Source organism: Manis javanica, chromosome 11 (genome assembly GCF_040802235.1).
Source record: "Manis javanica isolate MJ-LG chromosome 11, MJ_LKY, whole genome shotgun sequence".
Classification (NCBI taxonomy): Eukaryota; Metazoa; Chordata; class Mammalia; order Pholidota; family Manidae; genus Manis; species Manis javanica.
Window position 1 is genome coordinate 264,220 of NC_133166.1, and position 144,179 is coordinate 408,398.

Genomic DNA, 144,179 nt, shown 5'->3' on the forward strand with positions numbered 1-144,179 from the left:
CATTTAAATATGAAGGAGGGATTAAACAATTCTCAGATAAGCAAAAGTTGAAGGAATTTTCCTCCCACAAACCACCTCTACAGGGAATCTTACAGGGACTGCTCTAAGTGGGAGCACTCCTAAAAAGAGTACAGAACCAAACACCCAACATATGAAGAAGGGAGGAGGAGGAATAAGAAGGGATAGAAATATAGAATCATCAGACCATGTTTATAATAGCTCAATAAGCGAGTTCAGTTAGACAGTAAGATAGTAAAGAAGCTAACCCTGAACCTTTGGTAACCACAAACTTAAAGCCTGCAATGGCAATAAGTTCATATCTTTCAATAATCACCCTAAATGTAAATGGACTGAATGCACCAATCAAAAGACACAGAGTAATAGAATGGATAAAAAAGTAAGACCCATCCATATGCTGCTTGCAAGAGACTCACCTCAAACCCTAAGACATGCACAGACTTAAAAGTCAAGGGATAGAAAAAAATATTTCATGCAAACAACAGATAGAAAAAAGCAGGTGTTGCAATACTAGTCTCAGACAAAACAGACTTCAAAATAAAGAAAGTAACAAATGATAAAGAAGGACATTACATAATGATAAAGGGCTCAGTCCAGCAAGAGGATATAACCATTATGAATATACATGCACCCAATAGATGAGCACCAACATATGTGAAACAAATACTAACAGAATTAAAGGAGGAAATAGAATGCATGGCATTCATTCTGGGAGACTTCAACACACCACTCACTCCAAAGGACAGATCCACCAGACAGAAAAGAAGTAAGGACACAGAGGCACTGAACAACTCACCAGAACAGATGGACCTAATAGACAACTACAGAATCTACATCCAAAAGCCACAGGATACACATTCTTCTCAAGTGCACATGGAACATTCTCCAGAATAGACCACATACTGGGCCACAAAAAGAGCCTCAGTAAATTCCAAAAGATTGCAATCCTACCAACCAACTTTTCAGACCACAAAGGCATAAAACTAGAAATAAATTGTACAAAGAAAGCAAAAAGGCTCACAAATCCATGGAGGCTTAACAACACGCTCCTAAATAATCAATGGATCAGTGACCAAATCAAAATGGAGATCCAGCAATATATGGAAACAAACGACAACAACACAAAGCCCTAACTACTGTGGGATACAGCAAAAGCAGTCTTAAGAGGAAAGTAGATAGCAATCCAGGCATATTTATAGAAGGAAGAACAATCCCAAATGAATGGTCTAATGTCACAATTATCAAAATTGGAAAAAAAAGAACAAATGAGGCCTAAGGTCAGCAGAAGGAGGGACATAATAAAGATCACAGAAGAAATAAATAAAATTAAGAAGAATAAAACAATAGCAAAAATCAGTGAAACCAAGAGCTGGTTCTTCGAGAAAATAAACAAAATAGATAAGCCTATAGCCAGACTTATTAAGAGGAAAAGAGAGTCAACACAAATCAACAGATTCAGAAACGAGATAGGAAAAATCATGATGGTCCCCACAGAAATACAAAGAATTGTTAGAGACTACTATGAAAACCTATATGCTAACAAGCTGGGAAAACTAGGAGAAATGGACAACTTCCTAGAAAAATACAACCTTCCAAGAGTGACCCAGAAAGAAACAGAAAATCTAAATAGACCAACTACCAGCAACGAAATTGAATCGGTAATCAAAAAACTACCAAAGAACAAAACCCCTGGGCCAGATGGATTTATCTCAGGATTTCATCAGAACACAGAGAAGACATAATACCTATTCTCCTAAAAGTTTTCCAAAAAATAGAATGAGAGGGAATGCTCACAAACTCATTCTATGAAGCCAACATCACCCTAATACCAAAACTAGGCAAAGACCCCACCAAAAAAGAAAACTACACACCAATAACCCTGATGAACATAGATGCAAAAATAATCAATAAAATATTAGCAAACCGAATTCAGAAATACATCAAGAGGATCATACACCATGACCAAGTGGGATTCATCCCAGAGATGCAAGGATGGTACAACATTCGAAAATCCATCAACATCATCCACCACATCAACAAAAAGAAGGAAAAAAACCATATGATCATCTCCATAGATGCTGAAAAAGCATTTGACAAAATTCAACATCCATTCATGATAAAAACTCTCAACAAAATGGGAATAGAGGGCAAGTACCTCAACATAATAAAGGCCATATATGATAAACCCACAGTTAACATCATACTGAGCAGCGTGAGTCTTAAAGCTTTTCCTCTGAGATCAGGAACAAGACAGGGATGCCCACGATCCCCACTGTTATTCAATGTGGTATTGGAGGTCCTAGCCACGGCATTCAGACAAATCAAAGAAATACAAGGAATCCAGATTGGTAAAGAAGAAGTCAAACAATCACTATTTACAGATGACATGATACTGTACATAAAAAACCCTAAAGACTCCACTCCGAAACTACTAGAGCTAATATCAGAATACAGCAAAGTTCCAGGATACAAAATTAACACACATAAATCTGTGGCATTTCTACACACTAACAATAAACTAATAGAAAGAGAAATCAGGAAGACAATTCCATTCACAATAGCATCAAAAAGAATAAAATACCTAGGAATATACCTAGCCAAAGAAGTGAAAGACCTTTACTCTGAAAACTACAAGTCACTCTTAAGAGAATAACTAAAGAGGTCACTAACAAGTGGAAACTCATACCATGCTCCTGGCTAGGAAGAATTAATATCGTCAAAATGGCCATCCTGCCCAAAGCAATATACAGATTCGATGCAATCCCTATCAAACTACCAACAGCATTCTTCAATGAACTGGAACAATTAGTTCAAAAATTCATATGGAAACACCAAAGAACCCGAATAGCTTAAGCAATCCTGAGAAGGAAGAATAAAGTAGGGGGTATCTCACTCCCCAACTTCAAGCTCTACTACAAAGCCACAATAATCAAGACAATTTGGTACTGGCACAAGAACCGAGCCACAGACCAATGGAACAGAATAAAGACTCCAAACTTTAACCCAAACATATATGGTCAACTAATATTCAATAAAGGGGCCATGGACATACAATGGGGAAATGACAGTCTCTTCAAAAGATGGTGCTGGCAAAACTGGACAGCTACATGTAAGAGAATGAAACTGGCTCACTGTCGAACCCCATACACAATAGTAAACTCCAAATGGATCAAAGATCTGAATGTAAGTCATGAAACCATAAAACTCTTAGAAAAAAACATGGGCAAAAATCTCTTAGACATAAGCATGAGTGACCTCTTCTTGAACATATCTCCTCGGGCAAGGGAAACAAATGCAAAAATGAGCAAATGGGACTCTGTCAAGCTGAAATGCTTCTGTACAGCAAAGGACACCATCAATAGAACAAAAAGGTATCCTACAGTATGGGAGAATATATTCATAAATGACAGATCTGATAAAGGGTTGACATCCAAAATATATAAAGAGCTCACACACCTCAACAAAGAAAAAACAAATAATCCAATTAAAAAATGGGTAGAGAAGCCGAATAGACAGTTCTCTAAAGAAGAAATTCAGATGGCCAACAGACACATGAAAAGATGCTCCACATCGCTTGTCATCAGAGAAATGCAAATTAAAACCACAATGAGATGTCATCTCACACCAGTAAGGATCACCACCATGAAAAAGACAAACAAAAACAAATGTTGGTGAGGTTGTGGAGAAAGGGGAACACTCCTACACTGCTGATGGGAATGTAAATTAGTTCAACCATTTTGGAAAGCAGTATGGAGGTTCATCAAAATGCTCAAAATAGAAATACCATTTGACCCAGGAATTCCACTTCTAGGAATTTACCTCAAGAATGCACTACTCCAGTTTGAAAAAGATAGATGCACCCCTATGTTTATCGCTGCACTATTTACAATAGCCAAGATATGGAAGCAACCTAAATGTCCATCAGTAGATGAATGGATAAAGAAGATGTGGTACATATACAGAATGGAATATTACTCAGCCATAAGAGAAAAACAAATCCTACCATTCGCAACAACATGGATGGAGCTAGAGGGTGTTATGCTCAGTGAAATAAGCCAGGTAGAGAAAGACATTCACTGATGTGAATCCACATTTCACTCATATGTGGAGTATAAGAACAAAGGAAAACTGAAGGAACAAAACAGCAGCAGAAGCACATAACCCAAGAATAGACTAATAGTTTCCAAAGTGAAAGGGACTGGGGAGGACGGGTGGGAAGGGAGGGCTAAGGGCGAGAAAAAAAGAAAGGGGGTATTACGATTAGCATGTATAGTCTTGTGGGTGGCACAGGGAGGGCTGTGCAACACAGAGAAGACAAGTAGTAATTTTACAGCATCTTACTATGTTGATGGACCGTGACTGTGAACGGGGATGTCTGGGGAACTTGGTGAAGGGGGGAGCGTAGTAAACATAATGTCCTTCATGTAATTGAAGATTAATGATACCAAAATAAAATTTTAAAAAAGTAGTAATAAAAAGTAAAATAAAATAAAATAAATTGAAAAAAAAAAGAAAAATCTGTTAGGTTGAAAGAACTACTTTATTACAGTTCTTATTATGGGAAATATATAACTATTAACCTATTAGCAAGAGTTAAATCAAATAATTAACTCATTGCGACCACCCCTTTTCCCCTGTGAGTTAGATTAACTGAAGTAGCTCAAACCAAGAATAGGACCTTGTCTAAAACATCTCTGTAGCACTATTCATGTCAAGGTATTAATGTTCCATTTCTAAAAAACAAGAAATAAAAGAAAATGTGAAAATGATCTAAAGTAAGTATTTTAAAGGAACGGCTAATAATGCAACATAATACATTGGAAAGAACTTCAAGCCAGAACACATAAATTACACCTACTACTAATAGGCCTGCTGTGTACTATACTCTTTGACAAGTGCTTTGTAAGCATTGTATAAAATGATTCTATGAAAAACTACTCTATGAAGTAGCTAGTACTGTCAGTCCCATTTGGTGATAATCCTGAGGCTTGGAGAGATTAATTTGTTCAAGATCACGCAACCAACAACTGAAAAGCTGAAATGAAACCCACTTTGGCTGGGAGCAATGCCAATGGTAGGAAAATGATGATTCATGGCTCTGTCATGAATTAGTTTCATTCTATTCCTTATTGCCTTGATTTCTTCACTTATGCATAGGAAATAATGCTGTGTCTGCCTTTCAGGGCTGCTGTGCTGATTGATTAAGGTCAGGTATTTGAAAATATGTGTATACACACACACACACACACATATGTATACATACATAAAATGAAAGTGCTTTGTAAACAGGGAGGTGTCACCAGACCTACTTTACTGTTATGAAGCTGTTTTACCAGCTGCTGTGCCATGCTGGGCAAGTCCCTAAGCTTTTCTGGCTATAAGTTCTTCACCTGGAAATTTACAGTATTGGACTAGATGATCCCTAGGTCTTCTCAGCTCTAATGACTCCAAGTTCATTAACGAAAAGCTACAATCCTAAGTTCATGATTGGACCACGGGGAGGTAGGGAACGGATCCAGGAGGGACATAGCAAAGTGGGGATGGCACGAGCAGGGACGGAAACTCCACGACAAACAACTCCCATGAGCGGGTACCTGGAGACCTTTCTCCTTCTGTCTCTTCTCCTGGCACCTCGGCCCTTAACAATGCATTTAAGAGGACCCCCAGGTATGGGCATCTGTCTCGCTGTGACTGGGCAGCCAGTTCATAGACCAAAGCTCCCGGGCCCACTGGGAAAACTCCTTTGGAAAAAAATAAGCAATTCCCACCTTTGCTGAGAACTCTGTGTTCCTGGACCAATCCAAGGAGAATTAATGTCATTATGACTTAATGATAAGCATCTATATACTAATATTTAGTGTATATTAGTATACTAAATAACTTGGTGAAGGGGGGACCCTAGTAAACATGATGTTCTCCATGTAATTGTAGATTAATGATAACAAAATAAATAAATAAATAGAAAGATAAATTTGAAAAAAATGCAGATAAAGTATAAAGAAAGAAATCAAAACCATACCACTCATTACTTTTGGCATTTGTAATTTGCTGCGTCTTCTTCAGCCAGTCATTTATTAGTCGGCACTTTAGTTTTTTCTGTATCTTGGCTCTTGTGAATAATGTTCAATAAACATGTTTGTGCGGATATCTTTTAGTATCCTGTTTTTATTTCCACTGTATATAAAGACAGAAGCAGAGTTGCTGGGTCCTATGGCACTCCCAGTTTTTTGCCTTTTGAGTAACTTCCACACTACTTTTAATAGTGGCTAAAAGAATTTACATTCCCAAAAGGAGAATATAAGGGCTCATTTTCTACAGGTCCTTGCCAACGCATGATGTATCTTGTCTTCTTGATGAAGGCCAGTCTAAAGGTGTGAGGTGGGTTTCATTTTGGTATTTCTTTTTGCATTTCCCAGAGTGTTCGTGTTGTTCAGCACATTTGTTATATATGCCCTTTAAGATGTTGAGGTATTTTCCTTTTATATTCAATTTGTTAATAGATTTAATAATGACAGTGTTGTGTTCTGTTAATGCTTTTTCAACATCTTTTCAGATGATCGTATGATATCTATCTTTTGTTCTATTAATGCAGGGCCTCAAAATTATTCATTTTTATATGTTGAACCATCCTTGCATCTCAGGGATAAATTCTTCTTGAGCATGGTGTATGATTTTTTTGATGTGTTGTTGAATTACATTTATTAATATTTGAGAATTTTCGCATCTCTAACATCAGAGCCATTGGTGTGTAGTTCTGAGTTCTCCCAGCTCCTCTTTGAATAGTGAAGACGTTGTACCCAATACCAGTGTCCCGACTTTCAAGAGGCTGAGGGATGAAGCCCCAAAACGTCTAGTTCTGAAATCCAACTGCACTTAAATTCAGAAGACTCACAGATTAGAGCATAGAGACACTTCTCACTGATTCTCTCCCAGGTCTTAGTGCAGGGGTAGCATTCAGACACATACAACTCCCAGCATCTCAATGAAAAATATCTATTTGCATATTGTAAAAGCTGCAACCTATGCGTGAGGCTTCTAATTTGACACACACCTACAGACAGAATGCAATCCTCACTGGAGATCAGGGACGTCTGCAAGTGCCATCATTGCATTCCTACCCTTTCCTACTCTCGGTCACCAGTCTCTCCTGGGAAGAAACTTCTGCACATACCTGGTTCCCCAGGTTTTGTGATTGCTGCTCAGAAGGTACATCCCATATCAGCCTGGCCCTGTTGGTCATTGGCGCTTGCACATGAGTCCCAGAGGACTGAAACCCACAAAGAAACAGCTCTTAACTGATTATCAACCCGAGAGACTAGTGCAGAGAGCATAGAAAGAAACACCCAAGTCTTGTATTACTCCAAAAGAAATCTGTTTATGTAGTTTCAAAATGCCTCCTGAGTGTCTGGTTCCAGTCACCCTGTATCAAGTTGTTGAAAGAGATCCTCCATTTCAGGTCACTGACAGTTCTTGTTATGCCATAAACTGCAAGGAGCTACTGGGAAGACCAAAGGCTGCTGGAAAACCACAAAGGACTGAGAGACAACTATAAGGTAGGGCCTGGATGGATGATCAGTTTCATCTACACAAGATACCGTTGTGGACCATAAGAGGTGGCTGTTTTATTTATGCACATAAAACACAGAGTCAAGAAAAATGAAGCATCAGAGCAATATATACAAAACAAACAAGCAAAAAGAAGATAAAACTCTAGAAATAGGCCTTACTGAAATAGGGATAAGTGGCTTACCTGATAAATAGTTCACTTATGGGGATAAAAGTGTTCACCAAGGTTAGGAAAATAATGCCTGAAAAAAATTAGAATTTCAACCAAGAGTTGCAAAGTACAAGAAATTATCAAATAGAATCACATAGATGCCAAATAAAAATTTAAAAATTTAAAATATATTCAGTAGCATACTGGATGAACTAGAAAAATACTGAATGAAACTGAAGATAGGTCACTGCAATTCATCCTTTAAGAAGATCAAAAAGAATAAAGAATGAAAAAAGTAAAGGTAGCTTAAGGGACTTATTGGACCCCATCACACACATCAATATTTGCATTCTAGAACTCTAAGAAAGTGAAGAGAGAGTGAAATGGATGAAAGTTTATTTCAATAAGTAATGGTTGGAAATATCCCTGACCTAGTGTAAAAACAGACATCCAGATCAAGGAATCTCAGAGTACTCCAAATAGTGTAAATTCAAAAAGAACCATACCACAATGTATTATAAATAAAATATAGAAACAAAGAATCTTAAAACAGAAAGAGAAAAACAACTTGTTATGTACAAGAGTACCTGTGGAAGACTATCAGTAAATTTTCCAGCAGAAATTTTGCAGTCCTAAAAGACAGTGGCACAATATATTCAATGTGGTGATAAATATCTGCCATCCGAGAACAGTCTACCTGGATAAGCTGTCCTTCATAGCTGAAGGAGTGATAGTTTTCCAGACAAGGAACCCTAAAGATTTCATTATGAGTAGAGTGGTTTTGCAAGAGATTCTAAATGGACTTCTTCGCATAGAAATGAAAACTTGCCAATTAGTAATAGGAACCATATGAAAATGTAACTATCACTGGAAAGGTAAAACTAGTTAACTTCAGATACACTAATGTCATTGTAGTTGTACGTCCTTTATAAATCTAGTATGAAGAATAAAAGACAAAAGTAGAAACACAACTATAACCACAAAAAAATTTTAGTGGATACAGAAGACAAAAAAAGATGTAGGTTTTTTCATCAAAAATATAAAATGTGGAGTCAGAAGGATAATGCTGTAGTTTTAGTATGTGTTAGAGCTTAAGTTGTTTTCAACTTCTACTTCACTGTTATAGTAGATGTTTTTATATAAGCCAAAATCTCCAGTAAATACACAAAGAAAAAGGAATTTAAGCATACCAGTAAATAAAATCATTAAATCATGAGGAAGAGAGCAACAAGAGAAGAAAGGAGCCAAAGGATTACAAAACAGCCAGAAAACAATGAACAAAATGACAATTGCAAGTCCACACCTCTCAATAATACTTTAAATGTAACAGGACTTTCTCCAGTGAAACACACTGAATGTACGAATATATGAAAAATCGAAGCCCAGCTGTGTGCTGCTTATGAAAGTCTCATTACACCTTTGGAATCACACACAGACTGGAGGTGAAGGGATGAAAAAAGAAACTGCATGTAAATGGAGACTACAATAAGCAAAGGTAGCTATACTTCTGTCAGAAAAAATAGACTTTAAGGCAGAGATTGAGAAGAGGCAAAGAAGGTTATTATACAATAAAAATAAAGTGGACAGTCCAACAGAACAATATAAGATTTTAAAGCATTTATGTCCCCTATAGAGGAGCACCTAGATATAGGAGACAAATTTTAACAGAGATGAAGGGAGAGCTAGACAGCAATACAATAAGAGCAGAGAGCTTCATCACCCCACTTTCAACAATGGATCGATCATCCGGATGGACTGCCAACAATGAAACACAGGACTTAAATCGCATGTTAGGACAAACGGACTTAATACATATTTACAAACATTTCATCTAAAGGAAGCAGCGTAGACATTGTTCTAGAGTCATTTGGAAGCTTCTCCAGGATAGATCACATGTTAGGCCATAAGACAGATCTTAATGTCTTTAAGAAGATTGAAATCATATCAAGCATCCTTTCCAACCACAGTGGTAAGAAGGTAGAATTCAAGTAGAAGAGGAAAACTGGAAGATTCATAATATGTGGAGATTAAGCAGTATGCTATTGAACACCAGGATGTCAGAGAAGTAATCAAAAGAGATACAAAGTAATATCCTAGTTGAATGAAATGGAAATACAACATTCCAAAGTTTATTGGATGCAGCAAAGCAGTTCCAGTGGGAAGTTTGTGATGATGAATACCTGCATTAAGAAGAAAGGTCATTAAAACAACCTAAGATTATAATGCATGGAACTAGAACTAAGTAGTAGAAGGAAGGAAATAAAAAGATCAGCATGAAAATACATATAATCAAACTAGAGGACAGTAGAAAAGATTAATGAATATAAGGACTTGGCTTTTAAAGTGATAAGCAAACCACACATCATTTAGTTTTACTCATCATGAAAAAAAGACAGGACTGTAATACATAAAATCATAAATGAAACGGGAGACATTACAACTGATTCCACAGAAATACAAAGCATAAAAAGAGACAACCATGAACAATTATAAACCAACAAACAGGTCTGTAAGATGGATTCTAGTGGAATAAGCAGGCAAAGAGGGGCAACAAAGGGCCAGGTAATTTATTTGAATGCCCCCGGTGAGGTTCCGCTGCCTGGCTGTCACAGGCCAGGGGAGTCACGCGAAAGTAGACAGGCAGTGAGTTTTTAAAGAGGGTAGGTGGAGGCAGAGCTTAGATTTACAGTGGCGTGAGGATTGGCTAGCCTATCGCACATTTTTCAGGTTGGGAGAGGGCAGCAGACAGGGACTTTGGCAGGTCATCAGTGTCCGACGTGCTCACCCCTCCCCCCAGTGCCTTCAACCTTACAGACCTTTACTATTAGACAAAGCCAAGCCTTTAGGCATTTATTCTTTTTTTTATTTTGTTATCATTAATCTATGATTACATGAAGAACATTATGTTTACTAGGCTTTCCCCTACCCCAAGTCCCCCCCGACAAACCCCATTACAGTCACTGTCCATCAGCGTAGTAAGATTTTGTAGAATCACTACTTGTCTTCTCTGTGTTGCACAGCCCTCCCCTTTCTCCCACCCCCCACATTATACATGCTAATCATAATACCCACTTTCTTCTTCCCCACCGTTATCCCTCCCTTCCCCCCCATTCTCCCCAGTCTCTTTCCCTTTGGTAGCTGTTAGTTCATTCTTGGGTTCTGTGCTTCTGCTGCTGTTTTGTTACTTCACTTTTCCTTTTGTTCTTATACTCCACAGATAAGTGAAATCATTTGGTATTTGTCTTTCTCCACTTGGCTTATTTCACTGAGCATAACACCCTCTAGCTCCATCCATGTTGTTGCAAATGGTAGGATTTGTTTTCTTCTTATGGCTGAATAATATTCCATTGTATATATGTACAACATCTTCTTTATCCATTCATCTACTGATGGACATTTAGGTTGCTTCCATATCTTGGCTATTGTAAATAGTGCTGCGATAAACATAGGGGTGCATCTGTCTTTTTCAAACTGGAGTGCTGCATCCTTAGGATAAATTCCTAGCAGTGGAATTCCTGGGTCAAATGGTAAGTCTATTTTGACCATTTTGAGGGACCTTCATATTGCTTTCCACAATGGTTGAACTAATTTACATTCCCACCAGCAGTGTAGGAGGGTTCCCCTTTCTCCACAACCTCGCCAACATTCTTGTGGTTTGTCTTTTGGATGGTGGCCATCCTTACTGGCGTGAGGTGATATCTCATTGTGGTTTTAATTTGCATTTCTGTGATAACTAGCGATGTGGAGCATCTTTTCATGTGTCTGTTGGCCATCTGAATTTCTTCTTTGGAGAACTGTCTGTTCAGCTCCTCTGCCCATTTTTTATTTGGATTATTTGCATTTTGTTTGTTGAGGTGCATGAGCTCTTTATATATTTTGGATGTCAAACCTTTATCGGATCTGTCATTTATGAATATATTCTCTCATACTGTAGGGTACCTCTTTCTTCTATTGATGGTGTCCTTTGCTGTAAAGAAGCTTTTTAGCTTGATATAGTCCCACTGTTCATTTTTGCTTTTGTTTTCCTTGCCCGGGGAGATATATTCATGAAGAAGTCGCTAATGTTTATGTCCAAGAGATGTTTGCCTATGTCTTTTTCTAAGAGTTTTATGGTTTCATGACTTATATTCAGGTCTTTGATCCATTTTGAATTTACTTTTGTGTATGGGGTTATAAAGTGATCCAGTTTCATTCTCTTACATGTAGCTGTCCAGTTTTGCCAGCACTATCTGTTGAAGAGACTGTCATTTCCCCATTGTATGTCCATGGCTCCTTTATCGAATATTAATTGACCATATATGTTTGGGTTAATGTCTGGAGTGTCTAATCTGTTCCACAGTTCTGTGGCTCTGTTCTTGTGAGTGTACCAAATTGTATTGATTACTATGGCTTTGTAGTAGAGCTTGAAGTTGGGTAGTGAGATCCCCACCACTTTATTGTTCTTTCTCAGAATTGTTTTGGCTATTCGGGTTCTTTGGTGTTTCCATATGAATTTTTGAACTATTTGTTCCAGTTCATTGAAGAATTTTGCTGGTAATTTGATAGGGATTGCATCAAATCTGTATATTGCTTTGGGCAGGATGGGCATTTTGACGATATTAATTCTTCCTAGCCAAGAGCATGGGATGAGTTTCCATTTGTTAGTGTCCTCTTTAATTTCTCTTAAGAGTGTCTTATACTTTTCAGGGTATAGGTCTTTCACTTCTTTGGTTAGGTTTATTCCTAGGCATTTTATTCTTTTTGATGCTATTGTGAATGGAATTGTTTTCCTGATTTCTCTTTCTATTGGCTCACTGTTATTGTATAGGAAAGCCACAGATTTCTGTGTGTTAATATTTTACCCTGCAACTTTGCTGTATTCCGCCATCAGTTCTAGTAGTTTAGGAGTGGAGTCTTAGGGTTTTTTATGTACAATATCATGTCGTCTGCAAATAGTGACAGTTTAACTTCTTCTTTACCAATCTGGATTCCTTTTATTTCTTTGTTTTGTCTAATTGCCATGTCTAGGACCTCCAGTACTATGTTAAATAACAGTGGGGAGAGTGGGTATCCCTATCTTGTTCCCGATCTCAGAGGAAAAGCTTTCAGCTTCTTGCTGTTCAGTATGATGTTGGCTGTGGGTTTATGATATATGGTCTTTATTATGTTGAAGTACGTGCCCTCTATACCCATTTTGGTGAGAGTTTTTATCATGAATGGATGTTGAATTTTGTCGAATGCTTTTTCAGCATCTATGGAGATGATCATGTGGGTTTTGTCTTTCTTTTTGTTGATGTGGTGGATTATGTTGATGGATTTTCAAATGTTGTACCATCCTTGCATCCATGGGATCAATCCCACTTGGTCATAGTGTATGATCCTTTTGATGTATTTTTGAATTCCGTTTGCTCATATTTTATTGAGTATTTTTGCATCTACGTTCATCAGGGATATTGGTGTGTAGTTTTCTTTTTTGGTGGGGTCTTTGCCTGGTTTTGGTATTAGGATGATGTTGGCTTCATAGAATGAGTTTGGGAGTATTCCCTCCTCTTCTATTTTTTGGAAAACTTTAAGGAGAATGGGTATTATATCTTCTCTGTATGTCTGATAAATTTCCGAGGTTAATGCATCTGGCCCGGGTTTTTTTTTTTTTTTTTTTTTGCTTGGGTAGTTTTTTGATTACTGCTTCAAATTCTTTGCTGGTAATTGGTTTGTTTAGATTTTGTGTTTCTTCCTTGGTCAGTCTTGGAAGGTTGTATTTTTCTAGGAAGTTGTCCATTTCTTCTAGGTTTTCCAGCTTCTTAGTATATAGGTTTTCATAGTAGTCTCTAATAATTCTTTGTATTTCTGTGGGGTCCATCATGATTTTTCCTTTATCATTTATGATTCTGTTGATGTGTGTGGACTCTCTTTTTCTCTTAATAATTCTGGCTAGAGCCTATTTTGTTTATTTTCTCAAAGAACCAGCTCTTGGTTTCACTGATTTTTTCTATAGTTTTATTCTTCTCAATTTTGTTTATTTCTTCTCTGATCTTTATTATGTCCCCCCTTCTGCTGACTTTAGGCCTCATTTGTTCTTCTTTTTCCAGTTTTGATAATTGTGACGTTAGACTATTCATTTGGGATTGTTCTTCCTTCTTTAAGTGTGCCTGGATTGCTATATACTTTCCTCTTAAGACTGCTTTCGCTGCATCCCACAGAAGTTGGGGCTTTGTGTTGTTGTTGTCATTTATTTCCATATATTGCTGGATCTCCATTTTAATTTGGTCGTTGATCCATTGAATATTTAGAAGTGTGTTGTTAAGCCTCCATGTGTTTGTGAGCCTTTTTGCTTTCTTGGTACAATTTATTTCAGGTTTTATACCTTTGTGGTCTGAAAAGTTGGTTGGTAGGATTTCAATCTTTTGTAATTTATTGAGGCTCTTTTTGTGGCCTAGTATGTGGTCTATTCTGGAGAATATTCCATGTGCATTTGAGAAGAATGTGTATCCTGTTGCTTTTGGATGTAGAGTTCTGTAGATGTCTATTAGGTCCATCTGTTCTAGTGTGTTGTTCAGTGCCTCTGTGTCCTTACTTATTTTCTGTCTGGTGGATCTGTCCTTTGGAGTGAATGGTGTGTTGAAGTCTCCTAAAATGAATGCATTGCATTTTATTTCCTCCTTTAGTTTTGTTAGTATTTGTTTCACATATGCTGGTGCTCCTGTGTTGGGTGCATATATATTTACAATGGTTATATCCTCTTCTTTGACTGAGCCCTTTATCATTATATAATGTCCTTCTTTATCTCTTGTTACTTTCTTTGTTTTGAAATCTACTTTGTCTGATACTAGTACTGCAACACCTGATTTTTTCACCCTATTGTTTGCATGAAATATCATTTTCCATCCCTTGACTTTTAGTCTGTGCTTGTCTTTGGGCTAGAGGTGAGTCTTGTGTAAGCAGCATATAGATGGGTCTTGTTTTTTTATCCATTCAGTGACTCTATGTCTTTTGATTGGTGCATTCAGTCCATTTAGATTTAGGGTGATTATTAACTAGTATGTACTTATTGCCATTTCAGGCTTTGGATTCGTGGTTACCAAAGGTTCCAGGTTATTTTCCTTACTATCTAAGAGTCTAACTTAACTCACTTAGTATGCCGTTACAAACACAATCTAAAGGTTCTTTTCTATTTCTCCTTTTTCTTCCTCCTTCATTCTTTATATATTAGGTATCAAATTCTGTACTTTTTCTCTATCCCTTGATTGACTTTAGGGATAGTCAATTTAATTTTGCATTTGCCTCACAATCAGCTGCTCCATCCTCCCTATCCTGATTTTACTACCTCTGGTGACAGCTATCCAACCCTAGGAACACTTCCATCTATAGCAGTCCTTCCAAAATAGACTACAGAGATGGTTTGTGGAAGATAAATTCTCTCAGCTTTTGCTTATCTGGAAATTGTTTAATCCCTCCTTCACATGTAGATGATAATCTTTCCAGATAAAGTAATCTTGGTTCCAAGCCCTTCTGATTCATGGCATTAACTACATCATGCCACTCCCTTATGGCCTGTAAGGTTTCTGTTGAGAAGTCTGATGTTAGTCTGGTGGGCTTTCCTTTGTATGTGATCTTATTTCTGCCTCTGGCTGCTTTTAATAGTCTGTCCTTATCCATGATCTTTGCCATTTGAATTACTATTTGTCTTGGTGTTGTCTTCCTTGGGTCCCTTGTGTTGGGGGATCTGTGGATCTCCATGGCCTGAGAGACTATCTCCTTCCCCAGATTGGGGAAGTTTTCAGCAACTACCTCCTCAAAGACACTTTCTATCCCTTTCTCTCTGTCTTCTTGTTCTTCTGGTATCCCTATAATGTGAATATTGTTCCTCTTGGATTTGTCACACAGTTCTCTCAATATTCTTTCATTTTTAGAGATCCTTTTTTCTCTCTGTGCCTCAGCTTCTTTGTATTACTCTTATCTAGGTTCTATTTCATTTATTGCCTCCTCCATTGTGTCCAACCTGATTTTAATACCCTCCATAGTGTTCTTTAATGATTGGATCTCTGACCTGAATTCACTCCTGAGTTCTTGGAAGTCTTTCTGTACCTCCATTAGGATGTTGATGATTTTTATTTTGAACTCCCTTTCAGAAAGAGTCAGGAGGTCCATATCATTTAAATCTTTCTCGGGAGTTGTATTAAAAGTTTTACTCTGGACAAGGTTTCTTTCACATTTTGTGTTTGTATATGGCGCCCTCTAGTGCCCAGAAGCTCTATTCTGGAGCTGCTTATCCCCTGAAGCAATGTCGGGGGTCACAGGGGAGCGGTACTGGTGCCTGTGGGTAGGAAAGAGCTGTTCTCTGCCTCCCAGCTGCTGTGCCTGTCCCCACTGCCTGAGTCAGTGAACCGGTCACGTGGGTATAAGTATTTGTCTCAGAGCAGCTGAATATGGATCCCTGCTTTCCACAAGCAGCCAGAATCCCAGTCTCCCCAGGAACTCTGCCTGCACTAACCTTCCAACCCAGTAGTCATGCGAGTCTCATGAAAGCACCATGAAATTTAGGTTTGTGCTCCCAGAGAAGATCTCTGGGGCTAGGTATTCAGCAGTCCCAAGCCTTCCACTCCCTCCCTGCTCCATTTGTCTTCCTGCCGCTGGTGAGCTGGGGTGGGGAAGGGGCTCAGGTCCTATGGAGCCACAGCTCTGCTATGTTACACTATTCACTGAGGTCTGCTCTTTTCTCCAGGTGTGTGCAGTGTGATGCCATCCTCTTTCCTGTTGCTCTCTCAGGATTAGTTGCACCAATTAAATTTTCTAATTGTATCCAGTTTTAGGAGTAAGCCTCTGTCTCTCCTCTCACACCACCATCTTTTGGATAGGCATTTATTCTTAAAAGATTTAGCAGATAACATCAACTTAAATGACATTAGGTAAACTTAGTCAGCTGATAACAAGGACATGCCTGCCTAAGCCAAACTCAAATTAGCATTAATGCTTAACATTTTTTATCAGATTTCCTGGAAGTTTTAGAATGCTTAATTTTCACAAGCACTTGTTTTTAAATCTATTTTTATTAATACCATCTGGAGGTAGGAAAATATTTCTCATTTACACACCTACACAGAGAAATATACAAACTGAGACACAACAACTACAGTCAGCAACACTTTTTACACAAAAACAGATACACAGATAGGCAAACTGATATAAAGACTTGAGTTACTGATATCTAATTGCTTTGCTTTTCTTCAGCTTCTTGTTTGTGCCTTCTGAAACTAGAGGGTGGGAGGAGTGTGTTCTGGTGGGGGAAGAGGGCAGTGAAGGCAGAAGGAGAGGGGGAGGGTGTGGTGCAGCCACTGGAAGAGGAGAGCAGGAGAATGGCATGGTTGAGAATGTAGGACTTTAAGATGGAGGCGACACATGTGAAGACAAAGGACTTAAAGATGTTGGTGAAGAGAGGGGGTGAGGATTGCAAGCTGAGTAAGGCGGGTGACCGAGGTTTTCTGGTGGGTCTGAAAAGGAGGAAAGACTAGGCAGAATAAGAGGCTGACAATATTTAACTGGAGATCGGGTCAGGAGAACCTGAGTTATTGAACAGTTAATATAAAGATATGGACGGGAGTGCAAAGTCCAAAATGCCTGCACATATGGGATTTCACTCTACTCTCTGCTCTAGTGGCTATAATTAGTTAAGTCAGTGAGGAGGCCAAAATCGAAAGTTCCCTCAGGGGGCCAGCAAGATTGATTGTCCAAGGGATACTGAGGCCCGGCCTCAGAGCAAAGAAAGACTAGCTTCCATTTGCGAAGTTCCCAGGACAAACATAGAGTAGCCAGATTAGAAATGAGACACTGCAGTGGGGTCTGAGCCTCCACTTTTGAGAGCTGGTTCCCATGTCTGTGCCACTTCCCAACTAATCCCGCTGAGAGGAGCGCCCAGTGTCCCAAGCACACCAAGTCAGGGGAGACGGTCTGGGAGCCTGGGTGAGGGACTTCTCCCCCACTGCAGAGCCAGGGGCAGGTATCCTGGAATGCGCAATGGATGGGCTGAATGCCCAGACCTGGACATATGCATGATTTCTAACGGACCAGGTGAAATGGAGTTAGTCCACGCAGCGGAGAGCAGGCTGAGGTCCCGGGTCGGAGAAGGAAGGGGCGGGGCCACCGGTGGCTGGTCAGGGCCCGGCACTCACGCTCCTTCCCGGGATTTCAGCAGCAAATATAAGATAAATTCTAGCTGAAATAAGCAGGCAAACAGAGGCAACAAAGGGCCCGGTAGTGTATTTGAATGCCCCCGGGCGAGGTTCCACGGCGTGGCTGTCACAGGCCAGGGGAGTCACACGCAAGTAGACAGGCAGTGAGTTTTTAAAGAAGGTAGGGGGAGCCAGAGCTTGAATTTACAGCGGCATGAGGATTGGCTAGCCTAAGGCACATTTTTCAGGTTGGGAGGGGGCAGCAGCCGGGGACTTTGGCAGTCATCAGTGTCTGACCTGCTCACCCCTCCCCCCAGGGCCTTCAACCTTACAAGGTCCATCTAGGAGAAATGGACAAATGGTAAAAACATACAATTCACCAAGACTGAATCGTGAGGAAATATATCTCAACAGATTAGTAAGGAGACTGAGTCAGTAATCAAAAACTTCCTAGAAGCCAAAAAGTACCTAGAACTAAATGGCTTCACTAGTTAACTTCTACCAAACATTTAAAGAAGAATTAATAAGAATGCTTCTCAAACTCTTTTTAAAAGTAGAAGAGGAAGTAACACTTCTAAACCCATTCTATGAGGGCAGCATTTAAATGACACCAAAAATGGACATGGACACTAATAGAAAAGAAAGAAGAGTTCAACATTCCAGTGAACATAGGTGCAAAAATCCTCGTGTAAATATTGGCAAACTGAATTCAATAATACATTAAAAGGTCGTATACCATGATCAGATACAGTACATTTCACACCATGACTTATTTATAACTGAAAGTTTATACTTTTTGACTTAATTTAAATGAGCTCCATTTAAAAATTATAAACAATATTTGTGGGAATGATATTAAGTAGATACTTTAACTGAAGGCTTAACCATGCAGCATAATATGTTGGAAAGGATTTCAATTCAGAACACCAAAATTATATCTAGCATTAATAGAAGACATGCTATGTATGACACAGTCTAATAAGTGCTGTGTAATCATTATCTAATTTGATCATCTCTATGAAGAGCAGTAATGAAGTAGCTGCTACTATCACCTCTACTTTATAGGTGCCAGTACTGAGGCCAGGAGAGGTTAATTTGCTCAGGGTCACAAATCAGTAAGTGGAAAGCCAGAATTCAATGCATCGTGGCTGATACAAATGCTCATGTTGGACCATCAAAAGTCATGATTCTGTCATGAATTAATTTCACTGTACTCCTTAGTGCGTGGATTTTCTCACATTTGCATAGGAAACAATTCCATGTCTGCCCTACAGGTATGGTGTGATTATTGATTAAGATCTGGTATTGGAAAAAATGTGCGTGTGTGTGTGTGTGTGTGTGTGTAATGGGAGTGTTGTATAAACAGTGAGGTATCCACAGATCTACTTTACTGTTCTGAAGCTGTTTTATCAGCTGGCTGTGTCATGTTCGTGGAAAAATTTATCTCCTTTTGCTTCAGATTCCTCATCTGGAAACTGAAGGTATCCCACTAGCTGATCCCTTGGTACATAGAAGGTCTACTGACCCCACATTCGTTAAAACAAAAGCTACTATCGTGAGATCATGAGAGGACCACGGGAAACTGGGTGATGGTATCAGGAGGGACGTGGCAAAGTGGGGCATGAGATTAGCTGGGACAAAACCTCCGTGACAAGCATGTCCCCAGAGTGTGAGTACCTGGGGACTTTCATCCTTCTGACTGTCTTTTCTCCTGGCACCTCTGCCCTTAACAACACATTTAAGAGGACCCTCAGGTGTGGGCATCTCTCTCACTGTGGGTGGACAGTCAGTTTATAGACTAAAGCTCCTGTCTTGGAGTGTAATGGGGCTCACTGAGAAAACCCTTCTGAAAAAGAAATAAGCAGTTTCAACCTTTGGTGAGAACTGTGTGTTCCTGAGGGATCTGGGTCAAGGTGAGAGGGCGAGATTAGAGGGCTCAGTGGATTCTGTGCTGTCTCAATAGCCATGGGATCCTCCCGGTAGGACCTGTACGGATGAGGTTTGTGGTCCTCAGTGTCCCCGTTTGTCAGTTTCCCTCTCTCTCTCCCCTCCACACCCTCCACTTAGGGCTCTTCCTTGGGTTTTCTCCTTATCCATGTTGTCTGTCCTTCAGTGACAAGATTAACCTCTTACCTAGCGTTTCAGGTATTACTCTGGGGTGAGAGGCAGGTGTTGAGCTCTAGGTCTTCAATTTCTTATTTATTTATTTATTTATTTATATTTTGGTATCATTAATTTACAATTACATGAGCAACATTATGGTTTCTAGACTCACCCCATCATCAAGTCCTAACCACATACCCCATTACAGTCACTGTCCATCAGCGTAGTAAAATGCTATAGACTCACTACTTGTCTTCTTTGTGTTGCACAGCCCTCCCCATGCCCCCACCTACTTTATGGCTGCTAATTGTAATGCCCCCTTTTTCCCCCTTCTCTCTCCCTTCCTACCCATCCTCCCCAGTCCTTTTCCTTTTGGTAAATTTAGTCCATTCTTGGGTTCTGTGAGTGTGCTGCTGTTGCGTTGCTTCAGTTTTTTCCTTTGTTCTTATACTCCGCATATGAGTGAACTCATTTGGTACTTGTCTTTTTCTGCCTGGCTTATTTCACTGAGCATAATACCCTCTACTTCCATCCATGTTGCTGCCAATGATAGACTCTTAAGGATGTGATCTTGAACTCTGTTGCCTTCTGTTTTTTGTCCTTTAATGGGGGGAAATAAGATCATCTGGAAGCTAATAGACAGGGTCTCTAGAGGATAAGAAAATTTAGAAGTTAGTAAATGAGGACTTAATAAAAAATAATAACTTACTGAATTATACAGGAATATCCTATACTCAAACATTCTTCTCTGTTTTCCAACCTTAACCAACCCAAAGATCCTTTTAACATGATTTTTCTCTTGAGGATTATTCTGCTTTTACAATAATGACAATAACTTGATTTCCATTTAAATTTATACCTTTGATTCATAATTTCTGAGTAGGGAATGACAAGCTAGTCACTACATAATCATATGACAGAGTACTCATATATAATTTCATTCCTTTGTAGTATTGCAAATAGTTCTGTGTTGTCATCTTTGAAAATCCTGGCATAGAATGGATTCACTAGCTGGGTGACACAATCTCAGAGATGCCGCACCTGAGTACAGGTAGCGTTGCCCTCTTTTACCTTCTTTTACCTCTGTTTCCTTCATTCTGTGACATTCCGACTTAACACCACTTATACTCTGTACAACCTTGCAAACAATGTCCTTAGTTGATAAGAATGGAAGAGTTTTGTATAGTTTTGTATTATGTCCACATAGTAAAATCTTCAGCATACTGACATCAGTCATCTTTTCTACTCCAATGAGTTAGTGAACACATGGAAAAAAATTAATCAAAGAGAGCGATTATATTTTGAATGTTTCCCCTTCTTCTCTAGCTTAACTTATTTTAAGAACATATCTTTTCAAGGTCAATTTTATCATGAGTAAGTAAAACAACCCACCACTCCTCACTCTTTTGGGCCCCTGATGGGTTAGACAGAGGGCATTTAGTTGTGGCTGCCTCTGTTCCCAGAATGTAATAAGAAAGTGAAGAATTTTAGTGCAACTGCTTAATCAAAGTTTGAATTATTTTCACAGATTTGATCTATTATGTTAGTATTTTTGGAGATGGTATGTGTGGCAGTCTATATTTTGAAAACATTTTCATTCAATCTTGCTCCTCTTGTATAAAATATTTGACAAATGGCATGGCAGCACTCTATTCAAAGAGTAGCAGAAAGATTTTCAAGTTCAATTGAAATGAAGCAAAGTAAGATATTTTTACTTCCACATCCAAAACAGCTTCAAAGAACCATTTATTAGTACAGTTAATATGTATTTACTATTAAATGCAATTATTAGTATATTCGTATACCAGATTCTTATTAAATAAACCAGCTCCACTACGCCGTGTACTGTACATCATCAGTATTATCATTTCAGCTGCATTAGGTGCTGGTGGAAAATAAAAAGTAGCATGAGGAGTTGATAATCCATCTGAGTGGGAGATAATGGAGCAATACAAGACAGAAATATAGACAATCATTTATGAACAATATTATTGATATTGTGTTAGGGACATCTTCTTCAGTAATAACTATATGAAGAGCTCCAGATGTGTCCGTGTTAGTTCTGCCTTATTTTTCTTTCATAGAGAGGAAAGTCAATGGGAATGATAATTGCCAACATTTATTTAACCCTTATTGTTTTAAGCCCTTTATGCCATTAAATCCATGCAGCAACCCTATGAGGTGGTAAGCACTATTGCCCCGTTTACAGATGAGGAAACTGTACCACACAGAGGAAAATACCTTCCTAAGAGTCCTATGCCAGGAAATAATAGTCAGGAAAGTCTGAAGTCTTTCCTCTCATTCTTTCTCCATCATTTCCCATCTCACTCTCCTTCTGTCTCTGTGTGCTGACTATTAAAGATTATGGATTTACATATCTTAATAGATTTTCTACTTATAAATATAGGAGTTGTAGGCAATTGAAAATACAAGTATAAAGAAAATCAAAATCATAACACTCATTATTTTGGTTTTTGTAATTCGTTCATGGGTGTGTGTGTGTGTGTGTGTGTGTGTGTGTGTGAGCGAGATTGTATAAGCAATTTTTTCCTCAAGTAAGGTGGAACTATTTTGTGCAATCATCAGCAGTGTATGGCAATGCGTAACCTTTATGAATTTATGCTTTTTATATTAAAGGCACTACTACATTGTCTATTTTATGTTTGTGACTGTTTTCCCTATCAGCAACTATATTTCAAGAGTATTTTACTTAAGTGGGTTTTTCTGCTATAACCAGATTTTAAATTGTTAAATCATATTTTCTTCTATGTTTTCTGTTCTGGTGTTGTATTTCAGGTATATCTTTCCCATCCCAAGATTATATAAAGGCTTACCACGTGTTTATCCTTCTCTATCAACTGAAATATAACTTAAAAGGAACTAACTTTATCACATATTCAATTCTTACTAATATTTACCATTTTTTATGAAATTTCAGATGTTATGACACTTTTCTATTTTTACAAGTCATGAATTATACATCTTTATTAAGCTTTTTAATACTTGAAAGTACAAGGCTTTTTATTTATTTCCTACATAGTTTCATATTTCAATTTCTTTCATTTTTAAAAAATTATGGTATACTAGACATACCATATATTAATTTCAGGTGTGCAGCATAGGGATTCAACAGTTTTATGCTTTATGAAATTCTTACCATGGTAAATGTATTTACCATCTGTCACCATACAGTTATGGACTGTATTCCATAGGGTGTAACTTTCATCCATGAATTGTTTACTCTACAATTGAAAGTTTGTACCGCTTTATCCCATCAGTCAATTCACCCAATCCCCACCCCCACCCCTTATGTCAACCACTAGGTTGTCCAATGTATTTATGGTCCATTCCTGGTTTGGGCTTTGCTCGTTTGTTCATTTAAAGTCCTTTTCATTATCAATCTTTGTCAAAATTTTCTTGGCTATTCTCAGTGATTCACTCTGTCATCTTAAGGCAGGTAAGAAAAGTTATGGAACAGAACCAACAGGTTATATCTATTATGAATCTGTTAGTAGTTCCAAGCAGCTGAGTGTATCAACAAAAAATATGAAATAAACCTATGAAGTACTTGAGCATTGAAATTACCCACTTGAACTCTTTATCTGCATCAAGGCCCATCATAGCGTGCTGTTGGTTGTCAGCTGACCTAAAGAGACTCAAACTCAAGCAAGCCTGATATGAAATCATTTACGTGGCTTGTATCTTCATGGCCTCAGGTGATTTGACATGCTTCTGTCCGAGGTCAGAATCTACATCTGCCTCGAGGTTCTGATGCCTGAGGCTGCCTGCAAGGCTGATGATCTCTCGGGAAACTCCCCAGATTGACCCATAAAGCTCTAGTACTCCTGGCATTCCTATCAATAGGGACAACAGTCACTCATGGTTATCTGTAAGCAATCAATGATAATAATAGCCAACACCTATCAAAACAGTTACTAGGTACTAGACTGTGGGCTGAGCATTTGTATGAAATTTCTCCTGTAAGCCTGCCAGGAACATGATGGTTCTGGATCTCTCATGGTTCTCACTTATTGTAAGTGGTCAATTTTAGTGTGTTTAAGCCATTGGGACCGGTACATAGAGCAAGAGGGTATCAGAAGGAAAACTTCAATGTCTGAATCTCTAACTACAGTCCAATGCTATTCCTTAGGCAACAAAATATCGTAAATGCCAATATATTGGGGTCAAGAGCGAGCTATACCAGCCTCTCTTTTGTGTACTTTATATGAAGTCTTCCCTGGTACACTTAATCTATAACCTCATTGGTCACACATGCTGTGCCCCAACAAAATATTATCAGAGTTATAAACTGTGCTATAATTTCCTGACCAATGTGGAGATCAGATTCTAAGTCAATTTATACAAGTTTGAGAAATTATTACTAAAAGGGTAAATGTGGGTAAAATTCCAATATATCCAGAAACTCTCACCTGGCCTTAGTGCATTTCCATATCAATAGGTGTTTAGCAAGGGGTGGAGAGAAGTAGTCCATCTTCAGATCACTAGATGGCTTCAGAGGGGGTGGAGAGCGAGCGCACACATGGACCAGAGAGGTTTGGTGGGGCTGCGCAGCTGGGTCATGAGAGACACTGGCGAGCAGAATTACATGACTGCTTGGAAGCTATAAACAGGTTTCTTTCACTTCATGTCTCCCTTTGACTGATTCTGGCTTCAAAGATTATTTCCCTCTGGCTTGGAACATATATTCCCCCTGGAGTTTTCATAGTGGTAGTTGGCAGGAACTTTGAAACATAAATGTGTCTTCATGGGTGTGATGCTTGGGCAGGCTGCCCCTAGACATGGTGGGGAGAGACGCAGAACCTATTGTGAATGGTGGGGAGGCCCCTTAGCTGTGGAGGGTGCAGCTTCACCTGGAGCCTCATCCAGGAGGCTTCCACTTGGGAAGCCCCTAGTGGGGACCTGGTGTAGCAGAAAACACCTTCTAAATAGGTGGGGCCTTCCCCAGAATTGGGGAAGAGTCAAGACACCAGAAGCTGTGGAATTAGTCCTCCATGAGACGGAGATAGAAGCCCTCAGTGGCCCTCAGTGAGAAGCCTTAGAGGCCCTCAGTGGCTGTATGGTGGCTGGGATTGTGTGATGTTTGTTTCTCAAGATATTGGAAAGGATATTGAGGAGAGAGACATGGTGAGGCATTGCTTGGAGGAGCTGGTCGTTGACCTATGGGACGCCCTTAAGAAAGAGAGACACTTATTGAGCAGTCAGCTTGTGCACCTGAAACACACGTTATCAGCGAGGGAGGAGGCAGCAGGAGAACTCGTGGAGCAGGAGGCCGTGGGGCTGCAGGAGGAAGGAGTGGTGCCCTCCTCGCTGAGACAGATCAAGGTAGCAGGAACAGGGGGAGGATAAGTGGGTTGGAATGAGGGCCAAAATGTTACTAAGGACACCACCAAAGACACCAGCCCCTCCTGTATTAAAGGCCCGCCTGGTTATAATTAAGAAAATAAAAATGCAGCAACTGTGTGCTTCTCAGGGGGAGGAGTGTCCCCCTCCCCAAGTTGTGGCGCACTGCATGCTCAGCCCCTGTACCCAGGATGAGCTGGTGGACATGATCGTCTTGTATAGGCAGAAGCCCTCAGAACATGTGCCTACATGGCTTCTACATCTCTGGGATATGAGGGTGAGAAACATTGTTACGTCGGTTCTGAAATGGGTAGACTGGCTTCGCTGATGACCCACCCTTCTCTCTGGCAGTGGTTGCAAAGGGCCTGTCACATCTCAGGGAATCAGGCACTTCTGGATTGGCTGATAGAAGCCATCAGGGCACTTTGGTCTAATCAGTGTTACTTACCATTCTTACTCACTACCTGGAAAACATGTGTACAGCTCCAGCAGGTGTCATGGGAGCTGGGCATGAAAAATATCATCTATAATATGTACCCCCAGGGCCCTGATGAAGATTTGTTCACTGTAGGAATGAGAGTCTGGTGCTCCATACAGCTCCCCTATCTTTCTTTGGGTCCCTCGTGACTACTCTAGCCGCCCTCCCCCCCAAGTAGGACAACCCATAAGTGAGACAACCTGTACTTTAGCAGATCTGGGGGAGGTTGAAAATAAGAGCATGGAAGGAAGTACAGGCTACGAGTGAAAGGAGAGGTGCAAAGGGCCCCGTGAAGGTCTCGAGGACACAGATGTTATTTGGTTTGATAAAGGCGGGGGTAGTGAAGAAAAAATTTGATGGGCAGCCCAATGGGATCTTGTTAGAACTGTGGCACCAATTAAAGCCAGGGAAGCAGTTCCAGCTGCTGAGGTCCAGGACACGGAAGCCAGAGGCAAAAACCCATGTCTGGCCTGGGTCCTTGCAAGACGTGCTGGGGGACAGTACTCAGGCTCTGCCTGGGCCCTTTCCCCACAGGAGGAGGACTGCGCATTGTGGTTTTACTCGGGGTGGGGGTCAAGGCTCACACCTTGGTGGACATGGTGGGGACTGGAGGCCACATGTAGAATTAGCAATTAATTGGTCCCCCATGAGTATACAATATACTCTGGTGCTGTTGGACACAGTAGCTGAATATTCTCTGATTTACGGGAACCCAGAGCATTTTCCTGAGGCCCCTGCTGTGATAGATGGCTATGGGGGTAAGGCAATTAGAGTGATGAAAGCCCAAATCTGGTTGGTGATAGGGTGTGAACCCCCAAAGGAGTGTACGGTGTATATTCCTCCCATCCCTGAATATATTTATGGGTGGATATCCTGCAGGGCCTGTGGTTACAGACCACTGGAGGTGAATTCATATTGAGGGTACATGTGGTAAATGCAGTTCTGAGGGGATATGACTTGTACCCACCTGTAGCTCTGCCTGTACTTTGACAGATGACAAATAGTAAGCAGTATACATTGCCTGGGTTGCACAAGGAAACTGGAGAAACTCTACAGGAGTTGGAGAAGGGGGCCTTCATAAAGCCCATTTATAGACCTTTTAATTCCCCAGTGTGGCCAGTGAAAATGCTGGGCAGCTCATGGCATATGCCCATGGATTACAGGAAATTAAGTAAACTCCCACCACCTTTGCATGCTGCTGACCCTCTATATCGGCCCTTATGGACACATTAAGTCATGAAATAGGGATATATCAGTATGTTGGTTACTTTTCTAATGGTTTCTTCTCTATTGACATGGCACAGGAAGTCAGAAATAGTTTGCCTTCATATGGGAAGGCCAGCAGTGGATATTCACTATCTTTCCAAGAGGTTACCACTACAGTCCCACCATTTGTCATGGAATTGTAGCCCAGGACTTGGCCACATGGAAGAAACCACAAACTGTGCAGTTGTATCACTACACTGATGATATTATGCTCATTTCTGATTTTCTTGCAGATTTAGAAGGGGCAGTTCCTAGTCAGCTGCAACATCTACAGGGGAAGGAATGGGCTATGAATGGCACCAAGGTTCAGGGACCTGATTAGTCAGTAAAATTCTTAGGGGTTATCTAGTTGGGTAAAACCAAAGTTATCCCAGAAGCAGTCAGAAAAGTTTCACGCTTTCTCCACCACTACCACAGTGGCAGTATTACAAGAGTTTAGGGGTCTTTGGGCTACTGGAGAGGGTATCTCCTATACTTGGCACAAATTCTGAAGCCCTTATACTGGTTGGTACAAAAAGGCTTCAGGTGAGACTGGGATGAAACATGTGCAGCTGCTCTTACTGCTTCTAAGTGAGCTATCAAGGCTGTACAGGCCTTGAGTGTAAAGGTTTCATCAAAGCCCAATGAGCTAGATGTTCATGTAACCAAAGATGGCTATGGACGGGGCCTTTGGCAGCAGCTTGGATGGACATGCCTACCTATTGGATTCTGGTCACAAGTATGGAAAGGAGCAGAGGCCCAGTACACCTTGATAGAGAAGCAACTGGCTGCTGTGTACCACACCTTGCTGGCTATGGAGCCCATCAGCGGAACAACTCCAATCAAAGTATTGACTACCTGTCCCATTGCAGGGTAGGTGCAAGACTGGAACCAAAGGCTGTGGAGTGGTGTGGTACACATGCCTACAATGGCCAAATGGGACACATATTTATAGCAGTGTAGTACCCTTTCCACTAGCCCCTTATGTGAAGAATTCCAATGCTTATTGGGGCCAGTTACATGTAACAGTAGCCATTGGTAGCGAAGAGTCCTTTTCTGGAGGGAAAAGCCCCTAAACCTGAGGATGCTTGGTAAACAAATTGCTCCATTCTCAGGCGTCCCCAAAGTGGAGGGCTGTGTCTTTCCATCCTAAGACTGAGTCAATATGGATGGAGGATGGAGAGGGGAACAGCAGCCAATGGGCTGAGTTGCGGGCAGTATGGCTCATGGTCAGCCAGTAGCATCCCCTCATAGTTGACTGCACGGACAGCTGGGCCATGTACCGGGGTTGACCGTGTGGCTACCGACATGGTACCATGCCAACTGGATGGTTAGTCACCAGCTCCTTTAGAGGCAATAGTTATGGCAACAACTGTGGACCTCTTGTCAGACTAATACAGTTACTGTATATGATGTGACTGGCCGCTTGCCCTTTTCATCCCCAAGTAATGATGAACAGACACTTTGTCCCAGATGTGTTTTCTGGACAGACGTAAAGCCTGCATCTGATGTACCCCAATGTTTACATTACTGTTTGTTGCATGCGAGGCAAAAGACAATGTGGGCTGTAACCCATCTACAGGGCTTGCCACTGACGTTTAAAGAAATCAGCAGAGTATGGAAGGAGTGCCTTGTGTTCTCTAAGAGCTACTTAGTGTATGTCTCACAGGAACATGGGACAATTAAAGGGGCTGATACCCCTTGTCAGGTGGCAGATAGACTATATTGAGCCTCTGCCCATATCTGAAGAATATAAGTATGCCATGACTTGTGTGGACACAGCTACTGGACTGTTGATTGCTCTTCATGCACATCGTGCAGATCAGCAAACCACCAAGAGAGGCCTAGAGCATCTCTTTGCAGCCTAAGGCTGGCTGCAGGTGATTGAGAGAGATCAAGGCACCCAGTTTACTGGACATGCATTTCAAGAATGCGTGCAGCAGTTAGGGATAAAGTGGAAGTTTCATGTACCATATAACCCTACATTAGCAGGGTTGATAGAGAGGTACAACGTTTTTTTGAAGTCTGGCCCAAATTCAGACAAAAATAGTGTATGGGGCTGGGGAGTTCACTTATGGATAGTGCTACATCATTTGAATGAGAAGCCCTGAAAAGGAGCCTTGAGCCCTGTGGACATGCTAACACACATTGCTGCCTCTCCTGTACAACTGTATATGCAAACCAAAGAGGAGTTATTGAAGCCAGGATATGGCCGGCAGAGCAACATCCTGCTGCCAGCACTACTGCAGTAAACCCTGGAGACTCTATTGAGTGGATGTGATCCTGGACATTTCAACATATGGATCAACGATGGCTGGCCTTTCTGGCACCTTGGTGAAAACGCCTGGAAGCTGACCTCCTGTGTGTTCCTGGAGTAACAACAGAGTGACCCCCAAAGATCACATAGTGCACCCAAAACTCCCGGGAGGTAAGAGCATCTTACAGGGAAGTTTTGTTTTATCTTTATGCACAGTGCATACACCTCCCAGAGCCCTGTATAGTGACCCATCTATAACTCTCACAGGGAGGGGGTGTAAGTCTGGTGTACTAGACCAGGACGAGATACCTTTCCTGCCACTGTCCTATCACAGGACCACTCTCTTGCATGGATCCTCCTGATGGACAAGATTTTCCCAGGCTGGTGTCATTCAAACATGTATCATATTGCCATTAAGGTTATTTTCTTCTATAGTCCCTGTGTCCTTGACCCACTTCCTGGCTGCAGCTGCCGTGTGATGATTATTCTGAACTCCCTACCTGTTCACCTGCTGGCTCCTGTGGAAAAGGCAAGCCAGGTACTTAATCTGTATGGAATTTTGAACCTAGCTGAATCCTCTGGCTTGAGGATTACCTTGATTTTATTGCCGCTGTTATTGTATGTTATTAGTCTGGTTACAGTGCACACTAGTTTTCTTGCACACTGGCTGTTATGGATGATGGGGAGCAAGTAGATTGTGATGTGAAATTTCTGGCAGGTGGACTATGTGTAAAATTGCAATATTTCCTGAATCTCCTGTGTAACCTTACTGTATTTCCATATCAGTAGGTGTTTCCAAGGGGTGGAGAGAAATGTTCCATTTCCAGATCACTAGGTGATTACAAAGGGGGTGGAGAGTGAGCACATACCTGGGCTGGAGAGGTTTGTTGGGTCCTGGCACCAGGGTCACAAGAGACACAGGTGAGCAGAAGTAATAAGCAAGAAACTGGTTTCTTCCACTTCATTTCTCCCTTTGGCTTCAAAGGTTATTTGCCCGAGGCTGGCAACATATTACCACCACCCCAGAGGTATAGTTAATGTTTTCCTTATGGACAATGCAAACATTTTAAAGAATTTATCAGTATGACCATGGAGAACAGAAGGACTATTTCTAATTTAATCTGGATTGGTGCCACATATGCTTTTCTTATCAGAACAAAAGTTATATACTGCATAAAAAAAGGATTTTTTTAAGAAAGATATTTTCATCCATGATCTCAATGTATAATAATCACAAAATTTCTATTCTTTAAAATATTCATAAAATTTTTTAATACTTCTTTCAATTCTCATGGGACCTCATGCTTTATTAGAGAACCTGAAGCACTGAACAGGTTGTCCTTGATAATGTGTGATTAAAAAAGTGCTGTGTTTCCACCAAAACAGTGAGCATTTCCATTTTTCTGGTGCTCAGTGGAGGAAAAAGCTGGCACATAGCAGAATTGTAATGCTGGCAGATTTGACTTGAGTTAGCAATGAATTCTGTTGTCTATCTTTTCTGATCTTAGGAGCAACAAGGCTATGATTAGGAGAGGAAATATTACAGAGATCACCCACTTCATTCTCTTGGGGTTTTCAGATTTTCCCAGAATCAAAGCACTGCTCTTTGTTGTGTTCCTGGTGATCTATGTTATAACTCTGACTTGGAACCTGAGCCTCCTCATCTTAATAAGGATGGATTCCCACCTCCACACACCCATGTACTTCTTCCTCAGCAACCTGTCCTTCCTAGACATCTGCTATGTGACCTCCACAGCCCCCAAGATGCTCTCTGACTTCTTCCTGGAACAGCATACTATCACTGTGGTGGGTTGTGTTGTTCAGTACTTCTTCTTTGCAACATTGGGAATGAGTGAGTCTTGTCTCATGACAGCCATGGCTTATGACCGGTATGCTGCCATTTGTAATCCACTTCTCTATTCATCAATTATGTCACCCAAACTCTGTGTTGGGATGGTGCTGGGATCCTATATGGCTGGAATCTCTGGTTCTGTATCCCAAATGTGTGTCATGCCTCAACTCCACTTCTGTGGGCCTAATGTCATCCACCACTTCTTCTGTGACATGCCCCAACTGTTAGTCCTGTCCTGCACTGACACTTTCTCTGCCAAACTCATACTTGCTATAATAACAATGATCTTTGCAATAATAAATGTCCTTGTTATCCTGATATCCTATGTTTATATTGTCTTCTCCATTATGAAGTTCACTACAGCTAAAGGCAGGTCCAAGGCTTTCAACACCTGTGCTTCTCACCTGACAGCAGTTTCCTTCTTCTATACCTCAAGTAGCTTTGTCTATTTGAATTCCAGCTCTGGCGGTTCTTCCAACTTTGACAGACTTGCATCAGTCTTCTACACAGTGATTGTTCCCATGTTGAATCCCTTGATTTATAGTTTGAGGAACAAGGAAATCAAAGATGCCTTGAAGAGGTTGCAGAAGAAGGCAGGGTATTGCTGACATCACAGATCCTGAAATATTTTCTAAGCATATTATCCCTTCAGTATCATCTTAATCCACAATATGGAACATATGAATAGACCATTACAAATTTCACAGTGCCTTTGGACAAAAAGGGTTTTATTTGACATATGTTATACATATAAATGGACCAGTGCATGGTACAAATCCACACAAAGAGAATATTTTTAAGTCTTGGAGATTCATTACTTTCAGTCTACACGAAGATTGGTCTCATCTTTTATTAATCCATCCACATGTATTTGTGAAACATCAAGGTTTAAAAACTTTTGGGCTCTTCTTGATTCTGAGACTGAACCCTGAGAGATACCTGGCACAGGCTCCAGGAGTGTAAAATTCCTGTCTGCTAAGTATTCTAATGCAACTGCATGATGGTGATTAATGTTTTATTCTGTGTCTATCCAGATTTGGAGTAAACAGAGGTAGGGTTTGGGCATTTGGACAGAAAGAAAGCTATCAAATTTGTCTGATTATGCCTCCTGGAAACAGCAGCCTGAGACAGCTAGTGTTTGTGTAAGGCCTCTTTCAGTGCTAACCATCTAATACATTTTTGTTTACATCTTCATGTCTACCAGCTCTAGTCTATGCAAGGAGGAAGTTCCCACCATATAGGATTCCCACACAATCAGGAAATTGAATAAACCAAAGGATGTGGACCTTGCAGTGCCATTTACTTATGAGTCTATTGATTGAGTTTCTCACATTTAGTGTCCAATGGGGGGTTTTTGATTGAAATATATTCAAATTCCATGTCACAGCCAATAGTAATTTCTGAGAGTTTGCATTCAAACCTCTCTTTCCTTCCTGAATTAAATCCAGAAAATTTATCTTGATTTACATAGCCAATGGTTTGCATTATCAAATGTTTTCTGATATTTCAGCATCTGTTCATGTTTGGTAAGAGGAGTCTTGTGTGAGTGTTCATTGTTATAATGGAGCTACTGAATATTTACTATTGCCAAAATGAAGAATAAATATGGTAAACTGGTATACATCTTCTCCTATTGTCCATGTTCTTCATTTTATATTTTAATGTTCTATGGTTCAAGGGGGTGATATAATATATAGAGTTGAATGGTTAGAGTGACTTAATTCTGATATGTTCCTGAAGGGCTTAAATACCAAGGGAGAAAATAGATATTAGGATAGGCAGGGTTCTCACCTCCGGCCGGGTTATATAAAGCTTCTGGTCTTTGTGGTCTGTTTAAAAGAATAACATATGTAATAGCACGGACTACTGATTTGCCTGATCGATATTACACTTGAATAAGCTTATACAAAACAGATGTCATTACAATTACATATTATTTTTGGCAAGTCATTTGGTCTTAATGTTGTTTTGGGTCTCAGTTTTGATGAGTGATATGAGTTATTTTATTTAATTAAGGAGTATAAGTGAAGAAGTATTTGTAGGCTTTACCAACTTTTTCATGAGCTTCCATATGGGCAGAATTGAGAGAAGGGGAATTATTGCACTTCTGGGAAAGTATGTGAGGACTTTTCCCCTGCCATGTAAAGAATGCAGTGTGAATAAATCTGTGGCCCCATGCTCTCTGAAGAACTGCTTCTTAAGAAGGTATAAAAATGTGTGGCAAGTCTGTCTGTAAGGGTTCTTGAGGTCTTTCTGGGGAGACAGACCTCTGTGAGGTTTATAGTAGCATGTTGAATATAATTACTATGCAGCGCATTAGATCTCCAGATTTATTTGTCTTTGAGTGCAAGTGTGTATACTTCAATAACATCTCCTCAATTCTCTTGCTCTCAAGCTACTTGTAACTGCCATTTTATTCTATGTTTCTATGAATTTGACTTTTGAGATTCCACATATTAATGATATTGTACATTAGAAATATTATTCTCTGGCTTATCCCACTTGGCATAATGATCCTGAATTCCATCCATGTTGTCACAAATTATAGGATTTCCTTACTCTCATAGCTCAATAATATTCCACTGTTTGTATCTGCTGTGTCTTTTTCATCCATCATCAACTGACAGGCGCTTTAGTTTTTTATGTATCTTGGCTCTTGTGAATAATGTTCAATAAACATGTGGGTGTGGATATCTTTTAGTAACCTGTTTTTATTTCCACTGTATATTTAGATAGAAGCAGAATTTCTGGGTCATATGGCATCACCAATTTTTGCATTTGTGTAACCTCCACACTACTTTTAATAGTGGCTAAAAGAATTTATATTCCCAAAAGGGGTATATAAGGGCTCATTTTCTACACGTCCTCACCAACACATAATATCTCTTGTCTTCTTGATGATGGCTGTTCTAAAGGTGTGAGGTGAGTTTAACTTTGGTTTTCTTTTTGCATTACCCAGGGTGTTCGTGTTGTTCAGCACATTTGTTATATATGGCCTTTAATATGTTGAGGTATGTTCCTTTTATATCCAATTTGTTAATGGATTTAATAATGACAGTGTTGTATTCTGTTAATGCTTTTTCAACATCTTTTCAGATGATTGTATGATATTTATCTTTCGTTCTATTAATGCAGGGCATCAAAGTTTTTCATTTTTATAGGTTGAATCATCCTTGCATCTCAGGGATAAATTCTTCTTGATCATGGTGTATGATCTTTTTGATGTGTTGTTGAATTACATTTATTAATATTTCATTGACAGTTTTTGCATCTATGTCATCAGAGCCATTGGTGTGTAGTTTTGAGCTCTCCCAGCTTCTCTTTGAATAGTGAAGAGGTTGGACCCAATAGCAAGTGTCCCAACTTTCAAGAGGCTGAGGGATGAAGCCCCAAAGCATCTAGTTCTGAAATCCAACTGGTCTTAAATCCAGAAGACCCACAGATTGGAACATAGAGACATTTCTCACCAATTTTCTCCCAGGTCTTAGTGCAGGGGTTCAGAAACTTCTAACTCCCAGCATCTCAATAAAAAAGCTCTATTTGCATATTGTAAAAGCAGCAGCCCATGTGTCAAGCTTCTAATTTGACACACACCTACAGACAGATTGCCAGCCCTGCTGGAGACCAGGGAGGTCTGCAAGTGTCATCTTCACATTCCCACACTTTCCCACTCCAGGTCACCAGTCTCTCCTGGGAAGGAGCCTGTGCCCCAGGTTCTGTGATTGCTGCTCAGAGGCACATCCCATGTCAGCCTGGCCCTGTTGGTCATTGCCACTTGCACATGAGTCTCATAGGACTGAAGCCCACAAGGAAATAGTTCTTAACTGATTATCATCCCCAGAGACTAGTGCAGAGGGTATAGAAAGGAACACCCAAGTGCGGTATTTCTCCAAAAGAAATCTATTTACGTACTTTCAAAATGCTTCTTGAGTGTCTGGTTTCAGTCACCCTGCATCTAGTTGTTGAAAGAGTTCCTCCACTTCAGGTCACTGACCATTCTTGTTATGTCACAAACTACAAGGAGCTACTGGGGAGACCAAAGGCTGCTGGAAAACCACAAGGAACTGAGAGATGAGGTAGGGCCTGGATGGATGATAACTTTCATCTACGTAAGATAGCCTTTGTGGACTACAAGAGGTGGCTGTTTTATTAATGTACAGAAACCAACACAGAGAATCAAGAAAAATGAAGAAACAGAAGAAACAAAAAAGAAGACTCAACTCTAGAAATAGGCCTTACAGAAATAGGGATAAGTGACTTACCTGATAAATAGTTCACTTATGGGGATAAAGGTATTCAACAAGGTTAGAAAAATAATGCATGAACAAAATGAGAATTTCAACCAAAGTTGCAAAATATAAGAAATTATCAAATAGAATCACATAGATGCATAATAAAATAAACTGAAGAATTAAAAATAGGTTCAATAGCATACTAGATGAACTAGAAAAATGATCAGTGAAATTGAGGATAGGTCATTGTAATTCATCCTTTTTGGAAGAACAAAAAAGAATAAAGAATGAAAAAAGTGAAGATAGCTTAAGAGACTGACGGGCCATCATAAAACAAACACATCAGTATTTGCATTCTAGAAGTCTTAGAAGGTGCAGAGAAAGTTAAATGGATGAAAGCTTATTTCAAAAAGTAATGGTTGAAAATATCCCATACCTGGAGAAAGAGCAAACATCCAAATCTAGGAATCTCAAAATACTCCAAATAATGTAAATCCAATAAGAACCATACCACAATGTAGTATAAATAAAATATAAAAAATGAAAAAGAAGGAATCTTAAAACAGAAAGAGTAAAAGAACTTGTTATGTACAAGAGTACCTGTAGAAGTCTATCAGTAAATTTTCCAGCAGAAATTTTGGAGGCGTAAGAAAGAGTGGCACAATATATTCAACGTGCTGAAAAATATGCCATCCAAGAACAGTCTACCAGAATAAGCTGTCCTTCATACTTAAAGGAGAGATAGAATTTTCCGGACAAGGAACCCTAAAGATTTCATTATGAGTAGACTGGTTTTGCAAGAGATTCTAAATGGACTTCTTCACATAGAAATGAAAACTTGCTAATTGGTAATAGGAGCCATATGAAAACTTAACTCTCACTGGAAAGGTAAAAAACTAAGTTCAGATACACTAGTGTCATTGTAGTGGTATGTCACTTATAAATCTAGTACGAAGAGTGAAAGACAAAAATAGAAATATAACTGCAACCACAAAAATTTGTTAGTGGATGCACAAGATGAAAAAGTATGTGTCAAAAACATAAAATGTGGAGTCATAAGGGTAACACTGTAGTTTTAGTATGTGTTAGAGCTTAAGTTGTTTTCAGCTTCTACTTGACTGTTTTAACTATAATAGATGTTTTATATAAGCCTCATGATAACAAAGAGCCAAAACCTCTAGGAAATACACAAAGAGAAAAGAATTTAAGTATACCAGTAGAGAAAATCATTAAATCACTAAGGAGGAGAGCAATAAGAGAAGAAAGGAGTGAAAGGATTACAAAACTAACAGAAAACAATGAACAAAATGACAATGGTAAGTCTACACCTCTCAATAATACTTTGAATGTAACAGGACTTTCTCCAGTGAAACACATTGAATGTCTGAATATATGAAAAAACAAAGCCCAACTGTGTGCTGCTTCCTAAAGACTCATTACAGCTTTGGAATCACACATAGATTGGGGTTAAGGGATGAGAAATAAACTGCATGTAAATGGAGACCAAAAAAAGCAGAGATACCTATACTTACATCAGAAAAAATAGACTTTTAGGCAGAGACTGAGAAGAGACAAAGAAGTTCACTATATAATAATAAAATGATCAATCCAACAGGAGGATGTAGCACTTGTAAGTATTTATGTCCCCTATAGAGGAGCACCTAAATATAGAAATCAAATATTAACAGAGATGAACAGAGAGCTACACAGCAATACAATAAGAGTAGAGAGCTTCATTATCCCACTTTCAACAATGGATCGATCATCCAGATGGTATGTCAACAATTAAACATTGGAGTTAATCCACGTTAGGACAGACGGACTTAACAGATATTTCCAAGCATTTCATCGAAAGGAAGCAGCATAGACATTGTTCTAGAGTCATTTGGGAGCTTCTCCAGCATAGACCATATGTTAGACCACAAAACAGATCTTATATATTTAAGAAGATTGAAATCATATCAAGTGTCCTTTCCAACCACAATGTTAAGAAAATAGATTTCAAGCAGAAGAAGAAAGCTGGACGATTCACAATATGTGGGGTTAAACAGTATGCTATTGAACACCAGGGTGTCAGAGAAGTAATCATAAAAGACACAAAGTAATATCCTTGTTGAATGAAATGGAAATACAACAGACCAAAGTTTATGGGTTGCAGCAAAGCCGTTCTAGATGGGAAGTTCATAAGGATGAGTACCTGCATTAAAAAGGAAAGGCATTAAAACAACCTAAGATTATAACGTATGTAACTATAACAAAGTAGTAGAAGGAAGGAAATAACAAAGATCAGAGCGGAAGTACATATAATCAAACTAAAGGATAGTAGGAAACATTAATGAAAGTAAGCATGGCCTTTTTAAACTGATAAACAAAACAGACAAACATTTTGCTATACTCATCAAGAAAAAAAGAGAGAGGACTGAAATACATAAATTTATAAATGAAAGAAAAGACATTAAAACTGATACCACAGAAATACAAAGCACAAGAAGAGACTACCATGAACAATGATAAACCAACAAACAGGGCCAGCTAGAAGAAATGGACAAATGGTAGAAACATACAGTTCACCAAGACTGAATCATGAGGAAATAAAACATCTCAACAGAACAATTAACAGGAAGACTGAAACAGTAATCAAATACTTCCTACCAAAATTTCAGAACCAAATGGCTTCACTGGTGAGTTCTACCAAGCATTTAAAGAAGAATTATTGAGAATCTTTATCAAATTCTTCCAAAAAGTGGAAGAGGAAGTAACACTTCCTAAACCCATTTTATGAGGGCAGCATTTAAATACTAAAAATGGACATGGACACTAATAGAAAAGAAAAAAAAGTTCAATATCCCAATGAACATAGATGCAAAAGTCCTCATAAAAATATTGGCAAACTGAATTCAACAATACATTAAAAAGTCATACACCATGAACAAATACAGTACATAACACTTCATGACTTATTTATAAGTGAAAGTTTGTACATTTGGTTCCATTTAAATGAGCTCCTATAAAAAAAGAACCATATAATAATTGTACAAATGATGTTATGTAGATATTTTACCTGAAGGACTAGTAATGCAGCATAATATGTTGGAAAGAATTCCAATTCAGGACAACAAATTATATCTACTATTAATAGAGGACATGCTGTGCATGACACACTCCAATAAGTGATGTTTAATCATTATCTGATTTGATTATCTCTATGAAGAGCTGCTTAAGGAAGTAGCTACTACTATCAGCTCTAATTTATAGGTGTAGGAGTGAGGTTGGGAGAGGTTAATTTGCTCAAGATCACAAACCAGCAAGTGGAAAGCCAGAATTCCACCCACATTGGCTGATACCAGTGTTCATATTGGAACCATCAAAAGTCGTGTTTCTGTCGTTAATTAATTTTATTGTATTCCTTATTGCGTTGATTTCCTACTTTATGCATAGGACATAATGCCATGTCCGCCCTGCAGGTTTGCTGTGATGATTGATTAAGATCAGGTATTTTAAAAAATGTGTGTGTGCGTGTGTGTGCGCGTGTGCATCTGTGTATGTATGTGTGCAATGGGAGTGCTTTATAAGCAGTGAGGTATCCACAGATCTACTTTACTGTTGTGAAGTTGTTTTACCAGCTAGCTGTGTCATGTTCATGGAATATTTGATCTCTTCTTGTTTCAGATTCCTCATTTGGAAATTGAAAGTATCAGACTAGATGACCCCTGGATACATAGCAGGTCTACTGACCCCACATTCATTAGAACAAAAGTTACCATGATGAGATCATAATAGGACCACAGGGAACTGGGTGATGGTATCAGAAGGGACCTGGCAAAGTGGGGCATGAGATTAGCTGGGACAAAAGCTCCATGACAACCATGACTCCAGAGAGCAAGTACCTGTGGGCTTTTCTCCCTCTACCTGTCTTTTCTCCTGGCACCTCTGGCCTTAACAACACATTTAAGAGGAACCCCAGGTGTGGGCATCTCTCTTGCTGTGAGTGGACAGCCAGTTTGTAGACCAAAGCTCCTGTCTTGGAGTGTAATAGGGCTCACTGAGAAAACCCTTTTGGAAAAGAAATAAGCAGTTTCAACCTTTGGCGAGAACTCTGTGTTCCTGAGGGCTCTGGGTCAAGGTGAGAGGGCGAGATTAGAGGGATCAGTGGATTCTGTGCTGTCTCAATAGCCGTGGGATACTCCCGGTAGGACTGTGCAGACGAGGTTTGTGGTCCTCAGTGTCCCCGTTCGTCTGTCTCCCTCCCTCCACCTCCACACCCTCCATTTAGGGCTCTTCACTGGGTTTTCTCCTTATCCATGTTGTCTGTCCTTCAGTGAAAAGATTAACCTCTTACCTAACATTTCAGCTATTACTCTGGGGTGAGAGGCAGGGGTTGAGCTCTAGTTCTTCAGTTTCTTAAGGATGTGATCTTGAACTCTGTTGCCTTCCATTCTTTTTTCCCTTAACTGAGGATATTAAGATCATCTAGAACTAATAGACCATGTCTCTAAAGGATAAGAAATTTTAGAAGCTAGTAAATGAGGACTTAATAAAAAATAATAATTTACTGAATTACAGGGGAATATTCTAAACTCAAACATTCTTGTCTGTTTCCCAACTTTAACCATCCCCAAAACCCTTTTAACATGATTTTTCCCTTGAGGATTATTTTTTTACCATAATGACAAAAACATGATTTCCATTTAAATTTATAGCTTTGATTCATAATTTCTGAGTAGGGAAAGACAAGCTAGTCACAACATAATCATATGACAGAAAACTCATGTATAATTTCATTCCCTTGAAATATTGCAAATAGTTCTGTGTTGTCATCTTTGAAAAGCCTGGCATAGTACGGAGGCGCTAGCTGGTGACACCATCTCAGGGATGCCGCACCTGAGCGCAGGTAGCATTGCCCTCTTTTACCTTCTTTTACTTATGTTTCCATCATTGAGCGACATTCTGTGTTTCTCAACACAACTTTGCAAACTGACTATGTCCTTAGTTGATAAGAATGGAAGAGTTTTGTAAAGTTTTGTTTTACATCCACGTAGTAAAATCCCCAGCATATTGACATCAGTCATCTTTTCTACTGCAATGAATTAGTCAACTCTTGGAAAAAAATTAATCAAAAAGAGTGATTATATTTTGAATGTTCCCCTTTTCCTCTAGCTTATCTTATTTTAAGAACATATGTTTTCAGGGTCAATTTTATCATGAGTAAGTAAAGCAACCAACCACTCCTCACTCTTTTTGGGCCCCTGATGGGTTAGACAGAGGGCATTTAGTTGTGGCTGCCTCTGTTCCCAGGATGTAATAAGAAAGTGAAGAATTTTAGTGCAACTGCTTAATCAAAGTTTGAATTATTTTCACAGATTTGATCTATTATCTTAGTATATTTGGATATGGTATGTGCATCAGTCTACATTTTCAAAGCATTTTCATTGAATTGAACTCCTCTTGAATAAAATATTTGACAAATGGCATGGCAGCATCTATTTGAAGAGTAGCAGAAAGATTTCCAAGTTCAACTGAAATGAAGCAAAGTAAGATATTTTTACTTCCACGTCCAAAACAGCTTCAAAGAACCAGTTATTAGTCAATATGTATTTACTATTAAATGCAATTATTAGTATATTAGTATACTAGATTCTTATTAAATAAACCAGCTCCACTAGGGCACGTACTGTACATCATCAGTATTATCATTTCAGCCGCATTTGGTGGTGGTGGAATATAAAAGTGGCATCAAGAGTTGATTATCCATCTGAGTGGGAGAAAATGTTGCAATACAAGATAGAAATAAAGACAATCATTTATTAACAATCTTATTTATATTGTGATAGAGACATACTCTTCAGTAATAATTATATGAAGAGGTCCTGATGCTTCAGTGTTATTTCTGCCTTATTTTTCTTTCATAGAGAGGGAAGATAATGGGAGTGATAATTGCTAACATTAATTTAGCCCTTATTGTTTTAAGCCCTTTATGCCATTGAATCCATTCAACAACCCTATGAGGTGCTAAGCACTATAGGCCCACTTATACATGAGGCAACTGTAGCACAGAGAGGGTAATAACTTTGTAAGAGTCCGATGCCAGGAATTAAAAGCCAGGAAAGTCTGAAGTCTTCCCTCTCGTTCTTTCTCCATCATTTCCCATCTCCCTCTCCCTCTGTCTCTCTGTGCTGACTATTAAAGATTATAGATATAGATATCTTAATAGAGTTTATAATTATACATATAAGAGTTGTAGACAATTGAAAATACAAGTATAAAGAAGAAAATCAAAATAATAACACTCAATATTTTGTTATTTGTAATTCATCCATGGGTGTTTGTATGTCTGTGTGTGTGTGTGTGTGTGTGTGTGTGTGTGTGTGTGTGTGTGTGTGCGTGTGTGAGTGAGAGAGAGACATTATATAAAGCAACTGTTTCCTCTAGTCAGGTGAAACTATTCTGTGCGATGCTCAGCAGTATGTGGCAATGCGTAACCTTTATTGATTTATGCTTTTTATATTAAAGGCATTATTACATTGTCTATTTTATGTTTTGTGACTGTTTTCACTATTCACCAACTATATTTCAAGAGTGTTTTACTTAAGTGGCTTTTTCTGCTATAACCTGATTTTAAATTGTTAAATAGTATTTTCTTCTATGTTTTCTGTTTTAATGTTATATTTCAGATATATCTTTCCCATCCCAAGATTATGTAAAGGCTTACCAAGTGTTTATCCTTCTCTATCAATGGAAATATAACTTAAAAAGAACTACTAACTTTATCACATATTCAATTCTTACTAATATTTACCATTTTTTATGAAATTTCAGATGCTAGTATGACACTTTTCTATTTTTACAAGAATCATGAATCATCCATCTTTATTAACCTTTTTAATACTTGAACATACAAGGCTTTTTATTTCTTAAATATCTTCATATTTCATTTCTTTCATTTCTTAAATGTTATAGTATACTTGACATACAGTATATTAGTTTCAGGTGTGCAGCATAGGGATTCAACAGTTTTATGCTTAATGAAATTCTTACCATGATAAATGTGTCTACTACCTGTCACCATACGATTATTGACTCTATTCCCTATGCTGTACTTTTCATTCCATGAATTATTTATTCTATAATTGGAAGTTTGTACCTCTTTATCGCATCAGTCATTTCACCCAATCCCCACCCCCACCTTTTATGTCAACCACTAGGTTTTCCAGTGTATTTATGGTTTCTTCCTGGTTTGGGTTTCCTTGTTTGTTCATTTCAAATACTTTTCATTATTAATCTTTGTCAAAATTTTCTTGGCTACTCTCAGTGATTCACTCTTTCATCTCAAGGAAGGTAAGAAAAGTTATGGAAGCAAGTTATATCTATTATGAATCTGTTAGTAAGTTCCAAGCAGCTGAGTGTATCAAAGAAAATATGAAATAAACCTATGAAGTACTTGTGCATTGAAATTACCCACTTGGACCTTTTCTCTTCATCAAGGCCCATCATAGCATGATGTTGGTGGCCAACTGACCTAAGGACACTCAAACTCAAGCAAGCCTGATATGAAATCATTTACCTGGCTTGTATCTTCATGGTCTCAGGTGATTTGACGTGCTTCTGTCCGAGGTCGGAATCTACATCTGCCTCGAGGTTCTGATGCCTGAGGCTGCCTGCAAGGCTGATGATCTCTCGGGAAACTCCCCCAATTGACCCATAAACCTCTAGTACTCCTGGCATTCCTATCAATAGGGACAACAGTCACTCATGGTTATCTGTAAGCAGTCAATGATAATAATAGCCAACACCTATCGAAACAGTTACTAGGTACTAGACTGTGTGCTGAGCATTTGTATGAAGTTTCTCCTGTAACCCTGCCAGGAACAGGATGGTTCTGGATCTCTCATGTTTCTCACTTATTCTAAGCGGTCAATCTTAGTGTGTTTAAGCCATTGGGACCGGTACACAGAGCAAGATGGTATCAGAAGGAAAACTCCAATGTCTTAATCTCTAACTATAGTCCTATACTATTCCTTAGGTAGCAAAATACCCTAAATGATAATACATTGGGTTCAGTAGTGAGCTATATCAGCATCCCTTTTGTGTACTTTCTATGAAGGCTTCCCTAGTACACTTATTCTATAACTTCATTGGTCGCACATGTTGTGCCCCACCAAAAAATTATCAGTTATAAACTGTGATATAATTTTGTGACCAATTTGGAGATCAGATTCTAAATACATTGCTACAAGATTGAGAAATTATTTATAAAAGGGTAAATGTGGGTAAAATTCCAATATTTCCAGAATCTCTCACCTGGCTTTAGTGCATCTCAATATCAATAGGTCTTACCAAGGTGTGGAGAGAAGTAGTCCATCTCCAGATCACTAGATAACTTCAGAGGGCATGGAGAGCGAGCGCACACATGGACCAGAGAGGTTTGGTGTGGCTGCACAGCTGGGTCATGAGAGACACTGGTAAGCAGAATTAGATGACTGCTTGGAAACTATAAACAGGTTTCTTTCACTTCATGTCTCCCTTTGACTAATTCTGGCTTCAAAGATTATTTCCCCATCTTGGACATATATTCTCCCTGAAGTTTTCATGGTGTTAGTTGGCAGAAACTTTGAAACAGAAATGTGTCTTCATGGGTGTGATGCTTGGGCAGGCTTCTCCTAGAGATGGTGGGGAGAGAACCAGAAACCTATTGTGAATGGTGGGAGGCCCCTTAGCGGTAGAGGGTGCAGCTTCACCTGGAGCCCCATCTATGAGGCTTCCACTTGGGAAGCCCCTAGTGGGGTCCTGGTGTAGAGGAAAACATCTTCTAGACATGGGGTCCTTCCCCAGAATTGGAGGAGGGTCAAGACACCAGAAGCTGTGGAATTAGTCCTCCATGAGATGGAGATAGAAGACTGTTTAGAGGCCCTCAGTGGCTGTATGATGGCTGGAATTGTATGATGTTTGTTTCTCAAGATATTGGAAAAGTTATTGAGTAGAGAGACACACTGACAGGTGGCTTGCAGGAGCTGGGCGATGACCTATGCAACACCCTTAAGAAAGAGACACTTATTGAGCAGTCAGGTTGTGCTCCTGAAACACACGTTATCAGCGAGGGAGGAGGCAGCAGGAGAACCCGTGGTTCAGGAGGCCGTGGGGGTGCGGGAGGAAGGAGTGGGCCTTTGGGCGCTGAGACAGATCAAGGCAGCAGGAGCCTTGGGAGGATAAGTGAGTTGGGATGAGGGCCAAAATGTTACCAAGGACACCACCAAAGGCACCAGTCCCTCCTGTATTAGAGACCCGCCTGGTTGTAATTAAGAAAATAAAATGCAACAACTGTGTGCTCCTCAGAGGGAGGAGTAGCCCCCTCCCCAGGTTGTGGAACCCTCCATGCTCAGCCCCTGTACCCAGGATGAGCTGGTGGGCATGAGCGTCTGGCATAGGCAGAAGCCCTCAGAACCTCTGCCTACATGGCTTCTACACCTCTGCGATCTAAGGGTGGAAAACATTGTTATGTCGGGTTCTGAAATGAATAGACTGGCCTCCCTGATGACTGACCCTTCCCTCTGGCAGTGATTGCAAAGAGCACATTACATCTCAGGGAATCAGGCACCTCTGGATTGGCTGACAGCAGCTATCAGGGGACTTTGGCCTAATCAGGGTGATTTACCGTACTTACCCACGAGGGGGAAAACATATGTAGAGCTCCAGCAGGTGTAATGGGAGCTGGGCATGAAAAATATCATCTATACTGTGGACCCCAAGGGCCCTGATGAGGAGTTGTTCACTGTAGGATTGAGAAGTCTGGTGCTCCACACAGCTCCCCTATCTTTCTTTGGGTCCCTCGTGACTATTCTTGCCCCCAAAGTAGCGCAACCCATAAGTGAGGCTACCTATACTTTAGTAGATCAGGGGAGGTTCAAAATAAGAACATGGAAATAAGTATGGTCAACGACTGTTAGGGGAGGTGCAAAGGGCCCGGGACGGTCTCGAGGACCCAGATGTGGGCAGATTTGATAAAGGCGGGGGTAATGAAGGAAAAATTTGATGGACAGCCCAATGGGATCTTGTTACAACTGTGGCACCAATTAAACCCAGAGAAGCAGTTTCATCCGCTGAGGTCCAGGACATGAAGCCAGAGGCAAAGCCCCATGTCCAGCCTGGGTCCTTGCAAGACGTGCTGGGGGACAGTACTCAGGCTCTGCCTGGGCCCTTTCCCCACAGGAGGAGGACTGGGCACTGCGGTTTGACTGGGTGTGGGGGTCAAGGCTCCCACCTTGGGGGACATGGTGGGGACTAGAGTCCACATGTAGAATTAGCAATTCATTGGTCCCCCATGAATGTACGTTATACCCTGGTACTGATTGACCAAGGGGCTGAATGTTTTCTGACTTACAGGAACCCAGAGCATTTTCCTGAGGCCCCTGCTGTGATAGATGGCTATGGGGTTAAGGCAATTAGAGTGATGAAAGCCCAAATCCCTTTGGAGATAGGGTATGAACCCCCGAAGGAGTATACTATGTACATTTCTCCCATCCTTGAATATGTTTTGGGGGTGTATATCCTGCAGGGCCTGTGGTTACAGACTACTGCAGGTCAGCTCAGACTGAGGGTACATGTGGTAAAGGCAGTTCTGAAGGGACATGCTAAGCACCCACCTGTAGCTCTGCCTGTACCTTGACAGATGACAAATAGTAAACAGTATACATTGCCTGGGTTACACAAGGAAACTGGAGAAACTCTTGAGTTGGGGAAGGGGAGCTTCATAAAGCCCATTCATAGACCTTTTAATTCCCCAGTGTGGCCAGTGAAAATGCTGGACAGCTCATGGCATGTGACCTTGGATTACAGGGAATTGAGTAAAGTCACACTGCCTTTGCATGCTGCTGCCCCTCTATGGCAGCCTTTATGGACACACTAAGTCATGAAATACGGATATATCATTATGTGTGGTCCTTGATAATGCTTTCTTCTCTACTGACATAGCACAGGAATGTCAGGAATACTTTGCCTTCATGTGGGAAGGCCGGCAGTGGACATTCACTGTCTCTCCATGGGGATACCTCCACAGTCCCACCAGTTGTCATGGAATTGCAGCCCAGGACTTGGCCACATGGAAGAAACTGCAAACTGTGTGGTTGTATCACTACATTGATGATATTATGCTCATGTCTGATTTTCTTGAAGATTTAGAAGGGGTAGTTCGTAGACTGCTGCAACATCTACAGGAGAAAGGATGGGCTGTGAATATCACAAAGGTTAAGGGACCTGGTTAGTCAGTAAAATTCTTAGGGGTTGTCTGATTGGGTAAAACCAAAGTTATCCCAGAAGCAGTCATTGAAAGCTTCCAAATCTCCCTACCCATAACACGGCAGCAGTATTACAATAGTTTTAGCGTCTTTTAGGCTACTGGAGAGAGTTTATCCCACACTTGGCACAAATTCTGAAGCCCTTATACTGGTTCATACAAAAAGGCTTCAGGTGGGACTGGGATAAAACATGTGCAGCTGCTCTTACTGCTTCTGAGTGAGCAATCAAGGCTGTACAGGCCTTGAGCATAATGGACTCATGAAGGCACTATGAGCTAGATGCTTATGTAACCAAAGATGGCTATTGATGAGGCCTTTGACAGAGGCTTGGATGGACATGCCAACCTATTGGATTCTGGTCACAAGTATGGAAAGGAGCAGAGGCCCAGTACACCTTGACAGAGAAGCAACTGGCTGCTGTGTACCACACCTTGCTGGCTATGGAGCTCATCATTGGAATAGCTCTGATCAAAGTAATAACTACCTGTCCCATCGCAGGGTAGGTGCAAGACTGGAACCAAATTCTGTGGAGTGGTGTGGTACACATGCCTACAATGGCCAAATGGGAGACATATTTACAGCAGTGTAATACCCTTTCCACTAGCCCCTTAAGTGGTGAATTTCAATGCTTGTTCGGGCCAGTGACATATAACAGTAGCCATTGGTAGCCAGGAGTCCTTTGCTGGAGGGAAAACCCCTAAACCTGAGGTTGCTTGGTACACAAATTGCTCCAGTCTCAGGCAACCCCTGAAGTGGAGGGCTGTGGCTTTCCATCCTAAGACTGAGACATAATGGTTGGAGGATGGAGAGGGGAAGACAGCCAATAGGCTCAGTTTCAGGCAGTATAGTTCATGATTACCCATGGGCCTTCCACCATAGTTGTCTGCACTGACAGCTGGGCCATCTACTGGGCTTCACCCTGTGGCCACCAACATGGAACCATGCCAACTGGATGGTTGGTCACTGGCTCCTTTGGGGGCAAGTGTTGTGGCAAGTCCTACAGGCCTCTGATCAGACTAATCAGTTACTGTATATGATGTGACTGGCCCTTTGCCTTTGGCATCCCCAGGGAATGATGAAGCAGACACATTGGCCCAGATGTGTTGGCTAGAAGGAAAGCCTTGTTATGATGTAACCCAATCATTACATCACTGTTTGTTCCATGGGGTGCAAAGACAGTGTGGGCTGGAACCCGTCCATGTGGCTTGCCTTTGACCTTTGAAGAAGTCAGCAGAGTATGGAAAGTGTGCCTTGTGTGCTCTAAGAGCTACTTACACTGAGTCTCACAGCAACATGGGACAATAGTAAAGGGGCTGATACCCCTTGTCAGGTGGCAGATAGACTATATTGGGCCTCTGTACATAAGAGAATGATATTGAAATGTCATGACTTGTGTGGACAGAGCTACTGTGCAGGTCAGCAAACCACGAAGAGAGGTCTAGAGCATCTCTTTGCAGACTAAGGCTGGCTGCAGGTGATTGAGGGCAATCAAGGCACCCACTTTACTGGACATGCGTTTCAAGAATGCATGAAGCAGTTAGGGATAAAATGGAAGTTTCATGTCCTGTATAACCCTACACTGACAGGGTTGATACAGAGTAAAATGGGTTTTTGAAGTCTGGCCAACATTCATACAACCATTGTCTATGGGGCTGAGCAGTTCACTTACGGGCAGTGCTATGTCATTTGAATGAGAAGCCCTGAAAAGGAGCCTTGAGCCCTGTGGACATGCTAACACACATTGCTGCCTCTCCTATACAACTGTATGTGCAAACCAAAGAGGAGTTATTGAAACCAGGATATGGCCAGCAGTGCAACATCCTGCTTCCATCCCTACTGCACTAAACCCTGGAGACTCTGTTGAGTGGATGTGAGCCTGGACATTTCAACACATGGACCAGCGATGGCTGGCCCTTCTGGCACCTTGGTGAAAAGGCCTGGAAGCTGGCCTCCTGTGTGTTCCTGGAGTAACAGCAGAACATCTCCCAAAGATCACATAGTGCACCCAAAACATCCAGGAGGTAAGAGCATCTTACAGGGAAGTTTTGTTTTATCTTTATGCCCAGTCCATGGACCTCCCAGAGCCCTGTATAGTGACCCATCTGTAACTCTCACAGGGAGGGGGTGTAAGTCTGGTGTACTAGACCAGGACGAGATCCCTTTCCTGCCACTGTCCTATCACGGGACCACTCTCTTGCGTGGATCCTCCTGATGGACAAGATTTTCCTAGGCTGGTGTCATTCAAACATGTATCCTATTGCCCTTAAGGTTATTTTCTTCTATAGTCCCTGTGTCCTTGACCCATTTCTTGGCTGCAGCTGCCGTGTGATGATTATTCTGAACCCCTTACCTGTTCAGCTACTGGCTCCTGTGGGATGGGCAAGCCAGGGACTTAATCCGTATGGGACTTTGAACCTAGCTGAATCCTCCGGCTCGCGTTTTATCTTGATTTTATTGCCACTGTTATTGTATGTTATTAGTCTGGTTGCAGTGCTCTAGTTTTCTTGAACACTGGCTGTTACCGATGATGGGGAGCAAGTAGATTGTGAGGTGAGATTTCTGGATTGAAAGTGTGTGTGTAAAATTGTAATATTTCCAGAATGTCTTGCCTGGCTTTAGTGGATTTCCGTATCAATTGGTGTTTCCAAGGGGTGAAGAGAAGTGCTCCATAACCAGGTCACTGGGTGATTACCATGGGGGTGGAGAGTGAGCCCATAGGTGGACTGGAGAGGTTTGGTGGGTCCTGGCACCTCGGTCATGAGAGACACGGGGAAGCAGAAGTAATAAGGAAGAGAATGGTTGCTCACACTGTATTTCTCCCTTTGAGTCATTTTGGCTTCAAAGGTTATTTGCCCCAGGCTGGCAACATATTTCTGCCCCAGAGGTAGAGTAAATATTTTTCTTATAAATAAGGGAAGAAATTTTAAAAATTAATCAGGATGACCATGGAGAACAGAAAGGCTATTTCAAATTTAATATCAATTGAGGCCACACATAGTTTTCTTATCAAAAAGCTGGTTATGTAATGCATAAATAGAGGTTTCTTAAAAAACCATATTTTCATCAATGATCTCTATGTATAATAATCACAGAATTTCTTTTGTCTTAAAATATCCTTCAACAAATTCTTTTTTTATTGAAGGATAGTTGGCACATGGCATTACATCAGTTTCAGGTGTACAACACAGAGATTTAACATTTATATACATGATAATTCTAGGTACCAGCTATCACCATACCAAGTTGTTACAATATTTTGACTATATTCCTTATGCTATACATTACATCCCGGTTACTTATTTCTTTTACAATTGGAAGTGTGTACTTTTTTTTTTTTTTTGTGAGGGCATCTCTCATATTTATTGATCAAATGGTTGTTAACCACAATAAAATTCTGTATAGGGGGGTCAATGCTCAATGCACAATCATTAACTCACCCCAAGCCTAATTTTCATCAGTCTCCAATCTTCTGAAGCATAACGAACAAGTTCTTACATGGAAAACAAATTCTTACATAATGAATAAGTTACATGGTGAACATTACAAGGGCAGTCATCACAGAGGCTTTTGGTTTTGATCACGCATTATGAACTATAAACAGTCAGTTCAAATATGAATATTCATTTGATATTTATACTTGATTTATATGTGGATACCACATTTCTCTCTTTATTATTATTATTTTTAATAAAATGCTGAAGTAGTAGGTAGATACAAGATAAAGGTAGAAAACATAGTTTAGTGTTGTAAGAGAGCAAATGTAGATGATCAGGTGTGTGCCTGTAGACTGTGTTAATCCAAGCTAGACAAGGGCAATAAAACATCCACGTATGCAGATTTCTCTTAAAACAGGTGGGTGGGGGGAGGTTCTAAACCTCACCTCTGTTGATCCCCATTTTCTCACCTGATGGCCCCCCTGTGACTGTGCCTGTCTTAGGTTGTTCCTCCCTTGAGGAATCTTACCCGTCTCTGGCTAACCAGTCATCTTCCGGGGCCATACAGGGAAATGTTAAGTTGGTAAGTGAGAGAGAAGCCTTTTGTTTGAAAAGGTTAGCTTTTTACTTCTTTGCATATTTTATGCACTGTGGCTTCTATGTCCAGCATTTGTCTTGAGATGTCTTTACCACTTGGAAGAATTATGATGCTCGGTAAATTTGATATGAGGCACGAATTCTACTTAAGGGTTATAATTATGAAGGAAGAAGGAAAGCTACAGAAGTAGCAGGTGGAAGAAAACCTGGGAAGATTGATTATTTCTTTGACATACCTTTTTGTAGAGTAACTTCTGCATGTATAGGTTTTAAACTACTAATAAAGTTGCACACACAGATTAACATAATAGGAGTACAGTTACATAACCAACGCAGACCTATAATTACCAGCCATCTCCAGTGAAACCAAGAAAACCAGTTAGGCACCTTAGGCATTTGTGAAAACTTATCTATAATATAGTGAATATTGTCCAACTGAACTTGAACAGTCTGAGAGAAATCAGACAAATTAAAACAACCCATTCCTGTGTACTGTTCACATCCCGTATGTTCTTTTAACAGTAAATAGTCTGTAGTTGTAAGATTTTGGAGCATTACAATTTGCACTTCTCCTAATTCTTGGTTGAGATCCAACAGTTTAGATCCTGTCAAATTTGTTGTTTTGCTATATGCACAGGCCAGCTTAGATATCTCCTTCTTCATTCCCATGGCAAGTCCAGGAACTGGTGGGATGAGTGCATCTACACCTCTGTCAGGGCATGGATCTTTGTTGGGGTTTTTTGATGGTCATCTTCTGGCATGAGTCTTCCCCAGAGTGCTGATGTTGAAAGTTCTTTTTCATATCGTATCTTAGTCATTTTTGGGGTAGCCAAAGTAGGCTTTGATCCTCTGTATAAACACAAACAGACCCTTTGCCTACACTTTTATATGCCCTTTATATCATTGTGCAGAACTCATTGAAGGTCACCACACAGGAACTGCTTTTCTTTTCTTTTTTTTAATCATGAATCTACACTTACATGATGCATATTTTGTTTCCTAGGCTCTCCCCTATACCAGGTCCCCCCTATATACCCCTTTACAGTCACTGTCCATCAGCATAGCAAAATGTTGTAGAATCACTACTTGTCTTCTCTGTGTTGTACAGCAATCCCTTTTCTCCCAACCCCCATGCATGTTAATCTTAATACCCCCCTTTTTCTCCCCCTCCCTTATCCCTCCCTACCCACCCATCCTCCCCAGTCCCTTTCCCTTTGGTACCTGTTAGTCCATTCTTGAGTTCTGTGATTCTGCTGCTGTTTTGTTCCTTCAGTTTTTCCTTTGTTCTTATACTCCACAGATGAGTGAAATCATTTGGTATTTCTCTTTCTCTGCTTGGCTTGTTTCACTGAGCATAATACCCTCCAGCTCCATCCATGTTGCTGCAAATGGTAGGATTTGCCCTTTTCTTATGGCTGAGTAGTATTCCATTGTGTATATGTACCACATCTTCTTTATCCATTCATCTACCGATGGACATTTAGGTTGCTTCCAATTCTTGGCTATTGTAAATAGTGCTGTGATAAACATAGGGGTGCATTGGTCTTTCTCATACTTGATTGGTGCATTCGTAGGGTAAATTCCTAGGAGTGCAATTCCTGGGTCAAATGGTAAGTCTATTTTGACCATTTTTATGAACCTCCATACTGCTTTCCACAATGGTTGAACTAATTTACATTCCCACCAGCAGTGTAGGAGGGTTCCCCTTTCTCCACAGCCTCACCAACATTTGTTGTTGTTTGTCTTTTGGATGGCAGCCATCCTTACTGGTGTGAGGTGATACCTCATTGTAGTTTTAATTTGCATTTCTCTGATAATTAGCGATGTGGAGCATAGTTTCATGTTCTGTATTTCTTTTTTAGAGAACCGTTTGTTCAGTTCCTCTGCCCATTTTTTAATTGGGTTATTTGTTTTTTGTTTGTTGAGGCATGTGAGCTCTTTATATAATCTGGACGTCAAGCCTTTATCGGATGTGTCATTTTCAAATATATTCTCCCATACTGTAGGGTTACTTTTTGTTCTATTGATGGTGTCTTTTGCTGTACAGAAGCTTTTCAGCTTAATATAGTCCCACTTGTTCACTTTTGCTGTAGTTTTCCTTGCCCGGGGAGATATGTTCAAGAAGAGGTCACTCATCTTTATGTCTAAGAGGATTTGCCTATGTTTTTTTCCAAGAGTTTAATGGTTTCATGACTTACATTCAGGTCTTTGATCCATTTGGAGTTTACTTTTGTATATGGGGTTAGGCAATGGTCCAGTTTCATTCTCCTACATGTAGCTGTCCAGTTTTGCCAGCACCATCTGTTGAAGAGACTGTCATTTTGCCATTGTATGTCCATGGCTCCTTTATCAAATATTAATTGACCATATATGTTTGGGTTAATGTCTGGATTCTCTAGTCTGTTCCATTGGTCTGTGGCTCTGTTCTTGTGCCAGTACCAAATTGTCTTGATTACTATGGCTTTATAATAGAGCTTGAAGTTGGGGAGTGAGATCCCCCCTACTTTATTCTTCTTTCTCAGGATTGCTTTGGCTATTCGGGTTCTTTGGTGGTTCCATATGAATTTTTGAATTATTTGTTCCACTTCATTGAAGAATGTTGCTTGCAGTTTCATAGGGATTGCATCAAATCTGTATATTGCTTTGGGCAGGATGGCCATTTTGACGATATTAATTCTTCCTAGCCATGAGCATGGGATGCGTTTCCATCTGTTAGTGTCCCCTTTAATTTCTCTTAAGAGTGACTTGTAGTTTTCAGAGTACAATTCTTTCACTTCCTTGGTTAGGTTTATTCCTAGGCATTTTATTTTTTTTGATGCAATTGTGAATGGAGTTGTTTTCCTGATTTCTCTTTCTGTTGGTTCATTGTTAGTGTATAGAAAAGCCACAGATTTCTGTGTGTTGATTTTGTATCCTGCAACTTTGCTGTATTCCGATATCAGTTCCAGTAGTTTTGGGGTGGAGTCTTTAGGGTTTTTTATGTACAGTATCATGTCATCTGCAAATAGTGACAGTTTAACTTCTTCTTTACCTGTCTGGATTCCTTGTATTTTTTTGTTTTGTCTGATTGCCGTGGCTAGGACCTCCAGTACTATGTTAAATAACAGTGGAGGGAGTGGGCATCCCTGTCTAGTTCCCGATCTCAGAGGAAAAGCTTTCAGCTTCTCACTGTTCAATATAATGTTGGCTGTTGGTTTTTCATATATGGCCTTTATTATGTTGAGGTACTTGCCCTCTATTCCCATTTTGCTGAGAGTTTTTATCATGAATGGATGTTGAACTTTGTCATATGCTTTTTCAGCATCTATGGAGATGATCATGTGGTTTTTGTCTTTCTTTTTGTTGATGTGGTGGATGATGTTGATGGACTTTCGAATGTTGTGCCATCCTTGCATCTCTGGGATGAACCCCACTTGGTCATGGTGTACAATCTTTTGATGTATTTTTGAATTCAGTTTGCTAATATTTTGCAGAGTATTTTTGCATCTATGTTCATCAGGGATATTGGTCTGTAGTTTTCTTTTTTCGTGGGGTCTTTGCCTGGTTTTGGTATTAGGATGATGTTGGCTTCATAGAATGAGTTTGGGAGTATTCCCTCCTCTTCTATTTTTTGGAAAACTTTAAGGAGAATGGGTATTATGTCTTCCCTGTATGTCTGATAAAATTATGAGGTAAATCCATCTGGCCCGGGGGTTTTGTTCTTTGGTAGTTTTTTGATTACCGCTTCAATTTCGTTGCTGGTAATTGGTATGTTTAGATTTTCTGTTTCTTTCTGGGTCAATCTTAGAAGGTTGTATTTTTCTAGGAAGTTCTCCATTTCTCCTAGTTTTCCCAGCTTGTTAGCATATAGGTTTTCATAGTATTCTCTAATAATTCTTTGTATTTCTGTGGGGTCCGTCATGATTTTTCCTTTCTTGTTTCTGATACTGTTGATTTGTGTTGACTCTCTTTTCCTCTTAATAAGTCTTGCTAGAGGATTGTCTATTTTGTTTATTTTCTCGAAGAACCAGCCCTTGGTTTCATTGATTTCTGCTATTGTTTTATCCTTCTCAATATTATTTATTTCTTCTCTGATCTTTATTATGTCCCTTCTTCCGCTGACCTTAGGCCTCATTTTTTCTTCTTTTTCCAATTTTGATAATTGTGACATTAGACCTTTCATTTGGGATTGTTCTTCTTTTTTTAAATATGCCTGGATTGCTATATACTATCCTCTTAAGACTGCTTTTGCTGCGTTCCACAGAAGTTGGGGCTTAGTGTTGTTGTTGTCATTTGTTTCCATATATTGCTGGATCTCCATTTTGATTTGGTCATTGATCCATTGATTACTTAAGAGTGTGTTGTTAAGCCTCCATGTGTTTGTGAGCCTGTTTGCTTTCTTTGTACAGTTTATTTCTAGTTTTATGCCTTTGTGGTCTGAAAAGTTGGTTGGTGGGTGTTCAATCTTTTGGAATTTACTGAGGCTCTTTTGTGGCCTAGTATGTGGTCTTTTCTGGAGAATGTTCCATGTGCACTTGAGAAGAATGTGTATCCTGTTGCTTTTAGATGTAGAGTTCTGTAGATGTCTATTAGGTCAATCTGTTCTAGTGTGTTGTTCAGTGCCTCTGTGTCCTTACTTATTTTCTGTCTGGTGGATCTGTCCTTTGGAGTGAGTGGTGTGTTGAAGTCTCCTAGAATGAATGTATTGCATTCTATTTCCTCCTTTAGTTCTGTTAATATTTGTTTCACCTATGTTGGTGCTCCTGTATTGGGTGCATATATATTTATAATGGTTATACCCTCTTGCTGGACTGAGCCTTTTATCATTATGTAGTGTCCTTCTTTGTCTTCTGTTACTTTCTTTGTTTTGAAGTCTGTCTTGTCTGATACCAGAATTGCAACACCTGCTTTCTTATCTTTGTTGTTTGCCTGAAATATCTTTTTCCATCCCTTGACTTTAAGTCTGTGCATGTCTTTGGGTTTGAGGTGAGTCTCTTGTAAGCAGCATATGGATGGATCTTGCTTTTTTATCCATTCTATTACTCTGTGTCTTTTGATTGGTTCATTCAGTCGATTTACATTTAGAGTGATTATTGAAAGGTATGAACTTATTGCCATTGCAGGCTTTAAGTTTGTGGTTACCAAAGGTTCAGGGTTCGCTTCTTTACTATCTTACTGTCTAACTTAACTCGCTTGTTGAGCTATTATACACACGGTCTGATGATTCTTTATTTCTCTCCCTTCTTATTCCTCCTCCTCCCTTCTCCATATGTTGGGTGTTTTGTTCTGTGCTCTTTTTAGGAGTGCTCCCATCTAGAGCAGTCCCTGTAAGATTCCCTGTAGAGGTGGTTTGTGGGAGGCAAATTCCCTCAACTTTTGCTTGTCTGGGAATTGTTTAATCCCTCCTTCATATTTAAATGATAGTCGTGCTGGATACAGTAGTCTTGGTTCGAGGCCCTTCTGTTTCATTGCATTAAGTATATCATCCCATTCTCTTTTGGCCTGTAGGGTTTCTGTTGAGAAGTCTGATGATAGCCTGATGGGTTTTCCTTTGCAGGTAACCTTTTTTTTCTCTCTGGCTGCCTTTAATACTTTGTCCTTGTCTTTGATCTTTGCCATTTTAATTATTATTTGTCTTGGTGTTGCCCTCCTTGGATCCCTTGTCATGGGAGTTCTGTGTACCTCTGTGGTCTGAAAGGCCATTTCTTCCCCTAGTTTGGGGAATTTTTTGGCAATTATTTCTTCAAAGACACTTTCTATCCCTTTTGCTCTCACTTCTTCTTCTGGTATTCCTATAATGTGTATATTGTTCCTTTTTGATTGGTCACTCAGCTCTCTTAGTATTCTTTCATTCCTGGAGATCCTTTTATCTCTCTCTGCATCAGCTTCTCTGCATTCCTGTTCTCTGTTTTCTAGACCATTAATGGTCTCTTTCATCTCATCCATTCTGTTTTGAAATCCTTCCAGAGCTTGTTTTATTTCTGTATTCTCCTTCCTTAGTTCTTGCATATTTCTGTGCAAGTCCATCAGCATGGTTATGACTTTTGTTTTGAATTCTTTTTCAGAAGACTGGCTAAATCTATCTCCCCAGGTTCCTTCTCAGGGGACAATGTAGCAGATGCCGAAGCTGTCTGGGTTAGTCTTGTCTGGATCATATTTTTGCCTTTTCATGTTGACAGGTGCTATTGACTGTCAGCTGGGAGGCCCAAACATTTCACTTGCTACTGTCCTTTCTTTACTGGGACAACTGCGACCCCTATTGGCGTGTGTTGGGTAATTGCATGTAGGCTGGGTCTTTGTGTCTTGCCCGGCAGAAGTGTAGGAATTTTCCTTTGCCTTTCTGTGGGCGTGTTTTGCCCTAGGCTGTTTCTCTGCTTCAGCAGCACCAGCAGGGGTAATGGACTGGGGGGGGCGCTGTTTGGCTGTTTACCTCCGTGAGGGGTCTCAGAGCTGTTGCCCAGGGGTTTAGTGTGCCCAGTTTTCCCTGTAATTTCCAGCCACTGGGCTGTGACTGTGTTGTTTCCATATAGCTTTTAAATCCCTGTCCCTTTAAGACTTTCAAAGAGCACTGTCTTTTCTTTGTCACAGGGGCATCAGCTTCGGCACCCGCTCAGAGGTTTTGCAGCCCTGTTTCCCTAGTTTCCAGCCCTCCATGCATGCACTGTGTCTGTGCTCTGGTGCGGTGGCTGGGGCTGGGTGTCTAGCAGTCCTGGGCTCCCTCTCCCTCCCTCTGGGAGCTGGGGGGAGGTGTGCTGGGGAACCGCCGGCCAGGGCTTGTATCTTACCCCTTTCACCAGGCACTGGGCTCTCGCACGTGTCGATGTAGTCAGGCTGTTGTCCTGTGTCTTCTGGTCTCTCTTTTAGGATTAGTTGTATTTGTTGTATTTTCAAAAATATATATGTTTTTGGGAGGAGATTCCCACTGTCCTACTCATGCCGCCATGTTGGCTCCGCCCCCTCCTTCAGCAAATTTTTAAATACCTCTTTCAATTCTTATGGGAACTCATTCTTAGTTGAGAACTTGATGCACTGAACAGGTACGCCCTGATAATGTGAGATGAAAAGCTGCTGTTTTTCCACCAGAACAGTGAGCATTTCCCTTTTTTCTGGTGCTCAGTGGAGAAAAAATGTGGCACATAGGAGAATTGTAATGCTAGCACATTTCACTTGAGTCAGCAATGAATTCTGTTGTCTCTTTTCTGATCTTAGGAGCAGCAAGGCTATGTTTAGGAGAGAAAATATTACAGAGATCACCTACTTCATTCTCTTGGGGTTTTCAGATTTTCCCAGAATGAAAGCAATGCTCTTTGTCGTGTTCCTGGTGATCTACGTTACAACTCTGACTTGGAACCTGAGCCTCATCATCTTAATAAGGATGGATTCTCACCTCCACATACCCATGTACTTCTTCCTCAGTAACCTGTCCTTCCTAGACATCTGCTATGTGACCTCCACAGCCCCCAAGATGCTCTCTGACTTCTTCCAAGAAAAACATACTATCACCGTAGTGGGTTGTGCTGTTCAGTACTTCTTCTTTGCAGCCCTGGGACTGAGTGAGTCTTGTGTCATGACAGCCATGGCTTATGACCGCTATGTTGCCATTTGTAATCCACTTCTCTATTCATCAATTATGTCACCCACCCTCTGCATTGGGATGGTGCTGGGATCCTATATGGCTGGAATCTCTGGTTCTGTATCCCAACAGTGTGCCATCCTTCAACTCCACTTCTGTGGGCCTAATGTCATCCACCACTTCTTCTGTGACATGCCCCAATTGTTAGTCCTTTCCTGCAATGACACTTTCTCTGCCAAACTCATACTTGCTATAGTAACAATGATCTTTGCAATAATAAATGTCCTTGTTATCCTGATATCCTATGTCTATATTGTCATCTCCATTATGAAGATCACTACAGCTAAAGGCAGGTCCAAGGCTTTCAACACCTGTGCTTCTCACCTGACAGCAGTTTCCTTCTTCTATATCTCAAGTAGCTTTGTCTATTTGAGGTCCAGCTCTGGTGGGTCTTCCAATTTTGACAGATTTGCATCAGTCTTCTATACAGTGATGATTCCCATGTTGAATCCCTTGATTTACAGTCTGAGGAACAAGGAAATCAAAGATGCCTTGAAGAGGTTGCAGAAGAAGGGAGGGTATTACTGACTTCACTGTTTGTATGATTTTTTAACATGTTTTCTCTTCAGAATCATCTTAACTCACAATACTGAGCATATGAATAGACTGTTACAAATTTCACAGTGTCTTTGGATAAAATAGGTTTAATCTGATATAAGTTATATACCAAAATGGACCAATACGTGGTACAAATCCACACACACAGTATATTTTTAAGTCTTGGAGCTTCATTACTTTCAGTCTACATGAGGAATGGTCTCCTCATTTATTAACATGTCCACATTTATTTGTGAAACATCAAGACTTAAAAACTTTTGGCCTCTTCTTGATTATGAGACTGAACCCTGAGAGAAACCTGGCATAGGCTCCAGGAGTGTAAAAACCCTGTCTGCTAAATATTCTAATGCAATTACACGATAGTGATTAATGTTCATTTCTGTGTCTGACCAGATTTGGAGTAAACCAAGGTAGGGTTTGGGCATTAGGACAGAAAGAAAGCTATGAAATTGGTCTGATTAAGCCTCCTGGAAACAGCAGCCTGAGACAGCTAGTGTTTGTGTAAGGTGTCTTTCAGCAGTAACCATCTAATAAATTTTTGGTCACATCCTCATGTCTACCAGCTCTAGTCTGTGCAAGGAGGAAATTCCAGACATAAAGGATTCCAGCACTCATATAGTTGAATAGACCCAAGGATGTGGAACCTGCAGTGCCACATACTTATGACTGTAGTGATTCAGTTTCTCACATTTAGTATCGAGTCAGGGTTTTTGATTGAGATATATTCAAATTCCATGTCACAGCCAATAGTAATTTCTGAGAGTTTGCATTCAAACCTCTCTTTCTTTCCTGAATTAAATCCGAAAAATTCACCTTTATTTACATAGCCAATGGTTTGCATTATCAAATATTTTCTGATACTTCAGCATCTGTTTATGTTTGGTAAGAGGAGCCTCGTGTGAGAGTTCATTTTTACAATAGAGCTACTGAATATTCAATATTGCCAAAATGAAGAATAAATAGAATAATCTGGTACACAGCCTCTCCTATTGTCCATGCTCTTCATTTTATGTTTTAATGATTCATGCTTAAAGAGTGATACAATGGATGGGGTAGAATGGTTCGAGTTACTTTAACTCGATATGTTCCTGAAGCCCTTAAATACCAAGGAAGAAGATAGACAGTAGGATAGGCAGGGTTCTCACCTCCGGCCGGGTTATATAAAGCTTCTGGTCTTTGTGGTCTGGTTAAAAGAATAACATATGTAATAGCACCGACTATTGATTTGCCTGATTGATATCAGACTGAAATAAGCTTATACAAAACAGACGTCATTGCAATTGCATATTATTGTTAATTCATTTGGTCTCAATGTTGTTTTGGGTCTCAGTTTTGATGAGTGATATGTTATTTTATTTAATTAAAGAGTATAAGTGAAGAAGTATTTGAAGGCTTTACCATGTCTTTCATGAGCTTCCACACGGCCAGAATTGAGCAAAGGGGAATTATTGCACCTCTGGGAAAGTATGTGAGGGCTTCCCCCCTGCCATGGAAAGAATGCAGTGTGAATACATCTGTGGCTCCATGCAGGCACATGCATGCTCTCTGAAGCACTGCTTCTTAAAAATGTACAGAAATGTGTGACAATTCTGTGTGTAAGGGTTCTTGAAGTCTTTCTCATGAGATAGACCTCCGTGAGGTTTATAATAGAGTATTGAATATAATCACTATGCAGTGCATTCGACCTCCAGATTTGTCTTTAAGTGCAAGTATGTATACTTTAATAACATCTCCTCAATTCTCTTGCTCTCAAGCTACTTGTAACCACCATTTTATTCTCTGTTTCAATGAATTTGACTTTTAAGATTCCACATACTAATGATATTGTACATTAGAGACATTATTCTCTGGCTTAATTCACTTGACATAATGATCCCAAATTCCATCCATGTTGTCACAAATTATAGTATTTCCTTACTCTCATAGCTCAATAACATTCCACCGTTTGTATCTGCTGTGTCTGCTTCGCCCATTCATCCATCGACAAGCACTTTGCTCTTGTTCAATAAACATGTTCAATAAACATGTGCATGTGCATGTGGATATCTTTTAGTATTCTGTTTTTTTTCCCACTGTATATTTAGACAGAAGCAGAATTGCTGGGTCATATGGCATCCCCAATTTTTGCATTTGGGTAACCTCCACACTACTTTTAATAGTGGCTAAAAGAATTTACATTCCCAAAAGGAGTCTATAAGGGCTCATTTTCTACACGTCCTCACCAACACATGATATCTCTTGTCTTGATAACAGCCATTCTAAAGGTGTGAGATGTGTTTCATTTTGGTTTTTCTTTTTGCATTTCCCAGGGTGTTCATGATGTTCAGCACATTTGTTATATATGGCCTTTAGTATGTTGAGGTATGTTCCTTTTATATCCAATTTGTTGATGGATTTAATAATGAAAGTGTTGTATTCTGTTAATGCTTTTTCAACATATTTTCAGATGATCATATGATATCTATCTTTTGTTCTGTTAATGCAGGGCCTCAAAGTTATTCATTTTTATATGTTGAACCATCCTTGCATCTCAGGGATAAATTCTTCTTGATCATGATGTATGATCTTTTTGATGTGTTGTTGAAATACATTTATTAATATTTTGTTAAGAGTTTTTGCATCTATACCATCAGAGCCATTGGTATGTAATTTTGAGTTCTCCCAGCTTCTCTTTGAATAGGGAAGAGGTTGCACCCAATAGCCAGTGTCCCAACTTTAAAGACTCTGAGGAATGAAACCCCAAAACATCTAGTTCTGAAATCCAACTGGACTTAAATGCAGAAGACCCATTGGAGCATAGAGGCACTTCTCCATGATTTTCTCCCAGGTCTTAGTAAAGGGACAGCATTCAGAAACATCCAATTCACAGCATCTCAATGGAAAAGATCTATTTTCATATTGTAAAAGCTGCAGACCATGAATGAGGCTTCTAATTTGACACACACCTACAGAGAGAATGCAATCCTTACTGGAGTCCAGGGAGATCTGCAAGTACCATCCTCACATTCCCACACTTTCCCACTCCAGGTAAACAGTCTCTCCCGGGAAGGTGCCTGTGCACACACCTCATGCCCTAGCTTCTGTGATTGCTGCTCAGAGGAACATCCCATGTCAGCCTAGCCCTGTTGGTTATTGCCACTTGCACATGAGTCCCACACGACTGAAGCCCACAAGGAAGTAGTTCTTAACTAATTATCAACCCCAGAGACTAGTGCAGAGGGTATAGAAAGAAACACCCAAGTCTAGTATTTCTCGAAAAGAAATCTATTTATTTACTTTCCAAATGCTTCCTGAGTGTTTTGTTCCAGTCACCCTGCATCTAGTTGTTGAAAGAGATCCTCCACTTCAGGTCACTGACAGTTCTTGTTATGCTATGAACTACAAGGAGCTACTGGGAAGACCAAAGGCTCCTGGAAAACCACAAAGGACTGAGGGATGACTATGAGGTAGGGCCTGGATGGATGATAACTTTCATCTACATAAGACAGCCTTTGTGGACTACAAGAGGTGGCTGTTTTATTTATGTACCGAAACCAACACAGAGAATCAAGAAAAATGAAGAAACAGAGCAAACAAACAAAAAAAGAACATTAAACTCCAGAAATAGACCTCATTGAAATAGGGATAAGTGACTTACCTGATAAACAGTTCACTTATGGGGATAAAGGTGTTCACCAAGGTTAGGAAAACAATGCATGAACAAAATGAGAATTTCAGCCAAGAGTTGCAAAATAAAAGAAATAGAATCACATAGATGCACAGTAAAATAAACTCAGAAATTCAAAATAGATTCAATAGCATACTGGACAAAGTAGAAAAATAGTCACTGATATTGAAGATAGGTCAATGCAATTCATCCTTGTAGAAGAGCAAAATGAATAAAGAATGGAAAAAGTGAAGATAGCTTCAGGTACTTATGGGACACCATCAAACAAACACATCAATATTTGCATTCTAGAAGTTGCAGATGGGAAGAGAAAGTGAAATGGGTGAAAGCTTATTTCAATAAATAATGGTTGAAAATATCCCCTACCAGAAGAAAAAACAGACATCCAGATCTAGGAATCTCAGAGTACTCCAAATAATGTAAATCCAAAAAGAACCAAACTACAATGTATTATAAATAAAATATAAAAATATTAAAACAAGGAATCTTAAAACGGAAAGAGAAAAACAACCTGTTATGTACAAGAGTACCTGTGGAAGACTATCAGTAAATTTTCCAGCAGAAATGTTGCAGGCCTAAGAGAGAATGGCACAATATATTCAATGAGCTGAGAAATATGCCATCAAAGAACAGTCTACAGGATAAGCTGTCCTTCATAGTTGAAGGAGAGATAGAGAGTTTTCCAGACAAGAAACCCTAAAGATTTCATTACAAGTAGATTGGTTTTGCAAGTGATTCTAAATGAACTTCTTCACGTAGAAATGAAAACTTCCTAGTTAGTAATACGAACCATATGAAAATGTAACTCTCACTGGAAAGGTAAAACTAGTTAAGTTCAGATACACTAATGTCATTGTAGTGGTATGTACCTTATAAATCTAGCATGAAGAGTGAAAGACAAAATTAGAGACACAACTATAAGCACAAAAATTTGTTACTGGATACACATGATAAAAAATGATGTAAGTTTTTGCATCAAAAACATAAAATGTGGAGTCAGAAGGGTAACACTGTAGTTTTAGTGTGTGTGTTAGAGCTTAAGTTGTTTTCAGCTTCTAATTGACTGTTATAACTATAATAGATGTTTTATATAAGCCTCATGATAACAAAGAGCCAAAACCTCTAGGAAATACACAAAGAGAAAAGAATTTAAGCATAGCAGTAGAGAAAATCACTAAATCACTGAGGAAGAGAGCAAAAAGAGAAGAAAAGAATGGAAGGATCACAAAACAGCCAGAAAACAATGAACAAAGTGACAATGGTAAGTCCACACCTCTCAATAATACTTTAACTGTACCAGGACTTTCTCCAGTGAAACACACTGAATGTCTGAATATATGAAAAAACAAAGCCCAACTCTGTGCTGCTTAACAAAGACTCATTACAGCCTTGGAGGCACAGATAGACGGGAGGCGAAGGGATGAGCAAAGAAAATGCATGTAAATGGAGACCAAAGAAAGAGGAGATAGCTATAGTTACATCAGAAAGGAGACTTTTAGGCAGAGACTGAGAAGAGACAAGAAGGTTATTATATAATAATAATAAAGTGGTCCATCCAGCAGGAGGATATAGCATTTGTCAGTATTTATGTCCCCTATAGAGGAGCACTTATATAAAGAAGACAGATATTAACAGAGATGAAGGGAGAGCTAGACAGCAATACAATAAGAGCAGAGAGCTTCATCACCCCACTTTCAACAATGGATCGATCATCCAGATGGACTGCCAGCAATGGAACATTGGAGTTAAGCCACATGTTAGGACAGATGGACTTAACAGATATGTACAAGCATTTCATCTAAAGGAGGCAGCATAGACATTGTTCTATGGTTATTTGTAAGCTTCTCCAGAATAGACCAGATGTTAGGCCACAAAACAGACCTTAATATATTTAAGAAGATTGAGATCCTATCAAGTATCCTTTCCAACCACAATGGTAAGAATTCAAGTAGAAGAAAAAGGTGGAAGTTTCATAATATGAGGTGATTTAACAATATGCTATTGCACATCAGGGTGTCAGAGAAGTCATCAAAAGAGACAGAAAGTAATGTCCTAGTTGAATGAAACGGAAATACAACATACCAAAGTTTACGGAATGCAGCAAAGCCATTCTAGATGGGAAGTTCATAACGATGAATACCTGCATTAACGAAGGTCATTAAAATAACCTAAGATTATAATGTATGTAACCATAACTAAGTAGTAGAAGGAAGGAAATAACAAAGTTCAGAGTGGAAGTATATATAATCAAACTGAAGGATAGTAGGAAAGATTAGTGAAACTAAGCACTGCCTATTTAAACTGATAAACAAAACAGGCAAACATTTAGCTATACTCATCAACAGAAAGAGACAGGACTGAAATACATAAATTTATAAATGAAAGAAAAGATATTAAAAGTGATACCACAGAAATACTAAGCACAATAAGAGACTACCATGAACAATTATAAACCAACAAACAGGGCCAGCTAGAAGAAATGGACAAATGGTAGAAACACACAGTTCACCAAGACTGAATCATGAGGAAATTAAAAATCTCAATAGACCAATTAGCAAGAAGACTGAATCAGTCATCAAAAACTTCCTACCAAAATTTCAGAACCAAATGGCTTCACTGGTGGAGTCTATGAAACATTTAAAGAAGAATTATTGAGAATCCTTCTCAAATTCTTCCAAAAAGTGGAAGAGGAAGTAACACTTCTAAACCCATTTTATGAGGGCAGCATTTAAACGATACCAGAAATGGGCATGGACAGTAATAGAAAAGAAAGAAAGTTCAATATCTAAATGAACATAGGTGCAAAAGTCCTCATAAAAATATTGGCAAACTGAATTGAACAATACTTTAAAAGGTCATACACCATGACCGAATATAGTACATTACAACCCATGACTTACTTATAACTGAAATTTTATATTTTTGATTCCATTCAAATGAGCACCATTAAAAAAAAAGAGCCAAACAAAAATTGTAGGAATGATGTTATATAGATATATTAACTGAGGGATTAGCAATACAGCATAATATATTAGATAGAATTCCAATTCAGAACACCAAAATTATATCTACTATTAATAGGAGGCATGCTGTGTGTGACACACTCCAATACGTGCTGCGTAATCATTATCTAATTTGATTATCTCTATGAAGAGCTACTTAATGAAGTAGCCACTACTATCAGCTCTATTTTATAGGTGCCAGTAGTGAGGCGGGGAGAGGTTAATTTGCTCGAGGTCACAAACCAGCAAGTGGAAAGCCAGAATTCCACCCACCTTGGCTGATACCAATGTTCATATTGGAACCATCAAAAGTCATGATTCTGTCATGAATTCATTTCATTGTATCCCTTATTGCCTCAATTTCCTCACTTATGCTTAGAAAATAATGCCATGTCTGCCCTACAGGTTTGCTTTGATGATTGTTTAAGATCAGGTACTTGAAAAATGTGCATGTGTGTGTGTGTGTGTGTGTGTGTGTGTGTGTGTGTGTGTGTGTGTGTGTAATGGGAGTGCTTTATAAACAGTGAGGTATCCACAGACGTACTTTACTGTTCTGAAACTGTTTCCCAGCACGCTGTGTCATGTTCATGGAATATTTTATCTCTTCCTGTTTCAGATTCCTCATTTGGAAATTGAAGGTATCAGAGTAGGTGATCCCTAGGTATATAGCAGTTCTACTGACCCCACATTCGCTAAAACAAAAGCTACCAGCATGAGATCATGATAGGACCACGGGGAACTGGTGATTATATCAGAAGGCACGTGGCAAATTGGGGCATGAGATTAGCTGGGACAAAACCTCCCTGACAACCATGTCTCCAGAGAGCAAGTACCTGTGGGCTTTTTTCCCTGTAACTGTCTTTCTTCCTGGCACCGCTGCCCTTAGCAACACATTTAAAAGGACCCTCGGGTGTGGGCATCTCTCTCGCTGTGAGTGGACAGCCAGTTTATAGACTAGAGCTCCTGTCTTGGAGTGTAATAGGGCTCACTGAGAAAACCCTTTTGGAAAAGAAATAAGCAGTTTCAACATTTGGTGAGATCTGTGTGTTCCTGAGGGATCTGGGTCAAGGTGACAGGGTAAGATTAGAGGGATCAGTGGATTCCGTGCTCTCTCAGTAGCCTTGGGATCCTCCCGGTAGGACTGTGCAGACGAGGTTTGTGGTCCTCAGTCTCCCCGTTCCTCAGTCTCCCGCCCCCTCACCTCCACACCCTCCCCTTAGGGCTCTTCCTGGGGTTTTCTCCTTATCCATGTTGTCTGTCCTTCAGTGAAAAGATTAACCTCTTACCTAACATTTCAGCTATTACTCTGGGGTGAGAGGCAGGTGTTGGTCTCTAGTTCTTCAGTTTCTTAAGGACGTAAATTTGAACTCTCTTGCCTTCTGTTTTTTTCACCTGTAAACTGGGGATAATAGGATTATCTAGAATATAATAGGCAATGCCTCAAAATGCTAACAAATTTTAGAAGTTAATAAATGAGGACTTAATCAAAAATAATAATTTACTAAATTATAGGGGGATATCCTAAGTTTAAATATGTTTGTTTCCTAACTTTATCCATCCCAAAGACCCTTTTAACGTAATTTTTCCCTTGAGGATTCTGCTTTTATAATAATGAAAAATTTATTTCCATTTATATTTTAGCTCTGATTCATAATTTGCGAGAAGGGAAAGACAAGTTAGTTACTACATAATGATCTGAGAGAGGATTCTGGTATAATTTCATTTCTTTTGAAATGCTGCAAATTCTCTGTTGTCATCTTCGAGGAGCCTCGTGATATACAGGCACTAGCTGGTTGACACAGTCTCAGAGACGCCCCCACCGAACACAGGTAGTTTTGCCCTCTTTCACCTTCTATTACTTGTATTTTCTCCATTCAGCGACATCCCGTCTTTCTTAACCCCACAGTATACTCTCCACAACCTTGTAAACTATGTCCTAAAGAGAGAAGGTTGGAAAAGTTTTTGTATTAACTCTATCCACATAGTAAAATCTCCAGCTTATATACATCAGTCATCTTTTCTATTCCAACACCTTTTTATGAGTTAGTGAACACATGGAAAAAATTAATCAAATAGAGTGATTATATTTAGCATGTGTCCCCTTTTTTTTTAGCTTACCATATTTTAAAGTATATGTTTTCAGGGTCAGTTTTATCATGAATAAGTAAAACAACCCACCACTCCTCACTCTTTTTGGGCCCCTGATGGGTTAGGCAGAATGCATTTAGTTATGGTGCCTCTGTTCCCAGAATGTAATAAAACGAAGAATTTTAGTGCAACTGCTTGATCAAAGCTTGAATTATTTTCACAGGTTTGATCTATTATGTTAGTATTTTTGGAGATGGTATGTGTAGCAGTCCATGTTTCCAAAACATTTTCATTGAATCTAACTCCTCTTGGATGAAACATTTGAGAAATGACATGGCAGCACTCTATTCAAAGAGCAGCAGAAAGATTTCCAAGTTCATATAAACACAGTTGAGATGAAGCAAAGTAGGATATTTTGACTTCCACATCCAAAAGAGCTTCAACAAGCCATTTATTAGTATAGTCAATATGTATTTACTGTTAAATGCAATTACTAATATGTTAGTATAACCAGATTCTTATTTAATAAACCGGCTCCACTAGGCCATGTACTGTACATCATCATTATTACCATTTCAGCTGGTTTGGTGGTGGTGGAACATAAAAAGTGGCATCAGGAGTTGATAATCCATCTGAGTGGGAGATAATGGAGCAGTACAAGATGAAAAGAGATGATCATTTATTAACAATATTCTTGGGTTAGAGACCATCTGTTTCAGTAATAATTATATGAAGAGTCCCTGATGCTTCCGTATTAGCTCTGCCTTATTTTTCTTTCACAGAGAGGAAAGACTGTGGGAATGATAATTGCTAACATTTATTTAGCTCTTACTGTTTTAAGCCCTTTTTGCTATTCAATCCTCGCAGCAACCCCATGAGGTGGTAAGCACTATAGCCCCGTGTATACATGAGGCCACTGGAGCACAGAGTGGGTAATAACTGGCTAAGAGTCCTACGCCAGGAAATAAAAGTCAGGAAAGTCTGAAGTCTTCCCTCTCATTCTTTCTCCATCATTTTCCCGCTCTCTCCCTCTCCCTCTGTCTCTCTGTGCTAACGATTAAGGATTATGGATTTATGTATCTTAATAGATTTTCTAATTATAAACATAGGAGTTGAAGAAAATTGAAAACACAAGTACAAAGAATACCAAAATCATACCACTCATTATTTTGGTATTTGTGATTGGTTCATAGGTGTGTGTGTGTGTGTGAGACAGAGAGATTATATAAAGCGTTTTTTTCTTCTAGTAAGGTGGAACTATTTTGTGCAATCATTAGCAATATATGGTAATGTGTACCATTTATTAATTTATGCTTTTTATATTAAAGACATTACTACATTGTCTTTTTTTATGTTTTGTGACTCATTTTTTCCCAATTCAGCAACTGTGTTTCAAGATTATTTTACTTAAGTGGATTTTTCTGCTGTAACCATATTTAAAAATGTTAAATAGTATTTTCTTCTTTATGTTTTCTGTTTTGGTATTGTATTTCAGATAGATCATTCCCGTCCCAAGATTACTTAAAGGCATAATAAGTGTTTATCCTTCACTATCAACTGAAATACTAACTTAAAAGGGAGTTCTAATTTTATCATATATTCAATTTTTACTAATATTTCCGTTTTTTCCGCAATTTCCATATGTTCTTATGATGCATTGCTATTTCTACAAGAATCATAAATTATTCATATTTATTAAACTTTTTAATATCTGAAAGTACAAGGCTTTTTTATTTACTTCTTCAATTTTTTATATTTAAACCTTTTTCATTTTTAAAAATTATAGTATACTTGACATACAATATATTAGTTTCAAGTGTGCAGCATAGGGATACAATTTTATGCATTATGAAATCTTACCGTGGTAAATGTAGTTACTATTTTTCACCATACAGTTATTGACTCTAATCCCTCTGCTGTACTTTTTATCCCATAAATTATTTATTCTACAATTGGAAGTTTGTACCTCTATCCCATCACCTATTTTACCCATTCCCCTACCCCAACCTCTTATGGCAACCACCAGTTTGTTCTCTGTATTTATGGTCTATTCCTGATTTGGGTTTGCTTGTTTGCTCATTTCAAGTCCTTTCATTATTAATCTTTGTCAAAAAATTTCTTGGCTATTCTCGATGATTAACTCTTTCATTTCAAGGAAGGTCAGAAAATTTATGGATCATAACCAAGAGGCTATATCTATTATGAATCTGTTACTAAGTTCTACCCAGCTGACTGTATCAACAAAAAATACTAAATAAAACTATGAAGTACTTGAGAATTGAAATTTTCCACTTGGACACTTTCTCTGCATCAAGACCCATCACAGCGTAATGTTGCTTGTCAACTGACCCAAGTGGACTCAAACTCAAACAAGCCTGATATGAAATCATTTACCGGCTTGTATCTTCATGGCTCCAGGCGATTTGCTTCTGCTTGAGGTCTGAATGTATGTCTGCCTAGAGGTAATGATGCCTGACTGCCTAGAAGGCTGGTGATCTCTCAGGAAATTCGCTAAATGGATCCATAAAACTATAGCAGCCCTGGCATTTGGTTACCTGTAATCAGTTAATGATAATAATAGTCAACACCTATTGAAACAGTTACTATGTACTAGATTGAGTGCTGAGCATTTGCATGAACTTCCCTATAGCCCTCCCAGTAACATGATGTTCCAAGGGCTCTCATTGTTCTTATTTATTGTAAGTGGTAAATCTTAGTGTGTTTAAGCCACAGTGGCAGGTACATAGAACAAGAGGGTATCAGAACAAAATCTCCAAAATATGAACATTGAGTTATAGTCCCATGCTATTGCTCGGGTAGAAAAATACCTTAAGTTAATAATATATTGAGGTCAGTAGTTAGCTATACTAGCCTCCCTTTGGTGTACTTTCTATGAAGACTTCCATAAGAACATTTATTCTATATCTTCTTTGGTCACACATTCTATGCCCTACAAAAATATTATCAGAGTTATAAATTGTGATATAATTTGCAGGCCAGTTTGGAGATGAAATATTCAATACATTTGTAAAAGTTGAGAAATTATTACAAATAGGGTAATTATTTTTCTCATGGAGAATGGAAGCAATTTTGAAATTTATCAGGATGACCGTGTTGGACACAAAGTCTATTTCAAATTATTACACTATTATTATCAGAAAGCAGTTGTTATATAATGAATAAACAGAAGTTTTTTAAAAACATCATTAATGATCTCTACGTACAATAGTCACAGATTTTCTACTGTTTCTAAAAAATTCTCCATCAAGTGTTTAAATATGTCCTTCACTTCTCATAGGAATTCATGCCTTAACTGAGAACCTGAAGCACTGAGCAGGTACTCGACAATGTGAGATGAAAAGCAGCAGTGGTTACAGCAAGACAGTGAGCATTTCCCTTTTTCTTGTGCTCCATGGAGGAAAAAGCTGGCACATGGGAGAATTGTAATGCTGTCATTTCCGTTGAGTCAGCGGTGCATTCTCTTGTCTCTTTTCTGATCTCAGCAGTACTGAGGCTATGATTAGGAGAGGAAACAGTACAGAGATCACCCACTTCATCCTCTTGGGCTTCTCCGATTTTCCCAGAATCAAAGCACTGCTCTTTGTTTTGTTCCTGGTGATCTACGTTACAACTCTGACTTGGAACCTGAGCCTCATCATCTTAATAAGGATGGATTCCCACCTCCACACACCCATGTACTTCTTCCTCAGCAACCTGTCCTTCCTAGACATCTGCTATGTGACCTCCACAGCCCCCAAGATGCTCTCTGACTTTTTTCAGGAACAGCATATTATCACCCTAGTGGGCTGTGCTGTTCAGTACTTCTTCTTTTCAGCCCTGGGACTGACTGAGACTTGTCTCATGACTGCCATGGCATATGACCGCTATGCTGCCATTTGTAATCCACTTCTCTATTCATCAATCATGTCACCCACCCTCTGTGTTCGGATGGTGCTGGGATCCTATCTGGCTGGCCTCTCTGCTTCTTCATCCCAGTTGTGTGCCATTCTTCAACTCCACTTCTGTGGGCCTAATGTCATCCACCACTTCTTCTGTGACATGCCCCAGCTGTTAGTCCTGTCCTGCACTGACACTTTCTTTGCCCAACTTTTACTTGCTATATTAGCAATGATCTTTGGGATAATAAATGCCCTTGTTGTCATGATATCTTATGGCTATATCGTCATCTCCATCATGAAGATCACTACAGCTAAAGGCAGGTCCAAGGCTTTCAACACCTGTGCTTCTCACCTGACAGCAGTTTCCCTCTTCTATACCTCAGGTATGTTTGTCTATTTGAGGTCCAGCTCTGGTGGTTCTTCCAACTTTGACAGATTTGCATCAGTTTTTTACACAGTGATGATTCCCATGTTGAATCCCTTGATTTACAGTCTGAGGAACAAGGAAATCAAAGATGCCTTGAAGAGGTTGCAGAAGAAAGGAAGGTATTGCTGACTTCAGATATTCCAAGATTTCTCACAGATTCATCCTGTCAGAATTCCCTTAACCCACAATACTCAGGCCATGAATAGACAATCGTAAAAATTCATACTACCTTTAGGCAATAAAGACTTGATTTGACAGGTACTATGACAAAAAGCACCAACAGCCTATTCAAAGCCACGCAAGCACAATATTTATGTTTTGTAACTTCATTGCTCACACCCTATGTATAAAGTGGCCTCATCATTTAATCTATCCACAAATGTTTACAAAACTCAAGATTCAGAAACTTGTTGCTTCTGTTTTCTTCTGAAATCAAGCCCAGTTCAGTGCCCTAAAGGAGAGATACCTGTCGGAGGCCCCAGGAGTATAAAAACCCTGTCTCCCATATGTTCTGATGCAGCGTAATCCAGACACGATGGTGATCCATGTCCCGTGTTTCTGACCAGAATGGGAATGGACCGTGGGAGGGCTGTGCCTTTGGACAGAATCAAGACTCTACAATTGGCCTGGTTACGCCTCCTGGAAAGAGTTGTCTGAGAGAGCTGATGTTTGTCTAAGACCTTGTTCAGTGCTGATTGCCAAGTAAGGTTTTGGTCACATCCTGTTTCTCCACCAGCTGTAGTCTATGGAAAGAGGGTGTGATTTAAATCACAAGGAGAAGCAATGAATGCTGTCATCCATTCAGTGCCATTTATTAATGCTTCTAATGATTTCTAATGAGAGGTGGTATTCAAGATCTATGTCACAAACCAGTGGCAATCTCTGATATTGTGGGACTCAAACCTCTCTTTTTCTGTCCCATTAAATCTGGAAAATTTACCTTGGTGGACATACAGTTGATGGTTCACACTATCAAAATGTTTCTGATATTCAAGCATCCGTTCATGTTTATTGTGAGAATGCGTTGTAACAATAAAGTTGCTGGATATTTAATATTGCAGAGACTAAGAACAAATATGGAAAACTGGAATACATCCTTTCCTATTTTCTGTTTAAATTTTATGTTCTAAAGATTTATGGTTGAGTGAGGTGATATAACAGATGGAATAGAATGGTTACTTGTAGTTTGATGCTGATATTTTCCAGAAAGCTTCAAGGGCCAGGATAGAAAATAAGCAGTGGGATATGCAGGGTTCCCAGCCCCTGGCCAGTTTTCAGGACCTGAAGGAGGTCATACAATTTTTGGTGGTTATGGGCTGTGAGACAGAGTAGGAAAATGTGTAGCAATAATAGCAATTGATTTGTGAGATTACTTAGAAATGAACAAGCTGATATGGAATGGATGTCATCACCTTTATGTATTTTTCTTAGAGATCCATTTGGGTTCTCAATGTTGTTTGGGCCTCAATTTTGATGAGTGACATGAATTATTTCAATTAAAGAACTGTAAGTGAAGAGGTGTTTGAAGGCTTTTCCAAATCTTCCATGAGATTCCACATGGACAGGATTGAGAGACGGGAAATTATTGCACCTCTGGGAAAGTATCTGAGGGCTTTCCTCATGCCAAGGAAAGAATACAGTATGAATAAAGGTTGTGTGGCCCCTGGGCAGCCATATGCATCCCCTTTGAAGCATTTCTCTTTCAAAATGTATAATAATGTGTGGGAAATCTGTTTCTAAGGTCAAGGGCTTCCTTAGGAGACAGACCTCTGTTAGGTTTATAATACAGTGTTGTTCATTAATATCAAAGTGGTGCACATTATATTTCCAGATTTACTTATCTTCTAGTTTTAAATGTGTACCCTTTAACAATATCTCTCCAATTCCCCTGCCCCTGAAAGCATCATTCTACTCTCTGTTTCTATGAGTTAGACTTTTTGATCTTCCACATACTAGTGATATCCTACAGTATTTGTCTTTCTCTGTCTGGTTTATCTCACTTAGCAACATGCTATCAAGTTCCGTCCATGATGTCAAAACTGGCAGGATATCCTGCACCCCCAGTGCTGAATAATAATCCACTGTGTATTTATCATGTCTTCTTAATCATCCACTGACGGATACTTAGGTTGTTTCCATATCTTCGCTATTGTGAATAATGCTGCAATAAACATGGGAGGGCAGATCTTTCAGACATCCCATTATTATTTCCATTTGATATGTACCCAGACGTGGATTTGCTAGATCATATGGCAGTTCTATTTGCAAATTTTTAAGGAAGTTCCATAGTGTTTTCAATAGAGGCCAAAACAATTACCTTCCCAGCAATAGTATATAAGCATTGCCTTTCTCCACATATTCACCAATATTTGTTATGTCTTCTCTTCCTGATTTCGGCCATTCTAACAGAAGTGGCATTTTAGATAACTAAGGTATCTAACCTATTTTTGTTATCTCATTTTGTTTTCATTGCATGTCCTTGGAGATTAGTGATGTTGAGCTCCTTTTCATAGATCGGTTGGTCATTTGGATGTCTTCTTAAAAAATATCTATTCAATTCCACTGTCCATTTTTAAAATTGTGTAGTTCTGATTTATTATTGAGTTGTATGAATTTTTACAAATATTGGATATCAAGCCCTTATCTGATATATGGTTTGCAAATATTTTCAGATGTATGGTTTGTATGTATTTTCTCCCATTGTCTATGTTGCCTTTCATTTTATTGATTGTTTCTTTTGCTGTGTAGGATTTCAATCTTTTGGAATTTACTGAGGTTCTTTTTGTGGCCTAGTATGTGGTGTATTCTGGAGAATGTTCCATGTGCACTTGAGAAGAATGTGTATCCTGTTGCTTTTGGATGTAGAGTTCTATAGATGTGTTTTAGGTCCATCTGTTCTAGAGTGTTGTGCAGTGCCTCTGTGCCCTTACTTATTTTCTGTCTGGTGGCTCTGTCCTTTGGGGTGAGTGTTGTGTTAACGTCTCCCAAAATGAATGCATTGTATTCTATTTCCTCCTTTAATTCTGTTAGTATTTGTTTCACATATATTGGTGCTCGTGGTAATTCTTTATTTCATACTTTTGCTTATATAGATATGGAACCTAAATCTTATTATTACTGTAATCCTAAAACCCCCAAGCCAAAATTTTTGTTTAAAAGGATTCTGGACTGGTATTACTTCCAAAGTATCTGACAGAAGCAATATAAATAATTTCTAAGAACACAATTTAATCTCCAGTATCAATGTTTCCCACAGATAAATTTTAAATGAATATGAATTTGAGATCAAAATGCACTAAACACACAAATAAATAGGACATCTTGAGCAAGAGTCAGCAATGACATCAAATTACTATGTCTGTGTAGCAAAATTATATTAAATTAGATAATTTAAGTAAGTATGTTTAATATGTTTAAATAAAGGATATTATTGAAAGTATGATGAAAATACAAGAGACCATATGGGAAAAGAACAAAACGGAACTTTTAGAAGAGAAAGCAAAATTTATATATGAAATTTGAAATTCAGTGGATGAGTTACAGAGCCAACTGGCACAATTACAATAGAATGAATATACTGGAAGTGAGATATGGAAAAATTAAATAGAACAGTAGAGAAATACAGATAGTTGCTGTTTCAGTGACATGGAGGATAAACTATATTCAACATACATCAAACTGGGGTTCTAACGGCATATAATAGAAATATAGAGGAGTTTTTCAGAATACTGTGTTTAATGATCAGTACACCAGGCATAAGATGACCATATTTGCTGAACGAGCATTAGGGGAATCTGTGAATATCTCCATAATTATAAGAAGATCAGTATGTATTGTTGCTGCATAATAAATCTTCTTCTTTGTGATTATTAGTTATGATGACGATGATAACAATGATACTGATGATGATGAAAAATGCAGTTTTCTTCTCTCTTCCCACAAAAATATCCCTCCATTTAGTCTGACTGTGGACAGAACCACCCCTAAATCTGGTATGGGAAATACACTGTCTGCTACAGTTTCCCCTTCCATATTGATGGCAAACATCTTGTCTTTCTTTGCCAACTACTCACTTCATTTCTCCAAAATTCTTCTCAAAACAGAGCAATGACTGGTGTAATTTTGGGAAATGAAGACCTTTACCCTACTGTTCTGGGTACAGCCTTATGCTTCTTGGTGGAATCAAAGACTGGAAATAGTTGGGGAGAGGAAGACATTCTGGATCACTAATGTTGAAAAATATTTGTAGTTCATGGACACAGTTATTTAATCAATGTGACAGCCTTGCTCCAGGAAAATCTCTAAGACTTCTACTTTTACCCGTATACACAACTTCCAGGTTACATCTGACAGCTGTTTTCTACCTTTCAAGGCTTCCCAGGATTTTCTTTCTGGTTTGAGTTTATCTGGATAAAAATGTATTTATGTTGGGAGATATTCTAATGACCACCTAGTGAGAATGGCAGCTATAGCACCTTAAAGAGACCATACATCGCATCACCTGATGAAAAAACATTATTTTGGTGGATTACTCCTTGGCTTAAAGACTTAGTGCCTGGCAACTTTAGTCTCACTCCAATGATAGGAAGAGAAAAGAACTTCCACAATTTCTGTCTCTGTTTCCTAATCTTCATGTCCATTGTCTAAGCATCCTAACCGTTACCCAAGTTCAAGTCACTTTTCATTGTAGGTGTGTTTTTTAACATAGGAATCATGGGTAAATTAATAAATATCTCTGATTTGTGGAAAGAACAACCTACACCTTCAAGGAAGGGAGCATAATGGGTCTTTCAATCTTGTTTATCTAACTTCTCAGGAATTTGTTCTCAAACTCTTCCAAAAAACTGAAGAAGAAGGAACACTTCCAAACTCATTATATATGGCCAGCATTACCCTTATATCAGAACCACACAAGGACACCACAAAAAAGAGAAACTAAAAGCCAAGGTCTATGAGGAACATAAGTGCAAATATCCTCAACAAAATATTGGCAAACCAAATTGAACAATACTTTAAAAAGATCATACACCATGAGCAAGTGGGGTTTATTCCAGCAATACAGGGATGGTTCAACAACTGAAAAATCAATCATCATAGTACCCCTACTATAGTAACAAAATGAAAGAGGAAAATCATATGATCATCTCAGTAGATGCAAGAAAAGCATTTGAAAATTCAACATCCTTTTATGATAAGGAGTCTCAACAAAATGGGTTTTGCGGGAATACACCTCAACATAACAAAGGCCACAAATGACAAACCCACAGCTAGAATCATATTCAATGGTGAAAAGCTGAAAGCTTTTTATCTCACATCAGGAACAAGACAAGGATACCCAGTCTTCCCACTTTTATTCAAGACAGTACTCAAAGTCCTAGTTATACTAATAAGGCAAGGAAAGAAATACAAGCCATCCAAATCAGACAGGAAGTAAAACTGACACTATTTGCAGATGATGTGATACTATACATAGAAACTCCTAAAGTCTCCACAATGAAAAATGTTAGAACTAAGAAATAAATTCAGTAAAGTTGCAAGATATAAGATTAATATACAAAAATTTATGGTGTTTCTGTACACTGCTAATGAACTATCAGAAAGAGAAATTAAGAAATCAATCCCATTTACAATTACATCAAAAAAGAATAATGTACCTAGGAATAAATATAATCAAGGTGAAAGAACTGCATACTGAAAAGAAATTAAACATGACAAATAAATGGAAAGATGTTCAATGCTCAATTATTGGAAGAATTAATATTGTTAAAATGTCCATACTACCCAAAGAAATCTACAATATCAGCGCCATCCCTACCAAAATTCTAATGTCGTTTTTCACTAAACAAATAATCCTAGAATTTGTGTGGAACCACTAAAGATCCTGAATAGCCAGAGCTATACCGAGAAAGAACAACAAAACTGAAGGAATCACACTCCCTGATTTAAAACTATATTACAAAGCTATAATAATCAAAAGAGTATAGTATTAGCATAAAAATAGATACACAGATCAATGGAACAGATTTGGAAGCCCAGAAATAAATGCATGCATATATGGATAAGTAATTTATAACAATGAACCCAAAACATAATGGAAAAAGGACAGTCTCTTCAAGTAGTGGAGCTGGAAAAACTGGACAACCACATGAAAAAGAAGAAAACTAGACCACCATCTTACATGATACATAAAAATTAACTCAAAATAGATTTGGGACTTGAATGTAGTACCTGAAAGCATAAAATTCCTCTGAGAAAACGTAGATGCCAATCTCCTTGATATTGGTCTTAGTAATGTGTTTGCGGATCTGATGCCAAAGGCAAAGGAAACAAGCAAAAATAAACAAACGGAATGACTGTAAACTAAAAGCTTCTGCACAGTGAAAGAAGTAATCAAAACGAAAAGGCAACCCACTAAATTGGAGAAAACATTTGCAATTATCCAATAAAGGGTTAAAATCCAAACTATATAAAGAACTCAAAAGTGCAATGAGAAAAACAACCAACCAGAGGAAAAAATGGGCAGAGGATCTCAACAGTTATTTTTTGAAAGAAGACATAGAGATGGCTAACAGGTACATGAAAAGATGTACAACATCACTAATCATTAGGGAAATGCAACTCAAAATCAGAAGGAAATGTCACCTCACAGTTGTTAAAATGGCTATTATAAAAAGGACAAGAGTTAAACGTTGGCCAGGATGTGCAAAAAAGGGAACCATTGCACAATGTTGGTGGAAATGTAAGTGCGCCCACTATGAAAAACAGTATGGAGATTCCTCAAAAAATTAGGAATAGAGCTAATTCCACTTCTAGGTATTTATTCAGAATATGTAAACACTAATTTGTAAAACATATGCACCCCTATGTTCATTGCAGCCTGATTTACAATAGCCCAATAGCCAAGATATGGAAACAACCTGAGTGTCCATTGATGGATGAATAAAAATAATATGGTATAGACTTACACATGTGTATGTATATACACATATAAATGTATATGTACACACACACAGTGGAATACTACTTGGCCAAAAAGAAAAATAAAATCTTGACATTTGCAGCAACATAGATGAACCTTGAAGGTATTGCACCAAGTAAAATAAGTCAGAGAAAGAAACATTGTTTTATTTCACTCATATGTAGAATCTAAAAAAACAAGTGAACAAAGAAAACAATACAAAAACATACCTAGACACAGTGAAAAGACTGATGGTAAGCAGAGGGGAAGGGATTAAGGGGGTGGATGAAGTGGGTGGAGGGGGCCAACTGTGTATTCACGGTTGGCAACTAGACTTTTGATGGTGATCACTTTGTAGTGCATACAGATGTCGAATTATAATATTTTACACCTGAAACTTATATAAAGCTATACACCATTTTACCTCGGTAGAAAAGGAACACTTTATAACTTTAATCCTGAACAGAGAGAGAAGGTGAGGGAGATGAGAGGAGAGCAGAGAAAAGGAGATGAGAGAGTGATGGGGTTGACTCCTGAATACCCTTTCCCTCCTTACTCCTTGAGCCTCCCTGTGAAGTGAATTGTGAAAAAGTGGTGGGAGAGAGAAACAGAAGAAAACTTTTTAAGTTTTCAAGGTTGGAGAGATTCTTAGAGGCTAGAAAGAAGCCTGAATCTTCCATTTCTGGGATGTGATGGGCCTGGAACTGTGCCCTGGCAGCTTCTCAGAGAATGTGCAGGACCTCAGACATGACGGCTGCCGTGATCTGTCAAGGGTGGTGGAAGCTGAGACTCAGGGACCTGTATCCTCCAAGGACTCCAGGGCCTCAGGTGGACCAGGGAGCTGAAGAGCCTCCAGACCCGGGGGTACCATGGAGTGGAGACTCAGCGTTCAACCGAAAAACATTTTAAAAGAGTTTTTTTTCAAACAAGAGTTTATGGACAATGTTTCATACATATTACCTTAAAATGTATACAACATTTTGCATAGATTTTTTTTTATTACCACCTGAAGATAACAGGTGAAACACTATCCTCATCTTATGGAGAGAACCCGCGGGTGCGTTGAGTTCTGCCATGTTCTTCCCAATGCAGCGACAACCCATCTCAGATCTCACAAAGTGTGGAATATAAGCAGTTCTTACTGACCAAATACATTTCCTGCGTTGCTTCACCACAGTTCCCAAATTCTCCACTTTTGGTGTTGTATCTTTAAAACTATCTTAAGAATCTGTTAGGTTGAAAGGACTGCTTTATTACAGTTCTTATTATGGGAAATATATAACTATTAACCTATTAGCAACAGTTAAATCAAATAATTAACTCATTGGCCCACCACCCCTTTTGCCCTGTGAGTTAGGTCAGTTGAAGTAGCTCAAACCAAGAATAGGACCGTGTCTAAAACATCTCTGTATCCCTATTAATGTCAGAGTATTAACATTCTATTTCTAAAAAACAAGAAATAAAAGAAAATGTGAGAATGATCTTAAGTAGGTATTTTAAAGGAAGGGCTAATAATGCAACATAATACATTGGAAAGAACTTCAAGTCAGAACACATAAATTACACCTACTACTAATAGGCCTACTGTGTACTATACTCTTTGACAAGCGCGTTGCAAGCATTGTATAAAATGATTCTATGAAAAACTGCTCTATGAAGTAGCTAGTACTATCAGTCCCATTTGGTGATAATCCTGAGGCTTGGAGAGATTAATTTGTTCAAGGTCACGCAACCAACAAGTGAAAAGCTGAAATGAAACCCACTTTGGCTGGCAGCAATGCCAATGGTAGGAAAATGATGATTCATGGCTCTGTCATGAATTAGTTTTATTCTCTTCCTTATTGCCTCGGTTTCTTCACTTATGCGTAGGAAATAATGCCATGTCTGCCTTTCAGGGCTGCTGTGCTGATTGATTAAGGTCAGGCATTTGAAAATATGTGTATTTATACACACACACACACACACACATATGCATACATACATGTAATGAAAGTGCTTTGTAAACAGGGAGGTGTCACCAGACCTACTTTACTGTTAGGAAGCTGTTTTACCAGCTGCTGTGCCGTGCTGGGCAAGGCCCTAAGATTTTCTGGCTATAAGTTCTTCACCTGGAAGTTTACAGTATTGGACTAGATGATCCCCAGGTCTTTTCAGTTCTAATGACTCCAAGTTCATTAAAGAAAAGCTACAATCCTAAGTTCATGATTGGACCACGGGGAGGTAGGGAACGGATCCAGGAGGGACATGGCAAAGTGGGGATGGCATGAGCAGGGATGGAAACTCCACGACAAACTCCCATGAGCGGGTACCTGGAGACCTTGCTCCCTCTGTCTCTTCTCCTGGCACCTCTGCCCTTAAAACGCATTTAAGAGGACCCCCAGTTGAGGGCCTCTCCCTGGCTGTGGGTGGGCAGCCTGTTCATAGACCAAAGCTCCTGTCTTGGCGCGCAATAGGGCCCACCGGGAAAACTCCTTTGGAAAAGAAAAGGCAATTTCCACCTTTGGTGAGAACTCTGTGTTCCTGGGCCATCTGGGTCAAGATGAGAGGGTGAGATTAGAGGGAAGGGTGGTGTCTGTGCTGTCTCAGTAGCCGTGGGGTCCTCCCAGTAGAACCTGTGTGGACAAGGTCTGTGGTCCCCAGTCTCTCCCATTCATCACTCCCCACCCGCCTCCCCTCCACACCCTCCACTTAGAGCTCTTCCTTACGTTTTCTCCTTACCCACATTGTCTGACCTTTAACGAATACTTAAAATTTTAGGTATTACTTTGGGGTGAGGGATAGAAATTGAGTTCTAGTTCTACAATTTTTTAAAGAATGTTATTTTGAACTCTGTTTCATTCTGCTTTTTCACCTATAAAATAGGAATAATAGGGTCACCTGGCATTTAATGAGACAACGTCTATAAAACCTAAAAAATTTAGTTGGAATTGAGCACAAATCAAAATGATAATTTATTTTGGGGGAGTTTTCTAAGATCAAAACATGCTTGTCTGTGTTTTACAACCTTTTCCATCCCAAGGACCCTTTTAATATGATTTTTTCCTATTCTCTTTTTATAATCATAGTAACTAGCTTGATTTCCATTTAAATTATAGCTTTCATTCATAACTTCTGAGTATCAACAGACAAGCTGGCCATTACATAATGATAGGACACAGTACTCATGTTTATTTCCATTGGCCGTTTGAAACACTTCAAATAATTCTCCATTGTCATCTTTGAAGACTCTGGGGTCATGGAGGCTGTAGTGTGGGGGACACAGATCTCAGGGATGCCCCACCCAGGCACAGGCAGTGCTGGTTTAACTGCCCCTTTTAACCTTCATTTATTTACATTGTTCTTCACTCAGCTACACTCCTGGCTTCCTTAAACTGATTTTGTACCTTGCTCAGTCTTGCAAAATGACCATATCTTTGATTAGATCACAACTGAAAAGGTTTGGTTAATTATAGTAACCCCACAGTAAAATCTCCAACCAATATAACCATCACGTCACCTTTTCTTCTTCAGAACGTCTTGGGAGATGGTGAACACATGGAAAAAAATAATCTGAGAGTGAAAATTGTTTCCCCTGCCCTCTAGCTTAGCAAATTTTAATAAGATATGTTTTATCATGAGTCAGTAAAACAACCCACAAATCCTCACTCTAGAGACTACTGCAGTTTATGGCTGCCTCTGTTGCCAGCAGGTAATGAGAAAGTGGAGAATTTTGCTCCAAGTGATTGATCGAAAGCTTGTCTTATTTTCACTGAATTGATCAATTATGTTGGTGTTTAGGGAGACAGGGTATGTTAGACATTACATTTTTCAAAATATTTTTATCGAATCTAACTCATCTTGTACAGAATATCTGAAAAATTGTATCAGCTACAGTCTAAGAGTCAACAGAAATATTTCAGAGCTCATAAAATCATAATTGAAATGAAACAAAAGTAAGGTATTTATAGTTTCACATCCAAAAATGAGAAGCAAAACCATTTGTTAATGTATTCAACATATACTTATTGAATTATGTAAATGTTAGTATATAGATGCTTATCATTAAGTCATAAACTATCTCTGCTAGCCCATGTACTGTATATAGTTGAGAACATAAGCTCAAAAGTACTTGGTGGTAGAACATAAAAAAGCGACATCACAAATTCACAGTCCAGCTGAGTGGGAGGTAATGACTAGAAATAAAGACAATCATTTCTTTACAGTAGTCTTGAGTCTAGGCTTAGAGACCATCTTATTTAGAAAATAATTTAATGAAGAGCTCCTGATGCTTCAGTATTAGTTCTGCCTTATTTTTCTTTCACAAAAAGGAAAGAAAATGCAAATGATAAGTTATTTAGCCCTTATTGTTTTAAGCCCTTTATGTCATTCAATCCCTGCAACAACCCTATGTAGTAGCAATTACTTGCCCTGTTTATAGTTGAGCCAACGGAGGCACAGAGAAGTTAATAACTTGTTAAGGGTCACACAGCGAGCATAGAAAGTAAAATTCAGGAAGAGTCTGAAAGTTTATTTTCTCTGTCATTCTGATTCTCCACCATTTTCTCTGTATGTGTCTTTCTCCACTTCTCCCTCACTCTCTGCTAATTATTAAAGATTAAATATTTAGGTATCTTAATAATTTTTCCTTACTATGAATATGGAAGTTGTAGAAAATTGAAAAAATGAAGATAAAGTATAAAGAAGGAAATCAAAATCGTACCACTCATTACTTTTGGCATTTGTAATTTGCTCATGTACCTATGTGTGTGCAAGAGAGAATTATGTAAAGTAAATTTTTTATGCCCAAAAGGTAGAAACATTTTGTGCACTCAACAACAGCATATGTGAATGCCCATCTCTTTTTGATTATAACTTTAATATTAGAAGCTTATCTACATTGTATTTTTAGTATCATGTGACTATTTTCTCCAATTTATCAATTGTATTTCAAAAGCATTTTTTATAAGTGGGTTTTTCAGCCATAACAAAGTTTTAAATTGTTATGTCATATTTTTTCTTTTAATGTTTCTGGTTTGGTGTTATATTTCACCAATATGGGTAAGTTTCTTTCCCATCACAAAATTATATAAATGCATATCTATTTATTCCTCTAATGCTTTTTGTTTATAGTGATCCAGGTCTCACAGACTAGTAATGGCAGAATTCATCCTTTCACCATCAGTTTAATATACTAGTTGTAGCATATATTAAATTCTTACCAATATTTATATTTATTTCTTAAATGTAACAAATTTCTCTTTGTTCTTTTGACACATCTACTTTTAAAAGAATAATGAATTGTCAATATTTACAGTACTTCTTAATATCTGAAAGTTCAAGTCCTTTCTAATTCTTAATGTTTTGCTAAATTTTCATGGCTGGCACTATCAATTTACTCTTTTATCTCAAAGAAGGACAGTTTACGGTAGCACAGACAGTAGCTGCTGTATGTTATGAATCTGCTGGTGAGGACTAACATGTTGACTGTATTAACCAAAGCTATGGAATAAACCTTGGTAATATTTGGTGATTGAAGTATTTACCTTGAGTCTTTCTCAACATGAATCAATGCCCATCGTAGCTTCATGCTAGTTGTCAGTCAATTTAAGTGTATTTTAATTTAAGAAAACTAAATAGAAAATAATCTGTGTGGCTTGTGTCTTCATGGCCCCAGGTGATTTGACCTGAGGTCTGAATCTACACCTGCCTAGAGGCTAATAATGTCTGACTATCTACAGGGCCAAGGACGTCTCAGGAATTTCCCCCAAATTAGCCCATAAAAATTCTACTCCCTGCAATCCTGCCCACAGATACACTTGCCATTCATGGTTATCTGTAGGAATCAATGATAATAATAGCCAACACCTGTTGAACAACTAATACCCACAAGATTGTATACTGAGCATTTACATGAATTTCCTCATGTAACCCTCCCAGTAACTGTACGGTTCATGGGCTCTCATTGTTCTCACCTTGTTATAAGTAAACCATACCTGGCGTGGTTAAGCCACTAGGACAAGTTCATAGGATGAGATGGTTTCAGAACTGAAACGCTTTTTTTTTCAGTTTAACTGACATATAACATTGTATAATTTTAAGGAGTACAACATAATCATTTGATATATATAATATATATATATATATCAAATGATTGCCACAATTAGATTCGTTAATGTTTTCTTCAATGTGATGTGAACTTTTGAGGTATATTCTCTTCACAACTTTCAAATATACATTATTGTTAACTGTAGCCATCATGTTGTATATTACATTCCAAGAACTTCTTTCTCTTAAAACTGAAAGTTTGTATCTTTGACCACTTTCATCCTATGCCTCCAGTCCACAATGCTCCTCTGGCATCCACAAATGTGATCCCTATTTCTATGATTTTTAGTTTTCTTTTTACAGATTCCACATATAGTGAGATCATACAATATTTGTCTTTCTCTGCCCAACTGATCTCATTTATGCATAATGTCCTCAAGTTCAATTTACATTGTCATAAATACCAGGATTACCTTGTCTTTTTATTCCTTAATAATATTCATATATATGTAGTACTGAATATGTATGTGTATAATGTATGAATATACATATAATGATTTAATTATCCATTCATCTGTGAATGGATGCTGGTTGCTTCAATGTCTTGGATATTGTAAATAATGCTTCAATGAACATAGAGGTGCAGACATCTCATATCTCTTCAGACATGATTTCACTTATATAGCTATATACTCAGAAAAAGAATTGCTGGATCATATGTAGTTCTATTTTAAAATTTTTCAGGAATTCTCCATTCTGGTTTCCATAGTGGCTACACTAACTTTAATTTCCCACAGCAGTGCACAAGGGTTACCTTTTCTCCACATCCTTGCCAGCATTTGTCATCTCTTATTCTATGATGATAACCATCCTAACAGATGTGAGATAATATCTAATTGCGGTTTTGTTTTACATTTTTCTGATGATCAGAGATGTTGAGCACTTTTTCATGTACCTGTTGGCCATTTGCATATCTTCTTTAGAAAAATGTCTATTCAGGTCCTGTGTTCAATTTTTAATTGGATTATTCATTTTCTTTCTACTGAGTTGTATGAATTCCTTATATATTTTGGACATTAATCTCTTATCAGATATATGGTTTGCAAATGTTTTCTCCCATTCTATAGGTTACCTTTTCATTTTGTTTATAATTTTTTTTTGCTGTGCAGAAGCTTTTTAGTTTAATAAAATCCTACTTAGTTTTTTTTGCTTTTAGGTGTGATATCCAAAAACTTATTGCCAACCCATATCAAGAAGTTCTTCCTTATGTTTTCTTCTAGAAGTTTTATGGTTATAGGTCTTACTATAAAGTGTTTAATTCATTCTGAGTTAATTTTTGACAGTGGTGTACGATCAGGGTCTAGTTTCATTGTTTGGAATGTGACTGTTTTCCAATTTCCCCAACACCATTTATTGAAGAAACTATCTTTTCTTCATTGAGTATTTTAGGATCCTTTGTTAACTATCAGTTGAATATATATATATGAATAGCCTTATATTTGGGCTCTTGATTCTGTTCTTCCACTCTGTGTCTGTTTTTATCCTAGTACCATACTGTTTTGACTAGTGTAGTTTTGTAATATAGTTTGAAATTAGTAATGTAATACTTCCAGTTTTATTCTTCTTTGCCAGGATCCCTTTGTCAATTCAGGGACTTCTTTGGCCCATGTGAATTTTAGGATTGTTTGTTCTTTTTCTGTGAAAAATACCAATGGAATCTTGATAGAAATTGCACTGAATCTATTGATTGATGACTTTGGGCAGTATGAATATTTTTAAAATATTAATTTTTTTCTAATCCTTGAATATGATATATCTTTCCACTTGTGTCTCTTAAAATTTCTTTTATCAATGTTTTATACTGTTCAGTGTAGAGACCTTTTGCCTTGGTTAAATTTATTCCTAACTATTCTTTTGTTTTTGATGTTATTGTAAATCAGATGGTTTTCTTTATTTATTTTTCAGATAAATTTTGTGTATAGAAATGCTACTGATTTCTGTATGTTGATTTTGTATTCTGAAACTTTACTAAATTAGTTATTATATCTAACAGTTTTTGGTGAAATCTTTAGGGTTTCCTATATATAAAATTATATAATCTGCAAATATAGGTGATTTCAACTCTTTCCACTTCTGATGCTTTTTTTCTTGCTTGATTGCATTTGCTAAGGCTTCTAGTGCTATGTTGAATAGTAACAGTGAGAGTAGTCACCCATTTCTCATATCTTATCATAGAGGAAAAACTTTCAACCATTTATCATTGAGTATAATGGTAGATGTGGACTTCTTATATATGACCTTTATTATATTGAGGTAAGTCTCTTCTACACCTAATTTGTTAAGAGTTTCTGTCAGTGAGGGTGTTGAATTCTGTCAAATGCTAACTGTACATGTATTGATAGGCTTATATGATTTTTAATATTTTGTTCTATTAATGTGATATGTCACACTGACTGGTTTGTATGTATTGAACCAACCTTGCATCCCTGGAATGAGCACTGTTTGGTCATGGTGTATGACACTTTTTTATGTGGCACTGAATTCTCTTTGGTAGCATTTTGTTGAAATTTCTAAAATTTGTTTTCATCAGGGATGTTTGCCTATAGTTTTCTTTTCTTGTGGGTCATTACCAGCCTTTGTTATTGGGGTAATGCTGGCCTTGTAAATTTAGTTTGGAAATGTTCCTTCCTTTTGAATTTTATGGAAGAGTTTGAGAAAGGTTGTTATTAATTCTTCTTTAATTTTGATAAAATTCACCATGAAGCCATCTGGCTTTGGGTGTTTCTTTTTTGGTAGGTTTCTGATTACTAATTCAATCTCCTTACTTCTTATTTTTCTGTTCAGATATTCTATTTTTCATGATTCAGTTTTTCTGGGTTGTTTATTTCTAGGAATTTACCTATTTCTTCTAGGTTGTCCAGTTTGTTATTATATAATTGTTCATAATAATATCCCATTATCCTTTAAATTTCTGTGATATCAGTATAATGTCTCCTCTTCTTTCTCTGATATTGTGGATTTAGGTCCTGTCAAATTTCTAATTGGTTAGTAAAACTAAAGGTTTTTCAATTTGTTTTTCTTTTCAAAGAAATCCATGTTTTGTTAGTCTTTTTTATTTTCCTATTCTCTATGAAATTATGGGCCTAAAAAATCTCAATTATTTCTTTCTTCTGCTGATCTTTGACTTTGTTTGTTCTTTATCTAGTTCCAACAGAGGTAAGTTTTGGTTGAAATCTTTCTGTTTTCTTGATGTATAAATTTATAGACATCAAGTTTCCCCTTAGGATTGCTTTTGCTGTCTCTCTTAGTTTTGGTATGTTGTGTTTCCATTTTTGTTTGTTTTAGATACTTTTTTATTTTCCTTTTAATTCTTTATTTGACCCCTTGGTTGCTCAGGAATATGTTGTTCAATTTCCATTTATTTGTGAATGTTCCATTTTTCCTCTTATTTGACTTCTAGTTTCATACCACTGTGGTCAGAAAATATACTTGGTATGATTTCAATCTTTTTAAAATTGAGTATACTTATTTTGTGGCCTAACATATGGTGTATCCTAAAACTTGTCCTGTATGCACTTGAGAAATATGTGTATTTTGCTTTTCTTGGATGGAATAATCTGTAATAATATATATACATTTGTTAGGTCCATTTGTTCTATACTGTTGTTTAAATCTGCTATTTCTTTAATGATTCTGTCTCTTAGTGATCTATCCATTGTTGAGAGTGGTGGTATTAAAAGTTCACACCATTATTGTATTGCTTTTATTTTCTCTTTTATTTCTGTTAGTATTTGCTTTATATATTTAGATGCCATGATGTTGGGTGCATAAGTATTTATAATTGTTATATTGATGAATTGCCCCTTTATCATTGTGGAATGACCTTGTTTGTTTCTTTTTTTATCATTGTTAGCCTCTAAACGATTTTGTCTGATGTCAATAGTTACTCTTGATTTCTTTTTTTACCATTTGCTTAAAATATAGTTTTCCATCCCTTCATTCTCTGTCTATGTGTGTCTTTAAAACTACAGTGAGTCTCTGTAGGAAGCATACCACTGGATCTTTTTCTAGTCCCTTTTATCCATTCAGATATTCTATGCAATGTGACTGGAGAATTTAATCCATATATAATTACAAGTAATTACTTGTAGGTAAGGACTTACTATTGCTGTTTTGTTAATTGTTTTCTGACTGTTTTGTGGCTCTATTTCTTGCTCCTTATATACCTGTCTTTTGTGACTTGAATTCTTTTTGTAGCAGTATTTTTTGACTCTTCATTACAATCTTTTATATAACTACTACAGGCTTTTCCTTTGTGGTTACAATGAGGCTTGCATAAAATATGTTATAGTCACAACACCCTGTTTTAAGCTTACAGTATAACTCCAATAGCATTCCTAAATTATACAATTTTAATTTACCTTCCCTCACATTTTAAGTTATTGATGTTACAATTTACATATTTTATATGTATATTCAATAGCAAATTGTGTTGTTATGGTTACTTTTAATATATTTTTAATTTTTAAACTAGAGTTATAAGTGAATTACATACCACCAATACAATATTAAAGAATCTGACTCTGATTACATATTTATATTTGCTAATGAGTTTTACACCTACATTCATATGTGTTTCTCTTGTTAATTGGCATCCTTTTATTTCCTCTTGAAGAATTCCCTTTTACATTTCTTGTAAGGCAGGTCTAGTGACAATGAATTCCCTCAGCATTTGTTATTCAGCAAAGTCTTTATCTTTTCATCTTTTCTGAATGATAGCTTTTCTGGGTATTGTGATTGGCAGTTTTTCCCCCCCACAGGTCGCCCCTCCAAGGCGAGCAAGGCCCATTGCTTGTGGTTCTGAATAAGGCAGAACTGTGCACTGAGTTCCTGGAGTAACTGAGGCTACCATCCTGGCCCTGCAGATGAGCAGCATGGCTGGCAGGACTCTGAACTTGGCAGCTGCTGGGCTATACTTCTTTCCAGATATTTTGACCAGGTTTCCCACTCAGGCTGGTTCCAGAGGAATGCACTTAGCATCATGGGATAATTTTGAATATATTATCCCATACTTTCCTGGTCTGAAATTTTCTGTTGAGAAATCTGCCAATTGTGTGGGGTCCCCTTTTAAGTGATGGGTCACTTTTCTCTTGTTTTCATAGTTCTTTGTCTTGACTTTTGACAGTTTAGTTATAAAACTGTTTCAGTGTAGCCTTTTATGATTCAACCAGTTTGGGGTATTTTGAGTCTCTTGAATCTGTATTTCTATTTCTATCCCAAATTTGGGGAGTTTTCAGCCACTATTGCTTTAAATGTATTTTTTGTCCCTTTCTCTTTCTGTCCTCCTTCAATGATACCATAAGTCCTTTATGCTTTCTTCACCCTTTTTTTGTTCTTTTTTCTTTTTGTTCCTCTAACTGAATATCTCAAATGATTTATATTAACTTACTGATTCTTTCTTTTGGTTGATCAAGTCTGTTGTTGAAACTATTAACTTTTTCAGTTTAGGGATATAATTTTTCAGCTCCAAAATTTCTTTCTTTAAGAGGACTATTCTGAATTCCTGGACAGACAATTCACAGATCTCCATTTCTTTAAGATCAGTTCTTGGAGCTTGATATTTTTCTTTGATGGCATCATATTTACCTGATATTTTGTGACCCTTGGCTCCTTACATTGGTATGTGCACATTTGAGTAAAGGTGTCCATTTCCAGACTTTACCATTTTGCTTAGGCAGAGACAGTCCTCAACCAGTCAGCACATCTTAGGGTTCTGAATGAGTCAGCTGGTAGTGTCCTTGGGCAGGTGGAGCTCGCTATCAGTCTGTTTTGGGTGAGAACGTTGCTCAAGCTCTGAGGTGGGGAAGGAATGCTGCTGGCTGGGAACAGTTGGATAAGATTGCTGGCTTGGTTTCCTGGTCACACATGGCCAGAGAATGGGCTCTGCCATTACCTTTATCCTCTGATTAGACTTCCTATGCAGGCAGGACCGGGTACAATACTCGGCAGGAGTTACAGTTGTGAATTAGCTTCGCTGCTTAAGTGAGGCTGTGGACTTGGCCCCAAGACTGGTGTGACCTATTAATTTGGGACCCATATCAATTAGAAATGTGGACCTAGTTTCCTGACACCTAGTGTCACTAGGTTTTCTGTGCAGACAGGCAGAGCCACTGGGTGGGCTCTGTGTTCACATGCCACTGTATGCAGGGCTGTAGGATGGGCTATGCCACTTCCTGGGTGCTCTGGTTAGCTTTGGGGGGCAGATGGAGCTAAAGGCTATATTCAGCAGTGGTTGTGGTCGTGGATTAGCTTCCTTGCCTGGGTATGGCCATAGAACAGGCCCCAAGACTGGCACATTTTTGGCCTGGAGATCAAATCAGGCAGAACTGTGCACCAAGTTTCTTGGCAGGACAGGGCCATTGGTTTGTTTCTGCATGTGGCTGGACTCTCTATTCAGGTGCTCCTGTGTTATGCATCTTCCCAGGCAGTCTAGGCAAGCTTCCTGGTAGGTGAGGGCCAGGGGATACACCCAGGAATAAATGGGGCTATGATTTAGCTTCCCTGACTGGGCAGAGGGAAAACAAGCTCCAAGGCGAGCAAGGCGCATTGCTTGTGGTTCTGAATAAGGCAGAACTGTGCACTGAGTTCCTGGAGTAACTGAGGCTACCATCCTGGCCCTGCAGATGAGCAGCATGGCTGGCAGGCAGGCCTCTGAACTTGGCAGCTGCTAGGCTATACTTCTTTCCAGATATTTTGACCAGGTTTCCCAGTCAGGCTGGTTCCAGAGGAATACACTTAGCAACAGAAAGGGCTATGCATTGGTTTCCCTACCTGTGTGGGATGGCAGAACAGGCTCTGTGGCCAGAACTCACTATTTGGAGTCCCAAATCCAGAACTGCCCACTCTTTCCTGCTCAGATGGAGCCAGCATCTGGGCTCTGCTGATGGGCAAAGCCTATAGTTGGCATTTCTGCTTGAGTGCCACTGCAGGTAGGAACAGTCTGCCAATATCTCAGCACATGTTGTTTGTAAGTCCTGCCCTCTTCTCTGTCACAGTCTGATTCACAGTGATCAAACCCCACAGATTCCTCTGAAGTCTCCACCAAGGTAAGACCAGAGTGGGATTCCCAGCAGTTATCCACAGTTCTGGGGGATGTAGATGTCCACCTTGGACTATCTCATTCCCACTTTGTAAACCATAGGCCAAAGGGACTCTGTTGGTGTGGCACTATGCCGGCAGGAGAGAGAGAGGCAATACAGTCGGAATGTAGCCGCCCCTTTACCCTTCTAATATGATCCTTCTTGGTCTCTGTGGTCTGCGGTTGGGGGTGCTTTAGCATCAGCCCCATGCTGTAGGATTTTCACACTGGTTTCTTATCTATAAGAAGTAATCAGAAGTTCTTCTGGTGAGGTGAACTGACATCAGAAATGGCCTATATTGCCATCTTGATGATGTCACTCAGAACTAAAACTCTATAGTCTGAACTCTAAACCACTGTACTGTCATGTTTCCTAAAAAGAAAATAAATTGAGACAATAGTTGGGGCCAATAGTGAGTTGTTGTAATAGTTGTAACTATGGAATAGTTCATATGAAGACCTCCTTAACAAGACTTATTCCATAATTTTATTGGGCATTATTCCTGAGCCCCAAGAAAATATTACCAGAATTATATGTTATAATAAAATATTCCAGTCCAGTTTGAAGCTGTTATAATAAATATATTTGTTTAAAAATTTGAGAAGTTATTATAAACAGGGGGTAATTATACTGACATGTAAAATAAGTTTTAAAAAATGATCTGAATGACCATCTGGGAAAGATGAGTTATTTTAAACTATTACTATTTCTGGAATGATGCCATTTATTCTTTACTATATAAAGAAGTTACATAGTGATTTATCAGTGGTCTTTAAAAAATCTGACATTTTAATCAATGATCTTATAATAATAATAGGATTTCTATTTCTTAGTTTAAAAAGTTGTCAGTCAACTTTTAAAATATCTCTTTCAGTTTTCATGGGACCTCATGAAATAATTGCAAATTATTTGAGAATGTGCTTCTTGATAATTTCAGATGAAAAGCTGGAATTTTCCCTCCAGGACAGTGAGCATTTCCCTTTTTCTGGTGTTCCATGGAGGAAAAAGCTGGCACATAGGAGAACTGTAATGCTGTCATTTTAGTTGAGTCAGCAGTGCATTCTCCTGTCTCTTTTCTCACCTTAGGAGCACCGAGGCTGTGATGAGGAGAGGAAATATTACAGAGATCACCCACTTCATCCTCTTGGGCTTCTCCGATTTTCCCAGAATCAAAGCAGTGCTCTTTGCTATATTCCTGGTGATCTACGTTACAACTCTGACTTGGAACCTGAGCCTCATCATCCTAATAAGGATGGATTCCCACCTCCACACACCCATGTACTTCTTCCTCAGCAACCTGTCCTTCCTAGACATCTGCTACGTGACCTCCACAGCCCCCAAGATGCTCTCCGACTTCTTCCAGGAACAGCATAGTATCACCCTAGTGGGTTGTGCTGCTCAGTACTTCGTCTTTTCAACCATGGGAATGAGTGAGTCTTGTCTCATGACAGCCATGGCTTATGACCGCTATGCTGCCATTTGTAATCCACTTCTCTACTCATCAGTCATGTCACCCATGCTCTGTGTTGGGATGGTGCTGGGCTCCTATATGGCTGGACTCTCTGCCTCTATATCCCAAGTGTGTGCCATGTTTCAGCTCCACTTCTGTGGGCCTAATGTCATCCACCACTTCTTCTGTGACATGCCCCAACTGTTAGTCCTGTCCTGCACTGAAACTTTCTTTGTTCAACTCTTAACTGCTGTATTAACAATATTCTATGGAATAATTAATGTCCTAGTTATCATAGTATCCTATTGCTATATCATCATCTCCATCATGAAGATCACTACAGCTAAAGGCAGGTCCAAGGCTTTCAACACCTGTGCTTCTCACCTGACAGCGGTTTCCCTCTTCTATACCTCAGGTATGTTTGTCTATTTGAGTTCCAGCTCCGGTGGTTCTTCCAACTTTGACAGATTTGCATCCGTTTTCTACACAGTGATGATTCCCATGTTGAATCCTTTGATTTACAGTCTGAGGAACAAAGAAATCAAAGATGCCTTGACGAGGTTGCAGAAGAAGGGAGGGTATTGCTGACATCACAGATTCTGAGATTTCTGACAAATTTGTCCTGTCAGAATCCCCTTAACCCACAATACCAAGCCCATGAATAGACTATGACACAATCTGTACTGCCTTTGGGCAAAGAAGGCTGAGTTTGGCACAGATAATATGCCAAAAAGGACCGACAGACAGCCTATTCAGTCACATAAACCAAATTTTTTTAAGTCTTGAAGCTTCATTCCTTTCACCTACATGAGGAGTGGACTTATTATATTTATTAATCCATCCACAGTATTTGGGACACATCAAGGTTTAGAAAATTGTGGCTTCTTTTTTTCTTCTCAGATTGAGCCCTGTTCAATCTCAGGCCTTGAGAGAAGCTCCAGGAATGTAGAAATCCTGTTTCCCAAATATTCTGATGCAGCATAATCCAGACATGATGGTGACTGATGTTTTTCTGTGTTTGTGACTAGAGAGGAAATGACCAGTGAGATGGAATATGCGTTTGGACAGAAACAAATGTATCCTGCTGGCCTGGCTGTGCCTCCTGGAAACGCCAGTCTGGGACAGCCAATGTTTCCTCAGGCCTCTCTCAGTGCAGGTCATAATATAAGGTTTGGGTCGCATGCTCGTCTCCACCAACCGTGATCTATGAGGAGAGGAGGTGATGTGAATCGGAAGGGGGGATGTAAGGAAGGAGGTGGTCCCTTCAGCACCATTTCCTTATGGGTCTGATGAGTTTATTTGTTGCTCCTGGGGTCCATCAGGATTCCTGATGTTCAAAACGTGTGTCGCGGCTCTTTCTAATATTGTGGGGTGTAAACTTCTCTTTCTCTACCCCAATATATTTGAAAATTTTACCTTGGTTGACATAGTCATTGGGATCACACTACCAAATCATTTCTAATATTTTCATCATCTGTTCAAGTTTGTTGTGGGGAGAGTTTTGTGAGAATTGATTGTAATAATAAAGTTACTGAACATCCAATATCACAGAGGCTAAGAACAAATACGGAAGCTGTTATAAACTCTTCCCTGTTGTGTGTGTTCAGTGTTTTATGCTCCACGGATTTATGGTTGTATAGGGTGATATGATGGTTTGCGTAGAAGTGATAGTCACTTTATTCTGATGTTTTACAGGAAGCCTCATGGGCCACAAGAGGAAATAGGGGATAGGCAGGATTCTCACCTCTGACAGTTTTTGCTGTCTGAAGGAGGAAATAAAGCTTTTGGTCCTAGTGGTCTGGATAAAAAGAGGAACAAAATGTGAAACAAATATTGATTTGACAGATTGCCCAGACTTGAACAACCTGCCAAATATCATCACATTTATATATTATTGTTGGAGACTCATTAGGTTCCTCATGAATTTGGTGGGTGCAGTGGGGGAGGGGGTGCTCTCCATTTTGATGAGTCATGAATTGTTCTAATTAAGGACTGTAAGAGGAGAGATATTTTGAACCTTTGTCAAATCTTTCATGAATTTACACGTGGATAGAATTAAGAGAAGAAGAGTTGTTGAAACTGAGAGAGAAATTGGGGGCTTACCCCATGCCAAGGAAATTATAATATGAATAAAGAATGTCTCCTATCCCACCCGGGCCATAGGTATGTTCTTTAAAGCATTGCTCTTTAATATGTGTAAGATTGTACAAAGAATGTGTGCCTGACGGGCCTTGATGCCTTCCTTAGGAGGCAGAACTTTGCTAAATGTTAATGGAGGAAATTTCCACAATATTGGACACATCTAACTCTTGATGGGTTCAGATGAGCTCAGGGAAGTGATTAGTAGGAGCTGGTATGGATGTGTGTGGTTCCTGGGAACTTCCATCTTTGAAGAACTGTCTCCATCGGCTGCAGCTGAGAACGATTAGCTAGAGATACCTGACGGGAAATGCCATTCAAGTATTATTTTAAAGAAAAAAATTACAATACTAGGGAAAATAAAACACAGGTAATCAGACTTGCCCCTAAAGAACATTTAGTTGAATGATATATTCCAGATCCTACCATTAGATGAATCACATATTCTAAACTAGGTCAGTCTAATGGACTAAAATAGTAGTTGAGCTTCTCTACAGTAATTTGACAGATTTGGTGATATAATATCAAAGGTGAACAGTCAGTCTGCTAGCCCTCATTAAGGGTCTGCTAAATAAATACATCAAGGTGGGTGGTAAGGATGAAAAAAGACATAAGAAAGTTCCCTGTCCTCATATCTTATTGGAAACAGACCCATATATAAAATAATAAATTTTATATTTTAGGCATAGTTCAATGCAAGATGATTGAAACAGTCCCACAGACTGAGGGAGGTGAAAAGAGCAAGAACTCACATGGATCATCGCGGGGTCAGTGGACGGTTCAGTCAAGGGGAGGAGCCTGGCCTCATTTTGCAGGATTTAGTTTACAAAGAGAAGAGTGGAGCTGGAGTCAGGGGCAGAGTGGAGTGGCTGAATGTGCAGAGGCATATCCTTGGGAGCCATGGAAAAGTCGAGCATGAATCTTAGCATAAAGACTCAGAATTTCACTTTGTATTTAACCAAGAGTCAAAGGGTCTGAATCATTGAGATCCTAGAGGTTAATGGCTCCTACTTATTCTCATTAAGAGACCTCTTGGCCCAAGTAATCTTTCTAAAGCAATCCTAATAGTCTTTCTAAGGTTCTGAATGTACTTTTTTGTACTTTCAATGATGTTGTATTAATATTGTACAAAGTGAAGATCAAACCCATTATTCATTAGGATTGTTTTAGAAAGACTGTTTGGACCAAGAGATCAGTTATGAGAATGAGTAGAAATTTGAGCCCCAAGAAACTATGATAAACTCATTTTGAAATCTCAGAGGGTCACAGACACTGACAAGGTCTAAACAATAGAAAGGGGGATCAGAGCAGTACTCATTTGAGACATGCGTATAGTTGACTGAACAGATTCTGTCTCCAGACTTTTAGATTTCCCTGAAATATGTAGCTGAGTCTGTACACACCAAAATAAGAATTTAGTTTTTAGCCCTCTGGGGGATGAATGATTAAATTGTGCTTCCTAATACATAATCCAAGAGAACAAATTTGGAAGGTATTTGAATGACATTGTAGGTAGGACTAGGGTTGAGAAAATATGTTACATTTAATACCATTTTATGATATATTTATTTTATTTTAAAAATTTACTAGTTTTTTATTGAGCTATAATTGACATATAACATGGTATAAATTTAAAGTGTATAATGTATTGATTTGATATATTTATATGTCACAATATACTTACCACCAGTAGTGTTAGCTAACAATTCTATTGTGTCATAATTATCATTTCTATTTTGTGGCGAGAACATTTAAGATCTGGTCTCTTAGCAACTTTGAACTATATAATACAGTATTGTTTACTACAATCACTATGTTGTGCATTATTAGATCTCTAGAACTTACTCATTTTTTAATGGTGTTTGTAACATTTACAAACATCTCCCCAGTTCCCCTACCCCTCAGTCCCTGGTAATAATCATTCTACTCACTCTTCCTATGATTACAGCATTTGCAGATTCCACATATTGGTGACATCATACAGTATTTGTTTTTCCTTTTTGGGCTTATCTAAATTAGCTTAATGCTTTCAAATTCCACTGATGTTGTTGCACATGACAGGATTTACTTCTGTCCCATAGCTGAGTAACATTTCATTGATACACTCCTTCATCCATTCACCCATTAACGGACACTTCAGTTGTTTCCATGTCTTGGCTATCGTGGATAATGTTTTAATAAACATAGCCATGCAGATATCTTTTGGTATGCAGTTTTCATTTCCTTTGGATATGACTGCTCAATCTATTTACATTTAGGGTAATTAACAATATGTTAGGGCTTGCTAATGCAACTTCTCAATTGCATTCTGTTTGTGTTTCCATTCTTTCTTTTTCTCTCTTCTTGCTTTTGTGAATTGGTGATTTCCATGTTGGTATCCTGTGTGTTTATCCGCTGTGAATCTACTATAGGTTTTTGCTTTGTGATACCATGAACCATACGTAAAACATCTTACAGACAAAATAATGCATTTTACGCTGATAGCAAGTTAAATTTGATTGCGTACAAATGTTCTACCTTTTAAGTCCCCCTTTAATATTTTTGATGTCACAATTTACCTCTTTATATTGTGTATTTAACAAATTATAGTGGCTATAGTTACCTTAAATACTCTTTTCCTTAAACTTTATACTATACTTGAGTGGTTAACACACCTCATATTGCAGAATTAGGATGTTCTAATTCTGACTGTATATTTACCCTATAGTCTGCTGTACATTTTCATCTTTTTGTGTTACTATTTGGTGTGTTTTCATTTCAGCTTGACAAACTCCCTTCAGCATTTTTTGCAAGGCAGATCTAATGTTGATAAATTCCTTCAGCCCTTGTTGTCTGGAAAAATCTTTATTTCTCCTTCCTATCTGAACGATAACATTACTGGATAGATTGTTCTTGGCTGGCAATTATTTTCTGTCAACACTTTGAATACATCATTCCACTCTCTCTTGCCTATAGGGTTTGCACTGAGAAATTGCTAAAAACCAAATGGGGTTCCCTTGTAAGCAACACTATTTTTTTCTTGCTGTTTTTAGGATTCTCTCCATTACTTATTTTTGACAGTCTCTTTAAAATACGTCTTGTAAAAGGTCATTTTGCATTGAAATAATGGGGTGATCTACTAGATTCATGAACTTGTATGTCCACATCTCTCTTCAGGTTTGGGAAGTTCTCAGCTGTTTTATCTTTAACAGGCTTTCTGCCCCTTTCCCCCCTTCTTCTCCTTCTGGAACTCCAATTATTCTAATATTTGTAAGTTTCATAGTGTCCCATGAGTGTGTAGCCTTTCTCTGTTCTGTTTCATTCTTTTTGTTGTTCTCTCTGACTGTGTTATTTCAAACTTTCTATCTTGATTCTACCTTCCATTTCTATCTTCCATGTGGTGTACTCTATTTCAGATCCTCTCAATTTCACTTCTCATTTCACTCACTGAATTCTTTAGCTACAGAATTTCTGTTTGGCTGATTCTTACAATTTCTATCTCTTGGTTAAATGTCTCATTTCTTTCATGTACTGTCTTCCTGATTTCATTGATTTGTCTTTCTGTGTTTTCTTATAGCTCTTTGGATTTCCTCAAAACAGCTATCTTCATCAGGCTAATTGCAAGATGCTGTCTTTGTGTTTGGTTACTGAAGAATTATTGTTAACTTTTGGTGATGACATGTTTCCTCGGCTCTTCATGTTACTTGGAGTTTTGATTTGCTGCTTTTGTATATGAAATATCAGATACCTCCTCACGTCTTTACTAGTTGTCTTTGAGTGGGAAATATTTTTCATCCGTTTTGCTTATATCTGAGGTTTCTCCGATCTGTATCGAGTACACCTGCTCCATACTTCTTGCTTTTACTTGTGGCTGATTTCTTAAGCTTGGAAGCTTGCATCCCTTTAATACCCTTTGATATGCTTATCTGCCTTTCTTCATCTCCTCCCTCTCCCCGTCATGGAGGTCCTAGTTCAATACCCCAGGTGCTGTGAGACAGAAATAGGTTTCTTTAGCAGCATTAGCACAGGTACTTTCTGTGCTGTACCAGGTACTTCTCCTCCACTCTACCTTTGTTACTAGGAAGATCACTTCTGGCTAGTTCAGCCCTGTTCTCTGCTGTCTTACAGGAGGGCTGGTGCCGGCACAGTTTCTCTTACCCTATACAATGGATCCAATCTTACCATATTTTATCTCCAATGGTGTTCTGCAAGCTCTCTTTGGGGGTGCTGGTCTTTTGCAAATTCTCTCTCATCTGTGGGTGTCTTCCCAAGCCAGCCACTTTGTTTTCTCCCTGACCACAGCTAAGAAGGGTTGGGGCCAATTTGATGGCTTCTTCTGGTTCTATAGCCCATACAGGGTCTGTCTACATATTACCCAATGCACGAGTGGGACATACTGCTCCCAGTTCTCTTGGCATACGGTGCTGGACCCCACAACTCCCAAAAAGGTTTCGGTTATGGATAGATGCCATAACCAAACTTTTTGATTATGGATAGATGCCAATTTTTAATTATTAGAATGGGGGATAAAAAGGAGGAGTGTCTTATGCCACAGTGATCCTGACATCACTCCCTTAAGTCATTTTGTAAATTTTTTTGACTGAAAATGTGCTGTGATTTTCAAAAAGCAATGGTTGGAAAGTTCTGAACAAGATGGCAATTTTTACCCTGGTGTCTTGCCCAGCCCCAATTACATTCCCATGAAAATGACTTGCACAAGTTGCAAATGATGAATTGTATTTATTACTACTGGGAATGAGAGATAATGAGAATCTACATGCCAGGAACTTCCTAATGCCACTATATTGACTTTGTTAGATTAAAGAGTCTTGTGTGGATGTGAGAGAGAAGCTTTGATAATTCCCCACTGACCTTCCCTACTTCAGAGATGAAATGGCACTAACTATATGTGAGCTGAGGAGTTATCAGGAGAACTTCAACAATAAAAAAAATGGAATAAATCAATGAACTAATGCCACCCAAACAGAAAAGGACACTTAAAAAAAAAAAAGATGTAGTGTGTGTGTGTGTATGAGAAAGTTAAACTCACTTTTTAGGAAGGGGAAGAAAATCCCTAAAACCCTACTAATTGAACAAACAAGAAAACAAGTTGTTTCACTGGGTTAAAAGGATATCTAACTTCAGTGATATTCTGCTTACTTAAAATGCTCCTAAAAGCAAATGACTCAAACTAATTAAATGCAAATTGATGGGAAAATACATATAACATACAGAAATGAAAAAAAAATGAGTTGCAATGTTGATGTAAGCAAAGTAGAATTTAAGGGGAAGAGTGAAGTCATCCAACTACTAACAACAACTACCAAAAATTCATAATGATCAGTTTGATCACAATTTATAATGATGGTAATAGCCACAACCCAGCGGCATTGAACAACAGCGGCACAGCATTTGAAGCTAAATGTCAAAAACGCAAGACGAAATTTATGGCACCACAACTAAAATTACGTAGAGTTTACATCCAGTCAATTTAAGATCATAAAGTTGGCAGAAATTAAATTTAAATATAGGGCATTTAAAAGCTTTAATGATAGATTTAAATTGACTACAGTAAATATATATCCTCTTTTACAGGTTTTGTAAAATTAAAAAATAAATGAATCTAGAACAAGTTAACAAGAAAATCTCAATAAATTTCTGAAAGCAGAAATCAGGTAGGTAAACTTATTGATCACAAGGCCATTCAATTAAATTAAAAAATAAAAAGCAAAACAAAATTCAGTGTTTTTGTGTGATAGACTAATTGTTAGCCCTGATTTTCAAGGTTCCCTGCATCCCCACTCTTGCTACAACCTTGTCACAGGTAGAGTGTTATTTCCCTATTCTTCACCTTGGGCTTGCCATCTGATGTGCTTCAGTTGGCAAGAGTAACAGGGTGCCAGTTCTCATCCTATGCCTTAAAAGGCCTTGTGTGTTTCTACACTTACTCACTTGTCTTCTGCCATTGCCCTGCGAACATGTCCTGGGTGCCTACTGGCCCAAGGAGGAGGATAAAAGACATTTGGGTCAGAGCTGTCTCAGCCAAGCCCAACCTAGACAGCCACACAGTCAGTGGCTAGCTTACTTCAGAGGAATATCCATGTAAGCCAGTTAGTTCTAGATTGTCTGAATCCCAGCCAATCTCAGTCTGGAGTGGTTGGATCCTAGCTGACCTTCCCCTGACCTGAAGATGCATAAGTGGCAATATTCATTTACTGTTATTATCATTGTTACTTATTGTTATTAATGAATGTTGCAGTAAGCACTGAGTTTCAGGGTGGTTTGTTATGCAATGATAGTTAACCAATACACTATATAATTGGAAATTAAATTAAATTACTATAATTGGAAATTAAATTAAAATTTTTCTCCCGAGCCAAACTACTTGTTTTCAAATCCTGCTTCTGCCGCTCACTAGCTGTGCAATGCTGGTCAAACTACATAATCTCTCTCAGTTTTCTTGTCTGTAAATTAAGGATATCATATCTATCTTGTTAGTTTGTTAAGGTTGATTAAGTGAGTTGATATCTGTCAAGAACTCAGAATACTGCTGACACATTTGTCATAGATTATTGTTTTTTGAGTACTCACTGTTTTCCAGCAGTTTTAAATTGAACTAAGTTCTGTTGTGAAACCCACTTCACAGAGAAGGAAAGTGCAGCCTGAGGAATTAAGAAGCACAGCTTGTAAGTGAAGGAGTCGGGATTCACATTCAGGATCACAGATACCCAAGCCTTAATACTTCGCAATATGCAACATGTCAAATAACTTCTTAATGTACAGGGAAAGTATGAGGAAATTTTAACAGTACTTAAGAGATGCAGCTAATGCTAAAGTCAGATGTAATCTTATTTGAAAGAAATAAAGTAACAAAGCTCTCGATGGAATTGCAAGAAGAATATCAATAGAAACCTTAAGGAAAACAGGAGGAAAAAATGATGAGAACTATGTTGGGAAAAGGAAGAATAAAATTTCTAAATTTGACAGACAGGTCTTTAAGAATATAGATAAAGTATACAGACTCAGGGCAAGTTTTGCAAGAAACAGACAACATCCAAATTTAGAAAAAGGACTAAGTAGAAGAAATTTAAATATGTATTTTAACTAATTACTACCTATTTGCTAAGTACTGGACTTGGTTGGGGAGCCTGCCTAAGTATCTCTGCAGCAGAGATACCCATAGTAGGTGAAACACTGGTTCCTTCAAACTTTTATGGTTATTAGAGAACCTAAGGTTAAACATATATGTTTACCTGTTTTTGACCTTCTCACAGTGCAAGTAATGCAAGCCATTGATTCTGAGAAACTTGATTCACTACTTGCACATGCCATTTTATGCAATTTAATGCTGAATAAAATGTCTCTAGAGGTACAACTTATATGTGCACATAAGTGCAACATCTTAAAGGGAAATCACATGGTACAGAGAAAACATTTTTGGACCAGGACAAAGGAATAAATTTGTCTCCAAATCTGACATTTGTGTTTTGGGTGACTTTGAACAAGTCACACACCATCTGTCATCATGATTTCCCTGTATTAAATGAAGACCATTAACCCTTGGTTTCTAAGACAATCAAGAAATTAAGTTAGGGAAATGCATGTGAGCTTACCTGAAAGACGCTCTTCTCATACTCTCTCCAAGGATAGCATAATAAGCAACTTGTTGAAGGTCATACTGCTAGTTAATAATGGAATCTAGAATTTTCTAATGCCAATTTCAATGTTTCTTCCCATAAGTGCTAATGGGCTAACGAATAGCTCCTTCACCCATCCTTGTTAAAAATATACATTTCCTGAAATCCCACTGGACACATAAAAATTTATTGTGTCGTAGATATTCTTGCCTGTGAGGTATAAATTATTGAGAGCTATATTAATTACACAGAGTGGTTTTGTTTCAAAGACTAATAGACCAATGGAATGGAAGAGAGTCTAAAACTAACTCATGTATACAGACGTTTGATTTAGAGCAAAGCTGGTCCTGCAAGTCAGGAGGGGAAGAACAGACTTGTCAGCAAATGATGCTAGACAATGGGGTATCCAAGTAAAATAATGTTGGGTCTTTACACATACCATGCACAAAACTCATTTCCAGGTGGACTCAAAAGGTTGAAGTTCATGGAAAATGAACACTTCGAAGCACACTAGCCATAAGGGGAAAGGTTTATAAATTTGGTGACATTAAAATTAAGAATCAATTTCTACTAAAAGATACTGCATGAGAGTGAAAAAACAAACCAGAAGCTGAGAAAATATATTTTAATACAAATGTTTGATGAACGACTAGCGTCTAGCATGTAAGAAGAAATACTACAGACCACAAGAACACATGTTAAACCAAAAGAGAAAAGAGTAAATATTCCAACCAGCAAGTCACAAAATAGGTAACCCAAATTGTCTATAAACATATGAAAAGGTATTCAATCTGATTAGCAAGCAGAGAAATGGAAGTTAATACCATAATCTGATAGTGCACTAGAGAACTAACAGATGTGCAAATGTTCAACAGTCGGATGACACAAGTATTGGTAAGGATAGAGAGCAATGGAAATTCTCATGCACTACTTGTCCAAGTGTAAAACCACAGAATTACTTTGGAAAACAAGTTAGAACTATTTGGAAATGTTGAAGATACGCATTCAGTTCAACCCAGCAATTGAACTCCTAAGGGCACAAGTTGGGAAAACTCACACACATGTGCATGAAAGAATGCTCATAGCAGTACTCTTAGTAATTGCCCTGTAATGGAAACAGCAAATGTTAATCAACAGCAGAGAGGATAAGTTGTCATGCAATAAATGGAATAATACATGGCAAGAAAAAATGAATGAATTACAGATGCACACACAACAATGTGGAGGAAAAGATAATATTTAGGGCAACAAGGCAGTCACAAAGGAATACAAACTAAAGACTTCCATTTACATAGGATACCATTTATTTAATGTATATTATATAAAGTATATGCTCAATGTAAATACTTGGTAAAATGATTGAGAAGATAAAGAATATGATGTTCACCAAAGTGAGGATGGATAGTGATTTCCTGTGGATGAAGGGGGATTATGATAAGGAAAAGGCTTGGTGTGCATTTCTGGGACATTAGCAATGTTTTATTCTTGATCTGGCCGTTTGGTTTAAAAATATTTTTAAAAGAAGTACATATGTATTTTATGTACTTTATGTACTCATCTGTTTTTATTTACAACAAAAGTGAAAACATAAATATATAAATGAAAGACTGGTACAATATATCTGTAAAGCCAATTTTGTAACAAGATCCTTCAAAATATCCTGATCCTTCTGTCACATTAATAGCCTTCCAAGGAAATATGGCCTTACATAATCCACGTTCAAAACTCAACACACTAGGTTAGGAATCAGATTCTGGAGCCAAACTGCTTGACTTTGACTGATCAGAGCTCTGCCACTGATTAGTAAGGCTGCCTTGGGCACATCGCTGAGCCTCTCTGTGTCTCAGTTTTCCCATCTGTGAAAAGAGCACAGCAACAGCACCGGTCACCCGCACTATTGTGAGCATTAAGTTAATACATGTGAGGATTAGGGTATATATTCTGAGAGCTCAGAATACTGTCTGCACATAACAAGCACTATAAAAGTGGTAACTCCTAATTGTATCATGAGGGGCCATAGAAGAATCAAGAAAGGGCACCAGCTGAGAAAATGTCCCACCAGTTTCTTTCATCCAACCCTCTTGAGAGTAATTAATGGAAAATGCTGTCTTCTGTTAATTGCCTCTTCTCCCTCCACCATGGACCCAAAGGAAACATTTAAGAGAATCCCTAGTTGGAAGCACCTCTCTTACAAGAACTCTCTGAATTCCTGAGGACCAAGGGAAGGCAGCAGTGTGGGAAGTGCCCAGGTTTTACCCAGCTGCAGAATTGTGAAGAACATCTGGGTTAGTAACATTGGCAGGAACATCTTAGAACAGTTTGTCTTCAGTGTCTCCCAGTCACCATCCCCACCTGCCTGACCCTGTTCTGCGGTTTTCCCCGTTCCTCACTGCCCCGCTCTCCTAACCCACAAAAGGGTTTCCAGTAATAACGCTTTGCTCCCCTCACCCCTCCAGCCATCATCTAACTCTTTTCCTTTCCCAAATACCTATTCTTCTTTGTTTTTCAAATTACTTCCATTTCTCCTGATAAAAGATTACTTGTATTTTAACAGAAACCTAAGTCCTTCAGCTGAAAATGTTAAGCATTGGCCGGTTTGTGGAGTGGGAATGGAGGTTACAGATTCCCTGAGGCCCCGGCATGGGGGTCATTGGTTCCAAATTCCACATGACCAAATGATCCCGCTTTTTGCTTTATTAACCCCAGCTTTGCAATATTAACCTACCAAACTGCCTTAAAATAGTAGTTCTCACCATCGCCATCATTGTCGTAGTAAAATAAGAAACTTTGGCTATAATAACAACTGTTAGTCAAGAGCCTACTATGTGGCACGCATTGTATTGGGCATTGTTCCAGAACTTAGCACACACAACAACCCTACGAGGTGTCCATTATTAGCACTTCATACACGATGAAAATGAAACTCAGAGGTATTAAGAAACTTAGACAAAAGTCACACCATGGACAAGTGTTGGAGTTTAACCTTCCTCACAATAACACATTTCACCATTTTTTTTTGAGAGGGCATCTCTCATATTTATTGATCAATTGGTTGTTAACAACAATAAAATTCTGTACAGGGGACTCAATGCACAATCATTAATCAACCCCAAGCCTAATTCTCAAGAGTCTCCAATCTTCTGAAGCATAACGAACAAGTCCTTACATGGTGAACAAATTCTTACATAGTGAATAAGTTCTTACGTGGTGAACAGTGCAAGGGCAGTCATCACAGAAACTTTCAGTTTTGATCGCGCATCATGAACTATAAACCATCAGGTCAAATGTGAATATTCGTTTGATTTTTATACTTGATTTATATGTGAATCCCACATTTCTCCCTTATTATTATTATTTTTTTAAATAAAATGCTGAAGTGGTAGGTACATGCAAGATAAAAGTAGGAAACATAGTTTAGTGCTGTAAGAGGGCAAATGTAGATGATCAGGTGTGTGCCTGTAGACTATGTGTTAATCCAAGCTAGACAAGGGCATTAAAACATCCGCGGATGCAGAAGATTTCTCTCAAAGCAGGGGGGATGAGGTTCTGAGCCTCACCTCTGTTGATCCCCAATTTCTCACCTGATGGCCCTCCTGCGACTCTGCCTGTCTTAGGTTGTTCCTCCCTTGAGGAATCTTACCTGTCTCTGGCTAACCAGTCATCTTCCGGGGCCATACAGGGAAATGTAAAGTTGATAAGTGAGAGAGAAGCAATATTGTTTGAAAAGGTTAGCTTTTTACTTCTTTGCATATTTATGTCCCGTGGCTTCTATGCCCAGCATTTGTCTTGAGTATCTTTACCACTTGGAAGAATTATGATACTCGGTAATTTCGATATGAGGCACGAATTCTACTTAACGTTTGTAATTAGGAAGGAAGAAGAAAAGTTACAGAAGTAGCAGACGGAAGAAAACATGGGAAGATTGATTATTTCTTTGACATATCTTCTTGTAGAGTAACATAAGCATGTATAGGTTTTAAATTACTAATTAAATTGCGTGCACACATTAACGTAATAGGAATACAGCTACATAACCAAAGCAGACCTACAATTACCAGCCATATCCAGTGAAACAAAAAAAAAACAGTCAGGCACCCGAGGCATTTGTGAAAACTTATCAATGATATGATGAATATTGTCTAACTGAATTTGAATAGTTTGAGAAAAATCAAACAAATTAAAACAATACATTCCTGGGAACTGTTCACATCCCATATGTTCTTTTAACAGTAGATAGTCTGTAGTCGCAAGATTTTGGAGCGCTGCAACTTGCACTTCTCCTAATTCTTGGTTGAGTTCCGACAGTATAGATCCAGTCAAATTTGTTGTTTTACTGTATGCACAGGCCAGCTTAGATATCTCCTTCTTCATTCCCACATTTCTCCATTTTTATTAAAGACAAACAAACCTTAGTCTGAAAGAGAAAGCACTGTAAATTGCTACTATTCTTCTACACACCAAAGAAATGTGGTGGTTTAGAATCTCTGTGTGGTGTCATTTAAATTGAAGTACACATTTCTATGAGCTTTTAAAATACTGAGAAAAAACAACCATTTGATCAATAAATATGAGAAATGCCCTCTCAAAAAAAATAATGAGAATGGATTTCTATTGCCATTTCTGTAAGCAGTTGAAATTGAAAAACATGATGATGCTTGATGTATGAGGCAACTCACCAGTAATTGATACTGAGCCTTCATGTCTCTTTTGACCCCTTATATCTTCATTTTAAAAAATCAACACTCAGATACTATTTGATGTGCAATGTCTTATGTGTAAAATTTTCTAGAAAAAAAAATCTTTGGTGGGGCTAATTCAAGTCTATTTAAAGGCAGGAAGATGAAAACAGTGACATTTGAAAATTCCCATTATTATTATATTTGCAAATTTCTTCCATGTAGTTTTGCAACTCTAGTCTGTTCATTTCATTTTGCTATAGCATGGCAGTGTGATTAGATCACAGTTTACTTATCCTCTCCACACTGATGGGTATTTGAGTTGTTTTCAGTCTGAGGCTAATACAATGCTTCATGGGAATATGCACATATATCCAGTGGAAATGTGTTTAGAATGATTTAGGATATAGATCTGGAAGTAGAATTACTGGTTCATAGGGAATCGCTATGGAGTTTATCTCCAACTTCCCTGCCTTAAAAGTGAGAGGTTGAGGTCCCTAAGAAACAAACTATGAAGCATAGATTTGTCTGCAGGAAGTTTATTGGGGAATACTCTTCAAGGTCAACACTTTAAAGGGCATGAAAGCAGAATTGGGCACAGGGAAAAGTTAAATGTGTTACAGTGGTTTTGGTTGGTTCTGTGGGAGCCCTGGAAATTGGAGCTTCAAGTTGATGGGCATGCACGCATTACCTCTGGGGAGATCTTAGGAAATTCCTGGACAGTCACTCAGCTGAGAGTCAGCCATGAAAATCTGAAGATGGTAGGATGAATGTTGTAGTCCTGAAGGTGGAATCTGAATACTGCTATAGTTTTTAAATGGATGGTGACTGTATGGGTCTCCTTGTATTGTGTATCTTTATGAATGATATTTTGTACATGTTAATCATTTTATAAAACCATATCATGGTAAAAGATGTAGAGTAGAACAATATTATGTTGGCCTGCATTGACTATACAGAAATAAGTGCCTTGAAGTAGGATGCTACCATTTCAAATATGTCAAATGTGTTATCCTGGCTAGTCTTTGGGCAATGGACAATCTGAGACTGTTAATATCTTCATGTAAATACTTTGGAAATTTTTCCTACATATATATATATGAATAAAACTTTCAGTATGCATGGTTCTGTAACCTGATTTTTCCACTTACTGTTTCATGCATATTTTTATTGTCAATAAGTATACATTTATTTTGACATGGTCAATTCAAATGACTGGAAAGTGTATAAGCAATCCTTATGTTATACATTGATTGTATGTCCTCTAACCATAGTTACAATAGTTTTAAGTGAATAAAATGCTACAATAATATATACATTTTAAACTTTCATACTCATATTCTAGTAAATTTTTTCTCCACCAAGAGTTAATGGATAGTGTGTTCTCTGAGCACTTTTATGTTGGAAAATACTTTTATGTTGCCTTAACATTTGAATGCCAGTTTGCTTGGTTATAAAACTTGGCACACTTTTTTCGAGGGAGAGTTTGTAATCATTGCTCTATCATCTTTTGATGTTGAATGTTACTTTAGAAAAGTCCAATGCCAATCTGACGTTTTTCCTTACAGGAAACTTGCTATTCTTTTCCCCTGGATGTCCAAAGGAATCTTTGTCATTGAAGCCCTGTAACTTCACTAAGGATGACTTGGTGTTGATCATTCTGTATTGATTTTTCTTAAAACAAGGTGTGTACTTTATTTTTTAAGTGTATTAATTGAAGTATAGTTGATATACAATATTATATTTGTCTCAAGTATACAACGCAGTGCTTCAACAGTTACACACATTATTAAATCCTCACCCCAACTAGTGCAGTTACTATCTGTCAACATAGAAAGATGCTACAGAGTTATTGACTATATTCTCCATGCTGCACTTCCAGTCCTGTGAGCAATTTATATTATGATTGAGATTTTGTGCTCTTTATCCCCCCTACCCACCTCACCCAACCATCCTAACTCCTCTCCCATGGTAACCACCAGTCTCTTCACAGTGTCTATGTGTCTATTGGTGCTTTTGCTCATTTTGTTTTGTTTTCCCTTTAAATTCCACAAATAACTGAAATCATAAGTATTTGACTTTCTCTGTTTGGCTTATTTTACTTAACATATGTGTTTTTCCATCCCTTGACTTTTAGTCTGTGAATGTCTTTGGGTTTGAGGTGAGTTTCTTGTAAGCAGCATATAGATGGGTCTTGCTTTTTTATCCATTCTATTACTCTGTGTCTTTTGATTGGTGCATTCAGTTCATTTACATTTAGGGTGACTATTCAAAGATATGTACTTATTACCATTGCAGGCTTCAGATTCGTGGTTACCAAATGTTCAAGGTTAGCTTCTTTAGTATCTTACTGCCTAACTTAGCTCACTTATTGAGCTGTTATATACACTGTCTGGAGATTCTTTTCTTCTCTCCCTTCTTATTCCTCCTCCTCCATTCTTTATATGTTGGTTGTTTTATTCTGTACTCTTTCGTGTTTCCTTTAGCTGCTTTTAGTGGGTAGTTGATTTTATTTTTTGCCTTTAGTTAGTATTTGGTTGGTCTGCTTTCTTTGCTGTGATTTATTTTCTCTGGTGACATCTGTTTAGTCTTAGGAGTGCTCCCGTCTAGAACAGTCCCTCTAAAATACCTTGTAGAGGTGGTTTGTGGGAGGCAAATTCCCTCAACTTTTGCTTGTCTGGGAATTGTTTAATCCTTCATATTTAAATGATAATCATGCTCAGTAAACAAAATTGTGAGGATATCTTTTAGTATCCTGTTTTTATTTCCACTGTATATAAAGACAGAAGCAGAATTGCTGGGTCCTATGGCACTCCCAGTTTTTGCCTTTTGAGTAACCTCTACACTACTTTTAATATTGGTTAAAATAATTTACATTCCCAAAGGAGTATATAAGGGCTCATTTTCTACAGGTCCTTGCCAACACATGATATCTCTTCTCTTTTTGATGATGGCCATTCTGAAAGTATGAGGTGAGTTTCATTTTGGTTTTTCTTTCTGCATTTCCAAGGGTGTTCCTGTTTTTCTGTACATTTGTTATATATGGCCTGTAATATGTTGAGGTTTGTTCCTTTTATATTCAATTTGTTAATGGATTTAATAATGACAGTGTTGTATTCTGTTAATGCTTTTCAACATCTTTTCAGATGATCATGTGATATCTATCTTTTGTTCTGTTAATGCAGGGCCTCAAAGTTATTCATTTTTATATGTTGAACCATGCTTGCATCTCAGGGATAAATTCTTCTTGATCATAGTGTATGATCTTTTTGATGTGTTGTTGAATTACATTTATCAATACTATGTTGAGAATTTTCGCATCTATACCATCAGAGCCATTGGTGTGTAGTTCTGAGTTCTCCCAGCTCCTCTTTGAATAGTGAAGAGGTTGTACCCAATACCAGTGTCCCAACTTTCAAGAGGCTGAGGGATGAAGCCCCAAAACGTCTAGTTCTGAAATCCAACTGCACTTAAATTCAGAAGACTCACAGATTAGAGCATAGAGACACTTCACACTGATTCTCTCCCAGGTCTTAGTGCAGGGGTAGCATTCAGACACATCCAACTCCCAGCATCTCAATGAAAATGATCTATTTGCACATTGTAAAAGCTGCAACCCATGTGTGAGGCTTCCAATTTGACACACACCTACAGACAGAATGCAATCCTCGCTGGAGACAGGGACGTCTACAAGTGCCATCGTTGCATTCCCACAGTTTCCCACTCCCAGTCACCAGTCTCTCCTGGGAAGGAACTTCTGCACATAGCTGGTTCTCCAGGTTTTGTGGTTGCTGCTCAGATGGTACATCGCATATCAGCCTGACCCTGTTGGCCATTGGCGCTTGCACATGAGTCCCAGAGGACTGAAGCCCACCAGGAAATAATTCTTCACTGAATATCATCCCCAGAGGCTAGTGCAGAGGGTATAGAGAGAAACACCCAAGTTTAGTATTTCTCCAAAACAAATCTGTTTATGTACTTTCAAAATGTTTCCTGAGTGTCTGGTTCCAGTCACCCTGTATCTAGTTGTTGAAAGAGTTCCTCCATTTCAGGTCACTGACAGTTCTTGTTATGCCACAAACTACAAGGAGCTACAAAGTAGACCAAAGGCTGCTGGAAAACCACAAAGGACTCAGAGATGACTATGAGGTAGGGCCTGGATGGATGATCACTTTCATCTACACAAGGTACCTTTGTGGACTATAAGAGGTGGCTGCTTTATTTATGCACATAAATCACAGAAAATCAAGAAAAATGAAGAATCAGAGCAATATGTACTAAACAAACAAACAAAAAGAAGATAAAACTCTAGAAATAGGCCTTACTGAAATAGCGATAAGTGGCTTTCCTGATAAATAGTTCACTTATGGGATAAACGTGTTCACCAAGGTTAGGAAAGGAATGCAGGAACAAAATGAGAATTTCAACCATGAGTTACAAAGTATAAGAAATTATTAAATAGAATCCCATAGATGCAGAATAAAATGTAAAAATTTAAAACAGATTCAATAGCATACTGAATGAGCTAGAAAAATACTGAATAAAATTGAAAATAAGTCAATGCAATTCATCCTTTTAGAAGATCAAAAAGAATAAAGAATGAAAAAAGTTAAGGTAGCTTAAGGGACTTATTGGATACCATCAAACATATCAATATTTGCATTCTAGAAGTCTCAGAAAGTCAAAAGAAAGTGAAAAGGATGGAAGCTTATTTCAATAAGTAATGGTTGGAAATATTCCCGAGCTGGGGTAAAAACAGACATCCAGATCTAAGAATCTCAGAGTACTCCAAATAATGTAAATCCAAAAAGAAACATACCACAATATACTATAAATAAAATATAAAAACAAGGAATCTTAAAACAGAAAGAGAAAAACAACTTGTTATGTACAAGAGTACCTGCGGAAGACTATCTGTAAATTTTCCAGCAGAAATGGAAGGTGGCACAATATATTCAATGTGGTGATAAATATCTGCCATCCGAGAACAGTCTGCCTGGATAAGCTGTCTTCATAGTTGAAGGAGAGATAGTTTTTCAGACAAGGAACCCTAAAGATTTCATTATGAGTAGACTGGTTTTGCAAGAGATTCTAAATGGACTTCTTCACATAGAAATGAAAACTTGTCAATTAGTAATAGAAACCATATGAAAATGTATCTATCACTGGAAAGGTAAAACTAGTTAAATTCAGATACACTAATGTCTTTGTAGTTGTATATCCTTTATAAATCTAGTATGAAGAATGAAAGACAAAAGTAGAAACACAACTGTAACCAGAAAACTTTGTTAGTGGATACAGAAGATAAAAAAATGATGTAGGTTTTTTCATCAAAAACACAAAATTGGACTCAGAACAGTAACACTATAGTTTTAGTATGTGTTAGTGCTTAAGTTTTTTTCAGCTTCTACTTGACAGTTATAACTGTAACAGATGTTTTATATAAGCCTCATGATAACAAAGAGGCAAAATCTCTAGTAAATACACGAAGAAAAAGGAATTTAAGCGTACCCGTAGAGAAAATCATTATATCACTAAAGAAGAGAGCAACAAGAGAAGAAAGGAGCCAAAGGATTACAAAACAACCAGAAAACAATGAACAAAATGACATTTGCAAGTCCACACCTCTCAATAATACTTTAAATGTAACAGGACTTTCTCCAGTGAAACACATTGAATGTATGAATATATGAAAAAACAAAGCCCAACTGTGTGCTGCTTATGAAAGACTCATTACAGCTTTGGAATCACACACAGACTGGAGGTGATGGGATGAAAAAAGAAACTGCATGGAAATGGAGACCAAAATAAGCAGAGGTAGCTATACTTTCATCTGAAAAAATTGACTTTTAGGCGGAGATTGAGAAGAGGCAAAGAAGGTTATTATATAATAATTATAAAGTGGTCAATCTAACAGGAGGATATAAGATTTTAAAGTATTTATGTCCCCTATAGAGGAGCACCTAGATATAGAAGACAGATATTAACAGAGATGAAGGGAGAGCTAGACAGCAATACAGTAAGACCAGAGAGCTTCATCACCCCACTTTTCATTACCCCACTTTCAACAATGGATCGATCATCCAGATGGAATGCCAACAATGAAACACATGACTTCAGCAACATGTTAGGATAAATGGACTTCACAGATATTTACAAACATTTCATCTAAAGGAAGCAGCATAGACATTGTTCTAGAGTCATTTGGAAGCTTCTCCAGCATAGATCATATATTAGGCCACAAGACAGATCTTAATATCTTTAAGAAGACTGAAATCATATCAAGCATCCTTTCCAACCACAATGGTAAAAAAGTAGAATTCAAGTAGAAGAGGAAAACTGGAAGATTTGTAATATGTGGAGATTAAACAGTGTGCTATTGAACACCAGGATGTCAGAGAAGTAATCAAAAGAGATACAAAGTAATATCCTAGTTGAATGAAATGGAAATACAACATACCAAAGTTTATGGGATGCAGCAAAGCAGTTCCAGTGGGAAGTTCATAATGATGAATACCTGCATTAAGAAGAAAGGTCATTGAAACAACCTAAGATTATAATGCATGGAACTAGAACTAAGTAGTAGAAGGAAAGAAATAACAAAGATCAGAATGGAAATACATATAGTCAAACTACAGGACAGTAGAAAAGAGTAATGAATATAAGGACTTGGCTTTTAAAGTGATAAGCAAACCAGACAAACATTTAGTTTTACTCATCAAGAAAAAAAGACAGGACTGTAATACATAAAATCACAAATGAAACGGGAGACATTACAACTGATACCACAGAAATACAAAGCATAAAAAGAGACAACCATGAACAATTATAAACCAACAAACAGGTCCATCTAGGAGAAATGGACAAATGGTTAAAAACATACAATTCACCAAGACTGAATCATGAGGAAATAAATCTCAACAGATCAATTAGTAAGGAGACTTAGTCAGTAATCAAAAACTTCCTAGAAGCCAAAAAGTATCTAGAACTCAATGGCTTCACTGGTTAAGTTCTACCAAACATTTAAAGAAGAATTAATGAGAATGCTTCTCTAACTCTTTTTAAAAGTAGAAGAGGAAGTAACACTTCTAAACCCATTTTATAAGGGCAGCATTTAAATGATACCAAAAATGGACATGGACAGTAATAGAAAAGAAATAAAAGGTCAACATCTCCACTAACATAGGTGCAAAAATCCTCATGTAAATATTGGCAAACTGAATTCAATAATACATTGAAAAGTCATATGCCATGATCCCATACAGTACATTTCACACCAAGACTTATTTATAACTGAACGTTTGTACCTTTTGACTTCATTTAAATGAGCTCCATTTAAAAATTATAAACAATATTTGTGGGAATGATATTAACTGAATTAACTTTAACTGAATGCTTAGCCATGCAGCATAATATGTTGGAGAGGATTTCAATTCAGAACACCAAAATTAAAGCTAGCATTAATGGAAGACGTGCTGTGTATGACACCCTCCAATAAGTGCTGTGTAATCATAATCTAACTTGATTATTTCTATGAAGAGCAGTAATGAAGTAGCTGCTACTATCAGCGCTACTTTATAGGTGCCAGTACTGAGGCCAGGAGAGGTTAATTTGCTCAAGGTCACAAACCAGCAAGTGGAAAGCCAGAATTCAATGCATTGTGGCTGAAGCCAATGCTCATGTTGGACGATCAAAAGTCATAATTCTGTCATGAATTAATTTCACTGTACTCCTAATTGCATGGATTTTCTCACTTTTGCAGAGGAAATAATGCCAGTCTGCCCTGCAGGTTTGGTGTGATGATTGATTAAGATCAGATATTTGAAAAAAATGTGCTTGTGTGTGTGTGTGTGTGTGTGTGTGTGTGTGTAATGGGAGTGTTGTATAAACAGTGAGGTATCCACAGATCTACTTTACTGTTCTGAAGCTGTTTTACCAGCTGGCTGTGTCATGTTCGTGGAAAAATTTATCTCCTCTTGCTTCAGATTCCTCATCTGGGAATTGAAGGTATCAGACTAGCTGATCCCTTGATACATAGCAGGTCTACTGACCCGACATTCGTAAAAGAATAGTTACCATCATGAGATCATGATAGGACCACGGGGTACTGGGTGATGGTACCAGAAAGGATGTGGCAAAGTGGGGCCTGCGATTAGCTGGAACAAAACCTTCGTGACAACCATGTCTCCAGAGAGCAAGTACCTGGGGGCTTTCCTCCCTCTGACTGTCTTTTCTCCTGGCACCTCTGCCCTTAACAACACATTTAAGAGGACCCCCAGATGTGGGCATCTCTCGCTGTGAGTGGACAGCCAGTTTATAGACTAAAGCTCCTGTCTTGGAGGGTAATAGGGCTCACTGAGAAAACTCTTTTGAAAAAGAAATAAGCAGCTTCAACCTTTGGTGAGAACTCTGTGTTCCTGAGGGATCTGGGTCAAGGTGAGAGGGTGAGATTAGAGGGCTCAGTGGATTCCATGCCCTCTCAGTTGCCAATGGATCCTCCCGGTAGGATCTGTGCAGATGAGGTTTGTGGTCCTCAGTGTCCCCCGTTCTTCAGTCTCCCTCTCCCTCCCCTCCACACACTCCATTTAGGGCTCTTCCTTGTGTTTTCTCCTTATCCATGCTGTCTGTCCTTCAGTGAAAAGACTAACCTCTTGTCTAACATTTCAAGTATTACTCTGGGGTGAGAGGCAGGTGTTGAGCTCTAGTTCTTCTATTTCTTAATTGTTTGTTTGTTTGTTTTTGTTTTGGTATCATTAATCTACAATTACATGAGCAACATTATGGTTGCTAGACTCCCCCCATCATCATGTCCTCACCACATACCCCATTACAGTCACTGTCCATTAGCGTAGTAAGATGCTGTAGAGTCACTACTTGTCTTCTCTGTGTTGCACAGCCCTCCCCATGCCCCCACCTACTTTATGGCTGCTAATTGTAATGCCCCCTTTTTTCCCCTTCTCCATCCCTTCCTACCCATTCTCCCCAGTCCCTTTCCTTTTGGTAACAGTTAGTCCATTCTTGGGTTCTGTGAGTCTGCTGCTGTTTCGTTGCTTCAGTTTTTTTCTTTGTTCTTATACTCCACATATTAGTGAAATCATCTGATAATTGTCTTTTTCCACCTGGCTGATTTCACTGAGCATAATACCCTCTAGCTCCATCCATGTTGTTGCAAATGATAGATTCTTTAAGATGTGATTTTGAACACTGTTGCATTCTGTTTTTGTCCTTTAATGGGGCAAAATAAGAGCATCTAGAATCTAATAGACAGGGTCTCTAAAGAATAAGAAAATTTAGAAGTTAGTAAATGAGGACTTAATCAAAAATAATAATTTACTGAATTAGAGGGGAATATCCTAAACTCAAACATTTTTGTCTGTTTTCCAACTTTAACCAACCCAAAGATCCTATTAACATGATTTTTTCCTTGAGGATTATTTTGTTTTTACGATAATGACAATAACTTGATTTCCATTTAAATTTATACCTTTTATTCATAATTTCTGAGTAGGGAATGACAAGCTAGTCGCTACATAATCATATGACAGACAACTCATGTAGAATTTCATTCCTTTGAAATATTGCAAATAGTTCTGTGTTGTCATCTTTGAAAAGCCTGGTATAGTACGGAGGCGCTAGCTGGTGACACGATCTCAGGGATGCCACACCTGAGCACAGGTAGCGTTGCCCTCTTTTACCTTCTTTTACCTTTTACCTTCTGTTTCCTTCATTCAGCGACATTCCGACTTAACACAACATATACTCTGCATAACCTTGCAAACTGACTATGTCCTTAGTTGATAAGAATGAAAGAGTTTTGAATAGTTTTGTTTTATATCCAAATAGTAATATTTCCAGCATATTGACATCGGTCATCTTTTCTACTCCAATGCGTTAGTCAACACATGGAAAAAAATTAATCAAAGAGAGTTATTATATTTTGAATGTTTCCCCTTTTTCTCTAGCTTACCTTATTTTAAGAACATATGTTTTCAGGGTCAATTTTATCATGAGTAAGTAAAACAACCCACCACTCCTCACTCTTATTGGGCCCCTGATGGGTTAGACAGAGTGCATTTAGTTGTGGCTGCCTCTGTTCCCACAATGTAATAAGAAAGTGAAGAATTTTAGTGCAACTCCTTAATCAAAGTTTGAATTATTTTCACAGATTTCACAGATGTTAGTATTTTTGGAGATGGTATGTGTGGCAGTCTATATTTTGAAAACATTTTCATTGAATCTTACTCTTTTTGTATAAAACATTTGACAAATGACATGGCAGCACTCTATTCAAAAAGTAGGGGAAAGATTTCCAAGTTCAATAGAAATGAAGCAAAGTAAAATATTTTTACTTCCACATCCAAAATAGCTTCAAAGAACCATTTATTAGTATAGCCAATATGTATTTACTGTTAAATGCAATTACTAGTGATATTAGTATACCAGATTCTTATTAAATAAACCAGCTCCACTAGGCGATGTACTGTACCTCATCAGTATTATCATTTCAGCTGTACTTGGTGCTGGTGGAGCACAAAAAGTGACATCAGGAGTTGATGATCCATCTGAGTGGGAGATAATGGAGCAATACAAGATGGAAATAAATACAATCATTTATGAACAATATTATTGATATTGAGTTAGAGACATCCTCTTCAGTAATAACTGTATGAAGATGTCCTGATGCTTCAGTGTTAGTTCTGCCTTACTTTTCTTACACAGGGAGGGAAGACAATGGGAATGATAATTGCTAACATTTATTTAGCCCTTATTGTTTTAAGCCCTTTATGCCTTTGAATCCATGCAGCAACCCCATGAGGTGCTAAGCACTATAGCCCCACTTATTGATGAGGCTACTGTAGCACAGAGAGGGTAACAACTTGCTAAGAGTCCTATGCCAGGAAATAAAAGCCAGGAAAGTCTGAATTCTTCCCTCTCGTTCTTTCTCCATCATTTCCCATCTCCCTCTCCCTCTGTCTCTCTGTGCTGACTATTAAAGATTATGGATTTACATATCTTAATATATTTTCTAATTATAAATATAGCAGTTGTAGACAATTGAAAATACAAGTATAAAGAAGAAAATCAAAATCATAACACTCATTATTTTGGTATTTGTAATTCATCCATGGGTGTGTGTATGTGTGTGTGCGTGAGTGAGAGAGAGACATTCTATAAAGCAATTGTTTCCTCTAGTCAGGTGGAACTATTCTGTGTGATCCTCAGCAGTATATGGCAATGCATAACCTTTATTGATTTATGCTTTTTATATTAAAGGTGTTATTACATTGTCTATTTTATGTTTTGTGACTGTTTTCACTATTCTGCAACTCTATTTCAAGAGTGTTTTACTTCAATGTGTTTTTCTGCTATAACCAGATTTTAAATTGTTAAATCGTGTTTTCTTCTATGTTTTCTGTTTTGGTGTTATATTTCAGATATATCATTCCCATCCCAAGATTATGTAAAGGCTTACCAAGTGTTTATTCTTTTCTATCAATTGAAATATAACTTAAAAAGAACTACTACCTTTATCGTATATTCATTCTTACTAATATTTACCATTTTTTTCTGAAATTTCAGATGTTAATATGACAATTTTCTATTTTTACAAGAATTGTTAATTATCCATCTTTATTAAGCTTTTTAATACTTGAACTTAAAAGGCTTTTTATTTCTTTCTTAAATACTTTCATATTTCATTTCTTTCATTTTAAAACATTATAATATACTTGACATAAAGTATATTAGTTTCCAGTGTGCAGTATAGGGATTCAACCATTTTTTGTTTTATGAAATTCTTACCATGATAAATGTGTTTATCACCTGTTACCACATGATTATTGACTCTATTCACGATGCTGTACTTTTCATCCCATGAATTATTTATTCTATAATTGAAAGTTTGTACCTCTTTATCCCATCACCTATTTCACCTATTCGCCCACCCCTTATGTCAACCACCAGGTTGTCCAGTGTATTTATGGTCTCTTCCTGGTTTGGGTTTTGCTTGCTTGTTCATTTCAAGTCCTTTTCATTATTAATCTTTGTCAAAATTTTCTTGGCTATTCTCAGTGATTCACTCTTTCATCTCAAGGAAGGTAAGAAAAGTTATGGAACAGAACCAACAGGTTATATCTATTATGAGACTGTTAGTAGTTCGAAGCAGCTGAGTGTATCAACAAAAAATATGAAATAAACCTATCAAGTACTTGGGCATTGAAATTACCCACTTGGACTCTTTCCCTGCATCAAGGCCCATCATAGCGTGATGTTGGTTGTCAGCTGACCTAAGGAGACTCAAACTCAAGCAAGCCTGATATGAAATCATTTACCTGGCTGTGTCTTCATGGCCACAGGTGATTTGAAGTGCTTCTGTCCGAGGTCGGAATCTACGTCTGCCTCGAGGTACTGATGCCTGAGGCTGCCTGCAAGGCTGGTGATCTCTCAGGAAACTCCACAATTGACCCATAAAACGCTAGCACCCCTGGTGTTCCTATCAATTGGGACAACTGTCACTCATGGTTATCTGTAAGCAGTCAATGATAATAATAGCTAACACTTATCGAAACAGTTACTACGTACTAGACTGTGTGCTGAGCATTTGTATGAAATTTCTCCTGTAAGCCTGCCAGGAACAGGATGGTTCTGGATCTCTCATGGTTGTCACTTATTGCAAGTGGTCAGTGTTAGTGTGCTTAAGCCATTGGGACCGGTACATAGAGGAAGATGGTATCAGAAGGAAAACTCCAACATCTGAATCTCTAACTACAGTCCTATACTATTCCTTAGGTAGCAGAATACCCTGAATGATAAATACATTGGGTTCAGTAGTGAGCTATACCAGCATCCCTTTTGTGTACTTTTTATGAAGGCTTCCCTAGTACACTTATTCGATAACTTCATTAGTCAAACATGCTGCACTCCACCAAAATATTATCAGAGTTATAAACTGTGATATAATTTCCTGACCAATTTGAAGATCAGATTCTAAGTACATTTATACAAGGTTGAGGAATTATTACTAACAGGGTAAATGTGAGTAAAATTCCAATATTTCCAGAATCTCTCACCTGGCTTTAGTGCATCTAAATATCAGTAGGTGTTACCAAGGAGTGGAGAGAAGTAGTCCATTTCCAGATCACTAGATAACTTCAGAGGAGGTGGAGACTGAGCGCACACATGGACCAGAGAGGTTTGGTGGGGCCGGGCAGCTGGGGCATGAGAGACACAGGTGAGCACAATTAGATGACTGCTTGGAAGCAACAAACAGATTTCTTTCACTCTTCATTTCTCCCTTTGACTCATTCTGGCTTCAAAGATTATTTCCCCCTGGCCTGGAACACATACTCTCCCTGGAGTTTTCATGGTGGTAGTTGGCAGGACCTTTGAAACAGAAATGTGTATTCATGGGTGTGATACTTGGCCAGGCTGCCCCTAGAGATGGTGGGGAGAGACCCAGAACCCATTGTGAATGGTGGGGAGGCCCCTTAGCTGTGGCGGGTGCAGCTTCACCTGGAGCCACATCTTGGGGCTTCCACTTGGAGCGCCTCGTGGGGACCTGGTCTAGAGTAAAACACCTTCTAGACATGGAGTCCTTCCCCAGTATTGGAGGAGGTTCAAGACACCAGAACTTGTGGAATTAGTCCTCCATGAGATGGAGATAGAAGACTGCTTAAAGGCCCTAAGTGGCTGTATGGTGGCTGGGATTGTGTGATGCTTATTTCTCAAGATATTGGAAAGGTTATTGAGGAGAGAGACACACTGAGGGGTGGCTTACAGGAGCTGGGCGATGACCTATGGGACGCCCTTAAGAAAGAGAGACACTTACTGAGCAGTCAGGTTGTGCTCCTGGAACACACTTCATCAGCGAGGGAGGAGGCCGCAGGAGAACCTGTGGTGCAGGAGGCTGTGGGTGTGCGGGAGGAAGGAGTGAGGCCCTCCTCGTTGAGACAGATCAAGGCAGCAGGAGCCGGGAGAGGATAAGTGGGCTGGGATGAGGGCCGAACTGCTGCCAAGGACACCACCAAAGGCACCAGCCCCTCCTGTACTAAAGGCCCGCCTGGCTGTAATTAAGAAAATAAAAATGCAACAACTGTGTGCTCCTCAGAGGGAGGAGTGGCCCCCTCCCCAGGTTGTGGAGCCCTCCATGCTCAGCCCCTGTACCCAGGATGAGCTGGTATGGGGAGAAGCCCTCAGAACCTGTGCCTACATGGCTTCTACATATCTGGGATATGGGGGTGGGGTGGGAAAGATTATTGTGTCGGGTTCTGAATTGGGTAGACTGGCTTCCCTGGGACCCCTCCTTCCCTCTGGCAGTGGTTGCAATGTGCTTGTCCCATCTCAGGGAGTCAGGCACATCTGGATTGGCTGACATGCAAAGGGCCCCGTGAAGGTCTTGAGGACCCAGATGTGGGTTGATTTGATAAAGGCGGGGGTAGTGAAAGAAAAATTTAGTGGGCAGCCCAATGGGATCTTGTTACAACTGTGGCACCAATTAAAGCCAGAGAAGAAGTTTCAGCCACTGAGTTCCAGGACACGGAAGCCAGAGGCAAAGCCCCATGTCCAGCCTGGGTCCTTGCAAGACGTGCTGGGGGACAGTACTCAGGCTCTGCCTGGGCCCTTTCCCCACAGGAGGAGAACTGGGCATTGTGGTTTGACTGGGTGTGGGGGTCAAGGCTCCCACCTTGGGGAACATGGTGGGGACTGGAGGCCACATCTAGAATTAGCAATTCATTGGTTCCCCATGAATGTACATTATACCCTGGTGCTGATTGACCAAGGAGCTGAATATTCTCTGATTTACGGGAACCCAGAGCATTTTCCTGAGGCCCCTGTTGTGATAGATGCCTGTGGGGAAGGCAATTAGAGTGAAGAAAGCCCAAATCCCTTTGGAGACAGGGTGTGAACCCCAAAGGAGTATATTATGTACATTTCTCCTATCCTTGAATATATTTTGGGGGTGGATATCCTGCAGGGCCTGTGGTTACAGAACACTGCAGGTCAGCTTAGACTGAGGGTACATGTGATAAAGGCAGTTCTGAAGGGACATGTTAAGCACCCACCTATAGCTCTGCCTGTACCTTGACAGATGACAAATAGTAAACAGTATACATTGCCTGGGTTACACAAGGAAACCTGGGAAACTCTACAGGAGTTGGGGAAGAGGGGCCTTCATAAAGCCCACTCATAGACCTTTTAATTCCCCAGTGTGGCCAGTGAAAATGCTGGACAGCTCATGGCATATGACCTTGGATTACAGGGAATTGAGTAAAGTCACACTGCCTTTGCATGCTGCTGCCCCTCTATGGCAGCCTTTATGGACACACTAAGTCATGAAATACGGATATATCATTATGCTGTGGACCTTGATAATGCTTTCTTCTCTACTGACATAGCACAGGAATGTCAGGAATAGTTTGCCTTTGTGTGGGAAGCCCGGCAGTGGACATTCAGTGTCCTTCCACAGGGATACCTCCACAGCCCCACCATTTGTCATGGAATTGCAGCCCAGGACTTGGCCACATGGAAGAAACTGCAAACTGTGTGGTTGTATCACTACATTGATATTATGCTCATGTCTGATTTTCTTGAAGATTTAGAAGGGGTAGTTCGTAGACTGCTGCAACATCTACAGGAGAAAGGATGGGCTGTGAATATCACAAAGGTTAAGGGACCTGGTTAGTCAGTAAAATTCTTAGGGGTTGTCTGATTGGGTAAAACCAAAGTTATCCCAGAAGCAGTCATTGAAAGGGTCCAAATCTCCCTACCCATAACACAGCGGCAGTATTACAATAGTTTTGGGGTCGTTTAGGCTACTGGAGAGAGTTTATCCCACACTTGGTAAAAATTCTGAAGCCCTTATACTGGTTGGTACAAAAAGGCTTCAGGTGGGACTCAGATGAAACATGTGTAGCTGCTCTTACTGCTTCTGAGTGAGCGATCAAGGCTGTACAGGCCTTGAGCCTAATGGACACATCAAGGTGCTGTGAGCTAGGTGCTCATGTAACCAAAGATGGCTTTGGATGGGGCCTTTGGCAGAGGATTGGATGGACATGCCAACCTATTGGATTCTGGTCACAAGTATGGAAAGGAGCAGAGGCCCAGTACACCTTGACAGAGAAGCAACTGGCTGCTGTGTACCACACCTTGCTGTCTACGGAGTCCATCACCAGAACATCTCTGATCAAACTAATAACTACCTGTGCCATCGCAGGGTAGGTGCAAGAATGGAACCAAAGGCTGTGGACTGGTGCTGTACGCATGCCTACAATGGCCAAATGGGAGACATATTTACAGCAGTGTAACACCCTTTCCACTAGCACCTTAAGTGGAGAATTTCAATGCTTGTTGGGGCCAGTGACATATAACAGTAGCCATTGGTAGCCAAGAGTCCTTTGCTGGAGGGAAAACCTCTATACCTGAGGATGCTTGGTACACAAATTGCTCCAGTCTCAGGGAACCCCTGAAGTGGAGGGCTGTGGCTTTCCATCTTAAGACTGAAACAATATGGATGGAGGATGGAGAGGGGAAGAGCAGCCAATGGGCTGAGTTGCAGGAAGTCTGTTTCATGATTACCCATGAGCCTTCCACCATATTTGTCTGTACTAACAGCTGGGCCATCTACTGGGCTCAACCCTGTGGCCACCAACATGGTACCATGCCAACTGGATGGTTGGTCACTGGCTACTTTTGAGGGCAAGTGTTGTATTAAGACCTATGGGCCTCTGGTCAGACTAAGACAGTTACTGTATATGATGTGATTGACCATTTGCCTTTGGCATCCCCAGGGAATGATGAAGCAGACACATTTTCCCAGATGTGTTGGCTAGAAGGAAAGCCTTGCTATGATATAACCCAATCGTTACATCAGTGCTTGTTGCATGTGGGGCAAAAGACAATGTTGGCTGGTACACATCTGTGCGGCTTGCCTTTAACCTTTGAAGAAGTCAGCGGGGTATGGAAGGCATGCCTTGTGTGCTCTAAGAGTTACTTACACTGAGTCTCACAGCAACATGGGACAATAGTAAAGGGGCTGATACCCCTTGTCAGGTGGCAGATAGACTATATTGGGCCTCTGTGCATATGAGAATGATATTGAAATGTCATGACTTGTGTGGACAGAGCTACTGTGCAGGTCAGCAAACCACGAAGAGAGGCCTAGAGCATCTCTTTGCAGACTAAGGCCGGCTGCAGATGATTGAGAGCGATGAGGGCACCCACTTTACTGAACATGCGTTTCAAGAATGCATGCAGCAGTTAGGGATAAAGTGGAAGTTTCATGTACCGTATAACCCTACACTGGCAGGGTTGATACGGAGTACAATGGTTTTTTGAAGTCTGGCCAAAATTCATACAACCATAGTCTATGGGGCTGGGCAGTTCACTTACGGGCAGTGCTACATCATTTGAATGAGAAGCCCCGAAAAGGAGCCTTGAGCCCTGTGGACATGCTAACACACATTGCTGCCTCTCCTGTACAACTGTATGTGCAAACCAAAGGGGAGTTATTGAAGCCAGGATATGGCCGGCAGAGCAACATCCTGCTGCCAGCACTACTGCACTAAACCCTAGAGACTCTATTGAGTGGATGTGGTCCTGGATATTTCAAACCATGGACCAGCCATGGCTGGCCTTTCTGGCACGTTGGTGAAAAGGCCTGGAAGCTGGCCTCCTGTGTGTTCCTGGAGTAACAGCAGAACATCCCCCAAAGATCACATAGTGTACCCAAAACATCCAGGAGGTAAGAGCATCTTACAGGGATGTTTTGTTTTATCTTATGCCCAGTCCACGCACCTCCCAGAGCCCTGTATAGTGACCCATCTGTAACTCTCACAGGGAGGGGGTGTAAGTCTGGTGTACTACACCAGGACAAGATCCCTTTCCTGCCACTGTCCTATTACAGGACCACTCTCTTGCATGGATCCTCCTGATGGACAAGATTTTCCCAGGCTGGTGTCATTCAAACATGTATCCTATTGCCGTCAAAGTTATTTTCTTCTATAGTCCCTGTGTCTGTGACCCACTTCCTGGCTGCAGCTGCCCTGTGATGGTTACTCTGAACTCCCTACCTGTTCAGCTACCGGCTTCTAAGGAAAGGGGAAGCCAGGGATTTACTCTATATGGAACTTTGAACCCTGCTGTATCCTCCGGCTTGAGGATTATCTTGATTTTTTTGCTGTTGTTATTGAATGTTATTAGTCTGGTTGCAGTGCTCTAGTTTACTTGCACAGGGGCCCTTCCTGAAGATGGGGAGCAGGTAGATTGTGGGGGGAGATTTCTGCAGAGAAGGGCTGTGTGTAAAATTACACTATTTCCCGAATGTCTTGCCTGGCCTTAGCGCATTTCCATATCAATAGGTATTTCCAAGGGGTGAAGAGAAGTGGTCCATCTCCAGATCACTAGGTGGTAACAAAGGGTGTGGAGGGTGAGCACGTACTTGGACTGGAGAGGTTTGGCGGGTCCCGGCACCCGGGTCATGAGAGACACGGGGGAGCAGAAGTAATAAGCAAGAAACAGGTTTCCTCCACTTCATTTCTCCCTTTGAGTGGTTTTGGCTTCAAAGGTTATTTGCCCCAGGGTGGCATCATATTTCCCCCCCAGAGGTACAGTAAATGTTTTCCTAATGGATAATGGAAGAAATTCAAAATATTTATCAGGATGACCATGGAGAACAGAACGGCTATATGAAACTTAATGTGAATTGAGGCTACATATAGTTTTCATATCAGAAAGCAAGTTATATAATGCATAAACAGAGGTTACTTAAAAAACCATATTTTCATCAATGATCTCTATGTGTAATAATCATAGAATTTCTATTGTCTTAAAAAATTCTTTAACAGATTTTTGAATACGTCTTTAAATTCTCATGGGAACTCATGCTTTAGTTGAGAACCTGAAGCACTGAACAGGTACTCCCTGATAATGTGAGATGAAAATCTGGTGTGTTTCCACCGGAACAGTGAGCATTTCCCTTTTTCTGGTGCTCAGTGGAGGAAAAAGCTGGCACATAGGAGAATTGTAATGCTGTCACATTTGACCTGAGTCAGCAATGAATTCTGTTGTCTCTTTTCTGATCCGAGGAGCAGCAAGGCTATGATTAGGGCAGGAAATATTACAGAGATCACCTACTTCATCCTCTTGGGGTTCTCATATTTTCCCAGAATCAAAGCACTGCTCTTTGTTGTGTTCCTGGTGATCTACGTTACAACTCTGACTTGGAATCTGAGCCTCATCATCTTAATAAGGATGGATTCCCACCTCCACACACCCATGTACTTCTTCCTCAGCAACCTGTCCTTCCTAGACATCTGCTATGTGACCTCCACAGCCCCCAAGATGCTCTCCGACTTCTTCCTGGAACAGCATATTATCACCCTAGTGGGTTGTGCTGTTCAGTATTTCTTTTTTTCAACCTTGGGAGTGAGTGAGTCTTGTCTCATGACAGCCATGCCCTATGACCGCTATGTTGCCATTTGGAATCCACTTCTCTATTCATCAATTATGTCACCCACCCTCTGCATTGGGATGGTGCTGGGATCCTATATGGCTGGAATCTCTGGTTCTGTATCCCAACAATGTGCCATCCTTCAACTCCACTTCTGTGGGCCTAATGTCATCCACCACTTCTTCTGTGACATGCCCCAATTGTTAGTCCTTTCCTGCAATGACACTTTCTCTGCCAAACTCATACTTGCTATAGTAACAATGATCTTTGCAATAATAAATGTCCTTGTTATCCTGATATCCTATGTCTATATTGTCATCTCCATTATGAAGATCACTACAGCTAAAGGCAGGTCCAAGGCTTTCAACACCTGTGCTTCCCACCTAACAGCAGTTTCCTTCTTCTATATCTCAAGTAGCTTTGTCTATTTGAGGTCCAGCTCTGGTGGGTCTTCCAATTTTGACAGATTTGCATCAGTCTTCTATACAGTGATGATTCCCATGTTGAATCCCTTGATTTACAGTCTGAGGAACAAGGAAATCAAAGATGCCTTCAAGAGGTTGCAGAAGAAGGGAGGGTATTACTGACTTCACTGTTTCTATGATTTTTTAACATGTTGTCTCTTCAGAATCATCTTAACTCACAATACTGTGCATATGAATGGACTGTTACAAATTTCACAGTGCCTTTGGACAAAATAGGTTTAATTTGACATAAGTTATACACCAAAATGCACCAATACATGGTACAAATCCACACACACAGAGTATTTTTAAGTCTGGGAGCTTCATTACTTTCAGTCTGCATGAGGAGTGGTCTCATCATTTATTAATATGTGCACATGTATTTGTGAAACATCAAGACTTAAAAACTTTTGGCCTCTTTTTGATTATGAGACTGAACCCTGAGAGAAACCTGGCATAGGCTCCAGGAATGTAAAAACCCTGTCTGCTAAATATTCTAATGCAATTACACGATGGTGATTAATGTTCATTTCTGTGTCTGACCAGATTTGGAGTAAACCAAGGTAGGGTTTGGGCATTAGGACAAAAAAAAGCTATGAAATTGGTCTGATTAAGCCTCCTGGAAACAGCAGCCTGAGACAGCTAGTGTTTCTGTAACTTGTCTTTCAGCAGTAACCATCTAATAAATTTTTGGTCACATCCTCATGTCTACCAGCTATAGTCTATGGAAGGAGGAAATTCCAGTCATATAGGATTCCAGCACACTCACATAGTTGAATAAACCCAAGAATGTGGAACCTGCAGTGCCACATACTTATGAGTGTAGTGATTTAGTTTCTCGCATTTAGTATCCAGTCAGGGTTTTTGATTGAGATATATTCCAATTCCATGTCACAGCCAATAGTAATTTCTGAGAGTTTGCATTCAAACCTCTCTTTCTTTCCTGAGTTAAATCCAGAAAATTCACCTTGATTTACATAACCAATGGTTTGCATTATCAAATATTTTCCGATATTTCAGCATCTGTTTATGTTTGGTAAGAGGAGCCTTGTGTGAGAGTTCATTGTTTCAACAGACCTACTGCATATTCAATATTTCAAAAATGAAGAATAAATAGAGTAATCTGGTTCACAGCCTCTCCTATTATCCATGTTCTTCATTTTACGTTTTAATGATTCATGCTTAAAGAGGGATATAATGGATGGGGTAGAATGGTTCGAGTTACTTTAATTCTGATATGTTCCTGAAGCCCTTAAATACCAAGGAAGAAGATAGATAGTAGGATAGGAAGGGTTCTCAACTCTGGCGAGGTTTTATAAATATTTTGGGCTTTGTGATGTGATTAAAAGAGTAGCAACATACGTAATAGCACCGACTATTGATTTGCCTGATTAATATTAGACTTGAATAAGCTTATATGAAACAGATGTCATTGCAATTACCTATTATTCTTGTCAATTCATTTGGTCTTAATGTTATTTTTGGTCTCAGTTTTGATGAGTGATATGTTATTTTATTTAATTAAGGAATATAAGTGAAGAGGTATTTGAAGGCTTTACCATGTCTTTCATGAGCTTCCACAGGGGCAGAATTGAGCGAAGGGGAACTATTGCACCTCTGGGAAAGTATGTGAGGCCTTCCCCCCTGCCATGGAAAGAAAGCAGTGTGAATACATGTGTGGCTCCTTGCAGGCACATGTATGCTCTCTGAAGCACTGCTTCTTAAAAATGTACAGGAATGTGTGACAATTCTGTTTGTAAGGGTTCTTGATGTCTTTCTCACGAGATAGACTTCCGTGAGGTTTATAATAGAGTATTGAATATAATCACTATGCAGTGCATTCGACCTCTAGATTTGTCTTTCAATGCAAGTGTGCATAGTTTAATAACATCTCCTCAGTTCTCTTGCTCTCAAGCTACTTGTAACCACCATTTTATTCTCTATTTCAATGAATTTGACTTTTAAGATTCCACATATTAATGATATTGTACATTAGAAACATTATTCTCTGGCTTATCTCACCTGGCATAATAATCCCAAATTCCATCTGTGTTGTCAGAAATTATACGATTTCCTTACTCTCATAGCCCTGTAATACTCCACTGTTTGTATCTGCTGTGTCTTCTTCACCCATCATCCACTGACAGGCACTTTAGTTTTTCTGTATCTTGGCTCTTGTGAATAATGCTCAGTAAACAAATTTGTGAGGATATCTTTTAGTATCCTGTTTTTATTTCCACTGTATACATAGACAGAAGCAGAATTGCTGGGTCATATGGCATTCCCATTTGTTGCCTTTTGGGTAACCTTCATACTGTTTTTAACAGTGGCTAAATAATTTACATTCCCAAAAGGACTATATAAGGGCTCATTTCTACACGTCCTCACCAACACATGATATCTCTTGTCTTGATAACAGCCATTCTAATGGTACGAGATGAGTTTCATTTTGGTTTTTCTTTTTGCATTTCCCAGGGTGTTCGTGTTGTTCAGCACATTTGTTATATATGGCCTAAAATATGTTGAGGTGTGTTCCTTTTATATCCAATTTGTTGATGGATTTAATAATGAAAGTGTTGTATTCTGTTAATGCTTTTTCAACATCTTTTCAGATGTTCGTATGATATTTATCTTTCATTCTATTAATGCACTGTATCGAAGTTATTCATTTTTATATATTGAACCATGCTTGCATCTCAGGGATAAATTCTTCTTGATCATGATGTATGATCTTTTTGATGTGTTGTTGAAATACATTTATTAATATTTTGTTAAGAGTTTTTGCATCTATACCATCAGAGCCATTGGTGTGTAGTTCTGAGTTCTCCCAGCTTCTCTTTGAGTAGTGAAGAAGTTGGACCCAATAGCCAGTGTCCCAACTTTCAAGAGTCTGAGGGACAAAACCCCGAAACGTCGAGTTCTGAAATGCAACTGGACTTAAATCCAGAAGACCCACAGATTGGAGCATAGAGACATTTCTCCCCGATTTTCTCGCAGCTCTTAGTAAAGGGACAGCATTCAGAAACATCCAACTTCCAGCATCTCAATGGAAAAGATCTATTTGCATATTGTAAAAGCTGCAGACCATGTGTGAGGCTTTTAATTTGACACACACCTACAGACAGATTGCCAGCCCTGCTGGAGACCAGGGAGGTCTGCAAGTGTCATCTTCACATTCCCACACTTTCCCACTCCAGGTCACCAGTCTCTCCTGGGAAGGAGCCTGTGCACACACCTGGTGCCCAAGCTTTTGTGATTGCTGCTCAGAGGTACATCCCATGTCAGCCTGGCCCTGTTGGTCATTGGCACTTGCACATGAGTTCCAGGTATTACAGCCCACAAAGAAATAGTTCTTAACTGATTATCATCCCCAGAGACTAGTGCATAGGGTATAGAAAGAAACACCCAAGTCTAGTATTTCTTCAAAATAAATCTATTTCTGTTCCTTCAAAATTCTTCCTGACTGTCTAGTACGAGTCACCCTGCATCTAGTTGTTGAAAGAGATCCTCCATTTCAGGTCACTAACAGTTCTTGTTATGCCATGAACTTCAAGGAGCTTCTGGGAAGACCAAAGGCTGCTGGAGAACCACAAAGGACTGAGAGATGACCATGAAGTAGAGCCTGGATGGATGATAACTTACATCTACACAAGATAGCATTTGTGGACTACAGGAGGTGGCTGTTTTATTTATGTATGGAACCCAACACAGAGAATTAAGAAAAATGAAGAAACAGAGCAAACAATGAAAAAAAAAGATAAAACTCTACAAATAGACTTTACTGAAATAGGAATAAGTGACTGTCCTGATAACCAGTTCACTTATGGGGATAAAGGTGTTCACCAAGGTTAGGAAAATAATGTATGAACAAAATGAGAATTTCAGCAAAGAGTTGCAAAATATAAGAAATAGAATCACATAGATGCATAGTAATATAAACTGAAAAATTCAAAATAGATTCAATAGCTTACTGGATGAAGTAGAAAAATACTCAATGAAATTGAAGCTAGGTCAATGTAATTCATCCTTGTAGAAGAACAAAAAGAATAAAGAATGGAAAAAGTGAAGATAGCTTAAGGGACTCATGGGACACCATCAAACAAACACATCAATATTTGCATTCTAGAAGTCTCAGAGGGGAAGAGAAAGTGAAATGGGTGAAAGCTTATTTCAAAAACTAACGGTTGAAAATATCCCTGACCTGGGGAAAAAACAGACAACCAGATCCAGAAATCTCAGAGTACTCAAAATAATGTAAATTCCAAAAGGAAACAAACCACAATGTATTATAAATAAAACATAAAAATATTAAAACAAGGAATCTTAAAACAGAAAGAGAAAAACAACCTGTTATGTACAAGAGTACCTGTGGAAGACTATCAGTAAATTTTCCAGCAGAAATATTGCAGGCCTAGGAGAGAATGACACAATATATTCAATGTGTTGAGAAATATGCCATCAAAGAACAGTCTACAGGATAAGCTGTCCTCCCATAGTTGAAGGAGAGAGAGAGAGTTTTCCAGACAAGAAACCCTAAAGATTTCATTAGCAGTATATTGGTTTTGCAAGAGATTCTAAATGGACTTCTTCACGTAGAAATGAAAACTTGCTAGTTAGTAATATGAACCATATGAAAATGTAACTCTCACTGGAAAGGTAAAACTAGTTATGTTCAGATACACTAATGTCATTGTAGTGGTATGTCCCTTATAAATCTAGTATGAAGAGTGAAAGACAAAATTAGAGACACAACTATAAGCACAAAAATTTGTTACTGAATACACATGATAAGTTTTTGCATCAAAAACATAAAATGTGGAGTCAGAAGGGTAACACTGTAGTTTTAGTGTGTGTGTGAGAGCTTAAGTTGTCTTCAGCTTCTAATTGACTGTTATGACTATAATAGATGTTTTATATAAGCCTCATGATAACAAAGAGCCAAAAAACCTCTAGGAAATACACAAAGAGAAAAGAATTTAAGCATAGCAGTACAGAAAATCACTAAATTACTAAGGAAGAGAGCAACAAGAGAAGAAAGGAGCCAAAGGATTACAAAACAGCCAGAAAACAATGAACAAAGTGACAATAGTAAGTCCACACCTCTCAATAATACTTTAACTGTACCAGGACTTTCTCCAGTGAAACACATTGAATATCTGAATATATGAAAAAACTAAGCCCAACTCTGTGCTGCTTAACAAAGACTCATTACAGCCTTGGAGGCACAGATAGACGGGAGGCGAAGGGATGAGCAAAGAAACTGCATGGAAATGGAGACCAAAGAAAGGAGATAGCTATACTTACATCAGAAAGGACAGACTTCTAGGCAGAAACTGAGAAGAGACAAGAAGGTTATTATATAATAATAATAAAGTGGTCCATCCAGCAGGAGGATATAGCATTTGTCAGTATTTATGTCCCCTATAGAGGAGCACTTATATAAAGAAGACAGATATTAACAGAGATGAAGGGAGAGCTAGACAGCAATACAATAAGAGCAGAGAGCTTCAACACCCCACTTTCAACAATGGATCGATCATCCAGATGGACTGCCAGCAATGGAACATTGGAGTTAAGCCACATGTTAGGACAGATGGACTTAACAGATATTTACAAGCATTTCATCTAAAGGAGGCAGCATACACATTGTTCTAGAGTCATTCAGAAGATTCTCCAGCATAGACCATATGATAGGCCACAAAACAGACCTTAATATATTTAAGAAGATTGAGATCCTATCAAGTATCCTTTCCAACCACAATGGTAAGAATTCAAGTAGAAGAAAAAGCTGAAAGATTCATAATATGAGGTGATTTAACAATATGCTATTCAACATCAGGGTGTCAGAGAAGTCATCAAAAGAGATAGAAAGTAATGTCCTAGTTGAATGAAACGGAAATATAACATACCAAAGTTTATGGAATGCAGCAAAGCCATTCTAGATGGGAAGTTCATAATGATGAATACCTGCATTAAGAAGGAAAGTCATTAAAACAACCTAAGGTTATAATGTATGTAACTAGAACTAAGTACTAGAAGGAAGGAAATAACAAAGATCAGAGTGGAAGTACATATAATCAAACTGATGGATAGTAGGAAACATTATTGAAACTAAGCACTGCCTTTTTAAACTGATAAACAAAACAGGCAAACATTTAGCTATACTCATCAGCAGAAAAAGGACAGGACTGAAATACATAAATTTATAAATGAAAGAAAAGACATCAAAAGTGATACCACAGAAATACTAAGCACAATAAGAGACTACCATGACTTGACTACCGGGCCAGCTAGAAGAAATGGACAAATGGTAGAAACACACAGTTCACCAAGACTGAATCATGAGGAAATTAAAAATCTCAATAGACCAATTAGCAAGAAGACTGAATCAGTAATCGAAAACTTCCTACCAAATTTTCAGAACCAAATGGCTTCACTGGTGGATTCTATGAATCATTTAAAGAAAAATTATTGAGAATCCTTCTCAAATTCTTCCAAAAAGTAGAAGAGGAAGTAACAATTCTAAACCCTTTTTATGAGGGCAGCATTTAAATGATACCAGAAATTGATGTGGACACTAATACAAAAGAAAGAAAAGTTCAATATCTGAATGAACATAGGTGCAAAAGTCTTCATAAAAATATTGGCAAACTGAATTCAACAATACTTTAAAAGGTCATACACCATGATGGAATACAGTACATTGCAACCCATGACTTATTTATAACTGAATGTTTATACTTTTTAATTCCATTCAAATGAGCACCATTAAAAAAAAAAAGAACCGAACAATAATTGTAGGAATGATGTTATATAGATATATTAACTGAGTGATTAGCAATACAGCATAATATATTGGAAAGAATTCCAATTCAGAACACCAAAATTATATCTACTATTAATAGGAGGCATGCTGTGTATGACACACTCCAATAAGTGCTGTGTAATCATTATCTAATTTGATTATCTCTATGAAGAGCTACTTAATGAAGTAGCCACTACTATCAGCTCTACTTTATAGATGCCAGTAGTGAGGCAGGAGAGGTTAATTTGCTCGAGGTCACAAACCAGCAAGTGGAAAGCCAGAATTCCACCCACCTTGGCTGATACCAATGTTCATATTGGAACCATCAAAAGTCATGATTCTGTGATGAATTCATTTCATTGTATCCCTTATTGCCTCAATTTCCTCACTTATGCCATGTCTGCCCTACAGGTTTGTTGTGATGATTGATTAAGATCAGGTAGTTGAAAAAATGTGCATGTGTGTGTGTGTTTGTGTCTGTGTGTAATGGGAGTGCTTTATAAACAGTGAGGTATCCACAGATCTACTTTACTGTTCTGAAACTGTTTCCCAGCACGCTGTGTCATGTTCATGGAATATTTTATCTCTTCTTGTTTCAGATTCCTCATTTGGAAATTGAAGGTAACAGAGTAGGTGATCCCTAGATACGTAGCAGGTCTACTGACCCCACATTCGCTCAAACAAAAACTACCATCATGAGATCATGATAGGAACACAGGGAACTAGGTGATTATATCAGAAGGCATGTGGCAAATTGGGGCATGAGATTAGCTGGGACAAAACCTCCCTGACAACCATGTCTCCAGAGAGCAGTACCTGTGGGCTTTTTTCCCTGTAACTGTCTTTTTTCCTGGCACCACTGCCCTTAGCAACACATTTAAAAGGACACTCGGGTGTAGGCATCTCTCTTGTTGTGAGTGGACAGCCAGTTTATAGACTAGAGCTCCTGTTTTGGAGTGTAATAGAGCTCACTGAGAAAACCCTTTTGGAAAAGAAATAAGCAATTTCAACCTTTGGTGAGAACTGTGTGTTCCTGAGGGATCTGGGTCAAGGTGAGAGGGCGAGATTAGAGGGATCAGTGGATTCCGTGCTGTCTCTATAGCTGTGGGAACCTCCCGGTAGGACTGTGCAGACGAGGTTTGTGGTCCTCAGTCTCCCCGTTCCTCAGTCTCCCTCTCCCTCCCCTCCACACCCTTCACTTAGGGCTCTTCCTGGGGTTTTCTCCTTATCCATGTTGTCTGCCCTTCAGTGAAAAGATTAACCTCTTACCTAACATTTCAGCTATTACTCTGGGATGAGAGGCAGGGGTTGAGCTCTAGTTCTTCAGTTTCTTAAGGACGTGATCTTGAACTTTCTTGCCTTCTGTTTTTTTCACCTGTTAACTGGGATAATAGGATTATCTAGAATATAATAGGCAATGCCTCAAAATGCTAACAAATTTTAGAAGTTAACAAATGAGGACTTAATCAAAAAAAATAATTTACTAAATTATAGGGGAATATCCTAAGTTTAAATATGTTTGTCTGTTTCCTAACTTTATGCATCCCAAAGACCCTTTTAATGTAATTTTTCCCTTGAGGATTCTGTTTTTATAGTAATAAAAACTTTATTTCCATTTAAATTTTAGCTTTGATTCATAATTTCTGAATAGGGAAAGACAAGCTAGTTACTACATAATGATATGAGAGAATATTCTGGCACAATTTCATTTCTTTGAAATGTTGCAAATAGTTCTCTGTTGTCATCTTTGAGGAACCTGATATGAAGGCAGTGGCTGGTTGACACAGTCTCAGAGACGCCCCACCGAGCACAGGTAGTTTTGCCCTCTTTCACCTTCTATTACTTGTATTTTCCCCATTCAGTGACATCCCGTCTTTCTTAACCCCACAGTATACGCTCAACAACCTTGTAAACTATGTCCAAAAGAGAGAAGGTTGGAAAAGTTTTGTATTAACTCTATCCACATAGTAAAATCTCCAGCATATGTACATCAGTCATCTTTTCTATTCCAACACCTTTTGATGAGTTAGTGAACACATGGAAAAAATTAATTAAAAAGAGTGATTATATTTAGAATGTGTCCCCCTTTTTTTTAGCTTACCAGATTTTAAACTATATGTTTTCAGGGTCAGTTTTATCATGAATAAGTAAAACAACCCACCACTCCTCAATCTTTTTGGGCCCCTGATGGGTTAGGCAGAATGCATTTAGTTATGGATGCCTCTGTTCCCAGAATGTAATAAAGTAAAGAATTTTAGTGCAACTGCTTGATCAAAGCTTGAATTATTTTCACAGGTTTGATCTATTATGTTAGTATTTTTGGAGATGGTATGTCTGGCAGTCCATATTTCCAAAACATTTTCATTGAATCTAACTCCTCTTGGATAAAACATTTGAGAAATGAATGACATGGCAGCACTCTATTCAAAGAGTAGCAGAAAGATTTCCAAGTTCATATAAACACAGTTGAGATGAAACAAAGTAGGATATTTTTACTTCCATGTCCAAAACAGCTTCAAAGAACCATTTATTAGTATAGTCAATATGTATTTACTGTTAAATGCGATTATTAGTAATATTAGTATACCAGATTATTATTAAATAAACAGCTCCACTAGGCCATGTACTGTACATCATCAGTATTATCATTTCAGCTGCGTTTGGTGGTAATGGAACATAAAAAGTGGCATCAGGAGTTGATGATCCATTGAGTGGGAGATAATAGAGCAAAACAAGACAGAAACAAAGATGATCATTTATTAACAATATTCTTGGGTTAGAGACCATCTGTTTCAGTAATAACTATATGAAGAGTCCCTGATGCTTCCATATTAGCTCTGCCTTATTTTTCTTTCACAGAGAGGAAAGACAGTGGGAATGATAATTGCTAACATTTATTTAGCTCTTACTGTTTTAAGCCCTTTATGTTATTCAATCCTTGCAGCAACCCCATGAGGCGGTAAGCACTATAGTCCCCTGTATACATGAGGCAACTGTAGCACAGAGAGGGTAATAACTGGCTAAGAGTCCTACGCCAGGAAATAAAAGTCAGGGAAGTCTGAAAGTCCTTCCTCTCATTCTTTCTCCATCATTTTCCCTCTCTCTCACTCTCCCTCTGTCTCTCTGTGCTAACGATTAAGGATTATGGATTTATGTATCTTAATAGATTTTCTAATTATAAACATAGGAGTTGAAGAAAACTGAAAATACAAGTATAAAGAAAATCAAAATCATACCACTCATTATTTTGGTATTTGTAATTGGTTCATGGGTGTGTGTGTGAGAGAGAGAGAGATTATATAAAGCATTTTTTTTCTTCTAGCAAGGTGGAACTATTTTGTGCAATCATCAGCAATATATGGCAATGTGTATCATTTTTGAATTTTTGCTTTTTATATTAAAGGCATTACTACATTGTCTTTTTTATGTTTTGTGACTCTTTTTTCCCAATTCAGCAACTGTGTTTCAAGAGTATTTTACTTAGGTGGGTTTTACTGCCATAACCATATTTTAAATTGTCGAATAGTATTTTCTTCCATGTTTTCTCTTTTGGTGTTGTATTTCAGATAGATTGTTCCCATCCCAAGATTATGTAAAGGCAAAATAAGTGTTTATTCATCGCTGTCAATTGAAATACTAACTTGAAAGGAAGTTCTAATTTTATCGTATATTCAGTTTTTACTAATATTTCCATTTTTTCCACAATTTCTGTATGTTCTTATGATGCTTTTCTATTTCTACAAGAATCATAAATTATTCATGTTTATTAAACTTTTTACTATCTGAAAGTACAAGGCTTTTTATTTACTTCTTCAGTTTTTTATATTTAAATCTTTTTCATTTTTAAAAATTACAGTATACTTGACATATAGTATATTAGTTTCAGGTGTGCAGCATAGGGATTCAACCCTTTTATGTTTTATGAAATTTTTACCATGATAAATGTGTTGACCACCTGTCACCGTACTATTATTGACTCTATTCACTATGCAGTACTTTTCATACCATGAATTATTTATTTTATAATTGGAAGTTTGTACCTCTTTATCCCATCACCTATTTCACCTAATCCCCCACCCCTTATGTCAACCACCAGGTTGTCCGGTGTGTTTATGATCTATTCCTGGTTGGGGTTTTGCATGTTTGTTCATTTCAAGTCCCTTTCATTATTAATCTTCGTCAAAGTTTTCTTGGCGATTCTCAGTGATTCACTCTTTCATTTCAAGGAAGGTCAGAAATTCATGGAGCAAAACCAACAGTGTGTCTATTATGATTCCATCAGTAAGTTCTGACCAGCTGACCGCGTCAACAGAAAATGTGAACTAAACCTATGAAGTACTTGAGAATAGAAATTACCCTCTTGGACTCTTTCTCTGCATCAAGGCCCGTCACAGCGTGATATTGGTTGTCAGGTGACCTAAGGAGACTCAAATTCAAGCAAGCCTGATATGAAATCATTTACCGGTTGTGTCTTCATGGCCCCAGGTGACTTGATGTGCTTCTCTTGGAGGTCCGAATCTAGGTCGGCCCCGAGGTAATGATGCCTATTGGCTGCTGGGCTGGAGAGACTCACAGGCAGGCCAGCTTGCTGCATGCAGATGTGCTGAGGTGGATGGGATTCCAGCATTTGACCCGTCTCTGTAGAATAAAGTTGGCCATAAACCCTTTCAGCCCTAGAATGTTCCATTGTCATTTTTCGGTCTTACCGAACCAAGAGTGAACTTGCCTGGGGCTGAAACCCTCATACAAGACAATCAGGATGACAATGTTGGGCCAGAAGGACTATTTCAATTTTAACCCAGATTGATGCCACATACACTTTTATTATCAGTAAGCTGCAGTTATAGAATAGAGGTTCTTAGAAAACGTTAATTTTAATCAATGATCTCGTTGTAAGATTATCACAGTTTTGTATTGTTTTTAAATATCCTCACTCAAATTTTTAAATACCTCTTTCGATTCTCATGGAAACTCATGCATTAATTGAGAACCCACAGCACTGAGTAGGTCCTGCTTGAAAATTCAGGATTATAAATTGCAGCGTTTCCACCAGGACAGTGAAGCATTTCTTTTCCAGTGCTCACTAGAGGGAAAAACTGGCACACAGAAGAATTTTAATGCTGTCACATTTTACTTGAGTCAGCAGTGCATACTCTTGTCTCTTTTCTGATCCCAGGAGCACCAAGGCTATGATTAGAAGAGGAAATATTACAGAGATCACCCACTTCATTCTCCTGGGGTTTTCAGATTTTCCCAGAATCGAAGTAGTGTTCTTTGTTGTGTTCCTGGTGATCTACGTTACAACTCTGACTTGGAACCTGAGCCTCATCATCTTAATAAGGATGGATTCCCAACTCCACACACCCATGTACTTCTTCCTCTGCAACCTGTCCTTCCTAGACATCTGCTATGTGACCTCCACAGCCCCCAAGATGCTCTCTGACTTCTTCCAGGAACAGCATACTATCACTCTAGTGGGTTGTGCTGTTCAGTACTTCCTTTGTTCAACCATGGGACTGAGTGAGTCTTGCCTCATGACAGCCATGGCCTATGACCGCTATGCTGCCATTTGTAATCCACTTCTCTATTCATCAGTCATGTCACCCACCCTCTGTGTTGGGATGGTGCTGGGATCCTATATGGCTGGAATCTGTGCTTCTGTATTCCAAGTGTGTGCCATTCTTCAACTCCACTTCTGTGGGCCTAATGTCATCCACCACTTCTTCTGTGACATGCCTCAACTGTTAGTCCTGTCCTGCACTGACACTTTCTTTGCCCAACTTTTACTTGCTATATTAGCAATGATCTTTGGGATAATAAATGCCCTTGTTGTCATGATATCCTATGGCTATATCGTCATCTCCATTATGAAGATCACTACAGCTAAAGGCAGGTCCAAGGCTTTCAACACCTGTGCTTCTCACCTGACAGCAGTTTCCCTCTTCTATACTTCTGGCATGTTTGTCTATTTGAGGTCCAGCTCTGGCAGGTCTTCCAACTTTGACAGATTTGCATCGGTCTTCTATGCAATGATGATTCCCATGTTGAATCCTTTGATTTACAGTCTAAGGAACAGGGAAATCAAAGGTGCCTTGAAGAGGTTGCAAAAGAAAGGAAGGTATTGCTGATTTCACATATTCCAAGATTTATCACAGATTTGTCCTATCAGAGTCAATTTAACCTACAATACTGAGGCCATGAATTGACTATAGCAAAATTCATACTACCTTTGGGCAAAGAAGGCTGATTTGACAGGTACTATGGCAAAAAGCACCAACAGCTTATTCAATGCCACACAAGCACAACATTTTTTAAGTCTTGAAACTTCATTACTCACACCCTATGTGAAAAGTGGCCTCATCATTTAATCTACCCACAAATGTTTGCAAAACATCAAGATTCAGAAACTTGTTGATTCTTTTTTCTTCTGAAATAAAGCCCTGTTCAATATCCTAAAGGAGAAATACCTGGTGGAGGCCCCGGGAATATTAAAACCCTGTATCCCAAATGTTCTGATGGAGCATAATCCAGACACAATGGAGATCCATATTCTGTATTTCTGACCAGAATGGGAATGGACCGTGGGAGGGGTGTGCGTTTGGACAGAAACAAGGCTATAGAATCGTCCTGGTTACGCCTCCTGGAAAGAGTTGTCTGAGAGAGCTGATGTTTGTCTAAGACTTTGTTCAGTGCTGATTGCCAAATAAGGTTTTGGTCACATCCTGTTTTCCACCAGCTATAGTCCATAGAAAGAGGGTGTGATTTGAATCCAAGGAGAAACAATGAAGCCTGTCATCCCTTCAGTGCCATTTGGTTATGATTCAAATGATTTCTGATGAGAGGTGGTATTCAAAATCTATGTCACAAACCAGTAGCAATTTCTGATATTGTGGGACTCTAACCTCTCTTCTGTCCCATTAAATCTAGAAAATTTACCTTGGTGAACATATAGGTTCACACTATCAAAATGTTTCTCATATTTCAAGCATCCGTTCATGTTTATTGTGAGAATGCATTGTAACAATAAAGTTACTCGATATTCAATATTGCAGAGACTAAGAACAAATATGGAAAACTGGAATACATCCATTCCTATTTTCTGTTTAAATTTTATGTTCTAGAGATTTATGGTTGAGTGAGGTGATAGAACAGATGGAGTAGAATGGTTACTTGTAGTTTTATGATGATATTTTCCAGGAAGCTTCAAGGGCCCAGATAGAAAATAAGCAGTGGGATATTCAGGGTTCTCAACCATGGCCAGTTTTCAGTATCTGAAGGAGGTCATTCAATATTTGGTGGTTATGGGCTGGTGAGACAGAGTAAGAAAATGTGTAGCAATAATAACAATTGATTCGTGAGATTACTTAGAAATGAACAAGCTGATATGAAATGGATGTCATCACATTTACGTATTTTTCTTAGAGATTCATTTGGGTTCTCAATGTTGTTTTGGGCCTCAATTTTGATGAGTGACACGAATTATTTCAAAGAAAGGATTGTAAGTGAAGAGGTATTTGAAGGCTTTTCCAAACCTTCCATGAGATTCCACATGGACAGGATTGAGAGACAGGGAATTATTGCACCTCTGGGAAAGTATGTGAGGGCATTCCCCATGCCATGGAGAGAATACAGTATGAATAAAGGTTGTGTGGCCCCTGGGCAGCCATAGGCATCCTCTTTGAAGCACTTCTCTTTCAAAATGTATAATAATGTGTGGGAAGTCTGTTTCTAAGGTCAAGGGCTTCCTTAGGAGACAGACCTCTGTTAGGTTTATAATACAGTGTTGTCCATTAGTATCACAATGGTGCACATTATATTTCCAGATTTACTTATCTTCTAGTTTTAAATTTGTACCCTTTAACAATATCTCTCCAATTCCCCTGCCCCTGGAAGCATCATTCTACTCTCTGTTTCTATGAGTTAGACTTTTTGATCTTCCACATACCAGTGATATCCTACAGTATTTGTCTTTCTCTGTCTGGTTTATCTCACTTAGCACAATGCTATCAAGTTCCATCCATGATGTCCAAACTGGCAGGATATCCTGCACCCCCAATGCTAAATAAAAATCCACTGTATGTATTTATCATGTCTTCATACATCCACTGACGAACACTTAGGTAGTTTCCATATCTTGGCTATTGTGAATAATGCTGCCATAAACATGAGGGTGCAGAACTTGTAGACATTCCATTTTTATTTCCATTTGATATATACCCAGACGTGGATTTGCTAGATCATACGGTAGTTCTATTTGTGAATTTTTAAGGAAGCTCCATAATGTTTTTAATAGTGACCAAAACAATTACCTTCCCAGCAATAATATATAAGGATTGCCTTTCTCCACATATTCACAAATATTTGTTATCTCTTCTCTTCCTGATTTTGTCCATTCTAACAGAAGTGTCCTATTAAATACCTAAGGTATCTAACCTATATTTGTTATCTCATTTTGTTTTCATTGCATGTCCTTGGAGATGAGTGATGTTGAGCTCCTTTTCATAGACCTGTTGGTCATTTGTATGTCTTCTTAAAAAATATCTATTTACTTCCACTGTCCATTTTAAAAATTGGTTTAGTTCTTATTTTGTTATTGAGTTGTATGAATTTTTACACATATTGGATATCAAGCCCTTATCTGATATATGGTTTGCAAATATTTTCTGATGTATGGTTTGTATATATTTTCTCCCATTGTCTATGTTGCCTTCCCATTTTATTGATTGTTTCTTTTGCTGTGTAAATACTTTTCAGTTTGATTTTTGGTCATTTTTGTGTTTGTTGCTTATTCCATATCCAAACAAAATAATTGCCAACACCAATGACAAGAAGCTTGCTCAGTATCTTTTAGGAGAAGGAAAAAATATATGATTTCAGGTGTTTTTTTTTCAAATCTTTAACCTACTCATGGTAAATTTTTGTGAGTTGAGGAAGACAGCTGTCCAGTTTCATTATTATGCATGTGATTATCCAACACCATTTGTTGAAGAGATTATCTTTTTTCTATTGGGTTGTCTTGCCTTCCTATTCAACTATTAGTTGACTGTACATGAAGGAGTTTAGTTCTGGGCTCTCTATTCTGTTCTATTCATCCATGTGTCTGTTTCTGTGCTAGTATCATGCTATTTTGATTACTCATAGCTTTGCAGTATAGTTCGAAATTAGAAAGCATGATACCTCCAGCTTTGCTCTTCTTTTTCAGAATAGCTTCAGCTATACAGAGTCTATTGTGGTTTCATGCAAATTTTAGGATTACTTGTTCTAGTTCTGTGAAAAATGCCACTGGTATTTTGATAAGGATGGCATTGAATCTGTAGACTATTTTGGATAGAGTGCACCTTTTAACGATATTATTTCTTCCAATCCATGAGCATGTTGTATCTTTCCATTTATTTGTGCTGTCTTCACATTCTTTCTTCAGTGGCTTATAGTTTCAAAGTATGGGTTTTTGACCTCCTTGGTTAAATTTATTCTTAGGTAT

General features: G+C 38.8%; 5 protein-coding genes across 5 annotated transcripts; all 5 read left to right on the plus strand.

Moving 5' to 3' along the window:
* Positions 1 to 30,845: 30,845 nt before the first annotated feature.
* LOC118973554 (olfactory receptor 5AN1-like) lies at positions 30,846 to 31,784 on the plus strand. The gene has a single exon (XM_037024406.2). It carries the CDS (start codon positions 30,846 to 30,848, stop codon positions 31,782 to 31,784), a length of 939 nt encoding a protein of 312 aa, XP_036880301.2.
* A 26,144-nt stretch (positions 31,785 to 57,928) lies between these two features.
* LOC140844332 (olfactory receptor 5AN1-like) lies at positions 57,929 to 58,867 on the plus strand. The gene has a single exon (XM_073215768.1). It carries the CDS (start codon positions 57,929 to 57,931, stop codon positions 58,865 to 58,867), a length of 939 nt encoding a protein of 312 aa, XP_073071869.1.
* A 12,303-nt stretch (positions 58,868 to 71,170) lies between these two features.
* On the plus strand, positions 71,171 to 72,109 carry LOC140844128 (olfactory receptor 5AN1-like). The gene has a single exon (XM_073215605.1). It carries the CDS (start codon positions 71,171 to 71,173, stop codon positions 72,107 to 72,109), a length of 939 nt encoding a protein of 312 aa, XP_073071706.1.
* Positions 72,110 to 81,201: 9,092 nt separating this feature from the next.
* On the plus strand, positions 81,202 to 94,139 carry LOC140844333 (olfactory receptor 5AN1-like). The gene is made up of 4 exons (XM_073215769.1): positions 81,202 to 81,441; positions 88,168 to 88,178; positions 92,018 to 92,068; positions 93,188 to 94,139. The coding sequence occupies exons 1-4, from the start codon at positions 81,202 to 81,204 to the stop codon at positions 94,137 to 94,139; spliced, it is 1,254 nt and encodes a 417-aa protein (XP_073071870.1).
* A 45,748-nt stretch (positions 94,140 to 139,887) lies between these two features.
* On the plus strand, positions 139,888 to 140,826 carry LOC108387525 (olfactory receptor 5AN1-like). The gene has a single exon (XM_037024405.2). The coding sequence runs from the start codon at positions 139,888 to 139,890 to the stop codon at positions 140,824 to 140,826; it is 939 nt and encodes a 312-aa protein (XP_036880300.2).
* Positions 140,827 to 144,179: the final 3,353 nt, after the last annotated feature.

Bases quoted from the DNA above. Each gene is read 5' to 3' on its own strand.
- LOC118973554 (XM_037024406.2), top strand. From the start codon at position 30,846: ATGATTAGGAGAGGAAATATTACAGAGATCACCCACTTCATTCTCTTG.
- LOC140844332 (XM_073215768.1), top strand. From the start codon at position 57,929: ATGTTTAGGAGAGAAAATATTACAGAGATCACCTACTTCATTCTCTTG.
- LOC140844128 (XM_073215605.1), top strand. From the start codon at position 71,171: ATGATTAGGAGAGGAAACAGTACAGAGATCACCCACTTCATCCTCTTG.
- LOC140844333 (XM_073215769.1), top strand. From the start codon at position 81,202: ATGAGCAGGGATGGAAACTCCACGACAAACTCCCATGAGCGGGTACCT. The intron at 92,069-93,187 runs GTAAGACCAGAG...TTCTCACCTTAG, and splicing joins CCTCTGAAGTCTCCACCAAG to GAGCACCGAGGCTGTGATGA.
- LOC108387525 (XM_037024405.2), top strand. From the start codon at position 139,888: ATGATTAGAAGAGGAAATATTACAGAGATCACCCACTTCATTCTCCTG.